Genomic DNA, 144,179 nt, shown 5'->3' with positions numbered 1-144,179 from the left:
CTTTCCACCAGGAAATATATATATATGATAAAAAAAAAAAAATATTTCAAGTATGTGCAGGGGGTCTTTGTTTCTTTTGACTCCCTATCTTCCTCACGCGAGATTCGCCGCCACCAGTTTTTTCGATTTCTTCAAATTCATCACGCTCTCTCTTTTTTTTTTCCCACCCAGCCGAGTGCCATTTCTGAATACCCCTTGATTGATGTGCTACGTTCTCAGGGTCCGCGGGGGCTGATTTTTGCCCTTTATGAATATCTGATTTATGCTAAAGTGTCCTTGGCTGAGACCCCGACCCTGACGCGCTGGCGCACCAATATCCCGGAGCTGACGGACGAGACATTCCAGGATATTTTGGAATCTCCTCTCTACGTTTCTCCCTCAGCTAACAAAGTTGATCCAATTGTTTAAAAATGTTACCTGACCCTGACTCACCTCCATAAGATGTGTTGTTTGCCTGCCCCGAATTGCCTCAGGTGCCCGCACCCTTGTGCGGACTTCTGGCATATGATATGGAATTGCCCGATTGTGCAGACTTATTGGAGGGCGGTGGTGGATCTCCTGGCAGACGTGCTGGGCCATCCTATCCCAATTTCTCCTGAAATTTGCTTATTTGGTGCCCTGGTCAATGAGACTTGGCACCATCACGTCTGGATCTTTGGGAAAGTCTATTCTACGCCAGGAAGATTATTGTCCTTCGGTGGATGGACCCTCAGTCTCCGTCGGTGTCTCAATGGTGCAAACTGGTTAATTCGATCCTCCCCTTCAACCAAATTATATACAAAGGTAGGAAATTTACTAAGGTCTGGGGAGCATGGTGCGCTTCTCCCGCCACCCAATATTCTGCTCCCTCTCTGTGCTCGGCGTTAGGCGCATACATACCCTGAGGCGTGACGTCTGCCAGTTGGATCCGTTGCCCCTTACTTGTTGGTAAAATTGTATACTTGCTGACACTGTAATGCCTTTTGCTTTTGCAATTTTCTCTGTTCGTGGTGAAGGAGTGGGGGTGGGATGGTGGCGTGGCAGGTCCTTGATTGTATCTCTGTGTTGTTCTTTTTCTATGTTTTACCCTTTTTGCTGTTCTCTACATGTTTTTCTTGATTATCCTGTTTATTTTGTTGCATCTCCTTCAATAAAATGAGTTTAAAATTTTTTTTTTCAAAATTTTAATACTTTATTCAAGCAATCAACCAGTAGCAAGACACTTTGAAAACAAAAGTCTCGATGACCGTTTTACTTCTCTGTTTTTCATACTATAGATAAGGGGGTTTAACATTGGACAGATAATCACATAAAAAATGGAGGCATATTTTTCTCGATTGGACGAGTACTGAGATGATGGACCAAGATATGTAAACATGCCAGGCCCGAAATACAGAATGACCACAATAATATGGGAAGAGCAAGTGGAAAAGGCTTTCGACCTCCCTGCCGAGCGCATCTTCATCACAGAGCACAAGATGCAGACATAGGACACTAGAATAAGTATGAAAGGGAGGAGAAGGGAGAAAAAACTGATGGTAAATATCCTAACCTCGCTGACACGAATATCTTCACATGTCAACTTTGCAACAGCCAAAACCTCACACATGAAGTGATTGATCTGGTGACGATGGCATACCTTCTGAGGCACCAACAAAGATGGCAATACGTGGATAACGAAGCTAAAAACACCTACAAAACCTATGAGTTTATAGCAAACCCTCCATCTCATCAACACTGGATAGCGGAGTGGCCTGCAGATGGCGACGTACCGGTCATAAGCCATGAGGGCAAGAAGCTGACACTCCGTTCCTCCCATGAATAGTATTATGTAGAGCTGTAGACGACAAGCGCTGATGGAAAGGCTTCTGTGAGTCGAAAAGAGGTCGGCCAACAATTTCGGCACGCTCGTAGATGAGTAACAAAAGTCTACGAAGGATAAATTGCAGAGGAAAAAATACATTGGAACGTGTAGGTGAGAGTTCATTAGGATGAGGCATATTATAAGACCATTCCCAATGATGGTTACTAAATAGATGGTCAAAAATAACAAAAATAGTGCAATGTTTGTGCTTAGGTCTTTGGAAAAACCCAGTAGAACGACTTCTGTGATGACGGTTCGGTTGTCCATGCCTCCGCAAGTCAAACATTGGGGGAAGAGGCTGGAATGAAATTCTGTATAAGTATATGTTAGACAATAGATTGAAAATTTGGGGGCATACGTCTATAAAAATTCTTATTGTCCTCCATATCGGTTTTGTGAGGGTTCACCAATGGTGGAGAATCCTGTACAGCTGTCACAATGACAGATATTATCACCTGAGCAGTGAAGCTCTATGTCATCAGGACTTCTTTATCATGTTAAACAAGGAAAATTGTAAAAATTTACTCACATGCTGCTATATTGTGCATAGATAGGAGTGAATGGTCACCGCAACGTTTTTGCAATTTTGTACAGTGTCTTCACCTACTGTTATGATCCGGGGATCTCTGACCATGGACCGGCCCCTGACTGGAAACTTCTCAGTCAAGTGTAAGAAAAACTAAAGAAAAACAAAACTACTGCTCAGCAGGTACTCAGGTCTCCAGGTCAGACAGTTCAGTAGGCTTTTTGGTCCCTAACGGCAGTGCCCAGCTTGGGCCAAGGTGAGCTATCACAGCAGCCTAGTCTGGCAACCTGTCTAACACTGGAACCTAGCTTCTACCTACCACCTCATGTATAAAATGAAGTTATGTGTTTTTTTTTAGAATCTTTGATCTTGTATACCTATGTAACAAAACATATGATGGCCGAACAAAAAAATCTAAAATTCTTCAAAAAGTTTTTCAGAAAAAAACCTCAGTTTTAACATTTCCTTCTCCAGCAAGATATCACTATTAGAGATGAGCGAGTAGTTAAATATTCGATATTCGTTTCAAGTAGCCCCTCAATATTCGACTACTCGAATCGAATATCGAATCCTATTATAGTCTATGGGGGAAAAATGCTCGTTTCAGGGGTAGGCAACATTCGATCAAATTGAACTTACCAAGTCCATGAGTGAGGGTCGGGCTGGATCCTCCGAGAAGTCTTCTCCGCGCAGCGTCCCCGCGGCATCTTCCGGCAATGAATTTACTCTGCTAGGCACCGGCCTGGGCAGAAATGACTTACAGTCAAAGCGGCATTTTCTTGTAGCGCGGGCATGCACAGTCGGCTCTGCCCAGGCCCGATGCCTTGCAGAGTGAATTCAGAGCCGGAAGACGCCACGGGGAAGCTGCGCGGAGAAGACTTCTAAAGGTAGGAGAAGAACCAGCGTTGATTGGCCGACTGTATAGCATTCGGCCAATCAATGCTGGTTCTGCATCAAACTTTTCCATTCGAATAGCGAGTGGTATTCCATCGAGTACAAGTATTTCGAATACCGTAGTATTTGATCGAATACCTACTCGATCGAATACTACTCGCTCATCTCTAATCACTATCTCTAATGCCAAAAATTAAAGTAAGTCTAAAATGATGAAAACTTTAGTCATTGTAGTAAGAGTACAGACACATAGCATTGACAGGGAGCGAGAAAACCACGGCAACATTAACAATAGATTTTAGAATCATATTGACTTGCAAAAACACACCCCAAGACATATTTGTCACATCTGTGCCTCACCCTGACAATGTTATGGCTGTTGCCCGTGTCGTGGACACAATTTTTGAAAGTGTCCTTAAAACATTTGGAACCCTTCTCATAGGTCAGTGTTTTAGAAACCCCTCAAATTCACATGTCATGGACAATTTGTAATTTACCTGTTAGGTTTTATTAGGTTTTTTGATGAAATTCCATCAGATTTTTTTTTAAAATTTTCCCTTCTCAGTCTACAGGAAAGGTAGACAAAAACATTTTTGTAGACAGAGATATCAATCTTATGGAAAATGAAAAAGTAAATACATTTGAGCATCAGACAAGGCGCGGATACCGGAGCACATTGTACACCAAAACCTCTGGGCATTCGGATCTATCGGCTTTTAATATATTTGAGGAGATCACGCTGAGGATTCGCCGACTCCTGAGATTATTCTTATTTTTTCAGAGGCCACCAGAGGCATCTAATGGCCGTGAACATGTGATTCAGCTGTAAGATAGACAATGTATACTAATAAACCACCGCACTATGCTATATCCTGTTCTATTATCTCTTCAATGATCCCAAATCCTGCCTAGTCCAATATGTAACAAACTTAATTCTCTCAAAAGTTTGTTCCACCCAAAATAGTTTTCGTTGATGACGTTGACCTTGAAATTATTCTCAATAACTGTGATATCAAGTTTGGTCACTGGATCAGAGACAGATATTAGTAAATTGTGGTTAATATTTCTCCTTCCCACCATCCTGTCCTGTCGTTGAGCTGTAATCATAGGAATGTTTTCTCTAATTATTTTTTAGATTTTTTCTTTTTTAAAAAAAATACATACAGCAGAGTTGACTTTGTTGAAATAAATAACTCCAAGAAACTCACCGTGTACCAATCCCTACAAAGGGACTACACCATGGCCCCCTACCTGGAGAGAATACGCCACCCCAAGCACAGACAGACCCTGAGCCGGTACAGACTGAGCGCCCACAACCTAGAGATAGAGACGGGGTGATACAGGCAGACGTACAAGCCACGGGAGAACAGACTGTGCCAGCACTGTGACCAGGGGGCCCTAGAAGACGAGACTCACTTCCTGCTACACTGCACCAAATACTCAGCTGTGAGGGCTGTCTACTACCAAAGATTCTGCCCACATCCCAGACTTCATATCTGCAGATGAGAAGAGGAAACTCTACATCCTACTGGGAGAAGAAGAGGCCACTGTGGAGATCGCTGCCCAATACGTGTCCAGCTGTCACCAAACAAGAGGAAGATGAGACTCCACGGACAGTTATACCCCAAACCACCCACCCCACCCCACCTCCCCATATAGCGGCCACCAACTAAGAGGAAGATGAGACTCCATGGACTGTTATACCCCAAACCACCCACCCCACCCCACCTCCCCATATAGCGGCCACCAACTAAGAGGAAGATGAGACTCCACGGACTGTTATACCCCAAACCACCCACCCCACCCCACCTCCCCATATAGCGGTCACCAACTAAGAGGAAGATGAGACTCCACGGACTGTTAAACCTCAAATCAACCACCCCAACCCCCCATACCCACCACACACACCCCCGACTCTAACTCGCCCCCCCCCCCACCTTACTATCTATTCGGACACGCCAATAAAGCTTGTTTGATTTGATTTGAATATAAAAATATCAACTCATCATTAGACAAGAACAAACTGCTTTATAAAGAAATGGGTTTATTATGAAGGTTCCAATAAATTTGGATTTGATTAACTCCCAAACTTTGGAGAGTTTTGACTAGGATTGAGCCAATCTTGATATTTCAGGATTGATTTCCGGACGATCTCAATCCCGATCGTGAAATTTGCTCGATCGCCGATCAGAATCTGATCTTTTCCGATCCCGATCGCTCAACCCTAGACAATGCTTCTCTATGGGAAAAGTCACTTTTAGGGTTGAGCCGATCTTGAGATTTCAAAATCCGATTTCCGATCATTTTCCAGTCAATCCTGAACGTGAAATTTGCTCGATCACCGATCGGGATCCGATCTTTTCCGATCCCGATCGCTCAACCCTAATTTTCACCCATAAAGCATTTTTATACTCTGAGACCTATTTAGAAGTCAAGTAAAGTATGCAAAAGAAAAAAACACTTATACTCACCTCTCCTATCCAGTCTTCTTTTCTAAACATCTCCAATGTCTACCAGCAGTCATGTGGGAGCACCAACTTTGTGACAGTTTGGTGAAAGCCTCATAATATTGTTGCCCCCTTATGGGACCAGTGAGGCCCAATCATAAGCCTCAGTGATGGTTCAGGCTGCAGACAATTGGGAGGGGGCTGGAAGATGTTTGGGAAACCTGATAAAGAAGACCAGACGCCACAACCAAGCCCAGGAAAGGTGAAGTTAGTAAGTGAGTGTTGATTTTTTTTCACCTTCCCTTCCCTAACAAATTGGTCAATTGGTCCTAAACTAATCTTTCTGGTGAACATTGTGAATATTTGTCAAATGAATCTTGTATTGTTCGACCGTCACTACTTTTCATTTATTTTGTCTAGTATTTTGGTTAGGAAAAAATTGTGAGGCGTTTTTTGACGCTTTTTTTTTTTGTTTGTTTTTTTCCGATAGCAGAAAAAAGAAGTGACATGACATTTTTTCAGGCGGATTCTGCCTGAAAAAAACAACAGTTGGCAATGTGTGGCGGAAAAACCGCTAGCGGTTTTTGTCAATTCTGCATCAAAATCCACGTCCAATTCCATGTCCAAAAACAGCAACTGGGATTTTATGCCTCCCATTGACCCCTGTTGGTTTTTTCATGCGGAATCTGCCTGAAGAAAGGTCATGTCGCTCCTTTTTTCCCGCTAGCAGAAAAAAAATTACGGGTAGATTACATAGGACTGTATTGAGGTGTTTTTGGAGGCAGATTTAGAGGCGGAATCCGTGAAAAATCTGCGTCAAAAAACTCTGTGTAAACTTAGCCTACTGATACCGCTTTCACCGGGGCACATAGCGGGAAAGGCGACAGTGGGCTAAATTCAGCGCACTGTTGTCTTTCTAGCGGTATATAACACCGCATGTGCCCAAGAACATGAAGGGTCCTCTTTAGGAATGTAGAAGAACATATAGTATCAATGCTTAGAAAAAAATATAAGAAATCCAACAATGCCCAGAAGTTTTTACTTTTTATAAATAATTTTATTTTTTGTCATTTTAATTGGTTATCGATAAGGAAACGCCGCGTTTTGTGAATAAACTCTTAAGTGATTTTTTCACTTCTCTGTTGTTCAAACTGTAGATGAGAGGGTTTAACATGGGGCAGATGACTACGTAGAATATGGAGATATACTTCTCCTGGTTTGATGAGTACTGTGACGAGGGGCCAAAATAAGTCACCATCCCAGTCCCAAAGTACAAAGCCACCACAATGATATGGGAGGTGCAGGTGGAGAAGGCTTTATACCTCGCGGAAGTGCGAATCTTTAATACAGAGGAGATAATACAAAGGTAAGAAATTATAATAAACATGAACGGAAGCAAAAGTGAAATAAAACTAGTAGAAAATATCACAAGTTCATTCATGTAAAGGTCGCCACACGACAGTTTCAGCACGGCCAAAAGTTCACACATGAAGTGGTTGATCTGGTTACGATTGCATAAGGTGATCGGCATCAGTAAGGATGGGAAGATATAGATCATGAAGCTGAAAATCCACACAAAGGCGGTGAGTCGATAGCAAACGCTCCATCTCATCTGAACTGGGTAATGGAGGGGCCTGCAGATGGCAATGTATCGGTCATAAGCCATTAGGACGAGGAGTTGACACTCCGTTCCTCCCATGAAGAGTATAATGTAGAGTTGCATGCCACAGGCCAGCTTGGAAATGGTTCTCTGAAGGGACAAGAGGTCCACCAACAATTTTGGCACAGCGGTGGACGAGTAACAAAAGTCTATGAAGGATAAATTGCAGAGGAAGAAATACATTGGGATGTGCAGATGGGCATTTGCTATAATGATGCATATTATAAGAAAATTTCCAATGATGGTGACTAAATAGAAGGTCAAAAATAACAAAAACAGGACAGTATTTATCCTTGGGTCGTTGGAGAAACCTAATAGAATGACTTCAGTGATGACCGTCTGGTTCTCCGTCCCCATCCTACACAATTGATACACCGTATTACACAGGGTAAAGGATATTTTACACTTTATAAATCAAACATTTTATGGATGGAAAATATGTTTTTCCCAAAAATTATAATAACAAAAATTAATAATCCAAGTAACTAATAAAGCAATCTAAGGATTCACATCTGTGATGTAGAAACACTCAAAAATCATTGGAGAGAAAAATCCTGCATGGAGGACTTTCTCTTAAAATGGTGGACACCCTTCCCACTCTTTATAGTTAATGAGGTCTGCCAATGTACATGTGCAACCACGAAAACAGTGGTCTGTCTCTCCATTGTTCAGGTCCCCCAGTGGACTCTAACGATGGAGAGACTGGCGCAAATGTGAACCTAGTCTAATACACAGCAGGTTTCTTCCCCAAATGAATCAAAGTCCTCTAAATTATGAAGACAAAATAAAACAATAAAGATTAAAAAATTTGGAGACAAACAGCCATACCGTGTAAGAAAGACAAAAATATTCTAAGTTGCTCATGGAAGGTCAAGGCCATAGCTAGATATTGCCTGGCAACATAACAAACTATTTTCTTTCCCAGATCTATGTGTGACCCCGAGTGACCATGGGAAGAATATGCAAATCTGTCATCCATGATGTAATTAGGAAGTCAGGTGCCTCAGTGTTGCAAACCAATAGAGGGCGCTCACTGGAATGTGCAAGCCTGTCTTCCCTGATGTAATTAGGAAGACAGAATCTCAGTCAGATAGCCCAATAAAGGCTGTTCCCTTTAACATCATGCTCAACCTTCCAAGAGGCCTTTGTTTTGCAATGATGCTGGGATTATTACCAGGTATAGTCTCTCAACCGAGGACGGACGTTTCGATGTTATTACATCTCGTCAGCCCAGTGTAGAGAAGACTAACCTGTTAGAGGTGAGAGGCTTAGACAGGTGAGGAAGGGTACTCCTGCCATTAAGGTTCCAGTGAAAAGAGTACAATATCCAGTATGGTTTGGCAATTGATCATCTGTTGACCACAACAATACATAGATACATCAATCAGAACTAAGTACCTGCGTAATATTGTGTAAAGACTCTTCATACTGCTAAAACAGCTCTGACCCATCCTGTGGTATCTGGCACCAAGACTTTAGCAACAGATCCTTTACATACTGTAGATTATAGAAAATCTCTGATGGGGGTGGGGGTGGGGTATTTGGTAGGTAGTACCTACCTAAATTTACCCTTTCTCGACATGAGCTATTACAGCAGATGTCTGGTTAACTCTGGAAATGTGCGCGCTATATCACTGTGGTATCGATGCTGGTTTAGACGCCAGTACAAGATATATCTCTGATTATAGACACTTAACCCCTCAAGGGCCGTGGTCATATGGCACCCTAGGGTTCCCATCACTTTCAGATATCTGTACAGAACGGCTCTTGTGCAGTGATATGGCTGATAAAGTTTATATGGCATCCAAGTGCCTTTTGAAGGTTCCCAGGCTTACCATAGTAATATTACAATTGAGATTTGCTTGTGGCATGCCTCAATAGTAACACAGGACTTTACCATAGCCTGTTGTATAAGCAATCTAAAGAACACAGGTTTATGTTGCCTAGGTGGGTTAAAAAAAAAAACTTGCAAAAAATTAAAAGCGTTTAAAAATATAACAAGACTAAGAATGTAAATCCCTTTATCATTGTGCCACGGTCCTGTTCTTTTTCTCATGCACCCAGTGTAAGTACTTTGAGCAGTGGACAGTGGACAGCATGGGCCCCTAGTTGGTCTGTGGGAATGCAAACCCATGTTCACCAACCTGTGACACCTCTCAACCATAACTAGCTAGCATGAACTTTTTCAGCAATTTGCACTTTTCTGTGGGATCAGACGACAGGTTATCTTTATACAGATCCTAAAAATAGTCAGGTTTGACAACATAGTACTCCTATTAGGTCCTGCCGGACATTCATAATACAAGGTATAACAGTGATCAAGACTAGAGATGAGCAAGTAGTTAAATACTCGATATTCGATATACGTTTTGAGTAGCCCCTTAATATTTGACTACTCGAATCGAATATCGAATCCTATTATACTCTATGGGGGAAAATGCTCATTTCAGGGGTAGGCAACATTTGATCAAACTGAACTTACCAAGTCCACGAGTGAGGGTCGGGCTGGATCCTCCGAGAAGTCTTCTCCGTGCAGCTTCCCCGCGGCGTCATCTGGCAATTAATTCACTCTGCCAGGCATCGGGCCTGGGCATAGACAACTGCGCATGCCCGCACTACAAGAAAATGGCCGCTTACAGTCAAAGCGGCCATTTTCTTGTATCGTGGGCATGCGCAGTCAGCTCTGCCCAGGCCCGATGCCTGGCAGAATGAATTCAGAGCCGGAAGATGCCGCGGGGAAGCTGCACGGAGAAGACTTCTAAAGGTAGGAGAAGAACCAGCGTTGATTGGCTGACTGTATAGCATTTGGCCAATCAACGCTGGTTCTGCATTGAATTTTTCCATTTGAATAGCGAGTGGTACTCGATCGAGTACGAGTATTTCGAATACCGTAGTATTCGATCGAATACCTACTTGATCGAGTACTACTCGCTCATCTCTACTCATTACTATTGATGTGACCGTAATAGCCAGAGCTAAATACCTAAAACATTATTCACCTCATGTGCTTAACACCATATTCCCATTTTATAATTCCAGGATTACTGTTTTGGGTCACCCGGCCAAAATACAATAGAAATCCTTTAAAGGTCCTGCAGCATGTATGCCAAATGTGTACCAATGGAGAGATGTGTTCATTCCACAAATATCAAACCCAACAGCTCTGTTGATGAAAAGGAGTCGCAGCGTTCAGAATACATTTTTTTTTTAATTACAAATAGAGTACAATTATAATACAACATAAACATTCTAAAAAAATTTGTATTATTGAATTTGTACTAACCCATGGAATAAAAGTAATATGTTACATATACTGCACAGTGCACATGGCAAAACTTACACACATACAAATTGCAACCCCCGACCTGACCGAAAGAGTTAATAAACATTAATCAGTAAATTTCTTAATACTCCAAAATAGGACCACTGAAAAACACAAGTCACCCCATAAAAAAACAAGCCCATACTGTTACGTCCCTGGAAAATTTTTTTAAAAAAAGTTATCTTGGAATGCGAATCCATTGGAAATCTGATCCTTGAGGTCTACACTGAGCTGGTCATTAAGGGGTTAACCAAAATAACAAACCATGGGAAATACTTAAGACCCAGAGGTGCCAACACTTCCGTCAATGACTGTAAATGAGATAAAGTGGAGCTTGTCACTCACCTTTTAGTGATCTCACTATCTGTCAGTTTCCATAGACTTATCGTTGCAATCTAACACAGAAACTCACCCAAAAGTCTCCCAGCAGTGACATTTATTAAAGCGGCGTTCTCTTTTATCATGTACAGATGTAGCAGAGCTAACCCGAACTTCTACAATCGGTTAATCTGCTGCAGCAAGATATCTTATCACAGAAGAAAACAGAAACCAATGAAAAGTCATTGAAAAAAACTTCTTTTTTTCCCCATTTTTTCCTGTTGTCTTCTTTGATAAGATATCACGCCGCGGCAGATTAACCAAATGCAGAAGTTCAAGTTAACGCTGTTAGATTTGTACATTGCAGGAATGACTTGTACGTCTCCGTACTGCCTATGTAGGCATACTCTCTCTCCCTGATGTATACAATTATCTCCTGACCTTGGTCTATAGTCTCTCACTCTGCCAAATCAGTATCCCTGCGCTATGCTGAGGAGGTCCAAAAGACCGAAACAGCGCTGTCCATAGCTGGGAATCTGTTCCTTTTAGAATAGAAATACTAATTTGGCAATAAACTCCACATCATGTTAGTAGGCTTATTCACTGAGTCATGCATGATGTTAAGGGGGCTGCATACAGAGGCATTGTTCTCCTAATTACATCCTGGAGAATAGATTTGCATATTTTTTACCCTGATTCTCCTTTAGAAACATGGCTCCTAGAAGAGAATATTGCGCCTTAAGGAGTTCTCATAAACCCCATAGACCTTGCAGCCTGTTCAGGGCTCGGTAGTGTGTCATACAGTAGTCTTCATGTGCTCATTCTCACACAGGAAACTTTTTGGATTGTTAGATAAAATTTTATTCTGTGCCCATATTAGACAAGATACATAAGTCCGGTCAATGGAACTAAAGGGTATATGTAACATAGAACCTGAGAAACAGAACCTCAGAAGAGGATACCTGGCAAATAAGGCCCACCTGGTACTGCAAACATTGACATTGTTAGAACGTCCCCTCCATAGTGAGTAAAATGGAACCGAGACAGCAATGTACCTGCAATCTTTGTGAAGAGCTTTTCCACCTTCTACTCCAAATCATAAATCTAGAATATTAGGGCAAATCATAATAAAAGTGACATACAATAGATAGAAATGACAAAAAGTACAACAAGACATGACACAACAACTACTGCTCTACAGATATACAGCGACGCAGGGAGACGTGGCAGTTTATATAACCATTCTATACAACGGATCGTCCACAGAGATTAATTATTTTCGCTTGTTGTGTAAAATAAAAATATCTAATAATTACAAGAAATTATCGTTAATGAAGAAGATTTGTTCACATTTTTAAATGAGAATGAAAATTTAAAAAAGATGGATTTGAACATGAAATGTCCTCTGGTATAATTCGATGGGGTTAAGATTCATGCGCATGACCAAAGCTCAATATGACCACTAGGTTGTAGAGCTGATGTAGGGACTGAGTATGGCACCCTTTAGTGTACTGACCAGGCGCCACAGCTATGGGCTCCCTGTTGTTTTACACATTTCTGATGGCAGCCCTTGAGCCCCCCCAAGTGTCATGGTCAAATGTGACCGCAGCACCTAAAGAGTTCTGATTATTCTGACTTTTGCCCCACTATGAAAGGTTCCCATGATTGCAGTACTCTTTGAATACAATGGCAACTAGGAGTCTTCTGAAGGGATTTTACCATAGACTGTTGGGGTTCCTCAGGGTTCAGTCCTAGGACCCCTGTCCTCTCTCTACACAGCCCCCATTGGCCAAACCATCACCAGATTTGGCTTCAGGTACCATCTTTATAAGATAAGATAAGATAATCTTTTAATAGTCCCACATTGGGGAAATTTCAGCATGTTACAGCAGCATAGTACTACAGGTACAGGATAATACAGAGTAATATAATACAGACGTAGACACACATAAGCTGAGAAGAGAAGATATACTAGGAGCCCATAGCAGCTAAGGAAAAACGGAAGAGAAAGAGGAAGACCTCATGGTCATCGTCATAATCATTAGTTCTCTGTGCGGAGTGATCTTCGCTTGGTCTGATGTAGATTATACAGCCTGGTCGCGGTTGGAAGGAAGGACCTGCGATAGCTCCTTCTCACACTTGGGATGAAGCAGACGGTCACTTACAGTGCTGCCAAGTCCCACCAGGGTCCCATACATGGGATGGGATTTGTTCTCCCGCATGGAGGTCACCACAGACAGTATCCTTCTGTCACCCACCACCTGTACTGGGTCCAAGGGGCCCCCCAGGACAGAGCTGGCCCTCCTGATAAGCCTGTCAAGTCTATGCCAAGTTGTCAAGTTTATGCTGATAACACCCAATTATACATATCATCCTTTGACATCCTCCCTGAACTGATACAGAACATCAGTGACAGTCTCTCTACTGTCCCAAATATCATGTCTTTACTTTATTTGAAACTAAATCTCTTCAAGACTGAACTACTACTGTTTCCACCATCTAATAGATCTGTCCCTGATATATCCATTGCAGTCTCAGGCCTTACTATAACTCCTAGGCAGCAGGCCCACTGCCTCGGGGTCATATTTGACGCAGACCTTTCCTTCACCCCTCACATTGAATCACTCACACGTTCATGTCACCTCCACCTCAAAAACATCTCCAGAATCCCTTTCCTCACCAGAGATACACTAAAGACACTTATTGTCTCTGATTCATTCTCGCCTTGACTACTGTAACTCCTTACTAATCGGTCTTCCCCTCACTAAACTCTCCCCTCTACAATCTATTCTGAATGCAGTGGCCAGGCTCATCTATCAGTCTAGACGCTACAGCGATGCCTCTGGTCTGTGCCAGTCACTACACTGGCTGCCTATTCATTATAGAATAAAATATAAAGTTCTCCCCCTCCCCCACAAGGCTCTCCATAATGCCGCACCTCCCTACATTTCCTCCCTCATCTCTGTCTACCGCCCAACCCGTGTTCTCCGTTCACTCAATGACCTAACACTTCCATCCTCTATTATCAGAACCTCCCACACTCGTATACAAGACTTCTCCCGAGCTGCACCACTTCTCTGGAATGCTCTACCCTGAACAATCAGATTAACTCCCAATTTCTACAGTTTCAAACGCAAACTAAAGACGCATCTTATCAGACAAGCCGATCACAATGTCTAAGTAAAGCCTTCCGTACCATAATTAGAATCCCTAAAATGAACCCTCTGTCCCCGCTCCCACATTTCCCCACATGATATGATGCCATCTCAGGCTAACTTTATAGGTCCAAGCTCCATCCACATGTTACAGGACAACACTAATGATGGCCCATAAGTTTTTTTGTTTGTGTAATGACAGTCACTTCTATTACAAAAGTGTCTGACCCCTGTATAAGCAATGCCGCCCCTGCTACCTCTTGTGTCACCCCCTCTACCTTATAGATTGTAAGCTCTTGCGAGCAGGGCCTTCAGTCCCATTGTGTGAAGTGACTATTTCTGTGTAATGTATCTTTCTGTCTGTATTTGAACACTACTAATTGTACAGCGCTGCAGAATATGTTGGCGCTATATACATAAAATATTTATTATATATTATGACTGCAATATTCAAGAGGGAGACATTTTTAAAGGTTATTCTGGTCATTTCCAGTTATCCCATCTTCACAGTTGCATCAATTGAAAGAGGGGCCATAAAATAATTCACAAAATATCTTCTCCTGTAATAGTTATTATTAGAGATGAGCGAGTAGTACTCGATCAAGTAGGTATTCGATCGAATACTAAGGTATTCGAAATACTCGTACTCGATTGAATACTACTCGCTATTCGAATGGAAAAATTTGATGCAGAACCAGCGTTGACTGGCCAAATGCTATTCAGTCGGCCAATCAACACTGGTTCTTCTCCTACCTTTAGAAGTCTTCTCCGCGCAGCCTCCCTACAAGAAAATGGCTGCTTTGACTGTAAGCAGCCATTTTCTTGTAGTACGGACATGCGCAGTCGGCTCTGCCCAGGCCCGGTGCCTGGCAGAGTGAATTCAGAGCCGGAAGACGCCGCGGGGACGCTGCACAGAGAAGACTTCTCGGAGAATCCAGCCCGACCCTCACTCATGGACTTGGTAAGTTCTATTTGATCGAATGTTGCCTACCCCTGAAATGAACATTTTCCCCCCATAGACTATAATAGGATTCAATATTCGATTCGAGTAGTTGAATATTGAGGGGCTACTCGAAACGAATATCGAATATCGAACATTTTACTGTTCGCTCATCTCTAGTTATTATATAAAAATTTAACAACCACATGCACAGAAAAAAATATTGGAGTTAAGGGGCCACATGGTGGCTCAGTGGTTAGCACTGCAGCCTTGCAGCGCTGGAGTCCTGGTGTTCAAATCCCGCCAAGGGCAAAAAACCATCTGCAAGGAGTTTGTATGTTCTCCCCGTGTTTGCATGGATTTCCATCCCATATTCCAAAAAATACATACTGATAGGGAAAAATGTACATTGTGAGCTCTATGAGGAGCTCACAATCTACATTTAAAAAAAAAAAACATATATTGGAGTTCTGTTTCGACACTTCCTCCAAATGTTATAATATGATGTGATGTTAGTACAGTACAATATACATGGTGGTCCAAAGGTGCAGAGTCAACAGGAAACCCATCCTGTATGTTGCATTTTACTAGAGTGACTGTTCGAGGTATTCGATTCCAATCGAATACCATACGGCAAACGCAATAAAAATTCTTATCCCTTCCCACCTTCCCTGGCGCTTTTTTTGCATCAATAACTGTGCAGGGGAGATGGGACAGGAACTATGACAACGTAGGCATTGAAGAAAAATTGGAAAAAGCCATTGGCTGCCGAAATCAGGTGACCTCAGATTTATAAGAACAGTTGCCGCCTTCTTCATCTCATTTTGCGGCTTGGAGACATAGGGACAGAGATCTTCTGAGGGCTAGATAGGGATTAGATTTTGCTAGGCAGGAAAAAACTAAAGAAGAACAACAGCTCTTTTCAGAGCTATACTGCAGGGAGAGGAGTCGATAGACGCTCAATCCAGCTTTGCACGGTGTGTACCCCAAAAACTTAACTGGGATACACAGCAATTGTTAGGCTATATGCTCAACCCAGCTTTCCTCTGTGTATAAACCATAAAAATCACATTTCTATACATCTAAAAATGTGAAAGGCTAGTGCAAAGGGACGAGTATGGGGACAAGGATGGGGGCGTGGAAATGCAGCTGGGGAACAAGGTTGCGGTCAACCTACAGCATGCCTACTGTGCCTACTCCTCTGCGGCAGCAAGCATTGTGCTTGGCTTGATGGCCACATTAAGTAGGTAGCAGAGTACAACACTAACCAGGCCCGAGCACCAGTGTTACAATGGCTAGCGGATAATGCTTCCAGCACATTCTCCACCAACCAGTCGGCCTGTACCTCAACTCCTCCTCCTACCCAACAGTCTGGTCCTCCTTCCTCACAACATGCCCAATCTTCCCAGCAGAGTAATCCCACCTTTACCACCTCCCAGGAGCTGTTTTCAGGTCCTTTAACTGTCCCTCTCTCTGTCCCACCACTTCCCGAATCACAGGAGCTAGCAGATGAGTTCCTGTGTCCTGATGCCCAAACACTAGAGCATCCACCATCTCTTGTTGATTTTGTTGTTGTTTACCAGCAACCTGCCCTCAGTGACGATGACGAGACACAGTTGCCATCAGGGCAGCCTGTTGCTATGTGCAGGGTGCAGGAGGAGGAGCTGAGAGAGGAATTGGAAGAGGAGGTGGTGGGCCAAAACCACTGCTGGTGCAAGGCTCTACTCACTCCAAGGGCCAAAAACACTGCTGGTGCAAGGCTCTACCCACTCCAAGGGCCAAAAACACTGCTGGTGCAAGGCTCTACTCACTCCAAGGGCTAAAAACTCTGCTGGTGCAAGGCTATACTCACTCCAAGGGCTAAAAACACTGCTGGTGCAAAGCTCAACTAACCCAAAGGGCAAAAAAAGGCTAGTGCAAGGCTCAACTAACCCCAAGGGCCAAAAAAAAAAACACTGCTGGTGCAAGGCTCTACTCACTCAAAGAGCCAAAAATCATATTGGGCATGTTAGATGCCCCCAGGCATGCTCCCCTGCTATCCCAGTTGCATTGCAGAGGTGTTGGAATCATTTGCTGAGGTGTCATAGTGGACTTGGTGACTCTAATAAGTCGAATAGTGGTTTCCCCTGAAACGATCATTTTTTTTCCCATAGACTATAATGGGATTCGATATTCGGTCAAATAGTCGAGTATTGAGGGGCTATTTGAAATGAATATTGAATATTTCACTGTTCCCTCATCTCTAATCTCTATCAGATACATATGTTACATGCACCTCTTCCCACGTGAAAAAAAATCAAATTGCTTCTAAAATCGATGCTTTCAAAATGGTCACCATGTTGAACACTAGGTTCAATTCTGACCAAGAACGACATGGGTTAAGAGTTTGTATGTTCTCTCTGTGTTTGTGTGGGTTTCCTCCAGGTACTCCGGTGTCTCAATACCTTTGGACCACTTTAGTGTCTCAATACCTTTGGATTACCCTAGATTTTTTTTTTTCATGTCCAATTGATAACATTTCAGGTCATCTAATCTACTGGCCACTGATCAGCAGTAAACTAGTAGATAAAAATGAATCACAATCAGAGATTAGCAGATCCAGCTTGACACCCCTTGACCTTGTAAGTAGAAATGGATGTAAAGTACAGATAGCTATTTCACAGTTAAATAAGGATCAATATTTTTACTACATTCATAGCAAAATATGAATGTGTTTTTTTATATTCCTTGACATGATTGGATTATCTATAAGGAGAATGTTCTATATTACAAGTTACCTAATAATGTTCTATAGAGAGAGGTTTATTTTAATAATAACACCATAAACATAGCAATGTCTATAGCCTTACCATTGCACCAAGGCTGCATGCCCGCTGTCCAGGGGTTGTATTTGATTCAGATCTCACCTTCACCCCACATATTCAAACACTCGCATGCTCTTGTCACCTGCACCTCAAAAACATCTCTAGAATTTGCCCTTTTCTCACAGGAGTGGGTACAAAACACAGAAGACCTGCAAATATTCCATTCTTGTGTCATCTCTGTTTTGGATCCACTCCTGGTTTTTGGATTACTGACCAAATCCTGAATGAGTAAAGGTGGACAAAAGACAGGATCCGTCTGGGGCATTATCATACAGGCCCAAAGCATTATCGCAGCAGTAGCAGCCTCTTGCCATACTGGCTCAAAGCCTGTGCTAGCAGTAACAGGCTATTACTACTCCCACAGGCTTTGGGCCTATATGGTAATATCCCAGCCCACTTGACACCTGGGATATTACCATATAGGCCCGAAGCCGGCTAGGATTAACATGAGCACAAACAGATTGTCATGCATTTTTCCCCCTCAGCTTATACTCGAGTCAAAAAGTTTTGCCCGTTTTTTTGTGGTAAAATTAGGGGGTCGGCTTATATTAGGGTTGACTTATACTCGAGTATATACGGTATATATATATATATATATATATATATATATATATATATATATACAGACAGAGAGAGAAGAATAGAAACAGATAAGGCTTAACTAGTAAATTGAAACTAGTAAAATAAAATTAAAGAAAAAGAGCAAAGCTTATACCCTCATTCAAGCCTTTTGGTTGTACAGTATTCAAGATGAAAATCCAATGACTCTCCATTTGAGCGATTCTAATCTACTGGCCACTAATCAGATAATCAGAATCCTTTAATTCTAGACATTACTTGAATTATCTGTAAGGAGAAAATTATTTGTTGAAAGTTACCTAAATATTCTGCAGATAAAGATTTATTTTAATAAATTATGGATTGCTATATTGATCCACATGAATATTAATAGTAATCATAAGGACTTCAATGAGAATAATTGGTATTTCCAGAACATTAACATTTTAAGTGTTCAGATACTTAAATTGACATTGGCCAAGTGAAGTTTTAACCTTTCTTCATCTCTAAAATATTTGCTATTCCCATCAAGCCATTATCTAGGTAACATTTGGCAACAATAGTGTATAAATATTTGCCTTATTACAAAATATTTTTGGATGACGCTGAAGACACAGATGTAAAATGTGCATTTACTTTTATTGTAAAGAGAATTTTTTGAAAATCAGTTTTGTTCTTTTTACTTCTCTGTTGTTCAAACTATAAATCAAAGGGTTTAACATTGGAGCGACAACAACATAGAAAATAGAGGCATATTTCTCCCGGTTTATTGAGTCCTTTCCTGACTGTCCGAAATAAGTGATTATTCCAGTACCAAAATACATTGCCACTACCGTAATATGGGAGGTACATGTGGAGAAAGCCTTAGATCTTTTAGTAGACTGAATTTTTAGAATAGAACATATAATACAAACATATGATGATATGATAAAAACAAAGGGGAGAAATAGAGTGATAAAACTAATTGAAAATATTACAACTTTGTTAATTCTGGTATCAACACATGACAGTTTAAGCAGTGCTAGAATCTCACACATAAAGTGATTGACCTGGTTTGGATAACATAGTAAAAGCGGTAATGCTAAAGATGGTAAAATGACAATTGTAAAACTGAATATCCACACAAAAGCAGTCAACCGAAAACACATGCTCCATCTCATCATTACAGGATAGTGCAGAGGGTGGCAGATAGCAACATACCGGTCATAAGCCATGACGGCCAATAAGTTGCACTCTGTAGCCCCTATGAGCAATATTACTTGGAATTGTATGAGACAAGCACTAATAGAGATGATTCGATAAGAAGAAATGAGGTCTGTTAACAGCTTGGGTACAGCTGAGGAGGCATTGCACAAGTCAATGAAAGAAAGATTGGCCAAGAAGAAGTACATGGGAGTCCACAAGTGATGGTTTATCAACACCACGTACATTATAAACACATTCCCAAAAATTGTCACCACATAGATCGCAGAAAATAATAAAAACAGACAAAAGTTTATTCTTAAATCACCGGAAAAACCCAAAAGGATGAGTTCAGTAACTGTGGTGTTGTTTCTGACCATCTTGTGAAATCTTCAAAAACTTCAAAACTTTTGTGAAACATTTCCTAAATCATTTGCTTTTAAGAAGAGGTTTTTCTTTTTAAGGTCAAATAAAATACAGTCTAAACATCTGATGAGCTTGGGAATGGTTACTGGACAAGGTAAGAGACATTTTGAAAGCTAGATTTTTGAGAATAAAGTTGGAAGTGGAGAGATGGTTACACTGTTTAGAAGATACATTGGAAATAACAGAAGACATTTTGTTCTGTGGACTAGGATCTTCTCCGATGAAGAAAGGAGTGTAAAGATATTGAACACCAAAAGGTAAAGAACCAAAGGGACACATGTCCACAATGGTGAGGAGGGATTCAGGGGAAGTGCGCTCAGGAATAAGCCGGAGTCCCAATAAGCACTATTTCTCCTTATGTATTGTTTAAAAGCACAACGCGGGCTGAGCCCTTTTTCAAGTGAAATGATAAGACTACAAAATTCTTAAATAAAAAAATACAAATCCATAAATCAAAATGGCAACACATTAAAAATCCAGTCCAAAAAAATGAAAACAACATGATGCGTACAAACTATTCTAATGTTTCATCCACAAACATGACTCAATAAAATGATTTCTTAGGACAAATTCATAACTCAAGCCTCCCAAAATATTCAAATATTCAAAACTTAACTCAATTCACAAATAATACCAACTAAATGGTCTGACTTAGAACTGTAATTATTCCAGTTATTCGGACTTGGTAAGGGAAATCAAATTTGTAAATATTTATCATTTGATTTTACAATATATAAAGTATTGATATTAAAAAGTCTTTTTTTTTTTTTTTTTTTTAGTTCTGACTGAGGTCTTTACTAAAGATGAGCGAGTAGTGAAATATTCGAAAATTCAAAATTCGATTCAAGTAGACCTCAATATTCGACTATTCGATCGAATATCAAAGTATTCGATCAAATACCTACTCGATTGAATACTACCTTAGTAGTACTACTCATCTCTAGTCTTTACAGTTTACACATTTTTACAAATATTTTTTTTTTTTGCATTTTTACCTGTTAAAATGCAATACCCAGAGCCTGTCAGTACATGCTTCCTACCATATGAACAGTCCAGCAGGAATAAGCTTGGCACAGACATCGAGACTAATGATGAGCGAGTAGTATTCGATGGGATAGTAGTATTCGATTGAATACCTCCCTTTGCATAGTTATTGATGTACTCGATCAAATACCACACAGTAAACATTCAATTCCCCTCCCAACTTTCCTGGTGCTTTTTTTTACACCAAAAACTATGTACTCACTCATCTCTAATCGAGACCTTTGTTAGAACCTTGCCTGTTTAGATAACTGTGCTAAGACCTTTCATAAGAATTCGATACATTAAGAAATGAGATTATACCTGTTACATTACAATGAGCAATATTATACTTTTTAAATATCTTATTTTTGCCCACTTACTTTGCCAACTAATAATTTACTACAGTACGTAAGAGATTAAACATGATTTTTGAAGTCATCTCTGATCTTGGCTATTATGGTGGGATTTTAGCAGTATATTAAAACTGACAATTGTTAGAGCTGGCATGTGCACCATTCAATCACCCTCACTAGAGATGAGCGAGTATTATTCCATCGAGTAGTATTCGATCGAGTAGGTATTCGATTGAATATTACAGTATTCAAAATACTCATACTCGATCAAGTAACACTCGCTATTCGGATGGAAAAATTTGATGCAGAACCAGCGTTGATTGGCCGAATGCTATACAGTCGGCCAATCAACGCTGGTTCTCCTACCTTTAGAAGTCTTCTCCGTGCAGCGTCCCCGCGGTGTCTTCCAGCTCTGAATTCACTCTGTTAGGCATCGGGCCTGGACAGAGCTGACTGTGCATGCTCGCGCTACAAGAAAATGGCCGTTTTGACTGTAAGTGGCTATTTTCTTGTAGTGCATGTATGCGCAGTCGGCTCTTCCCAGGCCCGATGCCTGGCAGAGTGAATTTATTGCCGGAAGATGCCGCGGGGATGCTGCACGGAGAAGACTTCTCAGAGAATCCAGCCCGACCCTCACTCATGGACTTAGTAAGTTCAGTTTGATGGAATGTTGCTACCCCTGAAACGAGTATAATATAATATAATATGATATTCGATTTGAGTAGTTGAATATTGAGGGGCTACTCGAAATGAATATCGAATATCGAATATTTCACTGTTCGCTCATCTCTAACCCTCACTATATCTGCTTATAATAGGACCTGGTTAATGCCAGTGATTTGCTTAATGCAACATATTATTTAATGTGAATTGCCACTCCCAAGAATTTATCCTGTTGGAATCATTTCCATTCCATGCGCTGGGATTGTCACTTACCTACTTGGTTTACACTAAGGCACAGTAAGAATAAACGCAGACATGAACAGAAGATGAAATCCAAATAAGCAAAAATATAGTGAACAGGATGGGGGCACATTGTTATATACAGTAGCGGTGTCAACATGTAATATAGTCAATCTCATCTGGGATTAATTATAGACAGTCCCACTGGTTCCAAGCTGGTTGTTATTCTGTAGAACGTTTAGGGCCTTTGCAAATTGCAATATTTTTCAAAAAATTTGCATTGAAAATACAAATAAACTGCAAATAAGACCTTTGAATTGAGCCTTACTTTCAGGGCGAACTAGGGTGTAATATTTCCAAATGGCTATGGCATGACTGAAAGCTTATGGGATGAGATGTCGTAAACTCCTAATTATTGGTCTCATTCATCTTCATTCATTCCATTGGTAAGACCATATCTATTTGTGATATAAGGGGTGATTTCATTTTTTTTTTTTTTGGTTTGACATATATTTTTGAGGTCTTTTTATAGGATATGGATTTATAGTTATGCTTTAAGCTGTTTAGCCCTACCAGGATAACATCTGATAACCCCACAACCAATAGCCAGTAGAAGATGTATCTTACAGGGAAGATGTCACAGTGAGTATGAAAAGCTTTTGTAGTCGTTCACAGCCTTTAGCTGCTGCAATGGTGGACATACAAATAGATCTGTGATCTGTAATATTACTGCAGCATGGAATATAGGCTTAGTTAGCACAGTTCAGAATTTCCTATTCAAAAATTCCAGCAATAGTCAGATGATTAATAAAATTTAAAGAATCAAGAAATCACACAGGGCTGTTCAGTGCAACAATTTTATAGATATAGGATAGGTTCTGTGCTTCTTCTAATGCTTACACAGTTAACCTTTTCCTTGCCAATAGTCTAATTTTGTCTGACAATTGTGCAATAGAGCAGTTTCATCTCTAGACACATCCTTTAAACATAGCTTTTTACTGACAAGAAAACCAGTTAGTAAGGTTGAGCCGATCTTGACTTTTCAGGATCAATATTAAAATCCCATTTCCGATCATTTTTCATTCAAACCCGATCTCAATCCTAATTCTGATCCCAATGCAAGTCAATGGGATTTTTTTTATTAATCGGAGATCGGATTTTAAAAGCAATCCTATTCACTATACAGCATGGAATCTAACAATTGTTAGAATCCACGCTGTGTAGTGAATCACTAAGTAGCCATAGGATTTTTTTTTAATCCTCTGGCTACTTAGTCCCCCCTGGTGTCCACTTACCTGCAGAGATGGCTGGTCCGGTGCCTGGTGTTCTTCACCTCGCTGCCGCTCCACGCTGTTCTTATCACCTCGCTGCCCCTCGTGCCTTGCTGCCCCTGCCTCCCAGATTAAGAGAGTGTGGGCGGGTTAGGAGAGTGTGGGCGGGTACTGGGAGGAGAGACGTCACGTCTCCCCGCCCTGTACGCGCCCACACTCTCCTAATCCACAAGCCCCACCTTCCTAGCTCTTTAAACACTAACCTGGGAGGCGGCGGCAGCGAAGAAGGAGAACACTGGGCACCGGAGCAGCCATCTCTGGAGGTAAGTAGCTACTAGAAATGTTAGTTTAGTCTCCCATTAGAATGAATGGAGGCAGCTGGCGCGCAGGGGGTTAAGGCTGTGTGCCGGCTGCTTCCATTCATTCCTATGAAATCGCAGCGGAGCCTTCACACTGAGTATACACTCAGAATGAGTGGAGCGTATACTCAGTGTGAAGGCTAAGCAAAGCATTGTGGGAAATAGTACCGATCTCGATTCCACCTAAAAAGATTGTGTTCAGAATTCCATGAAATTTTTTCGATCGCCAATTGGAATCCGATCTTTTCCGAACACGATCGCTCAACCCTAGCTGTTAGTAAAAAAATGTTTAGCTAAGGATTTTTTTTTTTTTTTTGGCAAATGGTTTGTTGTTTCATGTTGTTTTTTTTTTTTTTTTTTCTGCTCTGGTGGCTAACCATAAACAGTTACAGTGCTTTATCATTAATCTGAACAAAATATTACCTGCATAAGCGTTTCTCTGTGTGCATGTACACGTATACATACAAACATACAGTAGTGTAAACTCTGCTAATGTACAAAAGAATCTGTTTTTTTCATCAATAATTTTGGTGTGTTCACTAGACATGAGCAAGTAGTGAAATATTTGATATTCGATTTGAGTAGAACCTCAATATTTGACTATTCAATCGACTATCGAATCCCATTATAGTCTATGGGGAAAAAATGCTTGTTTCAGGGAAACCAATATTCGACCAATTGGAGTCACCAAGTCCACTATGACACCCCAGGAAATAATGCCAACACCTCTGGAATGCAACTGGGACAGCAGGGGAAGCATGCCTGGGGGCATCTAACATGCCCAAGTCACAGTATTACCCCAACATCACAGGCTATCAACTAGACACTTTCCATACTCAATATAACGTCTATGGAAGTAGAAAAATACTTGGAAACTTTCTTTCCTCTACATTAGTATGGACAGAAACACAATTTAAAGCTATAGAAACATTAGCATACACCCCTTTAAGTCATGTTGCCCAGGACAACCACAGATGTAGGCACCACTGGGTCTGCTGCGCATATGCACAGATGCAGCAAAGCCGAGAAGCGGAGGGAACCCGGCACAGGCGGATCATCGTTGAGTGCATTTCGCTAAATATTGGCGGATCATCGCAAACAACAAACCGCAGACGAAGTTACGGGAAGAGGCTAGTGGTGTACATACAATCTTCAAGCAGTGGTAGATTAAGTTTATCTCCTATAAGAGCTGTTGGTGTAAGATTCCTGCCTAAATAATTCTAATTGCTAGCTAACCCTGGCAGAATGTCTATCCCTGATGACACCCAATTATACACTTCCCATGACATCACCCCTGTAATCATACAGAACACCAGCAACTGTCTCTCTGCTGTCTCAAATATCATGTCCTCACTCTATCTGAAACTAAATCTCTCCAAGACTGAACTACTACTGTTTCCACCATCTAACAGATCTGTCCCTGATATATCCATTGCAGTCTCAGGCCTTACTATAACTCCTAGGCAGCAGGCCCGCTGCCTCGGGGTCATGTGTGACGCAGACCTTTCCTTCACCCCTCATATTGAATCACTCGCACGTTCATGTCACCTCCACCTCAAAAACATCTCCAGAATACGCCCTTTCCTTACCAGAGATACACTAAAGACACTTATTGTCTCTCTGATTCATTCTCGCCTTGACTACTGTAACTCCTTACTAATCGGTCTTCCCCTCACTAAACTCTCCCCTCTACAATCTATTCTGAATGCAGCGGCCAGGCTCATCTATCAGGCTAGACACTACAGCGAGGCCTCTGGTCTGTGCCAGTCACTACACTGGCTGCCTATTCATTATAGAATAAAATATAAAGTTATCCCCCTCATCCACAAGGCTCTCCATAATGCCGCACCTCCCTACATTTCCTCCCTCATCTCTGTCTACCGCCCAACCCGTGCTCTCCGCTCACTCAATGACCTAACACTTACATCCTCTATTATCAGAACCTCCCCCGCTTGTATACAAGACTTCTCCCGAGCTGCACCACTTCTCTGGAATGCTCTACCCCGGACAATCAGATTAACTCCCAATTTCTACAGTTTCAAACGCAAACTAAAGACACATCTTATCAGACAGGCCGATCACAATGTCTAACGTAAACCCTTAACCCTCCTCTGTCTCCCACACTTCCCCACATGATATGATGTCATCTCAGGATAACTTTATCTGTCCAAGCTCCATCCACATGTTACAGGACACGACTGTCAACTGCTCATAAATATACAAACACAAAACTGGAACAGGCCAGATGGTTTATCGACACTCAACATATCCAACTACAGGTTCAAGTATAAAAAATATATACCTTTATTAACACAATGTTAAAAATTATATACATCAATATAGAGAAATACACATATACTGGACAGATGCAAAACACCGTATAAAACAGTACACATAGATGAATCTTAGTGAAATAGTATTGCACATATATATATAGTAAGATGAACTACACCTGATGCAACCTCCACAAACAATTTATTAAATAATCACACTACCCGAATGCAGCTAAACTACTCTCCTAGTATTGACTAAGCATGTATATAGTCATAATATCCTGATTGCAGAAAGAACACTCTCCTTAGTTCCACATAAAGTCAGAAAGAAAGTTATTATGATGGGTTATACCTATTCCTCCAATAGACGTGCTATACTTTTGGTATATTTATTCAACTGCTCATAAAGTCTTATATTTATGTAATGACAGTCACCTCTATTACAAAAGTGTCTGACCTCTGTATAAGCAATGCCGCCCCTGCTACCTCTTGTGTCACCCCCTCTACTTTATAGATTGTAAGCTCTGGCGAGCAGGGCCCTCAGTCCCATTGTGTGAAATGATTTTCTTTGCAATGTATCTATCTGTCTGGATTTGAACCCTACAAATTGTACAGCGCTGCAGAATATGTTGGCGTTATAGAAATAAAATTTATTATTATTATTATCCCTGTATAATTCACAGTCGCATCTAAACCGAATCTGACATCCACCACTCTTATAAAGTGGAGTTCACCTGATTTCGCCAATGACTGTATAAGTTTTTTTTGTGATGCCTGCGTTTTCCTACTTCCTGTCCCACCTTCCCTGCACAGTTATTGGTGTAAAAAGGAGGGGAAGGTGGGAGGAGAATCCAATTTTTACTGCGTTTACCGCGTGGTATTCAATCGAGTACGAGTAATTTGAATACGATAGCAAGGCCTTAATAATATTTTAGAAAAAAAGAAGGTGGTGATGATGACGTTGATGATGATGTTTCTTTTGTGGATAGGACTTGGCAACCGGTACAGGGTGACAAGGTGGCATCAGATGAAGAAGGCGGTGGTAGTTGTGATAGTACTGATTCCAGCTCATGCTGAACAAAAAGCCTGCCTGAGGAAAGCTTGGGGAACCTTGCATAGTGGGGTGGTGACCCAGGTTGTGGTAGTAGCAGACATGTTTCTGTGGCTGTAACTACATATAGTCATCTCCTATGTGGAAATTTTTTGGACATTGCCAAACAATAAATTTTTGTTGATGTGCAAAACCTACAAGCAGAAACCTATTGTGGCCATCCAAAACAAATTCAGGAACGAAGGCTCTGCATACCTACATGAAAAGGCATCACTCTCCTATTAGGAAAAATAAACTTGACAGTAGCACTGGCTATGGAAGTGAGCAAGGCTGTTCTCCTACTCCTCCCTGTGATATTAATTGTAGGCAGGCCACATCTACACGTCACACTAGCACATGATCGTTGTTACCATCATCATTATCAACTAGTTCTACTCCTCCTCCTCTTCCATGTCAATGACAAAAATCCATGAGAAAATGTGTGGCCGGGAGTAATCTGGCAATTGTGCATCTTAACTAGAGCTGAGCAAACAGTAAAATGTTCGAGGTTCGATATTCGTTTCGAGTACCCCCGCAATATTCGACTACTCGAATTGAATATCGAACCCTATTATAGTCTATGGGGGGAAAATGCTTGTTTCAGGAGTAGGCAACGTTCGATCAAATTATACTTACCAAGTCCACGAGTGAGGGTCGGGCTGGATCCTCCGAGCAGTCTTCTCCTTGCAGCTTCCCCGCGGCGTCTTCCGGCTCTTCATTCACTCTACCAGGCATCGGGCCTGGGCAGAGCCGACTGCGCATGCCCGCACTACAAGTGGTCATGCGCAGTCGGCTCTGCCCAGGCCCGATGCCTGGCAGAGTGAATGAAGAGCCGGAAGACGCCGCTGGAAAGCTGCACGGAGAAGACTTCTAAAGGTAGGAGAAGAACCAGCATTGACTGGCCAACTGTATAGCATTCGGCCAATCAATGCTGGTTCTGCATCGAACTTTTACATTCGAACAGCGAGTGGTACTTGATTGAGTACGAGTATTTTGAATACCGTAGTATTCGATCGAATACCTACTCGATCGAGTACTACTCGCTCATCTCTAATCTTAACCCAAACCTGGCTGAGCTGCTGGTGGTGCGATCACTACTACCTAGTTGATTCCACTGTATTTCACCAACTGATAGCATGCGCTCAACCTCAGTGGATGATACCTAGCTGACATTATTTTTCTAGCAAAGCTGTCCCTGCTGTATATCGCCATGTTTTGCAGAATTGAGTCCTTTCCTTGGGTATGTCAGTCTGGGGAAAGGTTCATTCCATCGTGGACATGTGGAGCAGCAAATATGGATAAGGACAATACATGGCTTTCACGGCCCACTGTGTCAATGTTTTGAGAAGCAGCGACCACAGTTCAGAGATGCAGCAAGGCATGTTGTGCAGGCCTAGTTCCAACATCATGTAGCCCCAATCATCTGCTTTATATTCTCCTCTCTTGACAGCTTTCTGCCACCATTTTCACCAGGGCTTTAGCCAATATAGTGGCTTTAAAAAGGTGCTCATCATGAGCAAAAAAAATAGCAAATAGAATCTTGCTTGATTTGGAGTGACAAAAATATTCTGCCTTTGTACAACCTTATCTGTGACATTTAAATTTGTGGAACTCCAATCTAAACATGCTGGAGACTCTGTGTGAGCAAAAGAAGGCAGTGAATGATTAGTGAATGCAGTAGACCAGAGAGATAGTGCTACTTTGAGATACATCATTGTACTGGCTTGTCAAGCTCTTTCAAGAAGCAAGCAAAATTGTCAACACAGACAACTGAGAAATCAACAATGTAATCCCTCTATTGTATATCTTACAGGAAACCCTTACACTCATGCAATGACGAAGCAGAAAAACAGTTTCCATCTCTTAGTCAATGTCATTGCCCTATGTTGATAGAGGATGATGACAATCTGGGTTAAGGTCATTATGGTAGAAGAACTCAGACTTCTAAACAGAAAGGCCCAGTATCCTCCAGTATCTGGAGAATAGTGATCCGGAAATTTGTCAAACATAGCAACTGACTTCACCACCAAGTAGAGTCATAACTAGAGTGCACTTATAGTCCAGCAGATAACTCTAAGCCCATGGAATTCTGGATCAATATTTAGATAAAGAAGCTGACCTAGTTTACAATGGGAGTTTTATCTTGTCTGGCCTCAAGCATAATGGCCGGAAGGGTGCTCAGTAGAGATGAGCGAGTAGTACTCGATCGAGTAGGTATTCGATCGAATACTACGGTATTCAAAATACTCGTACTCGATCAAGTACCACTCGCTGTTCGAATGTAAAAGTTCGATGCAGAACCAGCATTGATTGGCCGAATGCTATACAGTTGGACAATCAATGCTGGTTCTTCTCCTACCTTTAGAAGTCTTCTCCGCACAGCTTCCCCGCGGCGTCTTCCAGCTCTTCATTCACTCTGCCAGGCATCAGGCCTGGGCAGAGCCGACTGTGCATGTCCGCTTGTAGTGCGGGCATGCGCAGTCGGCTCTGCCCAGGCCCGATGCCTGGCAGAGTGAATGAAGAGCTGGAAGATGCCGTGGGGACGCTGCAAGGAGAAGACTGCTCGGAGGATCCAGCCCGACCCTCACTCATGGACTTGGTAAGTATAATTTGATCGAACATTGCCTACCCCTGAAACGAGCATTTCCCCCCCCCATAGACTATAATAGGGTTCAATATTCGATTTGAGTAGTCAAATATTGAGGGGCTACTCGAAACGAATATCGAACCTCGAACATTTTACTGTTCGCTCATCTCTAGTGCTCAGTGATTTTGTCAAAACACTGTCAGAATTTTGAGCACCTCCAGCTGATGCCTCCGAATAGTGGTGTCACCGTCTCCCTTTATCATCATCTTCATTTACTGTACTATTAGCTGCTCCTCCTAAACAGCTGAATCTGTTTCTTATATATTTTTGTCATGACTTGGATCATATAAGAGGAGAATATCCTTTTTAAAAAAAAGTTATATAAGAATGTGGTATAGAGAGGTTTATTTGAATAACAATATGGGTATGGATCTACATTTCCACAAATATTAATAGGGATCAAAATGCCTTCAATGAGAATAATTGGTATTTCCAGAATATTAATATTTTGACTGTTCAGATGCTTAGATTGATATGGGCCAAGTGAGGTTTTAATCCTTCTTCATCAGGAAAAAATATTTTATATTTCCTTCATGGCATTATCTAAGCAATATTTGGCAACAATTATGTATAAATATTTGCTTTATTACAAAATATTTTTGGATGACTCTGAAGACACATATGTAAAATGTGTATTTACTTTTATTGTAAAGAGAATTTTTTGAAACTCAGTTTTGTTCTTTTTACTTCTCTGTTGTTCAAACTATAAATCAAAGGGTTTAACATTGGAGCGACAACAACATAAAAAATAGAGGCATATTTCTCACGATTTACTGAGTCCTCACCTGATGGTCCAAAATAAGTGACTATCCCAGTACCAAAGTACATTGCCACTACTGTAATATGGGAGGTACATGTGGAGAAAGCCTTAGATCTTTTAGTAGACTGAATTTTTAGAACAGAACATATAATACAAATATAGGACGATACGATAAATACAAAAGGAGGAAATATACTGATAAAGCTGAGCGAAAATATCACAATTTCTTTAATTCTGGTATCATCACATGACAGTTTGAGAAGTGCTAGAATCTCACACATAAAGTGATTGACCTGATTTGGATAACATAGTAAGACCGGCAAGGGAAAAGATGGAACAACGGCAATTGTAAAACTGAATAACCACACAAAGGCAGTCAACCGAAAACACATGCTCCACCTCATCATTAAAGGATAGTGCAGAGGGTGACAGATGGCAACATACCGGTCATAAGCCATGACGGCCAATAAGTTGCACTCTGTAGTCCCTATGAACAATATTACTTTGAACTGTATGAGACAAGCACTAAGAGAGATGATTCGATAAGAAGAAACGAGGTCTGTCAACAGCTTGGGTACAGCTGAGGAGGCATTGCACAAGTCAATGAAAGAAAGATTGGCCAAGAAGAAGTACATGGGAGTCCACAAGTGATGGTTTATCAACACCACGTACATTATGAACACATTCCCAAAAATTGTTACCCCATAGATTACACAAAATAATAAAAAGAGACAAAAGTTTATTCTTAAGTCACTGGAAAACCCCAAAAGGATGAGTTCAGTAACTGTGGTGTTGTTTCTGACCATCTTGTGAAATCTTCAAAAACTTCAGATTTGATTAGAACTTTTATAGATCATTTTCCAAAACATTTGTTCTTGAGAGAATGTTCTTCTTCTTAAAGTTAATAGAAAATGGTTTAAACATCTGAATAAGCTCGGAAGTCATCATTGGGCAAGGAAGAGAAGTTTGGAAATATAAATTTTTGAGAAAAAAAGTTGGAAGTTGAGCGTTGGTTATACTTTTTAGAAAATGCATTGGGAATAAAAGAAGACATTTTGTTCTGTGGACTAGGATTGTCTCTGAAAAGAAAGTGTAAAGATATTGAACGCGTCATGGATTTTAGGAAGGATTCTATGGATTTCATCATGTCTTTTGACTCAGTTGCAATATAATCCTATTAATATTATAAATGTGAAAGTTTGTGAGTTTTGGATGTTCGGATGTTTGTTCCTCAATCACGCAAAACCCGCTCCACCGATTTGGCTTAAAGTTTCCACAAACATAGTTAATACACCCGATTGCGCAATAGGCTACTTTTTGTCACAATAGCGCACATACGTTTGTGCTAGGACCCCCACAAAACCCAAACTCACACCACCATCTTTGCAATCTCACACACTTTGGACCATAGCAAGCCACAAAATTCCTATTGCCCTCTACAGCCTCGCCCCTAACCCCACACAATCTCATATACATATACTTTACCACTTTGCCCCTCACCTTAACGATACTCCAGGAGGCGCTCTATAGCGCTCCGGAGCAGCCATGTTTGCTGACCCCAACGCTCTGACAATCCGCGACACTGCCCACCCATGTAAATATCCCTAGGCGGTCTAATAAATGCAAAAAAAAAAGTTTAAAAAAAAAGTAAAAAAAAAATAAAAACAAATAAAAAGGATTAAAAATTCAAATCACCCCCCTTTCCCTAGAACACATATAAAAGTAGTTAAAAACTGTGAACCACATACATGTTAGGTATCCCCACATACGAAATCGCCCGCTCTACAAAGCTACACAAATATTTTTCCTGTTCGGTAAACGCCGTAGCGGGAAAAATGGTCAAAAGTGCCAAACCGCCATTTTTTCACTGTTTTGATTCTGATAAAAATTTGAATAAAAAGTGATCAAAGCAATAACATTTCCCGAAAATGGTAGAACTACAAAGTACACCCAGCGCCGCAAAAAAAGACGCCCTATGCATCCCCGTACACGCACGTATAAAAAAGTTACGGCTGTCGGAATATGGCAACTTTTAAAAAAAATAATAATTTAACACAGTTTTGCCTTTTTTTAAGGGGTCAAAATGTAAATAAAACCATATAAATTTGGTATCCCCACAATCGTAACGAAACACAGAATACAGGGGACAGGTCATTTTGGTTGCACAGTGAACGCCATAAAACCAAAGCCCGTAAGAAAGTCGCAGAACTGCATTTTTTCTTCAAATCCTCCCCATTCTGAATTTTTTCCCTGCTTCCCAGTACATTATATAGAATAAATAATGGTGGCATCATGAAGAAAAATTTGTCCCAGGAAAAATTGAGACCTCATATGACTCTGGGAGCGGAGAAATAAAAAAGTTATGGGGTTTAGAAGGAGGGGAGTCAAAAACGAAAAACGAAAATCAAAACATGCCATCGGCGGCAAAGGGTTAACTTCAAATACTTCTGTCCCAAAGTCACTATGTAAAGTTTCTCACAACACCGTATATATAGCAGCTCTAATACAAAGTAACTTCAACACAAAAGTCTCACGTATTCTCAGAATTATAGCAAAAACAAGACACAAAGTTACATTTCATATCCCATACCTTATACACAGTACGAAAACCTTACCCGTGCCTGTATATACCCACTTCTACAATCACCGCAGAAGAAGTTGCGGGTACCAGCTAGTATCAAATAAATGTTCTGACTTAAAACCAAATTATTCCAGATTTTATTATTATTATTATTATTATTATTATTATTATTATTATTATTATTATTGAATTTGATGAGAACAAAATCAAACAAAATCATCAATGGAAATCAAATTTATTAACCAATGGAGGCCTGGATTTGGAGTCACCCCCAAAATTAAAGTGGAAAAACACCACAGGCTGATCCAACTTTGATGTAATGTCCTTAAAACTCAGTAGTGTGTGACCTCCCTACAACACCTGGGCATGCTCCTGATGAGATTGTGGTTGGTCTCCTGAGGAATCTCCTCCCAGACCTGGACTAAAGCATCTGCCAACTCCTGGACAGTCTGTGCTGCAACGTGACACATTGGAAGCGCTACCAGGAGACAGGCCAGTACACCAGGAGACGTGCAGGGGGATATAGAAGGGCGACAACCCAGCAGCAGGACCACTACCTAAGCCTTTGTGCATGGAGGAACAGGAGGAGCACTGCCAGAGCCCTGCAAAATGACATCCAGCAGGCCACTAATGTCAATGTGTCTGCACCAACTGTTATGGTATGAGGGCCCGATATCCACAGATGGGGGTTGTGCTCACAGCCCAACACCGTGCAGGACACTTGGCATTTGCCACAGAACACCAGGTTTGGCCACTTCACCACTGGCGCCCTGTGCTCTTCACAGATGAAAACAGGTTCACATTGAGCACATCTGACAGACGTGACAGAGTCTGGAGATGCCGTGGAGAGCGATCTGCTGCTTCAACATCTTTCAGCATGACTGGTTTGGCAGTGGGTCAGTAATTGTGTGGGGTGGTATTTCTTTGGAGGGCCGCACAGCCCTCCATGTGCTCGCCAGTGGTAGCCTGACTGCCAATAGGTACCGAGATGAGATCCCCTTGTGAGACCATTTGCTGGTGAAGTTGGCCCTGGTTTCCTCCTAATTTAGGACAATGCCAGACCTCATGTGGCGGGAGATTGTCAGAAGTTCCTGCAAGATGAAGGCATTGAAGCTATGGACTGGCCTGCCTGTTCCCCAGACCTGAATCCAATTGAGAACATCTGGGACATCATATCTTGCTCCATCCACCAATGTCACATTGCACCACAGACTGTCCAGGAGTTGGCAGATGCTTTAGTCCAGGTTTGGGAGGAGGTCCCTCAGGAGACCATCTGAAACATAATCAGGAGCATGCCCAGGCGTTGTAGGGAGGTCATACAGGCACGTGGAGGCCACACATACTACTGAGGCTTATGTTGGCATGTTGTTTTAAGGACATTACATCAAGGTTGGATCAGCCTGTAGTGTGTTTTTCCACTTTAATTTTGGGGGTGACTCCAAATCCAGGCCTCCATTGGTTAATAAATGTGATTTCCATTGATGATTTTTGTCATTTTTGTCATTTGTCATAAAATAAGCAAAATCTGGAACAAAAACAGCTGCCAACAACCTCACAACAGTAACTGGTTTGTCCCAGCAATCTGCTCACTACATATCATTTAGTGGGTAATTGACACTGCAGATTTGTTACAGAAATTCCTATGGTTGTAAACTCTATTCTATACATCTGGATGGAGCCAATGCAAGAATTTCTGCAATCCAAGACAAGATAAATGGCCTCAAAAATAACTACAATTAACCTCTTGTGTGAATTCTCCCTTATAGTGCCCAAACCATGAAGAGTGAAAGCCTGTTGACTTCCTTTTTGCTGGCAGATGAACAGGCTGAAACCTGGATCAATGTTTATTGTAAGTGATTGTACAGATAAGTTAGTAGAGATAAAGTTACGATAGTAACATCAGGGTTATTAGTCTTCATGTTGGGTGGGATATAGTTAGTAGGGTTAGTATTAGTAGGCTTAGGGTTTGCCTACATAGGCGTACGGAGACTTACAAGTCATTCCTGCTCCTCTAGGGATTCAGGGTAAAAAATATGCAAATCTATTCTCCAGGATGTAATTAGGAGAACAGTGCCTCTGTATGCTGCCTCCTTAACATCATACATGACTCAGTTAATAAGCCTACTAACATGATGCAGATTTAATTGCCAAATTAGCATTTCTATTCCAAAAGGAACAGATTCCCAGCTATGGACAGCACTGTTTCTGTCTTTTGGACCTCCTCAGCATAGCGCAGGGATACTAATTTAGGGTTAGCAGAGATATAAATCGATATATCAGACTCCATTGTCTTACATATTGGCTCTGTAGTAGGAAATATAATCATTGCAAGGCATTTTCTTTAATTGGTAATCTCAAGATGTTTATTTAGGAAAATATTAAGAAATCATTTTTAAAGTATGAAATTATTGTAACAAGAAATTGTATGGACAGAATCGGCAGGTTTAGGGACATTTCCAAAACTAATTGCAGAATTTACCCTTTTGCAATGATTTCCATTCCATGCGCTGGGATTGTCACTTACCTCCTTGTAACACTAAGGCACAGTAAGAATAAATGCAGACATGAACAGTCAGTGACATCCAAAAAAAAAGCAAACATACAGTGAACAGGATGGGGGCACATTGTTATATACAGTGTCAGCGTCAGCTTATAAAATAGTCAATATCATCTGGGATCAATTATAGACAATCCCACCGGGTCCAAGCAAATTATGATTCTAGACAAAGTTCAGACTCTTGGCAAAGTGTAAAATATTTCAAAAAGTTTGCCTTGAAAATACAAAGAAACTGTAGTCTTTTTTCCAGACCTGCCTAAAGCTTTTGCAAAGTACTGTGTAAAAGAGAAAGTAGGAAATTGGGAAAGGCATTTCAGGATAAATCTGCTGTATGTATATCATTCATTTGCATATGGGGATTCAATATCAAAATGTGTTTCGGACAAGTGCACCTATGGCAAACTGGGCCAATTTTTGAAAGTGATGAATAACTTAGCAAGACATGAGCAAAGGAGTTCTTGAGATATGTTATTTTCTATTTTCGATTTCTCTTTTTGACACCTCAACTTTCAAAAGCCATAACTTTATTTTTCCATGCAAAGAGCCATGTGGGCATTTCATGTTGGGGAATAAATTATGCTTCATGATGGTACCATTAAATATTGAAAACGAATGGGGAGTAATCGGAAAAAAAAAGTGTTTGGTCAACTTTCTTACAAGCTTCATTTTTATGGCATTCATTCTGCAGCCAAAATGGGCTGGTTAGGGCCCAATACATAATCATGTTCCCTTTGTAGCTAACCTCATGCAGTCTGTGTTTTTACTACTGTAGGACAGCAATGGACGGGAAGACAATGTCAATAGTTGGGGCAGGCAGGTGGACATCTACAGACAACGGAGTGTGGTGCTCCACAAAAAGAAACCCTGTATATTTACACCAGGCCCAGACATGAAGCCTGGTGTGAACTTCTGACCTACCCTCAGTATCTTCTGACTCTTCAGTCTGTCTCCTCTTATTTGTCTAAACCTTTTGCAAAGTATTGTGTAAAAGAGAAAGTAGGAAATCGTGAAAGGCATTTCAGGATAAATCTGCCGTATGTATGGCATTCATTTGCATATGGAGTTTCAATTACAATAGGACAGCAATGGGATTACAATTGCCTAAAATACTTTAGAAATGTGGCTGCTTGTGATACCATCATTGTGACCCAAACTCATCATGGTCCTTTATCCCTCACTCGAATCGAGCGGTAGTTACACATTTCATTGAAATTCTATGGTACTGATGAAGACAGTCAAGAAAGTGTTATCTTTGTCAGTCCCATAGAGATGATATGGAAAAATAGTCTCACATTGAAACATATTCAACATCACTCCATTGAATCCCCCTTGTGTCTATTTGTGGGGGTCTCAGTGTTAGGCAATTAAATAGTCATACGCTAATGTCTTTACCTGTTTGGGCCTCTGTTCCACCCTCCGCTCACATGTTTTAGCGCAACAGGCATGTTCAGTTGTGATCCTTAACACTTGTTGTAGCACAGCTGAGGATCTGTTGCTGTATTTCAGTCCAGCCACTACTTTTGTTCCTTTGGCTACTAGGGAGTTAACTTAGTGCTTTTGGTTGACACTCCTCCTGGTCAATCAAGTCTATTGCTATGCTATTGCTATTGCTATTGATATGCTTGCTATTGCCTTTCAATGTGTGCTGGCTCTAAACTATTACTGTTTGTATTTACACGTCTGACCTTTGGATTTTCTTCTGACTACTCTCTTGGATTTTTATTTTTTACTGCACTGCTCGACTGGTTCCAACCTTTTGGCTAGCTGACCTCCTTTTATAGTTTGTCTCTGTCTGCATTCTGTATTATCACCTATAACTTAAGGAGGGACTGCCGCCCAGTTGTCCTCTTCTGCTGAGGCAAGTAGGCAGGGACAGGGGACGGGTTAAGCTTAGGACTCACTGTCTAGTTGTTCCCTTCCTCCCAAGTTTCACCAGCAACTACTGGGAAATTGTTCTACTTGCAATTCCCTTACACAAATAAGAAGGAAGGAAGGAAGGAAGGAACGAAGAAAGGGATAGAGAGAGAGGAAGGAAGAAAGGGAGAGAGAGAGAGAAAGGGAGGAAGGGAGGGAAGGAAGGAAGGAAGGAAGGAAGGAAGGGAGGGAAGGAAGGAAGGAAGGAAGGAAGGAAGGGAAGGAAAGGAAAGGAAAGGGAAGGGAAGGAAGGAAGGAAGGAAGGAATTCTCACCTTCCATTACCTCTTCTGGACCTCCTTGTGGTGTCTGGAAATCCGCAGTGATGTCAGTGTCTGGGATTACTGGTGAGGCCCAATGAATCAGACAAATAACTATAATTTTTAAACACCTCCGACTGATGCCTCCAAATATACAAGCTGACATCTTCCTGTTTTATGTTTCGTTTACCATTCTGCTGCCTGCTACTCCTAAACAGCCGGACATCATCTTTCTTGGCCCAGTCCATTCCATTGAATATACACTCAATATGACATACAGTGCAAAAAAATACTGCCATACATAGTACCTTACCAGAACCAACTAGTGGATGAATGATGTCACTGGTCCCTCACCAGCAACCCTATGAAGACAGAAATTGGTCTCAGAAGTCATGTGAGCCTCTCTGGGTCCAGGTCAGTGAGTTCTGGTTTGGGAGGGAACGGGAATCGGGACTGTACAATGGAGTGTCGAGGGTAGTTCAGTATGACTTCTTTTGTTTTATATCAACAGTTACTGACCCTGAGTTAGACAACTCTTTTTGGTCTTACACAAAATACTATGCACAGTGTCCAGACATTGATACAAAATAAAAATCTCATTTGGAATGTCATACAGGTGTTTTATGCCATACAAGATTTAGGATCATTTACCACTTTCTGCCCCCATCTCTCTGCCCGCTGCCTTCCATCATGTATTTATTATTAAAGATATTTCGCGATTATTTTTTTAACTTCCCTATTGTTTAAAGTATAGATAAGAGGATTTATCATTGGAGAAATAATAGCACAAAAAATTAAAAAATATTTGTCCTGGCTCAAAGATTCGGTAGACGATGGTCTTAAATAAGTCAACATTGAAGCCCCAAAAAACATTGCCACCACAGTAATATGGGAGGTACAAGTAGAAAAGGCCTTCGACCTTCCAGAAGACTGAACCTTCAATACAGAAGATATAATACAACTATAGGACACCAGAATTAACACAAAAGGGATAAGAAGAGCGATAAAACCCATACTAAATATTACAAGCTCTTGAAGAGAGGTATCATCACATGACAACCTCAGCACCGATAGGACCTCACACATGAAATGGTCAATCTTGTTGGGGTAACACAATGTTATGGGCATGGCAAGGGATGGGATTATTACATTTATGAAACTAAATATCCACACAAAGGCGGCTAAACAGAAACATATACTTCTACTCATGAGAACGTGGTAGTGGAGTGGGTGGCAGATGGCCACGTATCGGTCATAGGCCATGACGGCAAGAAGTTGGCATTCGGTGGCTCCTATCAATAGGATAACCTTAAACTGTATGAGACAACCAATGACTGATATTGACCTATGAGTGGATACAAGGTCTACCAGCAGCTTAGGTATCGCTGATGACGAATAACACAAGTCTATGAAGGATAAATTGCAGAGGAAGAAGTACATTGGGGTCTGTAAGGGCGGGTTCAGTATAATGATACATATGATAAGACAGTTTCCCAATACAGAGAAGAAATAGATCAAGAGAAATACAGGGAACAAACAGAGATTAGTTTCCATGTTATCGGAAAATCCTAAAAGAATCAACTCAGTGGCCAACGTCTTATTGTCCATGTTTTCCTTAAATTCCTTCGAAAGAACATATATTGTACTGGAGGTGAGTACCTGAGATTTTAAGTACTATATCTTGGCTACAAGTGCTCCAAATATTCATGGCTTGGATGGTTTAATCTTAAAAAAATAAAATCCCACAATGTCCAGCTGGAGACCCCATGCATGATGAGCTGACCATGTTCGTAGGGTATAGGACCTTTGTAATGACATGTCCTACATGTGCTATGGAATATTTACAATACTATTAAGACATGTCCATGGTCCGTATTGGATGGAGAGTCATCAGAACCATCACGAACTGCAGTTTATCTGGATGGAGCTTGACCCTCAAAGTTGCCCTACCCTATTGCAGCTGCTACTATAAGCCTCCGAGCCTGCTAGGTGCATGCTATCATGAGAGGGAAAGAAAATCCTTCCTGATAAACATTCCCCATCAGTTATTTTTTAGAACCTCTGAACGTCGGAATTCATTTGTTTCAGTTACATCGGCAATGAGACACTTGAAAAAATGCCTGAATTTCGTAGAAGATGAACTGTAAAAAAAGATATAAAAAATTCACGGCATAAGGTAGAACCTCCATTATGTGTAGTCTGTGCCTGACAATTGAGTTACTCTAAGCTGTATAAAAACCTTTCTACTACTCTCAGGAGTCATTACTTTAGTCCCAAGACGAGGCTGACAAATAAGCATGGGAGTTATTTACCTGCCTCGTCTGCTCTACTGACTAGTCAATGACTTAATGGTTGAGTTTTTAATAAATGGATAAAATTTGAAAAAAAAAACCCCAAAACATCAAGAAGATAAGAAAGAAGTTCCTATGAAAGATGGGTTAACTAGTTCTTAATAAGGAAAGTTTGTTAATTATCAATAACATGATTATTAATAGAGATGAGTGAGTAGTTAAATATTCAATATTCGTTTCGAGTAGCCACTCAATATTCGACTACTCGAATCGAATATCGAATCCTATTATACTCTATGGGGGAAAAATGCTCGCTTCAGGGGTAGGCAACATTCGATCAAATTAAACTTACCAAGTCCACGAGTGAGGGTCGGGCTGGATTCTCCAAGAAGTCTTCTCCGCGCAGCGTCCCCGTGGCATCTTCCGGCTCTGAATTCACTCTGCCAGGCATCGGGCCTGGGCAGAGCCGACTGCGCATGAATGCACTACAAAAAAATGGCCGCTTGCAGTCAAAGCGGCCATTTTCTTGTAGCGTGGGCATGCACAGTCGGCTCTGCCCAGGCCCGATGCCTATCAGAGTGAATTCGGAGCTGGAAGACGCCGCGGGGATGCTGCGTGGAGAAGACTTCTAAAGGTAGGAGAAGAACCAGCGTTGATTGGCCAACTGTACAGCATTCAGCCAATCAACGCTGGTTCTGCATCACATTTTCCCATTCGAATAGCGAGTGGTACTCGATCAAGTACGAGTATTTCGAATACCGTAGTATTCGATCGAATACCTACTGGATCGAATACTACTCGCTCATCTCTAATTATTAAATTACATCAATATTTATTGCTTTTTGAAGATCTGAAGATGCCAACCGGGGCTTTATCGATGTCAACCGGTACGTAATGTGGAATGTGCCGCAGTGTGGTCCATGCTCTATTATAAATATACAGTAGTGTCCACAAGATAATAATCAGGTGCCCAAGGATGGTGCCGAAAAATGAAAAAAAAAAAAAAAAAAACACCTCTGCTGGTGCTACAGCTACAACCAGTCTTCTCTCCTGGATCTTCCCAATATCTTCAGACCTCTTCTATGATGTCAGCAACCCTACGAGGCCTATGATTGGACCTCAGCGTTCAGATGGGGGCTTTCACTTCATGACACCATTCTCAAAGCATCATAATGATGTTAAATTCAAACTTCACCCGTATAACTCGGTCTATGTGTGCGCCGGATTTACCAAACATCATGCCGAGAGAGGAACTCCTAGTGTAATAGTCATCTACACCAGGCAACATACTGTCCCATATTATAGTCACTACAGTAAGGCACTCCTGATATCACAGATAACTATTATGCTAGTAGTCCCTCTCCCGGCATGGTAAGTCCAGTGCACACATGGACCGAAAACTCAGTTGTGTGAATCTAGCCTTACAATTACATGAGTGTCCAGGTCCATATTATTATCACCATTCATTGAAATGTTTGTATTATTTTCAGAAGATTTGCTAAAACACCTAGTCTACATGCAAAGTCATAAGAGGAAGCAACCCGACTCCAATGTAAAATCTGTGCCAGGGCACCACTATAATGCACTCTTTATATAGGACTGGTCTCTTCATATTAGGAAGCAACACCTTATGAACCCCCTAAGGCTCTTGGGTCTAAGGTGTAATGGTGCCTTCTCAAATTATGCCCCTGCCTAAATGCTGTGCACTGCAATTTCACCACACATGGTTTGTCCACTCTTTCCTACCCTTGAGAAAGGGTGCAGGGCTTAAAATGTGAGAACTTGCACTAGAATTGCACCAAAATGCTATGGCATTTTTTTTTTAAATCACAAAGCAATACAATTATAAAAATGATATAAAACTAGGAGAGGGATGTATTATAATGATCCTTTGTGTGCCATGTGCAGGGTCACACCAAGATCAACTCTGACCATGGACAATTCATTTCTTGAATATGATGGTCATGTGACAATGACTTCTGGAAGAGTGACCTTTACTTTTGCTTTTGGAAACCAAATAGCTCCTGTGCAGTGAGATTTCAGTAGCCGATCAGTTGTCGTGGTAGCCAGGAATCTTCTGAAGTCAATCAGTTCTGCCAATGCCATGTGAGTATTGTGGATATTGAGCATTTAAATATGGTGGTCACTCAGGAACTGAATGTCTGACATAGCCGCGGGGTCTCCACTGTATTATACAGCAGAGACCTTTCGGGAATCTGTGTCAATGTTAAAAAACAATTTTCCTGGGCATGATTGGTGCCATGTTGGGGTGGATTGCTGGTTCCTGGGATGAGATTGAAGCCTACCAGGCTTGATCCTGTACTGCCTCTATTACAAGCTGCTATTCAGCCTGTAATAGAAGTGCTGGTATTTTGCAATGCATTGCATTAGTGATCGGATGCTCTGGGGTTCAAGACCCCTAGGTGGTCTAAAAATTATAACAAAAAATAAGAGTTATAAAAATTCTAATTAGCTTCATTTACATATATACATATAACAGTACTTAAATAAAGTGAAACACATACACATTAGGTCTCCCCATGTCTGAAAACGCCCAGTCTACAAACTTAGATTTTTATCGTACAGTAAACAGTGTAGCAGGAAAAAAAAGAAAAAGATTTTAATGAAAAGCGATCAAAGCAATAGACATTCCCAGATATGTTTGATGAGAGACAAGTCCCAAGACCCTGCAGACAATGGTAGCCCATATAGGTCACATAGACTTCTCACAGTGGAATAAGCAACATGTAGAATGTTCTTTTGGAAAATAGCTCCTAGCAAAACTTTTGAGAAAAGGAAATCCCTCTGGTTCTACCACCAAGCTGTTAGTGTACCTGATATGAAAGCTAGAGGGGTTCAGCTGGAGTGAGTTACACCACCTCACCATAATATTGGGTTTCCAGTCCCATTCCAGTCTCCATTGTCATCTTGCTCCATTATAGCCTATGAGAGCGGTGAGGTCAATGGAACATCTATATCTGGACATTTGGCTTATAACCTAATGTTGTGCAAAAACCTTCTCATGGTTTGTGCTGACACTATTTGCCACCCCAGATTCATTCTTCAAATTATATGATCTGTCTTTGCATCAGTTCTTTAATATGGCCGTCTTGATGTCATTTTTTTTTTTTTTTATTGCTCTCCCAACCACCAGGACACACAACATTGAAAACGTTGATATCTCGGCCTAGATGCATAGATGCCAGAGTAATGAACCAAGGTCTCTCATTTCAAGAATTCTGTCCTTCTCAGTTTACAACAGGTAGTGATTAGGGTGGAGCAGATCTTGAGATTTCAGGATTGATTTTAAAATCCATTTCCGATCATTTTCCAGCCAATTCCTCACAATCGTGAAATTTGCTCGATCGCGGATTGGGATCCGATCTTTCCCTATCCCAATCGCTCAACCCTAGTCAATGCTTCTCTATTGGAAAAGTCACTTTTAGGGTTGAGCCGATCCTGAGATTTCAAAATCCGATTTGCTTTCATTTTCCAGCCGATCCCGATCGTGAAATTTGCTCGATCACCGATCGGGATCCGATCTTTTCCGATCCGGATCACTCAACCCTAGTAGCAATAACTGGCACATTGATGAACAGGGGGCATCACACAATCATCCCACACCATTTGATCTGATTTTTGAGACTTCATGTGGCTAAAACTCTGCCTTCAAGCAGACCTTTATGTCCCCCAACATTGGAGTGGTGTGCTGGAATATTTGATCAATTGCAGATCTTAGTGACTCCGGCTACTTACACCTTGATATTTATAACCTTACGTTTTGACCTTTTACATGCTGCAATTTCATTGTTGCAGAGGAACTCCTCCAAGGATTCCTTGCAGACCCCTCGTTCATTGTGAACCAAATTTCATTTTAGATATTTCATGAGTATTTTTTTAACATCTCTATTATTCAAACTATAGATAAGGGGATGTATCATCGGAGATATAATAGCACAAAAAACAAACCCATACTTATTCTGGTATAAAGATTCAGATGATGGCGTTAAATAAGTCACTAGTCCAGTCCCAAAAAACATGGCCACCACAGCAAGATGTGAGGTACAAGTAGAAAAAGCCTTTGCTCTCCCTGCAGAGGGAATCTTCAGTACGGAATATATAATACAACAATAAGACACAAGAATTAACACAAAAGGGAGAAGAAGAACAACAAAACCTACACTAAATATTACAAGTTCTTGAGCAGAGGTATCATCACATGACAACTTCAGCACCGATAGGACCTCACACATGAAATGGTTAATCTTGTTGGGGTAACACACAGTAAAGGGCATGGCAAGGGATGGGATGGTTACATTTATGAAACTAAATATCCATACATAGGCGGCCAAATAGCAACAAACTCTCCACCTCATGAGAACGTGGTAGTGGAGGGGGCGGCAGATGGCCACGTATCGGTCATAAGCCATGACGGCAAGAAGTTGGCATTCAGTGGCTCCTATCAATAGAAACACTTTAAACTGTATGAGACAACCAATGACTGATATCGTCCTACGAGTAGATAAGAGGTCTACGAGCATCTGAGGTATTGACGTTGAGGAGTAACACAAGTCTACGAAGGATAAATTCACCAGAAAGAAGTACATTGGCGTCTGTAAGGGAGGATTCAGTATAATAACACATATAATAAGGCAGTTTCCAAATATACAAAGTGCATAGATTAAGAGAAATATTGGAAACAAACACATATTAGTCTTCATGTTATCGGAAAATCCCAGAAGAATAACTTCAGTGGCCAATGTCTTATTGGTCATATTGGTTTCCAATTCCTATGAATGTAAGTATAAATATGTGACAAAATGACCAAAGATGATTCCATATCAGTTACCCTATTGTCCGTAACAAATACTGATGTTGACCATGGTCTTGATGTTTTTGGTGATCTTGGCAATTCCCTTCTCTCAGGTCTTTACTTTGGGAATCCATTTCTCTATCATCTTGGTCTAGGGCTTGTTATGGAAACTTTTACAGAAAACCATTTCCCTTGTGAGTAAAACCAGATAATTTAGACATTGAGTTACAACAATGAAAGGGTTTTAGAGATAGAGACAAATTCAAATGGCAATGTCCCAAAAAAAGAGGGATTTTAAGCCAAATTTTTGGCAACCAGTCATCAGAACATCCACTTACTATCAATATCACTGTCATAGAAGAACTATCATAATGATTCATATGACTTATAGTTAACTCTAAAAAACATTATCGGACCTAAACATCCGGCCTCTCACCCTATAAGGCAGTGCTATTGGTTTGCCTTCACGTGAGGTTTCTGGACTTGGTAGGTTCTAAGTAAATGGATCGTAGGTAAATTTTTTGAATTGACAAACAACACAACAACAAGGCCACATGGGAAAGAGTCGGTAATATAGAAATTAGCAATATACCTATATAGTATGGGAATGCAATATATTAGCAATGAAGACTGCAATGAGTTCCTCATCATCCCTTCCAGTCTTGTGCATTCTAATCATCATCACCTACCTCCAAGACATAGAATAATATCCACTGGAACTCGGCACCATGGTTCAACTGGGCACAAGATCCTTCAGTAAGCCTGACCAAATAATAAGCCAAAAAGGTCAAGCAGAAGACCTCATGGGACGCTGGCCTTGCAGTAAATCAGGGTCTTTGATGTCCCCAAGTGCAATGAAACATTTACGATATTATTATAAAGTACATATAAAGTATTATTATGAAGTACATTGTCTATAGAGTTAGGGATGAACCTTGAGAATAATTCCCATTGGTTTGTCCAAGGAATCGCTCATAAACAAAGCCTGAAGAAGCGGACAACTTTAGTCACTGTAGTTTAGGCCTCTTTCAAGTGAATGAGTAATGGACAATACATAGAGAGCGGAAATGTCTGCCTCTTTCTCCATTACCTGTGTGTCATATGCTGGGAACAACTAACCAATGGAGGTACCAGGTGTTGGGAAGAAGAAGGAGAAGGGAAAGGCACTTGCCAACTGTTGGTGGCCTATATGACCAGGTGGTGGGCAATTTACTTTGCATATATATCCTTGCAGAGTTATCAGCTTGTTAGGAACAGCTGGACATCCCAAAGAGAAGACAGGTATGGCTTATTACTGAATGAGCCATGTGCATATGGCTATGGAAACCACCACCATGCAGTTTCTTACCGACCTGCTAGAACCCAGTAATAGTCGGAACTGTTGGGTTCTAAAGAACTCAGATAAGCTCTGCGTATACTAGAAGGCTACATTCATCCTAAAATAATAATAGTTTGTCCTAACAACTTTCCATCTTTGGATTCCATGGTCATTGATGAGTGTAACTTACCTCGGGGTGTAGAGGAGTCCCCTTAGTTGTTGGTGGCTCTGGAATTGTTATAGTAAATCTGCAACTTTGTTCGTTCCATCCATTCTGCCATAAAATGGGAAAAAATTCTTTGTAACCCCTGACAGATGGCTGGATTTATATTCCTCTTGATTTTTCCTACATTTTTCTTACATTTATAGTGGGTAACAACATAAATATAAAAACATTCAAAGAGTCAACATGAGCCAGAAGACTGAATATAATAAAGCACGCAACGAAATCATGACGCCCATGGATTTCAATGTGAATTTGACAACGAAGTTACCCGCGGCTGTATAAGAACCTTTATTCTACTCTTGAGATTTAGTATATGAGTCTCAAGACACGATGAACAGTCTCACGAGAGGAGATGTTATTCAACTGCGTCTTCCATTTTCCAATCAATAAAAGAAATGTAGTAATGTGTCAGCAGAGGCCACAAAAAAATTATTCTGTTTACATTATATTTATGGATGTTGGGCCAGAAAATGGTCTGGCTAGGATTGGTCTATTATATGGTTACGATTGTATAGCAAGGTCTCACAAAAGCAATAGCAGGAGATTGACTGATAACTGCGAGCATTAGAGACTGTTATTAAAAAGTAGAACACTTCTGCAAGCCAAAACGGACACTCAGATGCCTTCACCAGAGCCCACTGCGAGGCGGGTTGGACTTGTGTCGAATCTGAGAGTCTGAGTTGACACCAAATGTATAGATGTGCCAATAATAAACACAATGCTGGCTGGAACCAAAACTTAGTGGAGTAAAGACAAAAGACAGGTCTTACAGGCATGGGTCAGACTTTCGGTAAAATGGTGGACACTAGAATGGAAGCCCAATGGAGGAGAAAAATGGAATCCAGATGTAATGAGGAGGACAGTACATTTAGCTTTTCGGCGTAGTTAGAATTACCTAGAGGCTCAGTAAGTAGTCTCATGTCACTGGGGCAGACCCATGTCTGGTAGATTTAGGCAATGTTCACACCTCCTCATATAATGTACGTGTGGAGTCTTCATTTTATGCAGACACCATAATTTTTTATTCATTTCAATGTGTTTATTCAGAGGTCCATTTTTTTTGGGTTCTTAGGTCCACAAAAAAATCATTAGAAGCACAGGTTTGTTTGTTTTTTCACTGATGCCAATGAAAAAAGTGAGAAAGTTGGAGTGCTCTCTATGGATATGGCGGACCTCAAAACCACCATTGATGTGCGAAGGAGGCCTCGACCTGTACCAGTGAGGAAACTCTCGTGTTCAAGTCAGAACATGGATATCATATTGGCTCAGTGGTTAGCAGGTTAGAGCCATTGGGAAGAGAGAACTAAGTCCTAAGGGCCACCACAATCATCAAAAATATCAGAGGTCTTTAGGAAGGGGTGAAGAGTAGGGTTGAGCGATCGGGATTGGAAAAGATCGGATCCCGATTGGCAATCGAGTAAATTTCACGATTGCGATCGGGTTCTGATCCCACCTAAAAAAGATCGGGAACAGAATTTCAATCAATGGGAGCCGGCTCCTGGAAAAAGAAGCAAGATGCTCATTTTTTCAGGCGGATTCACCTCACGACATCCCCCTGAAGATATTCTCTCCTGACTATGCCTAATCCGGAAAGGATTATGCCGGTGCCCTGCATCGTCATCCAGTCGCAGCTACCCATATTTTGGACCGGAACCTAAGACGTCCTCCTCCTCAGGTTCCAGTCCAAATACAGCCATGTGAACTTACCCTAAAGGCACTGGAAAAATGGAGAAAAACGTGACAGGAAGAGGTCCAGAGCAGACCAAAGGCCACTATAAAAGTAGATGACAAGTTTTGTTTTCCAGCAGAAGCCTGGGATTGGTTACCAGAGTAGAAAGATACTCTAACTCCGGTGGAATAACCCCCTGGATGCTGTGATCAATAGCGCTCAAGGCATTCATGGTGTTCGGGGGCAAGATTACTCCTCCACCACCCCTTGGATCCCCCACATTGCCATGGTAGACAGAATTAGGTATCCCCATGTGTTTGTAAGTCCTAAGTATCCAAAAATAGCATTACTTATCTCGTATAGTGCATACAATTAATGAAGAAAATGAACATGTTTTGCTATATGGAGAAGTCAGAGCATCTTGATAACTCAGGCATGGATTGTGTTTGCCAGGCCCTTCCGTTATTAAGACTGCCATATGAAATGCCAATCTTGATAACTCTGCCCCATTGTTGGAAAGACATTTCTGAACAATAGCTGAATGTGACTCTAGAAAGAACGGCCCAATTGTGTAAAGTTGTTACATGAGCTAAAGGCGGCGACTGAAGAGGGAAAACATCCGGATTAAATTGGACACAAGAAATATAATTCATTATTTTATTCATCATAACGTGGTTTAATTCTACCGACCTTTCAATGCAAATTACATTGGAGATATTAAAGCATACAAATATCAATGAAAACTGGAAAAAAATGGATGTTCTAAATCTTCTGGTCGTGAATGTCCTCACTAGAGATGAGCGAGTAGTACTCGATCGAGTAGGTATTCGATCTAATACTACGGTATTCGAAATACTCGTACTCGATTGAGTACCACTTGCTATTCGAATGTAAAAGTTCAATGCAGAACCAGCATTGATTGGCCGAATGCTATACAGTCGGCCAATCAACACTGGTTCTTCTCCTACCTTTAGAAGTCTTCTCCTTGCAGCTTCCCTGCGGCGTCTTCCGGCTCTGAATTCACTCTGCTTGTAGTGCGGGCATGTGCAGTTGGCTCTGCCCAGGCCCGATGCCTGGCAGAGTGAATTCAGAGCCGGAAGATGCTGCAGAGACGCTGCACGGAGAAGACTTCTCGGAGGATCCAGCCCGACCCTCACTCGTGGACTTGGTAAGTATAATTTAATCGAATGTTGCCTACCCTTGAAACGAGCATTTTCCCCCATTGACTATAATGGGGTTCGATATTCGATTCGAGTAGTCGAATATTGAGGGGCTACTCGAAACGAATATCGAATCTCGAACAATTTACTGTTCGCTAATCTCTAGTCATAACATACTCATTTACACTTACGACTAACCCCTTATCTGTCCTCCTGACCGGCGCCTTCCACATGGCGATTACATTTTAGATATTTCGCAAGTGTTTTTTTAACCTCTCTATTGTTCAAACTATAGATAAGAGGATGTAACATCGGTGATATCATAGCACAAAAGATAAAACCGTACTTGTTCTGATATAAAGATTCAGACAATGGTCTCAAATAAGTCATTATTCCAGTCCCAAAAAACATGGCCACCACAGTAAGATGGGAGGTACAAGTGGAAAAAGCCTTCGCCCTTCCTGCAGAGGGAATCTTCAGTACGGAAGATAGGATACAAATATAGGACACAAAAATTAATATAAAGGGGAGAAGAAGAACGATAAAACCCATACTAAATATTACACGTTCTTGAACAGAGGTATCATCACATGACAAGCTCAGCACCGATAGGATCTCACACATGAAATGGTTAATCTTGTTGGGGTAACACACAGTAAAGGGCATGGCAAGGGATGGGATGGTTACATTTATGAAACTAAATATCCATACATAGGCGGCCAAATAGCAACAAACTCTCCACCTCATGAGAACGTGGTAGTGGAGGGGGCGGCAGATGGCCACGTATCGGTCATAGGCCATGACGGTAAGAAGTTGACATTCAGTGGCTCCTAACAAGAGCAGAACTTTAAACTGTATGAGACAACCAATGACTGATATTGTCCTATGAGAGGATAAGAGGTCTACGAGCAGCTTAGGGATCGCCGATGAGGAGTAACACAAGTCTACGAAGGATAAATTCACGAGGAAGAAGTACATTGGAGTGTGTAAGGGCGGGTTCAATAGAATGATACATATGATAAGACAATTACCAAATACACAGAATACATAGATTAAGAAAAATACTGGAAACAACAACATATTAGTTTTGATGTCATCAGAAAATCCAAGAAGAATAACTTCAGTGGCCAATGTCTTATTGTTCATACTTGTCAATAGAAATGTGTGAAAAAATTTCCAGAGATGATCCCATATTCATTACAATGTTGTCCTTACAAGGAGTCCCATTGACCATGGTCTTGATGGCTTTGATTGTCCCAAAAACACATCCACTTGGCTGTTCCCTTTTATCAAGGCTTTCCTTTTGGATCATACTTTCTTACGTCAATGTACCCAAGAACTTCCTTTTCATCCTCAGGCCAAATCCAGCATGTTATAATCAGGACCACCTACATAGAATATACAGGATGATACTGTAAGGGAATTGCTAAGACAGTAATTCCCAGAACTGTTAAACCCTGGGAGGGGCACAAGAGACAGTGAGCCCTAAGCTGAAGCCCCCCGCTTTCCCTTCCTATTGCCAGGCCCTATCCTAGGTAATAGGCGACAACCACGAGGACAATCCCTCCCTGAATATGTGAAACACAAAACGCAGACAAGACGAACAACAACAAAGGGAGGTCAGGTAGCCAGGGTTCGGTAACAGGAGAGCGATGCAGTGCCAAATCGGAGTCAAGAGAATAGTCAGTGAGAAAAGCCAAAGGTCAAGTATAATAGTATAAGCAAACAGGGACAGTAAGAGCAGGTATGCGCACGGCAATAACAAGCACTGGTGTGAATGGGAACCAAGGCTAAATAGGGAGGAAGAACCCGCCCATGGAGTTCACAGAAAGGCAGCTGTCAATCAAAGGGCAAGGCCAGATTAACCACTTAATGGACAGAGGCAACCTTGGCAGAAGACGGGTGTGGTGCAAATCCAATTAAGGACTAGAGCCGTGTTCACACAGTGCAACTAAAAACTTTAAGCAGATTCTCAAACTGCACACGCCTCCTGCGCCGCAGCACGCGAGCAGAGGGTGGCGCAGAGGCCTGAACAGGCAGAGATGTTACAGATACATTTACTTACTATCCTGACCTCATCACCAGGGACTGACCAATCTACTGAAGGACCAGAATGTCCTCCGGTAAACTGAAACCGTCACTAAATAATAAGTCCAGAAGGTTCAGCAAATGACCTCATGCCAAGCAAACCCTCTAAAGCCATTTTGCAAAGGCATTTATGGAGGTCTTATGAAAACTTCATATCCTCTCCAACAGGGAAAAGCATCTCACAAGGGCTATGCTACGTTGGTCTAGTTGGTTGTCTAGTTGTCAACTCCAATGACTGTTTTCTGAGTAGTTCCCTTAGTTTCAACTGGGGGCTCTGGCTAGTGTTGTATCTCTTCAGAGTTTAATGATCGGAGGCCCAGGGGATGTGACAAACATAAAAACTGTGTTACTCACCTCTCCTGGGCTTTGGCACAACTCCTTGCTCTCAGGGCAGGCATCATGTCATGTCATTGAAGAGGGCTGAAGACCCACTCCGGAGCCCAGGATAGGGAACACTATTTTTATGTTTATCTCCCTTAGGCCTCCAATCATTATAATCGGAGGTCTGAAAATAATTGTTCATGGGTGGTGAAAACCCAGAATTCTGGGTTCTGCCAAACCTGATATTTTTGCAATATTTTCAACAAACACTGTAGGGGCCACTATGGAACATTATACTGTATGTACTTCTTAGGGCCTTTTTCAACTCTGCGGTAGCATCAACCATCTTTTTTGGAGTAGCCTGCTGGGGGAGTAGCATACCAGCCAGGGACAGAAATAGACTTGACAGGCTGATCAGAAGGGCCAGCTCTGTCCTGGGGGGCCCCCTGGACTCAGTACAGGTGGTGGGTGACAGAAGGACACTGTCCATGGTGAGCTCCATACTGGAGAATAACTCCCATCCCATGTATGAGATGGTGACAGCACTGGGCAGTACTGTAAGTGACCGACTGCTTCACCCCAAGTGTGAGAAGGAGCTATTGGAGATCCTTCCTCCCAACCGCGGTCAGGCTGTATAATCTACATCAGGCTAAACGAAGATCACTCCACACAGAGAACTAAATGATCCTGAGTCTTTCTTTTCTTCTTAGTTGTTGTGACTCCTGGTATCTTTTCTATCTGCTATGAGCTTGTCTGTGTTCTGTCCTGTAATATATTACTGTATTATCCATGCTGCTGTAATACACTGGTGGGACTATTAAAGCATTATCCTCACTTATCTTATTATACCGTGTGAAGGGGCTGCTACGGTACATTATTCTGCCTGGAGGTTCCTCTATGAGACATTATACTTGGTGAAGGGGCCGCTTTGGGACATTATAGTGTGTGTAAATTGGGTATTTTATTATATGGGGGCACGGAAAGGGCTCATATGCCGTGTGGGGGCCCAAGTTAAAAGTTCGCTATGTGGCACAGTCTTTTCTAGTTACGCCCCTTATCACAGGTCCACAATCGATCGTAGTAAAAATGCACAAAGGAAATGAAAGTGTATGAAAAATGACCTTGGCGGAGAGGGATCAAGAACCTCAGTGTCTCTTAGCCTTCCCGTGCTGCTTCATCAGAAGCATGGGACCAGTGCTGAGGACTCAAAAGTAGTGGCTGGGACCGTGGGGCAAAGGACAAATGAGTATGGTTTCTTTTATTTTAACCCCTTCCCGTCAACCGCTAATTTTTGTTTGGGGACCAGAAAACCGGTATACATTTTGCAATCCTTAACATGAAGACTAAAGTGCAAAAACCTTTTTCAATGGTTTTTGAAACAAGGTATCACATTTCTGCAAGATGGTTAGATTTGTAAGAATAACTACGAAAAAAACAAACATTTGGTATAATCTATCCTGTATACAAAAGTAACAAGTAACCCCGGGGCTCCATAGGAAAGAGTGAAATGTGACTCCGGTCTATTTTTTCAACATCTTTCCATCATCTGAGTCTGGATTTTAGCCCATTTAGACCCTGTTAGTTTTTGGGCTCCATTGCAATTCATGGTGTCATAAAATGGAAAAAAAAATTACTTTCTCACCCCTGACACATAAACATTCTCCATGACTAAATTTAAGAATCTGAAAAAGACTAAAATATTTATTCTTACAATTATAATGACTATGTAATACCTGAATAAAGAGAAAAACTGTCAATAATTCAGTGTGAGGCAGAAAACAGTATATAAGAAGATACACAGCAGAAAGAAGCGCACCCATTGAGCTCAATGTGCAGATGACAATTGGTGTGATCCGGGGTTGTATAAAAACCTTTATTCTACTCTTGGGAATCATTATTTTAGTCCCAAGACAAGGCTTCATCTACTTCATTTACCAATTAAAGATTTGATTATTGAATTGTTTACAAAAATATAGAAATTAAAAAATAATAATCTCTCTATATTATGAAAATGAATTGGATACGCGCCTCTTCACACAACACCACACAGGGGAGGATTAGATACGTACGTCTGCACACAGTACTACACTTTGGAGGATTAGATACATGCCTCTGCACAAAGTACCACATGCCAGAGAATTAGATATGTATCTCAGCACACAGTGCCACACGGGGGAGGATTAGATATGCACATCTGCACACAGTACCACATGCCGTAAGATTAGATATGCATGTCTGCACACAGTTTCATTTGCCGGAGGATTAGATACCTGCGTATGCACACAGTACCACATGGGGCAGGATTAGATACATGCCTCTACAGACAATACCATATGCCAGAGAATTACATACGCATACAGTACCACACGGAGGAGGAGTAGATATGCATGTCTGCACACAGAACCACACGCCAGAGGATTAGATACACGTCTAAGTACACAGTACCACATGCCAGAGGATTTGATACACGCATCTTCACACAGTACCACAAGCCAGAGGATTAGATACGCGCATCTGCACACAGTACCACATGCCGTAAGATTAGATATGAATGTCTGCACACAGTTTCACTTGCCAGAGGATTAGATACGTGCCTTTTCACAAAATACCACACGGGGGAGGATTAGATACATGCATCTGCACACAGTAGCACACCAACAAGATATTTGATATAGATATTTGATACTTGCGTCTAAACACAATACTACACGGGGAATGATTAGATACAGCTTTACTCCAGGTATCCATAACAACTGATTACAGGTTTTTCTCTGATATCCAAAATGAGATACACATAATCACATGACGCTTATGGACATACACACAAACCACATACAAGATACAAAATTTCAAAATTGGAAATTTCTTATGGGGCCACTACACAAACAAAATGTAATATACCCGTGCGAAGCCGCGTCCTCCTGCTAGTAATAAATAAAAAAAAGAAAGTAAGAGGTTGTTATTATGTATAAACAAACTGGCTCATAGTGGACTCATTATAACTTTCCCAAAAATTGTGGGCTTAGCCGGACCTTAGAATTTTAGGTTTCACCACCAGATTGTTAGATATTCTGCGGCACAAGTTTAGCTACAGGGGAAGCAGACGTAGCATTGACTACCAGGTCCTAAGGCCTGAGAAGACCCTACAGATCGGCAAAACAGTTCCTAATGAACCGACTTTAACCCAAATGGATCAAATTGTTTGGCTTTCAGAACAAACAAATGGGGATTCGCTTCAGAGAAATAAAAATGACCGTGGTATGAGAAAATGACCAGGAACACAGAACATACATGTGTGTAGGGAGTCATGTCTATGATTTGGTACCAACATTAGACAGTGGTAGGTGGTCCTTACAGTACTAATTTCATATGGTGTATAAAAAGCTTGTGAATCTGTTTTCAGCCTTTAGTTGCTGTAAATGGTGAACATGCAAATAGATCTGTGATCCATCTCGATGCATCATTGACTATAGCACAGTTCAGAATAAGCAATTCTAGAAGCAGTTAGAGGACTAAGAGAATCAAGAAATTACACTGGGCAGGTTAGAGCTACAATTCCATAGACATAGGACAGTGACTAGGTGAATATGTGCTTCTTCTTCTACTGTTTACACAGACAGAAAACCCTTTAATTTCTAATCATCTAATATTGACTTACGCTTGTGCAATAGAGTAGTTTCATCACTATACACATTCTTTAAACATACTTTTTTATTGACAAGGCAATCCTGTAAGTGAAAAATGTTTTGTTAAGGACTTTTTTGGGCAAGAGTTAGCATTCTTTTTATTAAATACATGCTGTTGTTTAAGCGCGCTCTTAAAACAATTACATATACAAGCGGTTTCTTGTTCTTCATCAAATATATAGTCTAGCCTGCAATTAAAAAAATGGAGGTGTTCTAAAACTTTTGTCACCCGCTGTCTCGACTTACCTTACTAAAATATTTAACCTCTCTCTCTCTTCTGGAATTGTTCCATACTCTTTCAAATATGCTGTCATAACCCCGCTATTGAAGAAATCCTCCCTGAACCCATGCTGTGCTGCTAACTATCAACCCGTCTCTAACCTCCCCTTCATCTCCAAAATCTTGGATCGCTTGGTCTATTTTTGTTTTATCCACTATCTTTCTGCTACATTTCCTCCCTCATCTCTGTCTACCGCCCAACCTGTGTTCTCCGCTCACTCAATGACCTAACACTTACATCCTCTATTATCAGAACCTCCCCCGCTCGTATACAAGACTTCTCCCGAGCTGCACCACTTCTCTGGAATGCTCTACCCCGGACAATCTGATTAACTACCAATTTCTACAGCTTCCAGCGCAAACTAAAGACGCATCTTATCAGACAGGCCGATCACAATTTCTAACGTAAACCCTTCCGTATCATAATTAGAATCCCTAAAACGGACCCCCCTCTGTTCATACTCCTGTAATACCCCACATGATTTGATGTCGTATCGGACTGTAACTTTGTGTCCAGGCATCATCTGCACATTATAGGACATGACTGGTGACGGCTCATTAAGCATTTATATATGTAATGAAACTAAGCTTTATCACAAATTACAGCCTCTGCTACCTCTTGCACCACCTTTTATCTCATAAATTGTAAGCTCTTGCGAGCAGGTCCCTCAGTCCCATTGAGTGAAGTGACTATTTCTCTGTGATGTCTCTTTTTGAACCCTACAATTTTGTAAAGTGAGGCAGAATATGGCGGCTCAATATAAATACAATGTATTATTATTATTATTATTATTATTATTATTATTATTATTATTATTATTATTATTATTATTATTATTATTATTTCGTGAATGTCCCCCATTATCTGTCCTCATGGCTGGCAATTTGCTTACGGCGATTGAGATTCCATTTGAGATATTTCACGAGTGTTTTTTTAACCTCTCTATTGTTCAAACTATATACAAGAGGATGAGACATTGGAGATATCATAGCATAGAAAAAAACTCCATACTTGTTCTCGTTCAAAGATTCAGAAGGTGGTCTTAAATAAGTCATTAATCCAGTCCCAAAAAACATGGCCACCACAGTAAGATTTGAGGTACAAGTGGAAAAAGCCTTCGCCCTTCCTGCAGAGGGAATCTTCAGTACGGAAGATAGGATACAAATATAGGACACAAAAATTAACACAAAAGGGAGAAGAAGAACAATAAAACCCATGATAAAAATTACAAGTTTTTGAAGAGAGGTATCATCACAGGACAAGCTCAGCACCGATAGGACCTCACACATGAAATGGTTAATCTTGTTGGGGTAACACACAGTAAAAGGCATGGCAATGGATGGGATGATTGTACTTATGAGACTAAATATCCAAATGAACGTCACTAGATAGCAGCAAACTCTCCACCTCATGAGAATGTGGTAGTGGAGGGGGCGGCAGATGGCCACGTATCGGTCATAGGCCATGACGGCAAGAAGTTGGCATTCAGATTGTCCTATCAATAGCAGAACTCTAAACTGTGTGAGACAACCAATGACTGATATCGTCCTAGGAGTAGATAAGAGGTCTACGAGCAGCTTAGGTATCGCCGATGAGGAGTAACACAAGTCTATGAAGGATAAATTCTCGAGAAAGAAGTACATTGGAGTGTGTAAGGAGGATTCAGTATAATGATACATATGATAAGGCAGTTTCCAAATATACAAAATACATAAATTAAGAAAAATACTGGAAACAAACAAATATTAATGTTCATATCATCAGAAAATCCAAGAAGAATAACTTCATTGGCCAATGTCTTATTGTTCATATTTGTCTCCAATTCCTATGAAAGTAAATATAAAGGTGTGAGAACATGTCCATAGATGGTTCCATATTAATTTCCATGTTGTCCTTAAAAATAATTCCATTGACCATGGTCTTGATGGCTTTGATTGTCTCAATAATACATCTACTTGTAGGTCTTTCCTTTTTGATCATAGGACGTTGTTACTTTATGTCAGCTCACCCAAGAACTTCATCTTCATCACCAGGCCAAATCCAGAATGTTATAATCAGGAACATCTACAGAAAATATACAGGATGATACACTTACTATCTGGACCTCCTCACCAGGGATGGACCGATCTACCAAAACACCAGAACATCCTCCAACTAAATAATAAGCCAAGAAGGTTCAACACAACGTCATGCTGAGCTGACCTTCTAAAGTCCCTTTGCCCAATACCAATACAGCGCACATCCCAATTGTCAGAAAAATAACTTTATTCACAATACATAAATGGAAACTTAAAAACTTTTAAAACGAATTAAACACTGGAGCTCATGAAAACATATAGGAAACCCTCCCCTGGAGTCAAAATGTATCTCTGGGTCATATAAATAAATTGCAACTACGACATACTACAACAACATCACAGCCATAATGTCACACATAATCGATCCTCGCAAAAATGCATCAAGAACATGAAAGGTTAAGGGTATGAAAAAATGCCCTATTATTGGACAAGGGCAAGAACCCCCCATGTATCATTGCCTTCTAGTGTAGCTTCATCAGAAGAATGGAACCAGCAAAGGGGACTGTGGATGGGACAGTAGAGAAAAGGACAAATGAGTATGGTTTTATTTATGTTAACCCCTTCCCTGCTTGGTGTAGCCTGGAAAAAGTGTAAAGGGCTAACACTACTTTACTGATTTGCTACACACTATTACGTCATACTTAGCGTGTTAGGATTGGGTCCCGCAGGCTTCCCATCCAGCGCATATTGCCACCTGCAGGCCAATCCAAACCTCGCCCTTGGCATTGTGCAGTGAGGTGTCTGGAGTCTAAGTCCAGCTTTCGGCCCACTGAGCATGCTCAGACATTTTGGAGCAGCTCAGAGGCTAAGTCCCATTTTGGCCATACTGAGCATGATCGGTGACGTCATGCCATCGCCCCTGGTGAGCGGGGACTAGCCTTTATATAGTGTGAGCCGATGCCCACCCGGTGCTCACACTTTGAATAGAAATACTTTGAGACAGGAGGTCAGGGCTAAGTTCCAGTTAATGGCAGGAGCTGTCTAGGGACCAAATTAGAATTCCTTGGCTCTGCCAGTGGGAATCAGTAAAGCCTTTTCCTTGTCTAACTGCTGTGTAGCTCCTTGCAGGTCAAGGAGTTTGTTGTGTGACTGACCAGGAGTGAAGTTAACCCTTGGCAGTCTTGTTTGTGTAGCAGAGTGAAGCATATGCTAGGTCCTGGTTCTCCTGCTGTAATTAGCAGGTGCTTCTTGCAAGGCTCCATTTGGCTTCACTCAAACTACTATACATAGGCATGCTTTCTCAGTGAAGTTAACTGGAGAGAGTATGTTGCAGCCTGTTCACATTGGTGCCGCACAACATCACTGCTAGTGCAGTTTAACTGGTGGTTCATATTCAGGCATACGGCTGCCCATCTGGGCTTGTGGAGCTCGCTGCAGTGCTCTGCAGTTTAACGGTTCTGTTTGTGTTAATTATTATTTTTATATATACACACAGAACCGTAACAGCGTGTAATTAATGCTAAGTTCTGTAATAGCACAACGGTAAAATGCTTCAGACACAGGAGCGGTGCCTGCAGCATTACTTCCAGCATCCAGCTGTTTTGCAAGTGTAGCCTTGGACTAGCCAAACAGGATTTCAACTCTGACAGATTAAACCCTCGGAGGCCATGATCAATAGCGAATACAGCAGCTTTCAGGGGTCTAAGGGCAAGATTACCACAACTCCCTGCTACACATTAGATCCCCATGATAATATTGTGGTGACAGAGGGATTTCCATGAAAGCCAGCAGGTCATGTAATGGCCTTCTGACCGCCCACCTTTGTTACACATAGGCAGCCTATGTACAATCTGCTACAATACTATGTACTACAGTACATTGCACTGGGGATCAGAGACTCACCAAAAACATGAATGAAAGCTAATCACAACATAATACGTACCGCAAAATGTTACAAAATGAAAGTACAATTCATCATGCAAAAAATAAGCCCTCCCTTATCTATGTCGATAGGAAAGGAAAATTTGAAAAAAATGAACAAAATTTCATGAGTCCTTAAGATGTTAAACAGGATAGTAGTTCATCTGCTAGCTACTGAGCATTATAATGCAGCCGTATAGCCATGGATCTGGGTCTATTTATAAATTGCTGGTGCTGGGAGATAGTGAGCAGGTAGTGACAGACTGCAAAAAATGACTTGGTCATTACCGGGGAACCCTAGAGTAAGCTAGAAAGAGCACAAGAGAACGTCTTCAAGAAGAGAAAATCCACTTGTTGTAGCGTACAGCGACAACTGAAAAATCTTCTGAGGGTCTATGTGTGAAGAAAGGACCACAAATGTATTCATCTATGATGGAGTAACCGGAGATGTAAGCAAGGGTGTAAGGGTGTAGGCAAGGCTGTAAATGTACCCCCGTGTAAGAAGTAAGTCTACAATGAGAGTGCTACTTATGGAACTGCACAGTAAAGTGTTTAATGGGGTTGAGCCGATCTTGAGATTTCAGGATCGATTTTAAAATCTGATCATTTTCCAGCCGATCCCGATCGCTTAACCCTAGTCAATACATCTCTATGGGATAAGTAATTTTTAGGGTTGAGCCGATCTTGAGATAACCTCCGACCCCGATCCCCTGGAAAAGATCGGGATTGGAATTCCAATCGCGATCATGAAATTTACTCGATCATCAATCGGAATCCGATCTTTTTCGATCCCGATCGCTGAACCCTAGTGTTTAATCTACAGAGGAAGAAACCAGTGGATGTCTCTTATTGACCTCCCCTTTTACAAGTTAAGTAAATAAGTGCATAAAACTTCCTTTTCAATGGCTTTTGTGACACTGCAGCAAGTTACCTGATGCAGGTTAAAGATGGTTACATCCATAAAAATTACTAAGAAAAAAAGTTAAAAAACATCTGACATAATCCAGCCCTCCATACAGGAGTCACATGGAACCACGGGGCTCCATTGAAAATCGTCATATGTGATATTCTGTTTTTTAGCATCTTCCCATCATCGATCCTGGTTTTTAGCTTCAGATGAGCCCCATTAGTTGTGGGCTCCATTGCCATATTTATATTCATGCTGCCATAAAATGAAAAAAAAAAAAAAAAAATTCTTTCTGACCCCTGACAGATCTCTGGATCAACATTCCCCATTTCTATAGTCTCCATAGTCTGACAATGAAATACCTGAATAAATAGAAACACATTCAAGAAGTCGCTGCGAAGCAGAAAACAGGATATAAGAACATGGAGAGCAGGAAGAAGCGCACCCATTGAGCTCAATGTGCAGATGACAATGGGAGTGGCTGTATAAAAACCTTTACTCTACTCTTGAGAATTGATATGTTAGTCCCAAGACAAGGCTTCATCTACTTCATATACTATATAAAGACTGGATTGTTGAATTGTTGACAAAAATATAGAAAATCTTAAAAAGTAATCAATTAAAAAGAAAGAAAGTGGTTACTATTAGATATAAGCAATTGGCTTGTAATGTACTGGGTTCAAAACAACTTTTCCAAAAACTTTGGGTTTAGCCACACCGCTCGTTTTTTTTACACTCGGAGGCAGAGAGGATCTACAGACAAAACACTTGTGTATTCGTTTCCAGCCTTTAGTTGCTGTAAACGGTGGACATGCATATAGACCTGAGATCCATTTCACTGTATCATTGACTGTAGCAAACTTCAGAAAAAGCTATCAGAATTCCAGCAATAGTTAGAGGACTAGGATAAGTTCATAGGCAGTGAATGAGCGAGTCTGTGCTTCTTCTCCTGCTGCTTACAGAGATGGTTAACTCTTGTATATGTCAATAATCTAACCTTGTCTGACACTTGTGCAATAGAGCAGTTTCATCTCTATAGACATTCTTTAAACATAGTTTGTTTGTTTTTTAACATTGTGGCCTTTCTCTCTTATCATTGAGAGTCAGAGATGATGTACCAGGTTGAAGACTTCAAATTTTATCCATTGTTGCTGTTCAACCACCCAAAGACTTGAGAGTAACCATGCACAGACTCCTCAGGTGGTGTCTGTTGAGTTTGCATTGGACAAATGGGATGAGGACAGTCCAGGGAAGGGAGAGCTTTGCATTCCCAAAATACATCATCTGAAGCTATAGCTTTCTCACTGAGTCAAGTCAGTCTGTCCAACCTCTTCTTTGTCAGTTTTCTTTCCTCAATCTGTTTCAGTATAAGTGGCTTTCCCTGAAGTGTTTTTGGTTGCTTCTCTGACTATTGTGTAGGTCCTGTAAGTTTGTATCTGGTTGCATATGAGAAAAAAAAGACTAGTGACCATTACACCTGCTCAGTTCCCTAAAGTCATTTAAATATTGAGGCACAAATAAAGAATAACCCCATCTTTCAGCAGCAGTATATGTAAAATGTCTCCTCTATGGGCTCAATGGTAAAAGCATCCAAGTACAGAGCATAGCCAATCTGGCAAAAGAAGTCTGACAAGACCAAGGATGAAAGACTTGACAGTACTATGCAATCCTGCATACTGTCTGTAATTGGAGCAAGACATTTGCAATTTTTGAAAATTTTGCAGGTACATGAAAGGTCTAATTAGTCTATGGGGGAAATAGCGTAAATGCACCCCAACAAGGAGGTGCAACAAGAAAAGGTGGCTAGACCATCCGGACATTGAGTGGCAGTGAGTTACACCTCTAACTAGTCTTTTTCCAGGGTTCCTCGAGTGTTGATGGCATCTATAAGAAGGGTGGCAGTTCGAACATGAGCCATCAATGGTTCCCCCACCCCCACATGGTATTGCGCTCCTTTCTGCGATAAAATATAACACAGCATAATGTCACATATCGGCCCCTTCACAAAGTATAATGTCCCATAGCAGCCCCTCCAGACAGTATAATGTCCCATAGTAACACCTCCACACAGTATAAGGCCATATAACAGCCCCTGCACACAGTATAATGTTGCATAGCGGCCATCTCACACTGTAAAATTTTCCATACGCCCCTCTAAACATTATACTAATATCCCACAGTGGTCCCTGCACACAGTATAATGTCCCAAAGTGGCCCCTCCACAAAATATTATGTCCCTTAGCGTCCCCTGCCCGCAGTATAATGTCCCATAGCAGTCCTTCATGCAGTATTATGTTCTACAATGGCCCCTACGGTGTTCATTGCACATGCTGCAAAAATTTCAGATTTGACAGAACCTGAAATTTTTTGGGTACTCTTCCCATGAATTATTATTATAGAATCAGAGGCTCAGGGGAGGTGACAAGCCAAGGTGACGAGTGGTACTCAAACTAGTGTTATTTACCTCTCCTGGGCTCCAACATAACTCCCTGCTGTCTGCAGCCATCTTCAATGATGTCACAGATGTGGATTATACATTGATACTTACCTGACCAACATGATGTCTGTGACTTTAGTAAAGAGGTCAGAAACAGCAAGGAGTTGTGCTGGAGCCCAGGAGAGGAAAGTAAAACTGTTTAGGCATGCTTGCTCCCCTCCCCTAGACCTCCGATAAGTATAATCCGGGGTATGACGACCCCAGAGTATAATATTAGCAGTTTCAGTTTGGAGGTGATCAGTCCAAACTGAACTGCCAGACGAACCTTGTGAAATAAGTTTTGCACAAGGCCAGATGCCTTACTTACCTGACTCATGACTGCATGGACATGGCCCCACTGAGCCCCCTAAGGTTACGGTAGATACTACACTAGGATTTATAATCAGTCATGCCTGAGGACTTCTGGGTTACAGTAGTGATTTTTGATAAGCTTAAAGTGGTTGTCCAGATAAAAGTGGACCTGTTAAATAACTAAATAATCAACTACGCCAAGTTCCCTGATATCTCCTAAGATCCACATCCAAGAACCTCAACCTACGGCGTATGCTCAGCACAGAAAACTGCTCCCTTTGTTGGCATGCATGAATGGTTGGCTACATTGATAATTTTATAATAATCTTGTTCAATATCTTTATTAATGACCTGGTAGAGGGTTTACAAAGCAGGGTGTCCATATTACAGAGCAGGGTGTCCATATTACAGAGCAGTGTGTCCATATTACAGAGCAGGGTGTCCATATTACAGAGCAGGGTGTCCATATTACAGAGCAGTGTGTCCATATTACAGAGCAGGGTGTCCATATTACAGAGCAGGGTGTCCATATTACATAGCAGGGTGTCCATATTACACAGCAGGGTGTCCATATTACATAGCAGGGTGTCCATATTACACATCAGGGTGTCCATATTACATAGCAGTGTGTCCATATTACATAGCAGTGTGTCCATATTACATAGCAGGGTGTCCATATTACATAGCAGGGTGTCCATATTACAGAGCAGGGTGTCCATATTACATAGCAGTGTGTCCATATTACATAGCAGGGTGTCCATATTACAGAGCAGTGTGTCCATATTACAGAGCAGGGTGTCCATATTACATAGCAGGGTGTCCATATTACACAGCAGGGTGTCCATATTACAGAGCAGGGTGTCCATATTACATAGCAGTGTGTCCATATTACATAGCAGGGTGTCCATATTACAGAGCAGTGTGTCCATATTACAGAGCAGGGTGTCCATATTACAGAGCAGGGTGTCCATATTACAGAGCAGGGTGTCCATATTACAGAGCAGGGTGTCCATATTACAGAGCAGGGTGTCCATATTACAGAGCAGGGTGTCCATATTACACAGCAGGGTGTCCATATTACACAGCAGGGTGTCCATATTACACAGCAGGGTGTCCATATTACACAGCAGGGTGTCCATATTTGCAGATGATACTAAACTTTGTAGGGTAATTTATAATGAGGAGGATAGTAGAATATTACAACGGGATCTAAGGAAACTGGAAGCATGGTGGGCGGAGACTTGGCAAATGAAGATTAATGTTGACAAATATAAAGTAATGCACTTTGGGCGACGTAATAACATGTCTGACTATGTGCTAAATAGTAAATTACTGGGTAAGACTGTCAATGAAAAAGACTTAGGGATTTTGGTGGACACAAGCTTACCTTTAGTGACCAGTGTCAGGCAGCTGCTGCCAAGGCAAATAAAATGATGGGATGCATCAAAAGAGGTCTAGATTCTCATGACAAGGACATAGTTATGCCTCTATACAAATCACTGGTACGGCCACACTTAGAATATTGTGCACAATTTTGGGCCCCGATATACAAGACAGACATAAGTGAACTTATAAAAGTGCAAAGACGGGCAACCAAAATGATTAGGGGAATGGGTGGACTGGAGGACAATGAGAGGTTAACAAACTTGGGGTTATTCAGTTTAGAGAAAAGACGTCTACGGGGAGATCTAATAACAATGTACAAATACATGAAGGGACAATACAAAGAACTTTCTAAGGATATTTTTACTCCTAGGCCAGTGACAGTGACAAGGGGACATCCTCTACGTCTGGAGGAGAGAAGGTTTCACCAGAAACATAGAAGGGGATTCTTCACAGTAAGAACAGCGAGGCGATGGGACTCTCTGCCCCGGGATGTGGTGATGGCGGATTCACTGAACAAGTACAAAGTGGGCCTGGATGCCTTTCTTGAGGAGAAAAATATAACAGGTTATGGACTCTAGATTTTAAGGACACGTTGATCCAGGGTTTTCTACTGACTGCCAGATTTGGAGTCGGGAAGGAATTTTTCCCCTGAAATGGGGCAATTGGAATGAGCCTCATGGGGTTTTTTGCCTTCCCCTGGATCAACACTGTAGGGATTGTAGGGCTATAGGTTGGACTTGATGGACTAATGTCTTTATCCAACCTCATCTACTATGTAACTATGTAACTATCTATTCATATGAAGTTTCACAAGATCTTTGCTATGGTTCCTTTGACATCTCGATTGTTCAGACTGTAAATGAAAGGATTTAACATTGGAGTTATAATGACATAGAAGATAGAGACATATTTCTCCTGGTTGGAGGAAGGGTCTGGAGAAGGCCCTAAGAATGTGACCATTCCAGTACCGAAGGATAAAGCCACCACCATGATGTGTGAGGAGCACGTGGAGAAAGCCTTAGACCTTGCTCCAGCATGAACCTTAACTACAGAAGATATGATACAGATATAGGACAGTAAAATGAGAATAAAAGGAAAGAAAAGAGTAAGGAAACTGGAGAAGAACATGACAATCTCATTAATATGGGTATCTCTACATGAGATCTTTAGCAGTGATGCAGCTTCACACATAAAATGGTTGACCTTGTTAGCAGAGCACAATGTTACTGGCATTGTAAACGACGGAAGAAAGACATTGACAAAACTGAATATGTACATGAAAAAGACAAGACCGTGGCACACGCTCCACCGCATGACAATGGGGTAATGGAGGGGATGGGAGATGGCCACATATCGATCAACAGCCATAATAGTGAGAATAAGACACTCATTAGTCCCTATCCAGAGTAGAAGTAATACTTGTACACTACAGGCCATGAGCGATACGGTTTTCTGGGTTGACATCAGGTCCATCAGTAACTTGGGCACAGCGCATGAAATGTTACACAAATCAATAACAGACAGATTAATGAGGAAGAAGTACATCGGGGTGTGTAAGTGAGGATTGGTGAGGATTGCGCAAATGATTAGAACGTTCCCAATAATCGTCACAACATAGATAAAGAGGAAAACAAAAAATAGCAAAATATTCACTGCCATATTATCGGTAAAACCAAGAAGAACCAGGTTAGTGACTGCAGTCCGATTCTCTATGTCCATAGAGTAAAATATTCCAAATTGCTTAAGAACTGGAGACATGTTTAGCTTTACAGTTCATAACATTATGTATAATTCTCCAAAAAAATTACTTTAAAAGGTTCTGGAAAAATTTACTAGAGAAAAAGTTCCCATCAGATTGTTAATGCTGGAGTTGATCCTGTGTAAATGAACAAAAATGATGTAATATAATATCTCCAGAAGACATAGGTTTACCTGTCATTGGTAGAGTTGGGCGAACCTCTAGGGATTTATTTAGTTTCCAGTTTGGGTGACTCAGTCTAAATATTTGTTTTGGGATGAGCAAAGCAGAGTTTATGCCTTAAACCACAGTGTAGAACACTCTTAGGGCTCCTAGGAACCTATCTATAAACATAGTGTAGAATACTGTCAGGGCTCCTAGGAACCTATCTATAAACATAGTGTAGAATACTGTCAGGACTCCTAGGAACCTATCTATAAAACATAGTGTAGAACACTCTTAGGGCTCCTAGGAACCTATCTATAAACATAGTGTAGAATACTGTCAGGACTCCTAGGAACCTATCTATGAAACATAGTGTAGAATACTGTCAGGACTCCTAGGAACCTATCTATAACACATAGTGTATAACACTGTCAGGACTCCTAGGAGCCTATCTATAAAACATAGTGTAGAACACTCTTAGGGCTCCTAGGAACCTATCTATAAAACATAGTGTAGAACACTGTCAGGGCTCCTAGGAACCTATCTATAAAACATAGTGTAGAACACTGTCAGGGCTCCTAGGAACCTATCTATAAAACATAGTGTAGTATACTGTCAGGGATCCTAGGAACCTATCTATAAAACATAGTGTAGAATACTCTTAGGGCTCCTAGGAACCTATCTATAAAACATAGTGTAGAACACTCTTAGGACTCCTAGGAACCTATCTATAAAGCATACTGTAGAATACTGTCAGGGCTCCTAGGAACTTATCTATAAACATAGTGTAGAACCCTGTCAGGGCTCCTAGGAACCTATCTATAATACATAGTGTAGAACACTCTTAGTACTCCTAGGGACTTGTAAGTGCAACAGGCTTGTTATTTTAAAGAAAAATGTGTGTCAATGTGTTTGGTTGAAAGTAATGAAGAAGAAATGACTTTCTAGAAAAGTCATCAAAGATTATCCAATCAAAGGTAAACAAGTAAGAGTCAGTTCCAACCCTGGCTGTGAAATATCAATGGCTCCTCTCGGCATTGAATGGCAAGACTGTTTTTTACCCCTCTAGAAGTCCCAGGCGCAGTTCTTAATCTTTGTCCAGTTCCTCTTCTACCTCTCATTGACGGATTGTGTTTCCTGTAAGATATATAATAGAGAAATTATATCACTGATATTATAATTTTCCCTGCTGTTGACACATGTGGTGGCCTCCTTAAAGGGCTTCAGAAGGTGAGACATTTCCCTCATGAGCCTCCAATGGAAAATATCAAAATCACACATTGTCCCTGCAGCCATGCCATTCTATTGTGCCATGCCAAAGAGCCATGGCATGAAGGAAGGAAACTGCAAGCAATGGCATGACTTGGTGACATTGGGGGGTGAGAAATTATCCAAAGAGGAGAAAATGAAGGAGGCAGATGGGTCCTGTCTAGTGTTTGGAACAGGGCCTGCACCTAAGGGGTAGTGTCAGTACTTGCACCTGGCCTTGTTGCATTTTTGTATTATGAATGCTGATACATTATACATTAACCCAGTTGCCCAGCTAAACCATGTATTTTCCCTGTTCATAATTGCTGTTCCACACATAAAAGGTGACATGCAGGTTTCCCCACATTTTCCCATGGACATATCTGAGAAGCAGAGACAAATTTCCTAGTGAAAAAATGGCTGCTAGGTAGCCTTCATCTAGACTGAGTATATGCTATGAAGCACAAGTTAAAGCACTAAGCACAAGTTGAAAAATGCAGTGTAATCCACCAAGTGGTACTGCAGTGAAAGTAACTACCGGTATCACAATCCCTGCCACTTGTACATCCACCACTACCACCAGTCATGACAATGGGATTCCTCTCTACCCTCATAATTCACACCTACAGATGTCCTCCTAGTACTCCTATTAGCGCAACTACCTCCATCACCAACACCAGTCCGTTCTTCCATCTTTGTCCCCTCAACATTCAAAAACCACTGTCTGTTCCCATGCAACTCATCAATAAGATAAAGAAGAGGAAGACTTGGGCTAGGAGGAATATTTCTTTCAGCAGCTGCTTCATGACTACGAGGGAGTGGGTTCATTGTCACAGAACATGAAAAAGACAATGTATTTCAGTAAATTACATGTTACAACAGCAGAGGAGAAGGAGAAGGAACACACAGAAATTTGACTCCACATTTGTCCTCCACTGCTGCCAGATCTCATTTTCAGCTGTGACTGAAATTAATGAGAAAAATAATCAAAAATGTAATTCTCAGGAAGTCCAAAATCCTGGTGAATACCATTGATACTGCCAAATCCAGATGCAGTGTTGCTGTTGCCACCAACATTTTTATTGTTAGTACTTGCGATGGGGGGATTAGTAGCACAGTTAAGTAGTACAAGTAGTAGAATAGTACAAGTGTTTCCTCCTTCTTTTTTAAGCTGTCCCCTGCCCTGGTTTATTTTAGTCATTTTACTTCACTACTTACATATAAATGATTGATTGACATTGTGTGTTTATTTGTTTTTTGTTTGGGTTATTATGTTTTATAGATAAAATAAAATAAAATAACGGACGTAAAAATACAGGCGTAAAAAACGCCAGCATTTTACCATAGAACTCAATGGATACTGCTTTTTATGGCTGTAAAAATAAGCACAAAATAAGCACAAAAACCGCCTGGCGTTACTCCGTGTGAATGGACCCTAAGGCCAGGGCACCTCGGGACGAAAATGGTGCAGTTTGCCTCTGGCAGAAACGTGGTGGTAAAAATTTTGGCGTTTTACAGTAAATGCAAAGTGAATGGGATTCATGCGGACCCCATGCCCAATTTGTGCTTAAAACCGGTGTGGTTTTGGAAATCACAGCATGTCAATTATATCTACGGAAACATCAGCGGCTTTCCCGTAGATATAATGGTCACAGAAAGTCCACAGAGGAAATCTCCATGAACTCTGTTTAAAGTGCTGCGTGAAGAACCGCGATGCATTTCCGTTGGGGCCTTAGCCCAAAGCATGAAAAATGTTGTGGAAAAAACGCAATATATTTTTGCTGTGGTTTTTTTCCACTGCCCTTTTTTCATGCGGTTCGCCATGTGAGGCTTTCATCTCCATCTTGAAAATATTTCTGATACTAGAAAGACATTGTACATCTTTTATTTGAACATTACCCAAGTCAGCAAATGCAGAAAAAAAATAACCAAAAATTCAAGAAATCTCACTTTTGGATTGACCCCTATATTCTTGTAATTTATAACAACAAAAAAGATCAAAAAATTCAAAAATTTTAAATGAAACATGTTTAGAGCGACCCATATGTTCCTGTTATTTATTACAGAAAACAAAATGCAAGGAACCTCAGATGAAACACATTTACATTGATGGGTATTTTCCTGTTACCGACCTTCTTGGTTGAATTAAAGTCCTCAGACACATTAAAAATACCATAAAAACAAGAAATATAATACAAGAAAGAAATATTGCAAACAAGTGACAGCGAGCGTATTCCTGCACACGGGGAACGCGCTTCTCTGACTCCGCTTTATATAAGGACACATATCAGCTCAGGAGATTAATTATTTATTTTTCTTTTTACTAATTATATCAATTATTATAATCATCCAAAACAAAACAGTGTAATTAAGATTATCTCATGTTTGTTTCATGAAATACTGCAATCCTTAACCCCTTGGTATTACAACTAGAGATGAGCGAACGCGGTTTGGTCGAATAGGTATTTGATCGAATATCATGGCGTTCGATGTATTCATTCACAATTGAATACAAGGCCGCATACGTAGTAAAAATTTGTGTCCCCTCCCACCTGGTGCATTTTTTGCACCAATAACTGCACAGGGCAGGTGGGACAGGAACTACAACAATGGAGGCAGTGAAAAAAACCCATTGGCTGCCAAAAACATGTGACCTCCCATTCATAAGAACGGCTGCTGCCATATTTGTGTCATTTCAGTTTTGGAGTGATAGGGAGAGCTTGTTCTCAGGGAGATACAGTGCTTTCATAGCTTTGGTTAGGCAGGAAATAACAGCTCTTTTCAGAGCTTAATACATGATGCAGCGTAGCAGCAGGGGATGTGGGCGAGGACGTGGACATGCATACCCAATAGGGTGTCCAGTCCACAGTCCAGGTACTGGAGAGGGGCTGCCAGCATTGCCTCTCATCAGTAGCAGCAGGGGACGTGCACGAGGATGTGGACGTGCATACCAAGCTGTATATCCACCCCACAGTCCAGGTACTGGAGAGGGGCTGCCAGCAGTGTCCATTGTCAGTAGCAGCAGGGGACGTGGGCGAGGACATGAACGTGGATACCCAGCTGTATATCCACTCCACAGTCCAGGTACTAGAGAGAAGCTGCCAGCACCCAATTTACTCTTCCTCCTCATCCTCCTCCTAGAACCCCAGCCCCTACTTCTGAATGTGAATTTTTTTTATATATATATATATATATATTTCCATTACCACCCACCCCCCCCCATTGCAACTCAATTTTTTAGGGCTCACCCCCAAGGGCCTGAAATCTAATTTTTTAGGTGTCACCCCAAGGGTCAAAAAATGAAACAGTGTTATGGTACTGTGTGTATATGTAAAAATAATAAATAACACAACCAGAACCGCTAAGCCGCAGAGTACTGCGGCGAGGTCCACAGGCCCAGATGGGCAGCCGTATGTCTGAATTATGCACCACCAGTTGAACTGCACTGGCAGTGAAGTTGTGCAACACAAATGTGAACAGGCGGCAACAGACTCTCTCCAGTTAAGCGTCACTGGGAGAGCGTAACAATGTACAGCAGTTGAGCAAATCAAGTTGTCAGCAGCCCCTGCAATTTACAGCAGGAGAACCAGACCTTGCATGTGCTACACTACACTGCTGACACAAGACTGCCAGGGGTGAACTTCACTCCTGGTCAGTCTAACAACAAACTCCTATCCTGCAAGGCAGTTGAACTGGGAATGGGTTGACGGGTTCCAAAGGGCAGAGCCAAGGGGAACTAGCTGGATCCCTACTCAGCTCCTAGATTTGTCTGGAACCTGGCCCTAACCTCCTGTCTCAACAAATTTTAAGCAAATGTGAGCACTGGGTGGGCGTCGGCTCACACTATTTAAAGGCTAGTCCCCGCCCAACAGGGGCAGTGGCATGATGTCACCAATCATGCTCAGTGTGGCCAAACTGGTACTTAGCCTCAGAGCAGACCCAAAATGTCTGAGCATGCTCAGTGGGGAGAGAACGGCACTTAGCCTCTGAGCGGCTCCAAAATTTCTGAGCATGATCAGTGGGCCAAAAGCTGGACTTAGACTCCAGACATCTTCCTGCACAATGCCGAGGGCGAGGTTTGGATTGGCCCGCAGGTGGCGCTGTGCGCTGTGATGGGAACCTGCGAGACCCGATCCTAACACACTGCTGCTGCATGGCTCTAGTCACCAAAAGGGCATAAAGCACTGTATTTTAAAGGCTCTAGTCATGCCAATGGACAAAATCTGAATCTCTGCTGTTTAAAGGCTCAACTCACCCAAAAAACCAACAAATCTCTGCTGGTGTAAGGCTGAATTAAGTTAAAGGGCCTAAAACTCTGCAGGTAGAGGCTGAAGTCACCTGAAGGCCTCAATCTCTGCTGGGAGCTCAGCTTAAGGGCCTGTAACTTAATTTGGAAGGGCTCATGTTAAGGGCTAGAAAAGTGAATTTTGGAAGGTCTTACCACATCACACACACACACACACACACACACACACACACACACACACACACACACACACACACACATCCACAATGAAAGTTAAGGGTGAGGGCCTTTGGATTTCCCATTGTTTATTCCATCTGTGGTTGTCATGGGCAACGTGATTTAAAGGGGTGGTTGTTAATGTTTCTTTAGCTTAAATTTGGGTTTGTGTCCATCCATTTGGGGAGTAAAGAAGGTTTCCAGGTATTTTCCCACTTTGATGTGATAGTGGGGTAATAGATAATTCCTCGAATCTCGCTATTTGGTTCACCTTTCCTATCCAATCAGCTTTAGTGGGTGGGGAAGTGTCTAACCATTTGCATGGAATGAGTGAATTAGCAGCTCAGATTAGGTGGGAGACCAGATTTTTCCTTGAAGGTTTGTATTCCGCTGACAGCAAAGCTAGAAGCACCATTTCTGGGGTGAGGGAAAAGGTCGGAGAAACACATCTCCGTAGGACTGATTGAACCTCAGTCCAAAATTTGCTGATAATAAGACATTGCCACCAAATATGTAACAAAGAGCCCACCTGTGTCTGGCATCTCCAGCACTTCTCTGAATCTGATAGTTTCATTCTATAAAGCCATAGGGGGGTATGGTACCATCTGGTGAATAATTTGTAGTGCCCTTCTTGGAGGCGAACACATGGGGAAAAACCATGGGAGTGCGAAAGAATCTGTGTTCTCTGTTCTTCAGATAGAGTAATTTTCACTTCTATTTCCCATGAGGTCAGGAATGCTGGTTTGGAAGGCACAGGTGGATTCACGTACTTGGCGAGCATAAAAGAGGTTTTGCGCAGGAGTTTATTGGCTGCGATGGTAGCCCTCTCAAAGGAGGTGAAGTTCTTTCTGACTGTATGAGTTCCAAACCACTTTTGGGTAACTTTCGTGAGATGGAGGCGATGTAGGAAGGGCAAGGTTTCTTGCGATATTAACAATTCGATTCTCCGGGGGTCAAAGATCCCAGAATCATTCAGAATGTCTGAGACACTATAGCGACTCAATTTCCTCCACAAGGCTGTGGGTTCGCCTCCAAACTTATTGTCCCAGTAAGGGAGAATTCCTAGCGGAGTAAGAGGAGAGATGTCTGGCGCTAGTGAGTCTCTTAATGAGCTCCAGGTTTCCGATGCTCCCAGGAGTAATTGGTCCACAGTCTTGGATTTTTGACCAGCATTCATGTGGAGCCAATGCGTAGGGGCCAAAAGTGGAGAGAGAGAGCGTAAAGATAGTGGGGTTCATGGCGGGGACCGCTAACTTGGTCCATTGTTTAAGCTGTACCGCTTTATAGTATTCCATTATATCCAGTAGACCTATACCCCCAGCTAATTGTTTCTTCATCAAGAGCTTAATTGGTAAGCAGGGTCTCTTGGATTTCCAAAGGAAATTTGTGAATATGGTTCTCATAGAGCGGAAAAATAAGGATGGGAGGCGTATGGTTACCATATGGAGATGATACAGTATTGTAGGTAAAGCATAAGTCCGAATCAGACTACGTCTTCCAAACCATGAAAATGGGAAGGACGCATAATTATGCAGCATGGTCTTACTGGTGGTCAGTAAGGGGGAGAAGTTTTCCTGGTATAATTGAGCGGGGTCTGCCGTGAGCTTTATTCCTAAATATTTAATGGACTTGCTTGTCTATTTAAGAGAGGAGATTTGTTTCAGGCGTTCCAATCTGTGGCGAGGTATGTTTATGTTTAAAACTTCAGATTTATCTAAATTGGTTTTATATTCAGATATGTGGCCATATTGAATGAGTAGGTCCAGTATTTTAGGGAGACCTAATTCCGGGTTGTTTGTTATCTTTGCCCTCTCTTCCCATAACAAACCCAGATTGCTCCGGGTCAAGAAGGGTGGGAATTAAATGTTTTATCTTCAGGGCTAAAATTTTTGCCCATATTTTGAGGTCAAGATTAAGGAGGGAAATCGGATGATAGCTTCCGCATTCCGTTTGGTCTTTGCCATTTTTTGGGAGGAGGGTGATATGGGCCTCCTGGGTCTGCCTGGGAAGAGAGGCTCCCTCGAGGAGGGTGTTGCACATTTGGGCAAGATGAGGGGTCAATTCGGACTGGAATATTTTATAATACTGTATGGGTAACCTGTCTGGTCCAGGACTTTTGCCTACTGGGAAGGAAGAAATTGCATCTTTAATTTCCTGATATGAGATGGGATCTGTGAGTGTCATGGCCTCTGAGGGTGTCAAGGTTGGAAGAGATATGGAATTAAGAAAGGCAGCTGTCAGTGTGTCTCTCGATTCTCTGGAGGCATGTGTCTGATTTATCAAGATTATAGAGATCAGAGTAGAAAGAGAGGAAGGCTGATGTTATGTCCGCTGTGGAGGAGCGCAGTCGCCCAGAGACATCTTTGATGTTAGAGATAAAACATTTAGACTTGCGTTTATGGAGCATAGCTGTCATCAGTTTTCCGGCTTTATCGCCATGGGCGTATATGCCTTGGGGTAACCCTGGACTCCGACCTATCCTTCAAGCCACATATTCAAACCCTCAACACCTCCAGCTCAAGAACATCCACCGAATCCACTCATTCCTGAAACTACTAAGATGCTCGTCCAGGCCCTCATAATCTCCCGCCTAGACTACTGCAACACCCTTCTCCATGGACTCCCAGCAAAGACCCTCGCCCCCCTCCAGTCCACCTTAAACTTTGCTGCTCGTTTAATTCACCTCACCCCCTGATCTTCATCGGCTGCTCCCCTCTGCCAGTCCCTCCACTGGCTACCCATAGCCCAGCAAATTGAATTCAAGCTACTAACGCTAACATACAAAGCCATCCACAACCTGTCCCCTCCATATATCTCTGACCTCATCTCCCGCTACCTGCCCACACGTAACCTCAGATCCTCCAATGACCTCCTACTCCGCTCTGCTCTCATCCGCTCCTCACACAACCGCCTCCAAGATTTCTCCTGTGCATCCCCCATACTCTGGAACTCCTTACCAAGACACATAAGACTGACCCCCACAATCACAGGATTCAAGATGGCCCTGAAGACTCACCTATTCAGGAAGGCCAACAACCTCCAATAACACTATCACCTCACCGCCATCTGTACAGTCTCCCCCTCTCCTTCTGTCTCTATCCCTCTTCCCCCTTATATTGTAAGCCCTCACAGGCAGGGCCCTCTACCCCACTGTGCCAGTCGGTCACTGTTAGTATTATATCTACCTGTATATTCTGTGTACTGTATGTAACCCCCAAATGTAAAGCACCATGGAATTAATATAATAATGTACAGCACCATGGGATTAATATAATAATGTACAGCACCCTGGAATTAATATAATAATGTGCAGCACCATGGAATTAATATAATAATGTACAGCACCCTGGAATTAATATAATAATGTACAGCACCATGGGATTAATATAATAATGAACGGAGCACCATGGAATTAATATAATAATATACAGCACCATGGAATTAATATAATAATGCTCAAATAATTTTCAGTCAATCATATAAAATTTAAATACATCTTTATAATACCAATACAAAAATAAATAGCAGCTGGGCAGATGGTTTAGCCAGAGTTGAAAACACAGTGACAAACGGAGGATTTGAGACTATATATAAATCACAATTAACATATAGAACTTAAATATCCAGGGTATAAATATATGAATGTATAAATAACTGTAAACATTAATTTCAACCCTGAAGACAAGATACTATACAATTATTAGATCATGTTATACTCCATTGCAAGAGATAATAAGACCAATGGTATCAATACAGCTGAATAAGATTGATCAAAAAGATCAAATCATATCACAGACTGGGTAACTTCCAAAGGTTAAAGCCCATATGATAATTGCACATAAATCGTGCATACATGAATAAAGGAAGCCCAGTACATAAATAATTCAAGCTGGAATCATATAAGATTTAGAAAATACCTAAGGTCATTGTAGCAGATGGATATAGTCCCAAATCCCCAACACAAACGGCAAGGACACCTTGACGCGTTTCGCCGTGCGACCGGCTTCCTCAGGAGGTACAGAGCACCATGGAATTAATATAATAATGTACAGAGCACCATGGAATTAATATAATAATGTACAGCACCATGGAATTAATATAATAATGTAAAGCACTATGGAATTAATATAATAATGTACAGAGCACCATGGAATTAATGGTGCTATATAAATAATAATAATAATAATAATAATAATGTAAGTAGTGTTTAGCTGCGCGGGTATTAAGCATGTCTTTCAGTTTTTCTCTAAGTTTCCGAAGTTCCTCCTGAAATGGAATCTGTTTACTGACCTTCCTTATTCTCTCAGTCGCTGCTATGTTATTTAACAGTTTATCAAGAGCTGCCTGGGAGTCTTTCTTAAGTTTAGATGCGAGTGCGATGAATGTTCCTCTAATTACCGACTTGTGCGCTTCCCACACAATTGTAGGACACATGTCACTTGAGTTGAGTGCTAATTTGCGATACAAGGTCCGGTTTATCAATGAGCGTCTCATTCAATCTCTAACACCAGTCTTTTCTCGGTAGTTGTTTGAGCGAGATAGACGCCCAGACCGGAGCATGATCCGAAACTGTAATGTTGTCAATGCGGGATTTCAAGGAGAAGGGTAACAGTGACTTTGATACAAAAATATAATCTAATCTTTGGTAAGATTGTCTAGGGTTTGAGAAGAATGAGTAGTCTTTGATGGATGGATTAAGTGAGCGCCAAACATCACACAAGTTAACATCATGGAATGCTTGGAGCACTTTTCCAAGAGATTTTTGAGACGTGCTAGAGACTCCTGAGGAGGTATCGAGAAAGGGGTTGAGAGTGAGATTAAGATCGCCTGCCAGTACTACTTGGCCTTCCGAGAACAAGTTCCTTTCGCGAGGGCTTCCAAAATCCAATTGGCCTGCTTTTTATTCGGGGCGTACATACTAACGAAGGTATACATACGGGAGGCAATTCTGCCTTTCACCATGAGTAGCCTCCCATCCCAGTCTTCATGTGTTTGTGAACAAAGAAAGGGGACAGAATTTTTCAAATTTTATCTCGAGAAATGTTATAAAAACAAGTAAGTTATATAACTTACTAAAATATTCAACTATCCCTGATATCTCCTAATATCCAAGCGCCAGAAGCTTTCGGCTTATGCTCAGCACAGAAGATGTCTTCCTCTGTTGGTATGTGCGGATGGTTGGCTGCACTTGATAATTTTATCATAATTTATTCATATGAAGTTTCACAAGATCTTTGCGATGGTCCCTTTAACATCTCGATTGTTCAGACTGTAAATGAAAGGATTTAACATTGGAGATATAATGACGTAGAAGATAGAGGCATATTTCTCCTGGTTGGAAGAAGGATCTGTAGGTGCCAAGAATGTGACCGTTCCAGTACTGAAGGATAAAGCCACCACCATGATGTGTGAGGAGCACGTGGAGAAAGCCTTAGACCTTGCTCCAGCGTGAACCTTAAACACAGAAGATATGATACAGATATAGGACAGTAAAATAATTACAAAGGGAAAGATAAGAGAAAGGAAACTGGAGAAGAACATGACAATCTCATTAATATGGGTATCTCTACACGAGATCTTTAGCAGTGATGAAGCCTCACACATAAAATGGTTGACCTTGTTAGCAGAACACAATGTTACTGGCATTGTAAACGATGGAAGAAAGACATTGACAAAACTGAATATGTACATGAAAAAGACAAGACCGCGGCACACGCTCCACCGCATGAGAATGGGGTAATGGAGGGGATGACAGATGGCCACATATCGATCAACGGCCATAATAGTGAGAAGCAAACACTCAATATTCCCTATCCAGAGTAGAAGTAATATTTGTACACTACAGGCCATGAGCGATATGGTTCTCTGGGTTGACATCAGGTCCATCAGTAACTTGGGCACAGCGCATGAAATGTTACACAAATCTATAACACATAAGACAGATTAATGAGGAAGAAGTACATCGGGGTGTGTAAGTGAGGATTGGTGAGGATTGCGCAAATGATTAGAACGTTCCCAATAATTGTCACAACATAGATAAAGAAGAAAACAAAAAATAGCAAAATATTCACTGCCACATTATCGGTAAAACCAACAAGAACCAGTTTAGTGACTGCAGTCTGATTCTCTATGTCCATGGAGTAAAATATTCCAAATTGCTTAAGAACTGGAGACATTTTTAGCTTTACAGTTCATAACATGACGTATAATTCTCCCAAAAAAATGATGATGCTTTAAAAGTTCTGGAAAAATCTACTAGAGAAAAAGTTCCCAGCAGTAGGACACTGTCAGGGCTCCAAGGAACCTATCTATATAACATAGTGTAGAATACTCTTAGGGCTCCTAGGAACCTATCTATATAACATAGTGTAGAATACTCTTAGGGCTCCTAGGAACCTATCTATAAAACATAGTGTATGACACTGTCAGGACTCCAAGGAACCTATCTATAAAACATAGTGTAGAATACTCTTAGGGCTCCAAGGAACCTATCTATAAAATATAGTGTAGGACACTGTCAGGGCTCCAAGGAACCTATCTATAAAACATAGTGTAGGACACTGTAGAAGAAGAAATGGCTTTCTAAAAATGCCACCAAAGATTATCCCTTTAAAGTAACAGAATGCCGCACCATCACTCCATTGGTATTGCAAGAAGTAATAGTATATCTTTTTTTAATGATACCAACACTGTGGCTACGAAAGCTACAGAATTTGAAGACAAATTTGTGGGAAAATGCTTGGATTGTCTGCAAGTTGAAATAGGAATTGGCGTTTTAAAAGGAGTTGCCAAAATTACCCCTGTATGGGAACAGATGTCATAGCAGCACAGCATTGAAGGTGGAGGAGTGACAATTACAGATTTTCAAAAAAAAAATGTGGCATGCTGTAAATTTGCTTGGTCTGCCAGATGAAAAAAACTAGAATATTCTCTAATTGGAAAGGATTTTCTGATCATGAGAACAGAACTTTGGTAACAGAAGAAAATCTGGATTATCATGCTAGTTATCACCGTATTGGAACAAACGCCCTAGCAACATAACATTAGCACAATGACAATTCATAAAATTCTAAGAAAAACAAATAAGGGTCAGTATCCTGGCAGGGAAATATCAAAGGCCCCTCTCTGCATTTAAAGGCAAGTCTTCCTCCAGTCTAGAAATCCCAGATGTAGTTCTTCTTCTTTTGGCCAGTTTTTCTTCTAACGTCCTAAGGTGGTGACAGTGACCAAGAGGTAAAAGTTTCTATTATTATTATTATTATTCTCCCTCTCATTGCCAGACTGTAAATATTTCCTGTAAGATAGATAATAAAGAAATTACATTACTGATATTGCAATTGTCCCAGCTGCTGACACATGTGGTGGCCTCCTTAAAGGGTTTTTGAAGGTGATACACTTGACTAAGAAGTAGAAGTTGGTATTATTCTTCTACCTCTCATTGCCTGACTGTAAACATCTCCTGTAAGATATATATATATATATATATATATATATATATATATATATATATATATATATATATATATACAGTCCTATGAAAAAGTTTGGGCACCCCTATTAATCTTAATCATTTTTAGTTCTAAATATTTTGGTGTTTGCAGCAGCCATTTCAGTTTGATATATCTAATAACTGATGGACACAGTAATATTTCAGGATTGAAATGAGGTTTATTGTACTAACAGAAAATGTGCAATATGCATTAAACCAAAATTTGACCGGTGCAAAAGTATGGGCACCTCAACAGAAAAGTGACATTAATATTTAGTAGATCCTCCTTTTGCAAAGATAACAGCCTCTAGTCGCTTCCTGTAGCTTTTAATCAGTTCCTGGATCCTGGATAAAGGTATTTTGGACAAACAATTCAAGTTCAGTTAAGTTAGATGGTCGCCGAGCATGGACAACCCGCTTCAAATCATCCCACAGATGTTCAATGATATTCAGGTCTGGGGACTGGGATGGCCATTCCAGAACATTGTAATTGTTCCTCTGCATGAATGCCTGAGGATTTGGAGCAGTGTTTTGGATCATTGTCTTGCTGAAATATCCATCCCCGGCGTAACTTCAACTTCGTCACTGATTCTTGAACATTATTCTCAAGAATCTGCTGATACTGAGTGGAATCCATGCGACTCTCAACTTTAACAAGATTCCCGATGCCGGCATTGGCCACACAGCCCCAAAGCATGATGGAACCTCCACCAAATTTTACAGTGGGTAGCAAGTGTTTTTCTTGGAATGCTGTTTCTTTTTGGACACCATGCATAACGCCTTTTTTTATAACCAAACAACTCAATTTTTGTTTCCAAAATGAAGCTGCCTTGTCCAAATGTGCTTTTTCATACCTCAGGCAACTCTATTTGTGGTGTACGTGCAGAAACGGCTTCTTTCTCATCACTCTCCCATACAGCTTCTATTTGTGCAAAGTGCGCTGTATAGTTGACCGATGCACAGTGACACCATCTGCAGCAAGATGATGCTGCAGCTCTTTGGAGGTGGTCTGTGGATTGTCCTTGACTGTTCTCACCATTCTTCTTCTCTGCCTTTCTGAAATTTTTCTTGGCCTGCCACTTCTGGGCTTAACAAGAACTGTCCCTGTGGTCTTCCATTTCCTTACTATGTTCCTCACAGTGGAAACTGACAGGTTAAATCTCTGAGACAACTTTTTGTATCCTTCCCCTGAACAACTATGTTGAACAATCTTTGTTTTCAGATCATTTGAGAGTTGTTTTGAGTAGCCCATGATGCCACTCTTCAGAGGAGATTCAAATAGGAGATCAACTTGCAATTGGCCACCTTAAATACCTTTTCTTATGATTGGATACATCTGGCTATGAAGTTCAAAGCTCACTGAGGTTACAAAACCAATTTTGTGCTTCAGTAAGTCAGTAAAAAGTAGTTAGGGGAATTCAAATCAATAAAATGATAAGGGTGCCCATACTTTTGCACCGGTCAAATTTTGGTTTAATGCATATTGCACATTTTCTGTTAGTACAATAAACCTCATTTCAATCCTGAAATATTACTGTGTCCATCAGTTATTAGATATATCAAACTGAAATGGCTGTTGCAAACACCAAAATATTTAGAACAAAAAATGATTAAGATTAATAGGGGTGCCCAAACTTTTTCATAGGACTGTATATATATATATATATATATATATATATATATATACTGTATATATATATATATGGAATGACAATACTGAAATTGCAATTGTCATTGTTGTTGACACACATGGTGGCTTCCTTAAAGGGCTTCAGAAGGTGACCCACTTCCCTCATAAGCCTCCACTGAAATATTTAAATATCACACATTGTCCCTGTAATTATTTGCACTTCTGTTGTCCAGACACTACAGCATGTGCTGTACCATGTGTGTATGACCTTAAAGCTATGAAATGAGGGAAGGGAACTGGAAACAATGGCATGCCATGGGGAAGTTGGGGGTCGTAAATTTTCCAGAGAGGAGGAACTAGAGGAAGTGGATGGGTTTTGTCTGGTTAGTGCCTGCATCTAAAGAGGTGGTGTCAGTACTAGCACCTGGCCTTGTTAAATTTGTGGACTGTAAACACCGCCACGTTACACCTTGACCCAATTGGCCATCTAAACCACCTATTGACCCTGCTGATAATTTCTGTTCCACATATCAAATTTGACATGCAGGTCTCCCCACATTTCCCCATGGACATATCCGAGAAGAGACCCACATAGAGATGTCAAGCAGAGACAACTTTCCTAGTGAAAAAATTTCAAATAGGTACATCTCCATCGAGACTGAGCATGTGTTATAAGTTGAAAAATGCAGTGGAATCCACTAAGTGGTTCTACAGTGAAAATGTTGCCAGCAGCTTGGCCTGATGTGAGGTAAAGCAGAATGACTGGACACAAATTGCTGTGTCCTGGACACATGTTGCCCTATAGATGACTGACATTGCTGTGGGGGAGGAGGATAAGCATACAGAGATGATGATGGTGCTGATGATGATGATAAGCATGGTGATGCAGATGTATTTGTGTCCTGCCTAAAAAGAAGATTATTGGGAAGATGGTGAAGGATGGCCGTTCCCACTTTAGCATGTTAGAGTACAAAATGACCTAGTTCCTACATAAGTCTGCTTGTAGATCTTATACCACCTTGCCATGGATTCCTTATTTGGTAATATACAAAAACATTCCTATGGAGGAGATGACTGCACATAGATGCTGCTGCTAACATCAACAACTGTGGAAATCTGAGCCTGCCTTAGACCTTGGACTGTCCTTCCTGTCACCCCCTTATGAGAGCAGATGCCACAGAAACTCAGCACTGGTGGAGAAACAATTTGCAGAATTTCAAGAAAAGCAAAAAAAAAAAAAATAAGGTCAACTTTCTCTTTAGATGTAAGGTATCCAATTTGGGAAATGATCACCAGTACCCCGATACCGGCAGCAGTGGAAATATGTCTGCCAGTGCCATCAGCATCACTATCATTACCCTTATCACCCAAACTTGCCATAAACCTACCCACAGTAAGATTGTATGCTGTTGAGGGTTGTGCACGCAAACACGGGGAGAACATACAAACTCATTGCAGATGCTGTCCCTGGCAGGATTCGAACCCAGGACTCCAGCGCTGCAGTGCTAACCACTGAGCCCCCATGCTGCCCATATTGTTGATATTGGATTGAGATTCACAATCCACAATTCACAATCCAATGCTGACCTTGGATTGAGATTAAAACATCTGTATTGCAAAAACCTAAAACTTAACACATTGAGATATTTGACACTGAAACAGAGACCTGGTCAGTGTATATGCATCATAGTAAACACTACAGTCACCTCAATGGGAGCTAATTTTGCTAAAGACGTTGACAAGGTTTTGGAGAAGACTAGCAGAACGACCACATTTGTCCATCATATCTTCAGTTTCCATCCAAAGATAGTGTTTTTTGTTAGCAAACTAATACAAAACTACCATTGTCACTGTAAAAATCCAAGCCGACTCACAGTGTGTCCCAGTGTAATATTCTCTGGCCAAATCTAAGATCTTTATTAGATTTCTTCAAATTGAGATAATTTGTTAAAAAAAAAATAAAAATGCTGGTAATTATGTAAGCAGTGAAGTAAAACCGGGCAATGGGCAGATTAAACGAGGACAAGGAAATACTAATATTACTGTCACACCATCCACGTCTTGTACTATTGTTAAGATTGTGGATGGCAACAGCAACACTTTTGATCTCGGCAGAAATGAAAGTTAGCTGCTGCAAATAATGACCAAAAATTTCAAAATTTAAAATTGAACATTTCGATTGACCCCTCTATTCTTGCAATTGGTAACAAAGAAGACCAAAAATTCCAAAAAAATTAAATTAAATGCGTTTAGATTGACCTAAATGTTCCTGTTTTTATTATAGCAAAAAAAGGCCGCAAATACAAGAAATTTAAGATTAAACACATTTAGAGCGATACGTGTAATTTCTCACTAACCTTCCAAGTCGTCAGAAACAAACCACAAAAACAACAAAAAATGATACAAACGAGATAAATCGCAATGATGAAATATAACAAGTGACACAGAGAGTATTCGTGCACACAGAGAACACGCCGCTCGGACTACGCCATATATAACAAGACATCTTCTGAAATATCAGCTCCAGAGATTCATTTTTGTTTTGTTTTTTTACTAATTAAATCAATTAGGTTAATTATTCCAAACACAGGAGAGTCATTAAGGTTCTCTCGTATTTGTTTTATGAAAATACTACAATCCTTAACCCCTCGGCATCACAGCCAGTTTTGGACTTCATGACACGACCCCGTTTTTTATATATGACTAGAGATGAGTGAACACCGTTCGATTGAGTAGATATTCAATCAAATATCAGGCTGTTCGAGGTGTTCAATTCCAATCGAATTCCACGAGACAAACGCAGTAAAAATGTGTATCCTCTCCCACCTTCCCTGGTGCGTTTTCTGCACCAATAACTGTGCAGGTGAGGTGGGACTACGGAGGCAACGAAGGCATAAAAAAAAATCAGAAAAAGGAATTGGCTGCCGAAATCAGGTGACCTCCAATTTAGACGAATGGTGAGTTTAACATTTGATTAATTTGAGACTGTGAACTATGTGACTGTGAGACAGGGACAGATGTACAGGCAGAGTTAGCTAGGGATTACCTTTATTTAGGGGGGAATGTCACTCACCCAGCTCTTTGAGGCTCTATCCGGTCGGGATCCCTGTCAGCTTGCGATGTGCGCGAGCTGACTTTTTCCCCTAGGAATGCATTGACCAGCATTGATTGGCCGAATGCCATACAGACTACAGCATTCGGTTAATCAACACTGCTTCTGCCGGTGGAGGCGGAGTCTAAGATCGGTCCACAGCAGTCTCCATTCTGGTCCGATCTTAGACTCTGCCTCCTCACAGACGAGGCTCCGGCAGAACCAGCATTGATTAGCCGAATGCCGTACTCTGTATGGCATTCGGCCAATCAACGCTGGTCAATGCATTCCTATGGGAAAAAGTCAGCTTGTGCATATCGCAAGCTGACAGGGATCCGACATAATACAGTGACTTGGGCTTGTTAGATTACCCCAGACATGCTTCCCCTGCTGTCCCAGTTGCATTGCAGAGGTGTTGGTATCATTTGCTGAGGTGTCTTAGTGGACTTGGTGACTCTCCTGAGTCGAATGGTGGGATCCCCTGAAACGAAGCATTTTCTCCCATAGACTATAATGGGGTTCAATATTTGTTTGAATAGTCGAATATTGAGGGGTTATTCGAAACGAATATTGAATATTTTACTGTTCGCTTATCTCTATATACGACGTGTCAATTTCTGAGGTGATAATCTTGGAATATGTAATTTTTTTAAGTGATTTTGAAAATAAAGTCACACAATACGTTGTTCTCCATGTTGGTAAGAAATTTGGGTCATGTTTTTTTATTTATAAAAAATAAGAAATTTAGCAAAAATTTTAAAATGATATGCAAATTTACAATTATCTGCTTTTTGGACATATCACTAGCAACTAAGGTTGGGGCCCCATGTGGCGTAAACACTGTGGAAAGAAACGCAGCATTTTACAGTGAGGGCAGAAAATTCCTCGCCACTTTCCAGCATTTTTAGGGTAAGTTCACACAGGTTTTCTGGATCTGAACCTGAGGCTGCCTCCACCTCAAGTTCCGATCCAAAAGACGGGTAGCGCGACTGAAAGCACTGCACTGCACCAACATCCAGCTGCGCGCTCCGGATAAGGACCAATGAATGGGCCTAATCCAGAGGAGGGTTTGTCTTAAGGCCAAATCGCGAGGTGAAACGCCTGAAGAATGAGCACCTCGGCTCTTTTTTTGTGTTAGAAAAAGCTCCTGAGAGGCTCCCATTGATTTCAATGGGAGCCGTCTTTTTGGTCAGGAATTTGAGGCAAACACGGAATCAAAATATTGACCAAAAAACTCTGTGTGAACTTTCCCTTAAGGTGATGGTCCACTGAGTTGTAATGTTGCATGTAGTGCAAGGGCAGGCCATTTTATCACTGCAAGTTCTGCAAGGTGTTTTTAGAGACATAATAAATAGAGATGAGCGATCAGTAAAATGTTTGATATTCAATATTCGTTTCGAGTAGCCCCTCAATATTCGACTACTCAAATCGAATATCGAACCCTATTATAGTCTATGGGGGGAAAATGCTCGTTTCAGGGGTAGGCAACGTTCAATCAAATTATACTTACCAAGTCCATGAGTGAGGGTAGGGCTGGATCCTCCGAGAAGTCTTCTCCGTGCAGCGTCCTCGTGGCGTCTTCCGGCTCTGAATTCATCAGGCCTGGGCAGAGCCGACTGCGCATGTCCGCACTACAAGCCTGGCAGAGTGAATGAAGAGCCGGAAGACGTCGCGGGGAAGCTGCACGGAGAAGACTTCTAAAGGTAGGAGAATAACCAGCGTCAATGCTGGTTCTGCATCAAACTTTTACATTTGAATAGCGAGTGGTACTCGATCGAGTATGAGTATTTCGAATACCGTAGTATTCGATCGAATACCTACTCGATCGAATACTACTCGCTCATCTCTAATAATAAAGACTGAAATGTGCAAACACTTTTCTGGTTATGAGCAGCACTTCCTTTAACCCCTTCCAAACCACTCATAGAGTATATACAGTATGTCCGGAAGTGGTGTCCTTGCAGTTTTAGGCAGAAGCACAAAATTGTGCAGCTGCAGAAATGGGGAGCTAGCTATTACTACAGTTGGAACTCCCATAGAGAAGCGCTCAATGAGTGCTGTATACACAGCTATAGGAGCTGCCATGATGCAGCTCCTCTCTTACCCAGGAGTCACGTGGTCCCAACCGGATTAGAGGTTGTTAGGGTTGCTGGGTCCTAGAAGACCCAGATCAGCAATGTAATTATCAGTTCATCAAAAAGAGGTGGAAGAGTGCCCTGACTAGGAAACATTGCTCAGCAGGTGTCACATCATTAAAGGGAATCAGTTTCAGTGAAAAAAATGAAGGAAAGGCTGTGCATCAAATGTCATGTTCCAATATTAGAGGAGGAGCAGAAACACACAAAAATCTGAATCAGATGACTCTAATATATAATATCCTCATGCGACTGAAATGAGCGAGCTAAGTAATCAAACCGTCTTCATTTTCAGGAAGTAAAACAATCTTGCGGCTACTGATGGTTGATGGATGACCGGGACATTAGATTGATGGCAACATGGGCACCACATCATGATGCTCGGCATGACCATATCACCACTTTGGACCAATCACAGGTCTCAGCGGTGACCCCCGGGCGCATGACATCACAGAAGAGTACCAGATGATGCAACGAGGAAGACAAAGACCACCGGAAGTTGAGTATAAATGTTTTTTTATTTTTTAAACCTCCCTTGGGCCTACACCTATCACCTGAAAAGACCCTAGAGTATAATAATTTTGCATCTGGATCTATCCGAACAAGCTCAGACCAAACTGAAAAGGATCGCTTTGACTTTAACAGATGGAGATTTTTCAGATTAGCATAGGCTATGTCACTGTGATTGATTAGAATGGCAAATTGTGTGTATTAAAAAAAAATGGCAATGAGAGGGTTAATTGTCCAGTGTCTGTACTGCGGCATTCTGGCTCACACAGCATAGTACAGATATTTTTCCTCCCTCCTATGATTTCTATTAATATCTTCTTATTGATTCAATATGACTAAACTTTGTTCCACTTCTCCTACTCCTATGGTTCTTTAGTTCAATTTGCTGCTGTGTATTACAGAAGAAAATGGAGCAATGGCTTTGGATCTTGCAGTGATGAATAAGGTTTAGCCGATCTTGAGATTTCAGGATCAAATTTAAAATCTGATTTCCAATCATTTTCCAGCCGATCCCGATTGTGAAATTTGTTCAATCGCTGATCGGAATCCGATCTTTTCCGATCCCGATCGCTCAACCCTAGTCAATGCTTCTCTATGGGAAAAGTCACTTTTAGGGTTGAGCCGATCTTGAGATTTCAAAATCCGATTTCTGATCATTTTCCAGCTGATCACGATCGTGAAATTAGCTTGATCGCCGATCGGGATCCGATCTTTTTCGATCCCGACTGCTCAACCCTAGTGATGAATAACACATCCATCTATAACATGACTATCACTGGAATGGCTCTTCATTCTGCTCACGTTTCTTACGTATTATCATTGTGCAATGCATGTCACGGCACCCATTTTAATTAATCTGAGACAAATCTCAAAGTATTCAGTGTTGATAAAAACTGAATATGAAATATTTGGGTCAAACCCAACTTTCTTGTTTCCCCATGGGATGATCCATCTCATGTGCTTACTTTAAGTCATGTAATCGTAGACAAAGTAGTTAGAAATACATTCAGTTCTACAATACGAAGATGATGTCTTGTTATAGGAGCCAGCACAACTCCAGCACAACTCTCACTTTTATCTCTTACGCTTCCCATTCTGGGAGCAGACTCATTCCTGAGAAACAAAGTATCCATTGTCTTTGGGTCTACTTGGATTTGGTGGCCTTTGGCAAGCTTGTATGGGTTGTTTATTATACAATTTGATAAAATGTTTCAACTATCTACATTGCCCTGATGTCTCCTCTGATTTTGGACCCGGTTTATGCTCATCACAGGCGAGCACTTCTTGTGTTAGGACTAGAGATGAGCGAACAGTGTTCTATCGAACTCATGTTCGATCGGATATTAGGCTGTTCGGCATGTTCGAATCGAATCGAACACCGCGTGGTAAAGTGCGCCATTACTCGATTCCCCTCCCACCTTCCCTGGCGCCTTTTTTGCTCCAATAACAGCGCAGGGTAGGTGGGACAGGAACTACGACACCGGTGACGTTGAAAAAAGTAGGCAAAACCCATTGGCTGCCGAAAACATGTGACCTCTAATTTAAAAGAACAGCGCCGCCCAGGTTCGCGTCATTCTGAGCTTGCAATTCACCGAGGACGGAGGTTTCCGTCCAGTTAGCTAGGGCTTAGATTCTGGGTAGGCAGGGACAGGCTAGGATAGGAAGGAGAAGACAACCAACAGCTCTTATAAGAGCTAAATTCCAGGGAGAAGCTTGTCAGTGTAACGTGGCACTGACGGGCTCAATCGCCGCAACCCAGCTTTCCCAGGATCCTGAATGGAATACACTGTCAGTGTATTCCCGTATACCCGATATATACCCCCGATACCCGTTCCAACGGTGTGCCCCCCCACCTTCACCCCAGAAATACCCTGCAAGTCCCCTAGCAATAGAATTGGGGCTATATACACCCACTATTTTTGCTACTGCCATATAGTGCCATTGTCTCACTGGGAATTCAAAGAATATATTGGGCTTACATATAACTTCAATTCCAGGGAGAAGCTTGTCAGTGTAACGTGGCACTGACGGGCTCAATCGCCGCAACCCAGCTTTCCCAGGATCCTGAATGGAACACACTGACAGTGTATTCCCGTATACCCCATATATACACCCCAAATCCCCGTTCCAACGGTGTGCCCCCCCACCTTCACCTCAGAAATACCCTGCAAGTCCCCTAGCAATAGAATTGGGGCTATATACACCCACAATTTTTGCTACTGGTATACAGTGCCATTGTCTCACTGGGAATTCAAAGAATATATGGGGGTTATGTGCACCCACAATTTTTAATACTGCTATACAGTGCCATTGTCTGACTGGGAATTCAAAGAATATATGGGGGTTACGTGCACCCACAATTTTTAATACTGGTATACAGTGCCATTGTCTGACTGGGAATTCAAAGAATATATGGGGGTTACGTGCACCCACAATTTTTAATACTGCTATACAGTTCCTTTGTCTCACTGGGAATTCAAAGAATATATGGGGGTTATGTGCACCCACAATTTTTAATACTGGTATACAGTGCCATTGTCTGACTGGGAATTCAAAGAATATATGGGGGTTATGTGCACCCACAATTTTTAATACTGGTATACAGTGCCATTGTCTGACTGGGAATTCAAAGAATATATGGGGGTTATGTGCACCCACAATTTTTACTACTGGTATACAGTGCCATTGTCTAACTGGGAATTCAAAGAATATATTGGGGTGACGTGCACCCACAATTTTTGCTACTGCTATACAGTTCCATTGTCTCACTGGGAATTCAAAGAATATATGGGGGTTATGTGCACCCACAATTTTTAATACTGGTATACAGTGCCATTGTCTGACTGGGAATTCAAAGAATATATGGGGGTTATGTGCACCCACAATTTTTAATACTGGTATACAGTGCCATTGTCTGACTGGGAATTCAAAGAATATATGGGGGTTATGTGCACCCACAATTTTTACTACTGGTATACAGTGCCATTGTCTAACTGGGAATTCAAAGAATATATTGGGGTGACGTGCACCCACAATTTTTGCTACTGCTATACAGTTCCATTGTCTCACTGGGAATTCAAAGAATATATGGGGGTTATGTGCACCCACAATTTTTAATACTGGTATACAGTGCCATTGTCTGACTGGGAATTCAAAGAATATATGGGGGTTATGTGCACCCACAATTTTTAATACTGGTATACAGTGCCATTGTCTGACTGGGAATTCAAAGAATATATGGGGGTTACGTGCACCCACAATTTTTAATACTGGTATACAGTGCCATTGTCTGACTGGGAATTCAAAGAATATATGGGGGTTATGTGCACCCACAATTTTTAATACTGGTATATAGTGCCATTGTCTGACTGGGAATTCAAAGAATATATGGGGGTTACGTGCACCCACAATTTTTAATACTGCTATACAGTGCCATTGTCTGACTGGGAATTCAAAGAATATATGGGGGTTATGTGCACCCACAATTTTTACTACTGGTATACAGTGCCATTGTCTAACTGGGAATTCAAAGAATATATTGGGGTGACGTGCACCCACAATTTTTGCTACTGCTATACAGTTCCATTGTCTCACTGGGAATTCAAAGAATATATGGGGGTTATGTGCACCCACAATTTTTAATACTGGTATACAGTGCCATTGTCTGACTGGGAATTCAAAGAATATATGGGGGTTATGTGCACCCACAATTTTTAATACTGGTATATAGTGCCATTGTCTGACTGGGAATTCAAAGAATATATGGGGGTTACGTGCACCCACAATTTTTAATACTGGTATACAGTGCCATTGTCTGACTGGGAATTCAAAGAATATATGGGGGTTACGTGCACCCACAATTTTTAATACTGGTATACAGTGCCATTGTCTGACTGGGAATTCAAAGAATATATGGGGGTTACGTGCACCCACAATTTTTAATACTGCTATACAGTTCCTTTGTCTCACTGGGAATTCAAAGAATATATGGGGGTTATGTGCACCCACAATTTTTAATACTGGTATATAGTGCCATTGTCTGACTGGGAATTCAAAGAATATATGGGGGTTACGTGCACCCACAATTTTTAATACTGGTATACAGTGCCATTGTCTGACTGGGAATTCAAAGAATATATGGGGGTTACGTGCACCCACAATTTTTAATACTGGTATACAGTGCCATTGTCTGACTGGGAATTCAAAGAATATATGGGGGTTATGTGCACCCACAATTTTTAATACTGGTATATAGTGCCATTGTCTGACTGGGAATTCAAAGAATATATGGGGGTTACGTGCACCCACAATTTTTAATACTGCTATACAGTGCCATTGTCTGACTGGGAATTCAAAGAATATATGGGGGTTATGTGCACCCACAATTTTTAATACTGGTATACAGTGCCATTGTCTGACTGGGAATTCAAAGAATATATGGGGGTTACGTGCACCCACAATTTTTAATACTGCTATACAGTTCCTTTGTCTCACTGGGAATTCAAAGAATATATGGGGGTTATGTGCACCCACAATTTTTAATACTGGTATATAGTGCCATTGTCTGACTGGGAATTCAAAGAATATATGGGGGTTACGTGCACCCACAATTTTTAATACTGGTATACAGTGCCATTGTCTGACTGGGAATTCAAAGAATATATGGGGGTTACGTGCACCCACAATTTTTAATACTGGTATACAGTGCCATTGTCTGACTGGGAATTCAAAGAATATATGGGGGTTACGTGCACCCACAATTTTTAATACTGGTATACAGTGCCATTGTCTGACTGGGAATTCAAAGAATATATGGGGGTTATGTGCACCCACAATTTTTAATACTGGTATATAGTGCCATTGTATGACTGGGAATTCAAAGAATATATGGGGGTTACGTGCACCCACAATTTTTAATACTGCTATACAGTGCCATTGTCTGACTGGGAATTCAAAGAATATATGGGGGTTATGTGCACCCACAATTTTTAATACTGGTATACAGTGCCATTGTCTGACTGGGAATTCAAAGAATATATGGGGGTTACGTGCACCCACAATTTTTAATACTGCTATACAGTTCCTTTGTCTCACTGGGAATTCAAAGAATATATGGGGGTTATGTGCACCCACAATTTTTAATACTGCTATACAGTTCCTTTGTCTCACTGGGAATTCAAAGAATATATGGGGGTTATGTGCACCCACAATTTTTAATACTGGTATACAGTGCCATTGTCTGACTGGGAATTCAAAGAATATATGGGGGTTATGTGCACCCACAATTTTTAATACTGGTATACAGTGCCATTGTCTGACTGGGAATTCAAAGAATATATGGGGGTTATGTGCACCCACAATTTTTACTACTGGTATACAGTGCCATTGTCTAACTGGGAATTCAAAGAATATATTGGGGTGACGTGCACCCACAATTTTTGCTACTGCTATACAGTTCCATTGTCTCACTGGGAATTCAAAGAATATATGGGGGTTATGTGCACCCACAATTTTTAATACTGGTATACAGTGCCATTGTCTGACTGGGAATTCAAAGAATATATGGGGGTTACGTGCACCCACAATTTTTAATACTGGTATACAGTGCCATTGTCTGACTGGGAATTCAAAGAATATATGGGGGTTACGTGCACCCACAATTTTTAATACTGGTATACAGTGCCATTGTCTGACTGGGAATTCAAAGAATATATTGGGGTGACGTGCACCCACAATTTTTGCTACTGCTATACAGTTCCATTGTCTGACTGGGAATTCAAAGAATATATGGGGGTTATGTGCACCCACAATTTTTAATACTGGTATATAGTGCCATTGTCTGACTGGGAATTCAAAGAATATATGGGGGTTACGTGCACCCACAATTTTTACTACTGGTATACAGTGCCATTGTCTGACTGGGAATTCAAAGAATATATGGGGGTTACGTGCACCCACAATTTTTAATACTGGTATACAGTGCCATTGTCTGACTGGGAATTCAAAGAATATATTGGGGTGACGTGCACCCACAATTTTTGCTACTGCTATACAGTTCCATTGTCTGACTGGGAATTCAAAGAATATATGGGGGTTATGTGCACCCACAATTTTTAATACTGGTATATAGTGCCATTGTCTGACTGGGAATTCAAAGAATATATGGGGGTTATGTGCACCCACAATTTTTAATACTGGTATACAGTGCCATTGTCTGACTGGGAATTCAAAGAATATATGGGGGTTACGTGCACCCACAATTTTTAATACTGCTATACAGTGCCATTGTCTGACTGGGAATTCAAAGAATATATGGGGGTTATGTGCACCCACAATTTTTACTACTGGTATACAGTGCCATTGTCTAACTGGGAATTCAAAGAATATATTGGGGTGACGTGCACCCACAATTTTTGCTACTGCTATACAGTTCCATTGTCTGACTGGGAATTCAAAGAATATATGGGGGTTATGTGCACCCACAATTTTTAATACTGGTATACAGTGCCATTGTCTGACTGGGAATTCAAAGAATATATGGGGGTTATGTGCACCCACAATTTTTAATACTGGTATACAGTGCCATTGTCTCACTGGGAATTCCACAAATAATTTGGGGATTCATTCACCCTACATCTCAGGCTCTTGCCATATTCACCCAGGTTGTCAGTGCTGCACCAGCTCGTTCCCAGACAGCTCGGCCCGAAAAACGCGTTACCTATATAGAGGATTTGGACAATGAAGACAACATGTTCTAAATCTAATGTCTGCACCTTCTCCAGAATTAAAATAAAGGCAGCGTTTAACTTTCAAATAGCACTGCACAAAGGAAGAGCTTATCAGCTTGTCTCATGACATGCTACTGAAAAGTTTCATTTGTGTATCTTAATGTAAATATAGTTGTATAAGCTTTTTGGGTTTTAGGCACTGCCAAGTTATTTATTACCACCCACTCCCTTATAATGATGATGACGCCAAAGTCACTGTGGGTGTTCAGAGCTCACAGCTTTGGGTGACATTTGTCTTGCTCTCTGTCGGTACCAGCTGTCTTTTTGGATACCGTAAAGTTATGTTGACTTTATTAACAGCTATAGAAGCTTTAGCCAGGTTGTGACGGTGTGTAACCCTAACAACACTAAGTGGGATACACATTAATAGTCAGTCTATGTACGCTAAACGTATCACTGAAGTAATTTTTTTTCCCTCTCCCCTAATATAAGAAAGGAACAGACATTAGACCTAGACCGGGGTTCGAGGCTTGAAAAAATCCAGTATTATTTGTTCTTCATGATGTGAAATATGTGTTGAAAAGCAACCCAAGATGAAGTCAGCCATGTGTGCCAGTGTGTTACTTGGCATGCCTTTGCTGGCCCCAACTGTAAGGGTCACTCTCCATTTCCTCCATTTTCCACTCCCCTTCACACCATTTGTGGTGAAGCAATGGGATGCACTGAAGTGCACCCTCTAGCCTCGTGTGGGATAGGGACATCAGATGCCACTCCAACCCCCTCGTCTTCCTCCGCCAGCCAACGGTGCGAAGATGAGAGGAGTGTGCTCTGAATGTTTTCTGCCTAGCAGAGGCTAGTTCTCACTTACGAAAATGGCCCCACTTTGACCTGTATATCAGGCACAATGGTGTAGGTTTCAAAGAAACATGGCACCAACAAGTTGGAAAACGTGGGCCATGCGTGGACCGTGTTTGAGTCTGGCAAGCTCCAGATCTGCTACCAGGTTCCAGCCATTATCACAGGCGCAAAAATGCCAGGCCCCAGGTGTAGCAGGGAAAAAAAAATGCCATCTCAGCCAGGATGGCATCCCTGACCTCGGAGGCACTGTGCTGTCTGTCCCCCAAGCTGATCAGTTTCAGCACGGCCTACTGACATCTCCCCATGCCAGTGTTACAGTGTTTTCCGCTAGTAGCTGGGGTGGAGGTTGCAGCTTCGTAGGGTTTCAGTCTACTCCTGCCATGAATTTTGGCCTGGGAGAGGAGATAGGCCACCCCAGTTTGCACCCGGGGAACAGACTCCACCACATTCACCCTGCCTGTCATTAAAGATAAGCACTGCAGCATCCCTGACCACAGGCGCTTGTCCATGTGTCGGTGGTCAAGTGGACCTTGCAGCAAAGCGCAGAGCTCTGGGCCCGACTGATGTTATGGGACACATGCAGGCGCAAGGCAGAGACAGCACACCAAGAGAAGTAGTAACGGCTAGGCCCAGCATAGGGAGGTGCCCCAGCTGCCATCTGCTGACGGAAGGCCTGGGTCTCCAGAAGCATAAACAAACACCAACATCTCCAGGGCCAGCAGTTTATCGATGAGGCTGTTACAGGCTTGGGCATGGGGGTGGGTTGTATTGTACTTCTGCCTGCAATGAAAAGCTTGGGAAATGTGGAGTGGCTGGGAAGAGGTGCATGATGGTGCAGGCCAAAAGGGCGCATGAGGGTGAACTCCCCAATGTGTCAGAGATAGGTGTGTAGGTGTCCTTGCATCATATACTTGCACCATATTTGGCTTTGGAAGTTAATTTTGTGCCAAAAAGTGGTTAAGACAGCGATCCCTCAGCTACTCCCGTTACACTGTCTATTGAAGTTACCATCTGTGGAAGTGGACCACCATTTCTAAGATCCCAAAGGAAGCAGGCAAGAGATGTGCAGTTCAGAAAAAAAGATGAGAAAATAAGTTTAGGCTGTAGAGCACAGAGGGATCGGAGAGGACAGAGCTGGTGTCGGCCAGGTATTCCCACAACATGCTCCTATACTTGTCCCTCCTGGTGACACTAGGCCCCTGAGTGGCAGTAATTTGTCCAGGGGGGCCATTAACGTGTTCCAGACCTAGGAATAAGTCTTCCAACAGGGTAGAGTTTTGCATGCCTTTGCTTCTACCCACTGTTTTTGCTGCTTAGCTTCCCTCCACATCTACTCTGCTTTCACCCCTAAACATCACCCCAGTTTATGCCTTTGCTTCTACCCAGGTTTTTTGTTGATTTAGCTTCCCTCTACATCTACACTGCTTTAGCCCCTAGACATCACCCCTGTCCATGTGGGGTCGGTGGCCTCGTCATCCACCAACTCCTCTTCCAATTGCGCACTGCCCCCTTACTGCAAACCGCACATGACCACAGCTTGCCTTGATGGCAACTGTGTCTCATGATCCCCACTTAGGTCCAGACAAGTCGGTGGCGGGTCCAAAACCCCAAAATTGGAAGGAAATGGCAGATGCTGCAGTATTTCTAACACCTGTTCCTGGTGCTCGGGCCTGGTCTGTGTTGTACCCTGCACCCTGCTTAACGCATCTGCCATATCCGAAGTTGTGCTGAGCGCATGCTAATGTTTCGTGTCCAGTGCAATGGATGGGATGGGATTTCACATAAGTCTGCCACCCATGGCCACTCATGGTTGAGCAACTGAGGGAGTTGACTTTGACGAACCCGAGGGTTTTGGAGTTGGAACTACATCAAAGGTCTGTGCTGCTCACACACTCTGCTCAACACATGATATGTTTAGTGCCAGCAGTGTGGAGACGTCGCACAACAGCCGTTGTTCCAGCAGGTACAGGCGTTGTAGGAGTGCATAGAGGCTAGCAGCGGCAACTATACACTTTAAAAACTATCCGCACAAGCGCCACACTTTCACCAGTAGCTCAGGAACATTGGGGTACCTTTTTCAAAAGATTAGCAGCAATGAGTTAAAAACGTGGCCCAGGCATGGAATATGTTGCAGGCTGCCAAGCTACAGAGCCAATCCCAGGTTACGGCCATTATCACACATGACAACATGCCTGGGCCCAGGTGCAGTGGCAAAAACCACATTGCCGTCTCATCGAGGATGGCATGACTCACTTTGTAGGCAGTGTGCTGTCTGGCCCCCAAGCTGATGAGCTTCAGCACGGCCCGCTGACGTCTCCCCACACCAGTGTTGCAGCGTTTCCAGCTCGTAGCTGGGGTCAATTTAACAGCGGAGGAGGGTGGTGTTTCAGCCCTCCTCCCAGGAATGTTGTGTGGGGAGACAAGTCAGGCCACCACATTTTGCGACCCGGTCCACGCCTCAACTACATTCAACCACTGTGCCCAAATTGAAAGGTAGCGTCCCTGTCCGCATGCACTTGTCCATTCGTAACTGGTCACATGGAACTTTAGGGCTAAGCGCTGAATTTAGGGACCGCCTCATGTTTGGGGGAAAGTGCTGGTGTGGACGGCACAGTGCGGTGGCGCAGTAGACACTCTGCCCAAAAAGGGCAGAGTGTCCCCCAGCCGGGATTCCAACATCTCCTGGGCCAGATTTCTTGAGATGAGGCCGTTGAAGCCTTGGGCATGTGGGTGGGTTGCGCTGTACTTTAGCATGAAATGAAAGGCTTGGGAGATGGGGAGTTGCTGGGAAGAGGCGCATGATGGCGCGGGCAAAAGGAGAAATGGCAGGAAAAGGTGAGGATAAGGGTGAACTCCCCAAAGTGTCAGAGGCAGATGTGGAGGTGTCCTGGCTCCTGGTCTGGACTGCAGCGCCAGCCCTGTCAACAGTGGAAGAGGCAGTGGCCGCCAGGCCAAACGACGATTATCCTGCGCTTGCTCTCACCCACTGAGCCCAGGGCTTGCCTTCCAAATGATGGCACCCGCAAGAGGTGGTGAGATTCCTCTCCGCAGATCTCCAAACCATCTTGGACTTGCAAATTGCACTAAATTTGTCATGTAACTGACATGTATATGATGAGTCTATCCATTGTCTGTTCATTTTGGTGAAAGTCAGCCTGTCAGCTGACAGACAGCTGTGCTTGTCAGTGATGATGTCACCGGCTGCTTGTACCCCCAGTTTTTGCTGCTTAGCTTGCCTCCACATCCACACTGCTTTTGCCCCTACACATCACCCCTATCCATGCCTGTGCCTCTAGCCATAAGTCTGCCACCCATGGAAACTCATGGTGCAGAAAGTGAGGGAGCTGACTCTGAGGAACCCTTGGGTTTTGTAGCTGGTACTCCATCAAAGGTCTCTGCTGCTCACACACCCTGCTGAACATACGGTATCTAGGGTTAGAGCGTGTGGTGACCTCGCACAACAGTAGGTGCTTCAGGCAGATGTAGGCCTTGCTGGAGTGTATTGCGGCTAGCTCCAGGTACTGTAGACTTGGGAAAGTGGGTGTCCAAGTGCCGCACTTTCACCCTTAGCTCAGCTAATTTGGGGTATGTTTTTAAAAATCATTGCACCACTACATTGAACATGTGGGCCAGGCATGGAACGTGTTGGAGGCTGGCAAGCTCCAGAGCCCTCCAACAAGCTAAAAAACCTGGCCCCAGGGGCAGCGGGGATAAACAAATTGCCATCTCATCCAGGATGGCATCCCTGACCTCAGAGGCAGTGTGCTGTCCGTCTCCCAAGCTGATGAGCTTCAGCCCAGCCTGCTGACGTCTCCCCACACCAGTGTTGCAGCGTTTTCAGCTCGTAGCTGGGGTAAATCTGACAGCGGAGGAGGAGGAGGGTGGTGTTTCAGCCCTCCTCCCAGGAATGTTTTGTGGGGAAACAAGTCAGGAAAATTCTTGAAACGGGAGAGTTTTGCATCTTTGCCCTTGCTGCCTATGGACATCCCTTTGCCTCTAGCCACCATTTTCCCTGCTTTGCTTGCCTCCACATCCACACTGCTTTTGCCCCTAGACATCACCCCAGTCCATGCCTTAGCTTGTACCCCCAGTTTTTCCTGCTTAGCTTGCCTCCACATCCACACTGCTTTTGCCCCTAGACATCACCCCAGTCCATGCCTTAGCTTGTACCCCCAGTTTTTCCTGCTTAGCTTGCCTCCACATCCACACTGCTTTTGCCCCTAGACATCACCCCAGTCCATGCCTTAGCTTGTACCCCCAGTTTTTCCTGCTTAGCTTGCCTCCACATCCACACTGCTTTTGCCCCTAGACATCACCCCAGTCCATGCCTTAGCTTGTATCCCCAGTTTTTCCTGCTTAGCTTGCCTCCACATCCACACTGCTTTTGCCCCTAGACATCACCCCAGTCCATGCCTTAGCTTGTACCCCCAGTTTTTCCTGCTTAGCTTGCCTCCACATCCACACTGCTTTTGCCCCTAGACATCATCCCTATCCATGCCTCTTCCCCTAGCCATAACTCTGCCACCCCTGGAAACTCATGGTGCAGAAACTTTGGTTGCTGACTTTGAGGAACCCTTGGGTTTTGTAGATGGAACTCCATCAAAGGTCTGTGCAGCTCACACACCCTGCTCAAGATATGGTATTGTAGGGTTTCAGCGTGTGTGAATGACGGACAACAGCCTGTGTTTGGACAGATGTAGGCCTTGCTAGAGTGTTTTTAGGCTAGCAGCGACTCCTGTGCACTTGCAAAAGTGGGCGCACAAGCGCCGCATTTTCAACAGTAGCTTCGGTACATTTGGGTATGTTTTTAAAAAACTTTGCACCACTAGGTTAGACGTGGGCCAAACATGGAACGTGTTGGAGGCTGGCAAGCTCCAGAGCCGCTACCAGGTTCCAGCCATTATCACAGGCGTAAAAATGCCAGGCCCCAGGTGTAGCAGGGAAAAAAAAATGCCATCTCAGCCAGGATGGCATCCCTGACCTCGGAGGCACTGTGCTGTCTGTCCCCCAAGCTGATGAGCTTCAGCACCGCCTGCTGACGTCTCCCCACACCAGTGTTTTAGCGTTTGCCGCTAGTAGCTGTGGTGGAGGTTGCAGCGTCGTAGGGTTTCAGTCTACTCCTGCCATGAATTTTGGCCTGGGAGAGGAGATAGGCCACCCCAGTTTGCACCCGGGGAACAGACTCCACCACATTCACCCTGCCTGTCATTAAAGATAAGCACTGCAGCATCCCTGACCACAGGCGCTTGTCCAAGTGTCGGTGGTCAAGTGGACCTTGCAGCAAAGCGCGGAACTAAGGGCCCACCTGATGTTGAGTGACACGTGCTGGTGCAAGGCGGGGACGCCACACCGGGAGAAGTTGAGACGGCTAGGGACGGCATAGTGAGGTGCCACAGTTGCCATCAGGTCCGGGAAGGCGGGAGTTTCAACAAGCCGGAACGCCAACCTCTCCTGGGCCAGCAGTTTAGCGATGTTGGCGTTCTAGGCTTGCGTGGGTGGGTGGTTAGCGGTGTATTTCTGCCGGCGCTCCAATGTCTGAGAGATGGTGGGTTGTTGTAAAGAAGCGCCTGATGGTGCCTTTGATGGTGCAGGAGAAGGAGATAAGACAGAAACAGGGGAGGATGAGGGAGAAGTCAACAAAGTGGCGGAGGCAGATGAAGTGATGTCCTGGCTCGTCCTCTGGAGTGCATCGCCAGCACTGTGAGCAGAGGCAGTGGCATGAACGGCGGGCGACGTTTGTCCTGCCGTTGCTGCCTGCCACTGATTCCATTGCTTGGATTCCAAATGACGGTGCATTGAAGTGGTGGACAGGTTGCTCTTCTCAGGGCCCCTACTCGATTTCGAGAGGCAAATTGTGTAGACGACACTATATCTGTCCTCGGCGCATTCCTTGAAAAAACTCTACACCTTCAAGAAACGTGCCCTCGATGGGGGAGTTTTTCTGGGCTGGGTACAAAAGGGAACATCTTCGGACATTCCGGGTCTGGCCTGGCTTCGGCAAAGCAGCTGACCTCTGCCTCTGGACATGTCTCTGCCTCTAGCTACCCTTTTTGGTGCTGCACCTGCCTCAACATCCACACTACTTTCCCAGCTTGACATCTGCCTTGTCCAGGTGGGGTCGGTGTCCTCGTCGTCCACCACCTCCTCTTCCAACTCCTGTCTCGCCTCCTCCTCCTGCACAATGCGCATGTCAACTGGCTGCCCTGAGAGCAACTGCGTCTCATCATCGTCGATGAGGGTGGGTTGCTGGTCATCCGCCACCAAATCGACCGGAGATGGAATGGAGGAGACTCTAGTGTTTGAGCATCTGGACACAGATACTCGTCTGTTAGGTCCGTGGAATCGCGAAATGGAGGGGCAGGTTGCGGTACAGTCAAAGGAAGGGAGAACAGCTCTGGGGAGCAGGGACAGTTGGGGTTATTGTTCTGAGAAGATTGGGAATTTTGGGTGGAAGGAGGACAAGACTGTTGGGTAAGAGGAGGTAGAGGCTGACTGGCTGGTGGACAATGTGCTTTAAGCGTTATCCGACAGCCATTGCAAGACCTGTTCCTGGTTCTCGGGCCTACTAATCTTTGTACCATTCAGCCTAGTTAATGTGGAACTTTTGTGCAAAGCGCAGAACTTAGGGCCCGCCTGATGTTAAGGGACACACGCTGGTACAAGGCTCAACTCACCCTAAGTGCCAAAAACACTGCTGGTGCAAGGCTCTACTCATGCCAAGGGCCTCAATCTCTGCTGGTAGCTCAGCTTAAGGTCATGTAACTTTGTTTGGAAGGGCTCATGTTAAGGGCTAGAAAAGTGAATTTTGGAAGGTCTTACCACATCACACACACACACACACACACACACACACACACACACACACACACACACACTCAAAATGACAGTTAAGGGTGAGGGCTTTTGGAATTCCCATTGCCTATTCCATTTGTGGTTGTCATGGGGAACGTGATTTAAAGGGGTGGTTGTTACTGTTTGTTGAGCTTAAATTGGGGTTTGTGTCCATCCATTTGGGGAGTAAAGAAGGTTTCCAGGTATTTTCCCACTTTGATAGAGGTTTTTTTGAATGTGGAAAGTGTGTAGTTGTTAGGCAGTGATGTTGGGGTAATAGAGGGTCTTTGGTGTGTTAGATGCCCCCAGGTATGCTTCCCCTGCTGTCCCAGTGTCATTCCAGAGGTGTTGGCATCATTTCCTGGGGTGTCATAGTGGACTTGGTGACCCTCCAGACACGGATTTGGGTTTCCCCCTTAACGAGTATCTGTTCCCCATAGACTATAATGGGGTTCGAAACCCGTTCGAACACACGAACATTGAGCGGCTGTTCGAATCGAATTTCGAACCTCGAACATTTTAGTGTTCGCTCATCTCTAGTTAGGACATGCCAATGGTTGGCTGCTTTGATATTTTCATTCAACTCATTTTATTACAAAATTTAACAACATCTTGGCAATGGTCGATTTGACGTCTCGATTGTTCAGACTGTATATAAAAGCATTCAACATTGGAGATATAATGACATAGAAGATAGAGACATATTTCTCCTGGTTGGAAGAAGAATCCGTAGAAGGTCCTAAGAAAGTGATCATTCCAGTTCCAAAGTACAAAGCCACCACCATGATGTGTGAGGAGCAGGTGGAAAAAGCTTTAGACCTTCCCGCAGCGTGAACCTTAACTACAGAAGATATGATACAGATATAGGACAGTAAAATAGCTACAAAGGGAAAGAAAAGAGAGAGGAAACTGAAGAAGAACATGACAATCTCAGTATCGTGGACTTCTCCACACGATATCTTTAGCATCGATGCAGCCTCGCACATAAAATGGTTGACCTTGTTATCAGAACACAATGTAACTGGCATTGTAAACGATGGAAGAAACACATAGGCAAAACTGAATAGGCACACAAAGATGGCGAGACCCTGGCACACGCTCCACCGCATGATAATGGGGTAATGGAGGGGATGACAGATGGCCACATATCGATCAACAGCCATGACAGTGAGAAGCAAACACTCATTGGCCCCGATCCAAAGTATAAGAACAACTTGTACACTGCAGGCCATGAGCGATATGGTTCTTTGGGTTGACATCAGGTCCATCAGTAACTTGGGCACAGCACATGAAATGTTACACAAATCTATAACAGACAGTTTAGTGAGGAAGAAATACATGGGGGTGTGTAAGTGAGGATTGGTGAAGATTGCACAAAGGATTAGAACGTTCCCAATAATCGTCACAACATAGATAAAGAAGAAAACAAAAAATAGCAAAAAGTTTATGGTCGTATTATCGGTGAAACCAAGAAGAACCAACTTAGTGACCGCCGTCTGATTCGCTATGTCCATGGAGTAGAATATTCCAAATTGTTTAAGACCTGGGGCCATTTTTAGTTCCATGGTTCTTACTAGGACATATTAGTCTTCTGAAATATTGACAAAGAGTTATAGGTTTTGACAAAATCTACTCTAGAAATGTTCCCAGCAGGTTATTGACGATGGAGTTAATCCTGTGCCATATTCAAGTAATAAAAATGATCCAACGTAATATCTCCTGAAGATACAGAGTCACCTGTCTTGGGTCTTTCTCAGCCATAGTTATACCTGAGGAGGATGGGGATATGAGGATAAGGCTTTGGCAAGTTTTTGGAGAAGCTGATCAGAACTGCTGTCTGGTAACATCTGATACTACATTTCCATCCTAAGATATTATTCCATTATTATTCCTACATCTTGTATTGTTTGGTAACAATATCCCACAATGCAACAAGCTCATCCGAAGGATCGGCCTAAAGAAAACTTTAAGCAATATTTTTGAACAATATTACCAAGTAATTCTCAGTATAGAGTCCGTGAGGATGAATAGCAGAGAAAACATGAATTAGATTCAATTATGCAATGTATCTTCCATGGAAATTTTTCATGTGAAATTTTTAGCTTTTTCACACATTTTGCTCTATAGTATCTGTTGAACACAATAGACATCCTTGAGGTCTAGGATCGAGTCTAAGATGTCCGTTAGTTTTTTCTCTGAACCTTACATTCCAGTAGGTGAAAGTAGCCTACCTCTCATGATAGCAGGCCCTGCCAGTGGACTAGTGGACTCTGCGGGCAGAGGTAAGTATGCCATTGTCACACGATCCAACGTCATCTTCTGGCACGCCTACCTCTTCTTTCTTTCGGCGACGCCCTCCGGTCCTGGCTCTTCCCCGGCTTCATCTTCATCCTCTTTCTGCGGTTCAAATCCGATTGGTTGAAATCTGGCGCATGCGCAGTGGCGCTCCCTCCGGAGCTACTGCGCACACTCCGGTGGCACTGCCATTGAGAAAAATGATGGTTTCTCTCGTCTTAGTCTGTAAAATGATACTGGTATTAAGAAAAGTTATTTTGTATTTCTTAATCAAATACTATCAATAGTATTATATCCCTACTGCAGCAAAAACACCAAAAATTTAAGAAATTTGAATTGAAAAATATTTTGATTGGTCCATATTAGAGATGAGTGAACAGCGTTCGATCTAATTGATATTCAATCGAATATCAGGCTGCTCGAAATATTCGATTACATACCATGTAGGCAAACGCACTAAAAATTTGTATCCCCTCCTACCTGCAGGGTTCAGCACACAGTCAGCTCTGCTACATCTGAAGGTGTAGCAGAGCTCAGCGTGCACTCAACGCTGCTACATCTGAGATCGGACCACAATGGAGACTGCTATGGACCGATCTTAGACTCCGCCTTCTCATAGACGAGCCTCCGGCAGAACTAGCGTTGATTGGCCGAATGCTGTACGCTGTATGGCATTCAGCCAATCAACGCTGGTCAATGCATTCCTATGGGAAAAAATCAGCTCCCGCATATCACAAGCTGACAGGGATCCCGACAAGATAGTGGCGTAATACAGTGACTTGGGCTTGTTAGATGCCCCCAGACATGCTTCTCCTGCTGTCCCAGTTGCATTCCAGGGTGTTGGCCTCATTTCCTGAGGTGTCATAGTGGACTTGGTGACCCTCCTGAGTCGAAGAGTCGGATCCCCTGAAACTAAGCATTTTTCCCCATAGACTATAATGGGGTTCGATATTCATTTGAATATTCGGATATTGAGGGGCTATTTGAAACGAATAACAAACATCGAATATTTCACTGTTCGCTCATCTCTAGTCCATATTCCAATATAAGATCCAATTCAAGATATTCAAAATGGAACAAATTAGAATTTCCCTGCCTATTCCTGTTATTTACTGGAGTCAAAAAAGATCAAACTTATGGATATTTAAAATAAAACACACTGTCATTGACCCATCTATTCTTGTTATTTATTACATCAAAAAAGATCAAAAATTCTAAAAAAAATTAAATGAAAGACCTTTGCATTGACCCATATAGTTCTGTTATCTGACAAGATTAAATATTCAAGAAATGTAAGATTACACACATGTAGATGTATTCATATATTCCTATTACTGACCTTTGTGTTTCATAAAAAAAAACAAAAAAAAAACAAAGAATAGATTTTAAAAAGTCAAGAAATATAAAATTGGAAACATTTAGTTACTTATTACAATAAAGAACATCCAAAATTCAATAAGCATAAGATTAAATACATTTGGATTGACCCATCTGTTCCTATCACCGACCTTTGTGTTTGATTAAAAAGTCCCAGAAACACAAAAATACCAGAAATACACCAAAAACTGAGACAAAGAAAAGGTGCGATGAGAAGTAATACAGAGAAGTGACAGCGAGCGTCTCATCGTACACACAATATTGCGCCGTCCCGACCCCGGCTTATAAAACATTACAGGAATCCATCTTCGTAAATGATCAGCTCGGGGGATTAATTACTCCTTACAAATAATTAGATAAATGAGTTTGATTATTCCAAACAAGGGACTCTAATTAAGGTTCTATCAGGAAAATAATGTAACCCTTAAAGGGATTTTCTGGGCTGTAAAGCCTATACATATAACCAGTAGCCTGACAGGTCATCAATATCAGGTGAATGGGGGGGGGTCTCACATCTGGAACCCCCACCGATCAGACATTCTCAGCAGCCAGAGCAGAGAATAGAGCAGGATGCAGACAGCACTGTGCTCTGTGTAGTGGCCGGACCGAGTCATTGCAGCTTAGCTCCCATTTAAGTGGATAGGAGCTGATAGACAGTAACTGGATGTGGCCACTGCACAAAGATTGGCCCTGTCTAGTTCCAGCCCCGTTCTCTGTGTATCAGCTGCAGAGAAGAGATGATAAGGGTGAGGGTACTGTGTGTAACCCCCCTATCGATTGTATATTAATGACATATGCCTAAGTCCTTAATAATTTTATCCTAGACAGCCCCTTTAAGATTAAAACTTTTTATGCCTTAAGTTTGTGATTAAAGAAAGACGTTACATCCTTGGTCACACTTTGGATCACAGTTGTCACCGCTGTGGTCACACCCAGATCCCAGGGGGGCCTACGGGGCTATATAAATGTATTTGATCTCCTTTCTGATTTTGATTGATGGTTGTCAGTTTGTACATCATAAATTTACTTGCCCTGCCCTCTAGTACAAAAGTTAGGCTAAGTCCCAGCCAAAAAGACTGTAGTGTTTGTGATATGTAGGGCCCGGTATAAAAGAATAAAAAGATTTATGACACACAGCGTTCCACTGTCAGAAAGTTCTAATAGCAACGAGTGGAAGCTTTGTATAAATTTTCTGGAAAGTGACTCGAGAGAATTTTTTCGCTGAGGTCCAGGGTCAAGACAAAGCCAAGATGGCCGAATTTACAGATTGCTCTTAAGCTGCCCATGTACAACAGTTTAAAGCAGGCAGTGATGCTGTCACTCTTTTTTTTGGAATGGGGTAATACTGACTTTATATACAATATGAGGAGTATAGTGGCACTACTGAATATGCATAAGCCATGCAATATGGGGTGAACTTTCACGCAGCATATAGGTGGTGCTCAGAGTGAAAGAGAAGTCCAAATATAATCCAGAAAAATAGAGAAGAACTGGGCACTCACCATGAAAAATCTGCAGTAAAAATCCAATCTTTATTTTAGGAATCTGAGTAAAAATACATACGGGAAGAGGCACGCCTGGGGAGGAAGAGCGACAGCTGTTTCGTGCTGGTTGCACTTTTTCAAACTCTGCAACTATTCGAATCAACACTATGCTCCATTCTCTGTGTATCAGCTGCAGAAAAGAGATGGTAAGGGTGTGTTACTGTGTGTAACCCCCCTATCAATTTTATATTAATGACATAGGCCTAAGTCCTTAATAATTTTATCTACAATAACTAGTTGTGGCCACTACACAAAGAATGACTGTCTGCTTCCTGCTCCGTTCTCTGTATATATCTCTGTCATTTGTTCACACTGTTGTAAATATTGGTATTGTGTTTGATGCATCTGTGGCCACACACAGATCCCAGGGGGGCCCTACAGGACTATAAGAGCTTCTTCTACAGGACTTAAAAGCTTGCACGGCATTAACTTGTTCAACATTATGGCAAACAGCCTTCTTCTGTCAGAAGGGATCAAATTAACCAAAAAAGCTTGTGCCTCATTAACTTACTTCCCCGCCCTCTGATGTAGAAGTAAAAGAGTAAAAAGATTTATAACGCACAGCCTTCCACTGTCAGAAAGGAGAAAACTATCTAATCAAATCTAATAGGAGTGAATGGAAGCTTGTGTGTACAGCCATGTTGTGTCATGTCTCCATGATGGTCTGGACCAGATAGACAAGGAAAGGGAAATGGAAATACTACTAAGATTCATAGATGGGATGTGGCTATGTTAGGAGAAGTTGCAAAGGGGGTCTAAACTGGGTTTTTGTACTAGGGTCAATGCCCCTGCCTAGTGTATTGGCTACAACTTTGCGAAAGGGGAACGTTATTAGGGTAAGCTCACACAGGGTTTTTTGGATCGGAACCTGAAGCGGTTTTGGAAATTGCAGAGTGTCCATGCTGCGATTTTTTCCGCAAAGTGGCCATGGGATTCACATGAACCCCATCCACTTTGCAAGTATTGTACAACACCGCAATTTTTCCACCGCGGCCAAATCGTGGCATTTCTGGCCCGTGGGGCCCCGGCCTAAGGGTGCATTTTGCTCACCAATTCAAGGTGTATAGTGCATCGGCCACACACCAACAGTGGTGTGCATAAGAATACAAATAAAATGTCCCACTTTTATATCATCTCTCTTTCTTATACATGTATGTAACATATTATATTATACAATACCTAAAGGGAAAGTGTCACCAGAAAATGACCTTCAAGTTTCAATATATTTAATTTTCCATGTCAGAGTCTATGTCTTTAAAATTTCATTCTGACCACGAAGCCTAATAATAGACAGACAATTGCCATTTCTGTATGGCTTTTCATTGCAGCAGCCACCTCATTTAATCACCACAAGATAGACAGGGTTACAATAGAAGTTAACATCACATAACACCCATCTCTGTTCCACAAGATTACCGCACCCACCATCATGTACAGGAAATAGAATAGAAACAAATCTAGAATCAGAAAAAAATGAGATATTGTATTCTCTAGAATTAATATATTGGCTATACATGAGGTCAAATTGTGACCTTAACCAGTAGATGTCCTAAAACAATAGAACAAACAGTTCTTAGTAGTCCTAAAAATCTATTTTTCGTGTTTAACGGCCATATAATTTGACCCCAGTTTTCTAGATTTTTCATATTAATTTCGTAAACATCTTGGCAATGGTCGCTTTGACGTCTCGATTGTTCAGACTATAGATGAAAGGATTTAACATGGGGGATATGACGATATAGACGAGCGAGACATATTTGTCCTGGTCTGAAGAAGTCTCTGTAGAAGGTCCTAAGTAGGTGATCATTCCGGAGCCAAAGTACAAAGCCACCACCGTGATGTGGGAGGTGCATGTGGAGAAAGCCTTAGACCTTCCCGAAGTGCTTATCTTTAATACAGAAGAGATGATACAAATGTAGGACACTAGGATTATTAGAAAGGGTAAGAGAAGAGAGATGAAACCGGAAAAAAAAATATAAATTTGATTATCCCGAATATCATGGCACGCGAGTTTCATCACCGATTTGGCCTCGCACAAGAAGTGATTGACCTTGTTAGGGTAACACAAGGTTACCGGCATTGCTACCGTGGGGAGAAAGACCATCAGGAAGCTAAATATCCACACGAAAACTGTCAACCAATGGCAAACGCTCCACCTCATGATGATGGGATAACGGAGAGGACGGCAAATGGCCACATATCGGTCATAGGCCATAAGGGCGAGAAGCAAACACTCATTAGCCCCTATCCATAGTAGAAGGAAGATTTGGACACTACAGGCCATGAGCGATATGGTTCTCTGGGTCGAGGTGAGATCCATCAGTAACTTAGGGACGGCACTCGATACGTTGCAAATATCTATAAAGGACAGATTGGTGAGTAAAAAATACATCGGGACGTGTAAACGGGGATTGGTAAGGATCACGCATATTATAAGACTGTTTCCTAAAATGGTCACCACATAGATGATGAAGAAAAGGAGAAACAACAAAAAGTTGATTTTCCTACTGTCGGTAAAACCGAGAAGGATTAAGTCTGTATCAATCGTCTGATTTGTTAGAATCATGAAATGACATCATAGGTTACAGAGTAAGTACACGAGTTAGGTCCATTCCTATAGCACCTCCGACCGTTATCATGGATGGTAAATGTTCCAAGTCTTCCTGTTATTCTCGTCCAACATCCATCTTATTGGAAAATACCGGTTATGTCAAATTCTATAAGAGTATTTCCGAAACATTTGTATCACATGGTCCTCCGTTGGCCAATCAGAAGCACAGAATCTATGGACCGGTCGGTAAACTTATTTCCTTATCAGGGAAATGAGAAAACCAAATTTTGTAAAAATGTATCAAAGGTATAAAAATTAATGTCATAAAATTGTACAATGGAATTGTCAGTGGATTTTCTTTTAAATATTCATTGGACTGAGTTTTAAATCCAAAGCGTCGTCCGTGTATAATAGGTAAGTCGAGAATCGAAAATTTTGCTAAAAAAAAAGGAAAAGGTCAAGCGACTAGATTATTTTTTTTAGTTCTGTTTTAACTTTGACCTGTCTCTGCAGCGATAACGAGAAAGGTATCATATATACTCGAGTATAAGCCGACCCGAATATAAGCCGAGGCCCCTAATTTTACCACAAAAAACTGGGAAAACTTATTGTCTCGAGCATAAGCCTAAGGGGGAAATGCAGCAGCTACTGGAAAATTTCAAAAATTAAAATGAAGTTTTTGGGTGCAGTAGTTGCTGGGTGCTGGGGAAGGGGAGGGGGTGTTTCGGTTGTCTGTCTGCCCCTTTCCTGAGCTTGAGGACTTTTTTTTTTCGCCCCATTTGGAATTCAGCCTGGCTGAATATAGGGTATCTGCAGTGCTCCTATTAACCCCTTCCCGACGGAACAAGAGCACTGCAGATCCCCTATATTCAGTAGACCGGGCACTGTCAGACATAGGGTCACCTAATGTGTATATGTTTCATAGTAATCTTCTACTTTTGTATGTATTCGAGGGATTTACAACTTTTTTTTTTTTTAAAAATTAAATCTTATTTTTCCCCCCACTATTTTATGGGAGATTCTATACATTGATATTTCGGCTAGTCATAGACCCCCCCACCCTCCTAAAAAATATATATATATATATTTTTTTTTTTTTGCTGACTCGAGTATAAGCCGAGGGGGGCTTTTTCAGCACAAAAACTGTGCTGAAAAATTCGGCTTTTACTCGAGTATATACGGTAATTGTGGGGTACCACAGAAATGGTTGATCGAATGGTCCTTAAGGGACATGGCAAGCAAACTGAATTACCCAAAATCAACAGTGGCCTATGTGATTACGAAGACGAAGGTGAACGGTGAATGTCGGAACGTGCCCCCGAAACTGGGAGATAGAGACCTACGAGTGCTGGCCAGAGACACCGCACCCAACCGATGGCTCACATACACCAGGAGTTTTGCCAGGCATCCGGCAGAGTTGTGTCCATCAATAAGGAAGAATCTGCTGGGGGCTACCAAGTATTGGATAGGAATAAATGTTGTTCTTCTGTTCTACCACAGGTGTCCAAGTACTTATTGGTAGACAGTGTAGTAGTAGTAAGCTCAAAAAACTGAAATACATGTAAAACCTATAAAAATATTGATATATTTTCCAGATATAATTAAGAAATGAAGATCAGCTAAGAAAAAAAAAATCCTTTTGAGTTGTTCTGTTCAGACTGCGCCCAGAGATGGGATTTGACTGGTCGGAAAAAGCACAAATTCCAATAAGAGACAATTGACCTTTTGTGACCTATTCCAGTGATAAATAATGCAGTCACGAATGGGTTAAAGCAAAAAGAAACCCCAAAATGACCCTAAATACAGAAAATTTTACAGAGAATGGATCATCCTATAAGCCACAATAACACTATTAATAGTAATATTAGAGACGTCTTGTGCAGTTTCATGTCCTATCGTACAACACAATCATAGAACGATATTATAGGAAATAGACAGTAAGACATTCGGTATCCGGGATCCATGATGGGCGCTGACTCCTCTGCTGCCGGGGATTTCTGGGATGATTTATAGGAATTTGTCATCATTTATCGGCTCCGGGGAATAATTGTTGTTGTCGTAGAAGCCTAATAGTAACTGTCGGGGGAAAGTCAATGACGGCTCCAAGAGAGTCAAAGAAAATGTAGAAATCTTCATTAACGCTATACTATCACCATACAGTGTCCAGGAAGAAGGCCAAACGTATGGAGATGCAACCAAGTTCCCTGGAGTGTGATGTCTGATGTCCTATGGAACTGGATTTGTCTCACGTATTCCAAATTATTCCATGACATGATTTGCAATAAATTATTATATTGTGGGGTCTCTTCAGACCCCAAAGGATAATAAGAGTAGGTCCAAAGGCAAATATTAATACTCACCTTCCCCCCTCATGGTATCCAACAATTTGTTTCTTCATCCTCTGGATATGGATGTCTCAGAAGAGTGCTAGAGCCAGCCAAGGTCAACATTGAGGACCGTGATTGGGCCTCAGGGGTGATATAGGCACACCGGACATCTTGACATTATGGCATAACAGGCCTCAGCATTGACACTGGTCACGTGACAGAATAGCGCGATATGCTGGCTTCTATGGAGCTCCATAGGTCATCAGTATCAAAGATCTTCATATCCTAGACAACTCCTTTAAATCCTGTGGTGTACTCAGTGCTTTTTGTAAAGGCTCAGGTAACTCTGGGTTTACATACTCAGATAAAAGAAGCTTGCTTGAGATATTTATCAATCCTTTATCAGTGCTCAAGAGCATATAGATGGCCAGGAGCAGAGTCATAATCCCAAACTGTAGCAGGTCTATAATCTAGGCAACAAACTGTGAACAGGAAATTAACCGTAGCTAAGAACTGGGAGCTCCTCGCAACAACTATATTATTTACTATTAGGAAACCTAAAGTACAAGATACTACACAGCAGTACAGGCAGAGCCTCACCTCTAATGAGGCGAGGTGAGACGGCGGCCTAAGGCGGCACTTTGGAGGCAGCGGCGCCACGGCAACTTGATTTTTTTTTCCTTTTTCTTTTCTAAACTAGCGCAGGAGAGGGCCGCTCTGAAAACAAAACCGAGTGGGCCTCTCCTGCGCTGGTTTAGATCTATACGTCTCAGCGGAGGCGGAAACATCACGCTGCCTGGGCTGAGATGCAGATGTCTTATTGCCGGGAGAAGCGAAGAGATGGCGGCAGCAGAAACAGTGGCAAGCTAGGTAAACAACATACTTAATAGGTCGCTACCTGCTGGAGTATGAGCTGGAGTATCCCCAGAAGGTAGCGGCCTATTTAACTAATTCTTTGGACCTGCTCATGTCCGCCCTCAGCTTCCCCTTCTGCTTTAAGACACAGAGGGCAGTCTTTTCAGACCCTCGAGTATAATAATTGGAGCCCAAGGGGAGATGAGGGAATATAACAGTGTTACTCACCTCTCCGGGATCCGATGTTAATCCTAGCAGGTTTTGAGCCTGTATGGTAATGTCCAAGACGTCACATGGTCTGGAATATCATACAGGCCCGAAGCCTGTGCTAGCAGTACCATACAGGCCCGAAGCCTGCTAGGATTATCATCGGATCCTGGAGAGGTGGTAGCACTGTTTATTATGTTCCCTCATCTCTCCTGGGTCTCCCATTATTATACTCGGGGGTCTGAAAAGACCCCCGAGTATAATAATAGTTCATGGGTGGGCTACTATGGGGCATAAGAGTTGACTGGGCAACTGTTGGGAATAATAGAGGTCTCAGGGACCACTGTGGCCCCTGCAACCTCTATTATGCCCCACAGCAGCCCCTGATCATGGCGATCCAAAGGGAAGAGATGGGAAATAGGGGAAAACATCTCCAATATTACTGTACAAAATATTACTGCATTGTGTTCACTGTAATGCATTTCATTTTGTACATTCACTTTTTGGGATGTAGTCTTGGGTTCATAATGATAATCCTCCTTTAGAAATTCCTTGAGAGGTGTAATTTCTAAAATAAGGTCTCTTTCGAGAGGTTTGTATTGTCCTGGTACTATAGGGACTCTGCAAATGCAACATGGCACCTGTAAACTATTGCAGCAAAATTTGCCCTCCAAAAGGCCAAATAGCGCTCTTTCCATTCGGAGCCCCACCTTGTCCGCATACAGCAAATTACAAGCACATATGGGGCATTTCTGTGTTCAGGAGAGATTGTGTAACAAAATTTATGGAGCTTCTTCTCCTTTATCCTCCTGTGAAAAAGAAAAAATTGTGGCTAAATTGACAGTTTATTGGAAAAAAGTAATTTTTTATTTTCAATTTACATTGTTAATAAAATCTGTGAAACGATTACAGGGTCAAAATGCTCAATTTACCCCTTGCTATGTTCTGTGATGGGTTTAGTTACCAAAATGGGGTCACTTTTTGGGTTTCCATTGTATTGGAACCCTATGGGATCTGTAAATGAGACATGGCACCTGAAAACTACCCCAGAAAAATCTGCTCCTTCTGTGAATCGACACACTGCCATGTGCCCAAACATCAGTTTAAAAAACAACTAAAAGTGGCAAAAATAAAACTAATATACTTTAATAGATAATTCTAAAATCACATATACATAGCCACATACACACACTGTTTACTCCTATAGAACTAGATAATATATCCCAGCTGTACTAGTCCCTCAGCTTAGGGAATTAAGGAGTTAACATTGATTCATTCCACCATGACTTATTTTGTGTCAAGTCATATGGAATTTAGATAGAGCAACACCAATTGCAAGCATAAAACAATTTAGAGCACCAATTGATAGCTTTAGAATTTTGCTACAATAGGCTTTCACTGGCAACTCAGTTATGAGTACATACGTAAAGGGGATTTACACTGCCTTATCAGATATTCAGGCTTTCTATGGAATACTGCCCCACTCTTTTCAATTGCTCATACACTGATATATTTGCAAGATTGCTCCTAACAGTAATACACAGTCCCTATCAGATTAAAGGACACATTGTGCTCATAGCATACTAATAAAATTGATGCTCAGTGTAGGGGTGATAACAAGACACACGGACACTTCCGTGTCCCTAATCGACACTAGTTAAGACACTGACGCTAGAATCATTCTACGGCTGGATGTATTCAGCTCTAGCAGCGCTGTCAGTGTACTAAAAATCTAGCTCTCCGTACTTAATAATTTCTCTCTACGCGTTTCATCTAACATGAAGGCACATTAGACTCATCAGGAGAGGATAATAAATTACTAATACCCCACAGATAGAAAGATGCGGTTAAAACCGCAGTTCTCGGCGCCCTGATGGTGGACGCCGATACTTCGATGTTGTCCAAACATCAGTTTACACTCACATGTGGGGCATTTTTTTGTTCAGGAGAAATTGTAAAACAATCTTTTTTTTTTTTTTTTTAAGTCTTATTTTATTAAATTTTTTACAAGTACAACTAGAAAACAATATCAGCAAAGTAATTGAGAACAAAAATCCACAGTCTAAACTTGTAGTCGAAAAGCGTTAAACAATACTACATTCTGAGTCCAAGAAAAAGAATACAGCAATTATACAGAACAACAAAAATACACATATCAAATCGAGTATCCTGATGAATTGTTCTTTTATACAATCCGCTTATTGTAACCTAAAACAAAATACAGGGAATTAAAAGTTAAGGCACATAATCTCCGGGTAGAAGACAGAAAATATTAGGGGGGAGGGGGGAGGGAGGGGGGGATCAAAATGAGCAAATATAATCAGTATTTCCATCCACAGTATCCGACAGTGCAGTTCAAGACTCAAATCTACACCTACTAAATATGTCTTTAGCAGGTCTAAGATTCAACAGACAAAGAGGTTTTCCTATATTGCAGCCACGGGGACCATACTTTCAGAAATTTATGATGCGAGAAGTTAGCCCAACTCGACAATTCTTCGAATCTCGCTACCAGATCCATGGTCGACAGAAATTGTGACATTGGTGGCGCTGAGGTCTGTAACCAGTACAAAGGAATGAGAGACTTGGCGATTTCTATCATGTGGGTCTCTAGGTGAGATTTAGAGGGGTTGAAAGTAGTTGACGGTACAGATAGGCAAAGTAATGCTGGTGTCAGTTGTAATGTCTTAGACGTAACCTCTGAGATCACGTTTGATATTTGTGTCCAATAACTTTCAATATTGGAGCAAGACCACCAGATATGTGATATTGTGCCAGCTTCAATCCCACACCTCCAACAAAGATTTGAGGTAGCTAGGCCATGTTCAAAAAGCCAATATGGCAACCTATACCACCTGCTGAGCAGTTTGTAGTGCATCTCCTGCAACCTTGTACATGCTGTGAAACCATGGGAATGCTTTAGAACAAATTCTTTTTCCTCTTCTGAGAGGCTAATGTTAAGGTCTTCCTCCCATGATTGCAGGTATTTTGGACACATAGAATCTGCCATTGCCTCTACATACTGCTTACAAACTTTAAGAGAGCGCAATAGGCGTCTATTGGCAAAAAGAGCCTTTTCAATTGGGAGAGATTCTCTAAACAAGTTGGACCTATCAGGGATATTTTGGAGCACTTTACTAAAGTGTGCACAATGTAAGAAAGACAACGGGTAATTCGGGATCATATCCTGTAGCTCTTGTGGAGTGATCGGGGACATTAAAGAGAAGAGATCTCCTAGTCGTTGACCTTCTAATCTAGACCAGAAATCTTCATAAACAGAGGCATCTCTGGATATCAAATACGGGGTGAGTTCTGCTGGTAAAGCTTTTGTCGTTCTTAAACGAAGTCTAGTAGACATGTCAAGCCAGATCGTACAGGGTCCCAGTAAAAGGGGTCAAAAGGAATCTTGCGAAACATCTCGCGAGTGGGCAGCCAAATCTGTCGTATCACCTCCCTCCCGTGAGTGGCTACTACCAATTTGCGTAACATACAATCTTTAGCGGGAGAAGCTAATGAAATCCAAGCATTTAAATGAGTCGCCTTGTACAAAGTATCTATATCAGGGAGTTGTATGCCTCCGTCCACTTTCTTTTGAATTAACAATCATCTGGACAGTCTCGGTCTCTTATACTTCCAGACATAAGAGTAGAAAGCTGCCTGTAGCATACGGAGGTACTTAGCTGGAAGGGGAATAGGTAGCATCCTAAAAGTGTATGCTAGTTTAGGTAACACATACGTCTAAAGGACATTCCTACGTCCTATCCATGATATATAAGGTAAATCATAGGAGCGGAGTAACTCCGTAATCTCCTTCAAAAGGGGGAGATAATTTTCCTCATAGAGAGCTTCGATATTGGCTGTCAAACGGACACCAAGGTATTTGAGCGTGTCTTTCGCCCAAGAATATGGTGAGTTTTCTTTAACTCGGGTCAGCAAGTCTGGTGGGAGTGATACATTAAGGATCTCAGATTTCGCAAAATTTATTTTGTAGCTTGACATATCACTAAACTTTCGCAAAAGGTTCGTTAAGGCCGGAAGACCATCAAGGGGGTTTGTTAACAGAAATAAGACGTCGTCCGCGAACGCCACTGATTGCAAGGTATCCCTACCCACAGATAAGCCCTCAATGTCTTTCGACTGTCTCACAGCACATAAGAGTGCTTCTAGCGTCAATACAAATAGGGTCGGAGAAAGGGGGCAACCCTGTCTCGTCCCATTCGCGATCTCGAAATATTGAGAAAGTAGTCTGTTTACCCTAATCCGGGCGTGGGGTTGTGAATATAGTGTCATGATTGCCGAGACAAACTCAGGAGGTATGCCATATTTACGCAGTGTGAGAGACATAAATTGCCAGTCTACGCGATCAAACGCTTTTTCAGCGTCGATTCCAAGGAAAAGTAATGGTACCTTCTTTTTGTGGGCTAATTGGATGGCATGAAGTAATCTTCTAGAGTTATTTCTACCTTCACGCCCTTTCACAAATTCCGCTTGTTCCGAATCCACAAGATCCGGTACCAGAGGGCGTAAGCGTAATGCCAGAATTTTGGCCCATAATTTCAAATCGACATTTAAAAGCGAAATGGGTCGGTAATTTCCACACATCGCCGTGTCTCTTCCCTCCTTTGGTATGAGGGTAATTTGCGCCTCCTGAGCCTGTCTCGCCATGGAGCCCCCTGTTAACAGATTATTGCACAAAGTTGCAAAGTGCGGGACCAGGGTGTCTCTGAAACATGTATAATATGATACCGGTAGACCATCTGGCCCCGGACTTTTGCCCTTGGGAAAGGATGCTAGAGCTGATCTAATCTCTTCGTGAGATACCGGATCGAGTAGGGATGTCGCTGTCGCATCATCTAAGCTAGGCAAAGATAGACTATTCAAAAATTCCTCAATTTCTTTTTTGCGGACCATTAACATATCAGCACTCTCCCCTGATCGTAAATTGTACAGTTTCTCATAAAACAATCTAAACTCCTCCGCTATCTCCTCTGAAGTGTGTACATGAGACCCTGTCGGGGTAGTAATCTTAGTCACAAACGACTTTTCTTTCGCCTTTTTGATAAGGTGACTCATGAACTTGCTGCCCTTGTTGCCGTGAGCGTAAATTTTGTGTTTGAAAAATAACTGACTTTTAGTGGCTTGTCGGTGAAAAAGCCTATTTAGTTGTTCCCTGAGAGAAGTAAGTGAGTCCATTAAATCTCTGAGTCTCCTTTGTTTGTGGATTCTCTCTATCACTGAGATTTGAGATAAGATGCTATCTGCCTCCTTCCTGATTCTCTTCTTTTCTGCTGTGGCCCTAGAAATAAAAATACCCCTGACAAAAGCTTTGTGGGATTCCCATGTTATACCCATAGACACTTCAGGGCTAGTGTTAAGTTTAAAAAATTCTTTAAGTTGAACATTTAAGTCAGCAGTAAAAGTCTTATTTTCTAACAAGTGTTCATTAAGACGCCATGCCCATTGTCGTGGCGTTAATTCCGGGAAAACTATGGAAACTGTCACTGGGGCATGATCTGCTATAGAACTACACCCAATTTCTGCTTTAGAAACGCCAGAGGCCAAATCTGAGGAAGAGAACACATAATCTATGCGATGGTAGGAGTTATTTTTTGGGGCAAAATGAGTATAGTCTGTACCCGTCGGGTGGGCTTGTCTCCACAAATCAATGAGGTTTAACCTCTGAAGAGCTACATGAATTCTTCTCAAAGCTCTTTGGGAAAAAAACGAGCGATGCGTGGTCGAATCCAATAGTGGATTAAGAGTGACATTAAGGTCTCCCCCCAATATGACATCTCCTACTGCAAATTTCTCCAAAGTAGCTAAAGTCTCAACCAGTCATGTCACCTGAGAGTGATTAGGAGCGTATATATTCGCTAGAGTGACTTGGCGAGAAGCTATATGCCCTCGCCCAAAAATATATCTACCCTCTGAATCTGTTAACTGTTGAGTTAATCGAAAAGGAATCTCATTGTGGACTGCTATAGCAACTCCTTTCGAAGCAGAGGTGGCATGTGAGCTATGAAACCACACAGGAAAGGAGCGTTTAGGTAGTGAAGGAACTTTAGTTTGTTTCCAATGGGTTTCCTGCAGCAGTAATATGTTTGACTTCAACTTGCTCGCTAGCTGCCAAACTGAATGGCGCTTCTGCGGTGTCAGCATCCCATTTACATTAAGCAAAGTCACTCTGATCGATGTCATTGTTGTATTACACAGTAATCAGTCAGGAGAAAGAAAAAGGATATGTATGTATGGGGGGGGGAGGGAGGATAGACGTAGAGAGATAGGAATGGAGTGAAAAAAGGAGGGGGGGGGGGAGGGGGAAAATTAAGTAATAGGTTACTTGGACCCAAAATCAATACCCGAAGGTTTTATAAAGCACTTAGTTAACCCTTTAGGAACAATCTAATGTAAACAAACGTTAGGTAAAACAGTGAGTATAACAAGTAACTGTGGAAAAAACAGGAACGGTAAGTAAACTCTGTCTGATCGGGGATAAGCCCGTAAATTGTAAAACAATCTGTGAGATGCATTTTGTCCTTTAACCCTTTATGATTGTGTTAATTTTACGTCTCAATTAATGCATTATGGAAAAAAAATGAAATGTCTAAATTTCACCTCCATATTGTATTAATTCCCATGAAATTCTTAAAGGCATAACACACTTCTCAATTGCTGTTTTGAATTATGTAAGGGGTGAAGTTTTGAAAATGGGGTAACTTATTGAGGGTTTCTAATATATAGGCCTTTAGAACTAAAGTGATCCCTAAAAAATGTGTTTCCAAAATATTCTTGTAAATCTGGGAAATCACTGTTACACTGTGAGCCTTCTAATGTCCAAAATAAATTAAAGAGCAATTAAAATACATTGCCAATACAAATCAGGGATATGTTATATATTTATATTTATAAATGGATTTATCTGTCTGATAAGCAGAGCATTTCACATTTTTAAAATTGCAATATCTTTCAAAATTTTCATCAAATTTTCATCAAGTGCAATGTGTCACGAAAAAACAATCTCCAAATCACTTTTAGGCTGTGTCCCAAAGGAGCTAAATGGATTGTGTAGCTTATAAAAATTACTGGTCAGAAGTCTTTTGATAACACAAGTTACTACACACGGTTTACTCAACATCAGGTAACCGTAACCGTATGCTTCACTATCACATTGATGTTACAGTTAACTTGCAGTTAGCGTTGTTCTGTTTAATCTCTGCTTGTAACACAAGTATTTTTTTTCTCCGTTTTCTCCCGTCTTTTTCCATACCTGCACCTTCAGTCTGGCAGATTTGAGGGAAAACCAAATTATTTAGACTGACATAATGATAAATTCATAGAATATATTTGATCCAGGGCAAAGTTTCATGTGTGAGGTCCTGATGAAGCTTAACAATGGTTTATTAAGTAACAGGGTTTTCTACATAAAATGGAATAAGTTAGAGACTGGAGCCAAAACTGTGGTTATCATTGTACATGCAGGACATATCAGTATAGGTCAAGGACATGGCATACTAGGGTTAATTCTAGTCTGCTGACTTCACTCTTCTAACTTATGGTACATGGGTGTTGTTAGGTTACATCGTTTTAGAGTTGTCCTTATACAAGAAGCTTTAGAATGATGGGCAACACCCTTTCTCATGGACATAAATGAGTGACAGACACACGTCTGGGGTCATCCATGGGGGATCTATGGAGGGTCTGCTGCTATCTCTCCTCAGTCTCCTGGAGAAGACTATCCCTCAAGAGTCCTATCAAGCATGAACCAAGCTGGAACTACAAGCTATCCAGATGAAGAAACCTAAGTATGAGCTTCTCTGATGATGTAAGCTAATGAGACATTGACTGATATTTCTGTTATTCTGGAAGTTTTCCGTTTCCATTATTTTCCCTTGAAGACTTTAAGAAATCTCCATGTTTTTTATATGCTGATACCTCCCAATAATGTTCAACATGTGAGTTAGGATTTCACCAAATAGTTTATATGTTACAGTTTCCCTCTTCGCCTGAAACATATGGAGAGAAAAGTCCTGCAAGCAGAACCTTTCTCTCCACATTTTTCGTGGGGAAGCTCATTGTCGTCTATGGCAGGGGTGCCCAATACGTCGATCGCGATCTACCGGTCGATCGTGAAGGATGTATGGGTTGATCGCAGGATGCAGCCAGGGATCCCTGGTGTCTGCAGGCCCCACCTGCAAGTGTCTGGAGATGGCTCTCTCAGCTTGTGCTGTGAACAAGCACTCCGGACACTTGCAGGCCGGGCAGCAGCAGCTCTGGGGGATGATGCGCTCCCCACTCTTAGGGATGAAGGGAGTCGGGGTGCTGCTTGTTCACAGCGCAGGCTGAGAGTCATCTCCGGACACTTGCAGTCAGGGCCGCTGCAGCCCTGACTGCGAACGAGTGCAAGGCCCTGGCCTGCCAGTGTCCAGAGCTGATTCTCAGCCTGTGTTGTGAACAAGCAGACACCGGAGAGCTGTCTCCTGCTTTCACGCTCCACTCCACCCACAGGCCCCGCCCCTGGCCCTGCCCACAAGAAGTGGGTAGTAGGTCTTATCTCTTGGTCAGTTTATAAAGTAGCTCACATGCTGAAAAAGTGTGAGCACCCCTGGTCTATGGAGTCTGCCAGTTTCCTTAGGTAACCGTTTTTTTATGTGCATGGGTTTCCATTCAGGGGGTCCCCAAGCGGACTCCCCAGACAGAAACCCCTGCTCAGATGAGAACTGGGCCTAAATATAATGGTCGTACATAAAAAAAGTTTTTGAGTCCTAATTTTATACAAAGTACTAATTTTGTAACTGGATCCAGGAATCCAGAACCAGGATAACCCAAAAATCCAACCTACAAGTGCCATTGTGCACATATTTCGGGTGTAATGGTTGCAACGTTTGATAGCAGCAAAGATGAAGAGGTAGTACCAAGGTTACATGTATATATGACCACTAAGCAAAGGTTTGGAGTGGATGAAGTGTCTACTTATTGTCTACTTACTGGTGATCTGTCTTCCACTTGTGAAGGAGTCAGATGTTTTACAGATGACCATTTGGCCAATAATCTGAGATAAACTCTGAACATTTTTAGTAATACATTGTGATGGTTGAGTCAAATGAAGAAGATTACTGTAAATAAGTGATTTCATGAAATTTGTAAAGTTACAATGAGCCCCGGCAAGAGGTTCACCAGAAGATTCTGAGTAGAATGAATATGTTTAACCCTATTTACTTCAGGGCTTTGGGGTGATGTGACAAAGATTTTAAGAAAAAGATTGTTCGTAGAAGGGTAAAATCATATTTACGTAATTATTCCACTATGGGTCAAAAATTTATTGTCAATGGCAGGAAGACCAATGTGGCCAGAATTATTGTGACTGTCCCAAGCCTTCTGCTTGATTTTGTGCAAATGTAGCTCTAACCAAACCTCACAATGGAGCACCCAAGTGGTTTTGAAAACATCAAAAACTAGAACATTAACCGTGAGGAATGATAAGGGTATGTTGACATGGAGTTTTTTGGACTGGAACCTGAGGTGGAGGACGTCTCAGGTTTCAGTCCAAAAGGCGGGTAGCCACGAGTGAATGCCGGTGCACTGCACCGGCATCCATTTGCACACTCCGCTCCGGATTACGCCCAATGAATGGGCCTAGTCGGGAGAAGGGAGTGTCTTCAGGCCGACTTGCGAGGTGAATCAGCCTGAAGAATGAGCACCTCGCTTCTTTTTCCGGGAGCCGGAACAAACCGGCTCCCGGAAAAAAGACCTGACCATCTCCCATTGATCTCAATGGGAGTCATCTATTTGGTGAGGACTTTGAGGCGAATACGGCCTCAAAATACTGACCAAAAAACTCTGTATGAACTTTCCCTATGTCTGGACTGAATAACGTCTAATGACCCATTATCAATCTGACTCACTGTTCCTTTTATTGTATCCTAGACTCAAAGGAAATTTCCGAACATCTTTGCTATGGTTCCTTTGACGTCTCGATTATTCAGACTGTAAATGAAAGGATTTAACATTGGAGATAAAATGACATAAAAGATTGAGACATATTTATCCTGGTTGGAAGAAGGATCTGTAGAAGGTCCTAAGTATGTGACCATTCCAGTACCAAAGTAGAAAGCCACCACTGTGATGTGTGAGGAGCACGTGGAGAAAGCCTTAGACCTTGCTCCAGCATGAACCTTAAATACAGAAGATATGATACAGATATAGGACAGTAAAATAATTATAAAGGGAAAGAAAAGGGAAAGGAAGCTGAAGAAGAAAGTGACAATCTCATTACTGTGGATATCCCCACATGCTAGCTTTGTCACGGATAGGGCCTCGCACATAAAATGGTTGACCTTGTTAGGGTAACACAACGTAACTGGCATGGTAAGTGATGGAATAAAGACAAAAGCAAAACTGAATAGGCACACGAAAATGGCAAGACCGTGGCACACGCTCCACCGCATGACAATGGGGTAATGGAGGGGATGACAGATGGCCACATATCGGTCAACCGCCATAACAGCGAGAAGCAAACACTCATTGGCCCCGATCCATAGTAGAAGTAATACTTGTACACTACAGGCCATGAGTGATATGGTTCTCTGGGTTGACATCAGGTCCATCAGTAACTTGGGCACAGCACATGAAATGTTACACAAATCTATAACAGACAGGTTAGTGAGGAAGAAATACATTGGGGTGTGTAAGTGAGGATTGATGAGGATTACACAAATGATTAGAATGTTCCCAATAATCGTCACAACATAGATAAAGAGGAAAACGAAAAACAACAAAAAGTTTATTTTCATATTATCGGTGAAACCGAGAAGAACCAATTCGGTGACGATAGTCTTATTTCTTAAATCCATGACCTCAATTGAGTTGAAGGTTGCAACAATAGTGAACCGGTAGATGTTCCTGTTGTGATAGGGGCACCTGCTTAAAACCCAGCCATGTCTTCCTTACCGTGGCCACGTTACCTTCTCATACATATAGTGTCCTGGTCTAAAAACCTGTCCAGAATAACGAAGCCAAGGGCGGGTAGGTGACAACTGCCTGACCATAGAAAGTCCCTGCATTCAGGGTCATATCTAACTGATCGAGACAACAGAGGTCACCACTAAGATGGTTAGAGAAAAATTCTTTAGTTCTATTTGCAAAAACATTTATCTATTGGTTCTGTTGATGGAAAACCCCTTTAAGGAATTCAATTTCTCCTAAAAACCAATTCATTACAATGTCACAGAGATCTAACAGAGCCCTTGAAAAGTTGCAATTCACGACGTGACCACTGGTATATACCACAATGCAATATGATCTTAAAATATTTGTAACATACATATTTGGATAGGTCCGGCCAAAAGGAAAGGCAACGAAGGATTCCAACGTACATGGAAGTACAATGAAGTCTTTAAGAATTATAGATGTTACTCTTCGAGCTCGGGCTACGAGTACAGAAGAAAGTCATGTCCATTAGAAAGACAAAAGAGGGGGACACCGAGCTGATCCTCGTGTAGTCAATCAGGCTGAGAGTGAAATATTATAGACAGACAATTGTCTGCTCACAACAACAACCCAAAGCACAATCAATATCTGATCCTGAGAAGGTAAACCAGATGGAGGGCAGAATCTGATGGACATCACAGGGACGTATCATGTAGCAACAGGAGAAAGACCAACCGATAGCTCAAGGACAGCGCTCACCCAATTATTAGGAACCTTCTTTATTGAACAACACTCGAAAGGGAATGGCACAACGTGTTTCAGACCCATAGGTCCTTTATCAAGTGCAATTGTACTGGCCTGGGATGGCTCCATCGAGCTATTCCTGTTGCACACAAGTGTCGCATCTTCACAAAAAACATTAAAAACCACCACTTCAGGTGTGTTGGACATCCACGTCCATAGTTTGAATGGGCCTCAAAATCAAGGTCAAATTGACTGTAGACCCTTTAAAGAATCCAACCCCGAGCAAGACGGCCAAGAAAAGGGCATCAATGACATTCTTCAGTATTAGTCTTGCAAATATTAATAGCACCAGGAAATCTCCAGTCATGTTGCATCCAAGAAGTATAAAAATATAATAAAAAACTACAACAAATTATACAAAATCCTAAATACTAATGAACAACTCATGGCACGGAGCATGTTACCATACTCACGTACCGCACGGTTCTGACCTCAGCTTATAAAGCATTGAAACATAATGTATCAGCTCTTGAGGTTAATTAATATCTTACAATGTATGAGATAAATGAGGTAAATTAGTCTAACAGGGAATTGTAATTATATTTTTTATTTCATGAAAACAATAAAGTCCCCAAATCTTCCCTGAACGATTTTGACTAAAGATTCTGTAAAATGTTCGATATTCGACTACTCAAATCGAATATCGAACCCTATTATAGTCTATGGGGGAAGAATGCTCGTTTCAGGGGTAGGCAACGTTCGATCAAATTGAACTTACCAAGTCCATGAGTGAGGGTCGGGCTGGATCCTCCGAGAAGTCTTCTCCTTGCAGCGTCCACCGGCTCTGAATTCACTCTGCCAGGCATCGGGCCTGGGCAGAGCCGACTGTGCATGCCCACACGACAAGAAAATGGCCGCTTACAGTCAAAGCAGCCATTTTCTTATAGCGCGGGCATGCGCAGTCAGCTCTGCCCAGGCCTGATGCCTAGGCAGAGTGAATTCAGAGCTGGAAGACGCCACGGGGAAGCTGCACGGAGAAGACTTCTAAAGGTAGGAGAAGAACCAGCGTTGATTGGCTGACTGTATAGCATTCGGCCAATCAACGCTGGTTCTGCATCAAATTTTTCCATTCGAATAGCGAGTGATACTTGATCGAGTACGAGTATTTCAAATACCGTAGTATTCGATCGAATACTACTCGCTCATCTCTACTAAAGAACAAACTACAGATATGTTTGTCCTTCCTTACCTTTCTCCTTGGCTGGGCAAGTCCAGAAATGGGTCACAAGATGAGCAACTTTTTGTGAAATTTAATCACAAAGTGATTTGGCATGATAAAGTTATATAATATCTGTCCTGTGTGTCTGGGCACCTTGTCAAGAGTTTGGTACTTTTTGTCAGTTGTATTAGATCCTATGGGGCCAATAATTTCCATCACAACAAATGTAACACCCGTGTGTTTGTGCAAAGTAATATTAAAAACTTTAATGGCCATTTTTAGTTATTAAACTTTAGGAACGGTTAAATTACTTAACTTTTACTCATCTTAAAAGGCATATAATAAATCTTATATACATATAGATCATTGTGTATATACATTTTTCCTATATCATGCTTTAGAGCTGCGCTCACTATTCTGCTGGTGCAGTCACTGTGTACATACATTACATTACTTATCCTGTATTATACTCCAGAGCTGCACTCACTATTCTGCTGGTACAGTCACTGTGTACATACATTACATTACTTATCCTGTATTATACTCCAGAGCTGCGCTCACTATTCTGCTGGTACAGTCACTGTGTACATACATTACATTACTTATCCTGTATTATACTCCAGAGCTGCGCTCACTATTCTGCTGGTGCAGTCACTGTGTACATACATTACATTACTTATCCTGTATTATACCCCATGCTGTGTTTACTATTCTGCTGGTGCAGTCTCTGTGTACATACATTACATTACTTATCCTGTATTATACTCCAGAGCTACGCTCACTATTCTGCTGGTGCAGTCACTGTGTACTTACATTACATTACTTATCCTGTATTATACTCCAGAGCTGCGCTCACTATTCTGCTGGTGCAGTCAATGTGTACATACATTACATTACTTATCCTGTATTATATTCCAGAGCTGCGCTCACTATTCTGCTGGTGCAGTCACTGTGTACATACATTACTTATCCTGTATTATACTCCAGAGCTGCGCTCACTATTCTGCTGGTACAGTCACTGTGTACATACATTACATTACTTATCCTGTATTATACCCCAGAGCTGCGCTCACTATTCTGCTGGTGCAGTCACTGTGTACATACATTACATTACTTATCCTGTATTATACTCCAGAGCTGCGCTCACTATTCTGCTGGTACAGTCACTGTGTACATACATTACATTACTTATCCTGTATTATACTCCAGAGCTGCGCTCACTATTCTGCTGGTACAGTCACTGTGTACATACATTACATTACTTATCTTGTATTATACTCCGGAGCTACGCTCACTATTCTGCTGGTACAGTCACTGTGTACATACATTACATTACTTATCCTGTATTATACCCCAGAGCTACGCTCACTATTCTGCTGGTACAGTCACTGTGTACATACATTACATTACTTATCCTGTATTATACTCCAGAGCTGTGCTCACTATTCTGCTGGTACAGTCACTGTGTACATACATTACATTACTTATCCTGTATTATACTCCAGAGCTGCACTCGCTATTCTGCTGGTGCAGTCACTGTGTACATACATTACATTACTTATCCTGTATTATACTCCAGAGCTGCGCTCACTATTCTGCTGATGCAGTCACTGTGTACATACATTACATTACTTATCCTGTATTATACTCCAGAGCTGCGCTCACTATTCTGCTGGTACAGTCACTGTGTACAAACATTACATTACTTATCCTGTATTATACTCCAGAGCTGCGCTCACTATTCTGCTGGTGCAGTCACTGTGTACATACATTACATTACTTATCCTGTATTATACTCCAGAGCTGCGCTCACTATTCTTCCTTTATTAGGTTCCAGAGCATACTACAAGACATTTAAGGACATCTTGGTTCCCCTCTTGACTGAGTTATTCAATGAATGTCTTTCCTCGGGCACTCTGACGAAGTCTGCAATGATTATCTTGTGAAAGTGTAAGGACTAGTGAAATATTCGAGATTCGAGATTCGTTTCGATTGAATATCGAATCCCATTATAGTCTATGGGAATAAATGCTCGTTTCAGGGGAAACCACTATTCGACTAAAGGAGAGTCACCAAGTCCACGAGTAGCAGGAGGAGATTGTTTAGGAGGAGCGCTGTGCAGTTAAAGCGCACTGACCCCATTATAGTCTATGGGGTCCGTGCGCTTTAACTGCACAGCGTTTGCAGTTGTGCTGATAAAAAGTAAGCTCCCTCGTAACCGCAAGCTGCCAGCTCTTCCGACTAGCAAAGACGAGCCTGCAGCAAATCAACGCTGGTTCTGCCGCATGCTTGTCCTTGCTAGTCAGGAGAGCTGGCAGCTTGCTGTTACGAGGGAGCTGACTTCTTCTAATAGGAATTGATTGACCAGCGTTGATTGGCCAGTGTACAGCATTCGGAGTAAATATTCAATTCAGAACCAGCATTGATTGGCTGAATGCTATACAGGGTATAGCATTCGGCCAATCAACGCTGGTTCTGCAGCAGGCTCGTCCTTGCTATTCAGGAGAGCTGGCAGCTTGCTTTTACGAGGGAGCTGACTTCTTCTCATAGGAATGCATTGACCAGCGTTGATTGGCCAGTGTACAGCATTCAGCCAATCAACGCTGGTTCTGCCGGAGGCTTGTCTGTGAGGAGGCAGAGTCTAAGATCAGACCACAATGGATACTGCTGTGGTCCGATCTTAGACTCCGCCTCTTCACAGATGAACCTCCGGTAGAACCAGCGTTGATTGGCTGAATGCTGTACACTGGCCAATCAACGCTGGTCTATGCATTCCTATGAGAAGAAGTCAGCTCCCTCGTAAAAGCAAGCTGCCAGCTCTCCTGAATAGCAAGGACGAGCCTGCTGCAGAACCAGCGTTGATTGGCCGAATGCTATACCCTGTATAGCATTCAGCCAATCAATGCTGGTTCTGAATTGAATATTTACTGCAAATAGCTAGTAGTATTCGATCGAGTATGAATATATTGAACACCGTAGTATTTGATCGAATAACTACTCGATCGAATACTACTCCCTCATCTCTAGTAAGAACCAGTAATGTATTAAGATTCCAGCAAAAGTTGCACCTCAGCTCTTTTCATGGTTCAGGACTGCTCCGTTCCAGGCCAACAGAGTAGGGAAGGTTACTGGAAGGGGTACCTGCTGTCCTTGGATCAGGCAAAAGCATTTGATCGGGTTAACCATATGTACCTTTTTTCTGGCCTTCCTAGATATGGCCTGCCAGGGGGGTTTGTTGATTGGCTTAAATGGATCCTATCATTCAAAAGCATTTTTTTTTTATGACTAATACTTCGGAATAGCTTTAAGAAAGGCTATTCTTCTCCTACCTTTCGTTGTCTTTGCTGCGCCGCCATTCTCCCTTAATCCTGTTTTTTTGTCAGTATGAAAATGAGTTCTCTCGTAGCACTGGTTGTGGGCAAGAGCATATTTTGTTGCTGACCTAGGGTGAAGGTTAACCTTTGGCAGCCTGGCTGTTCAGCTGTACTGTGCACCTGTCCAGTGAGGTTAACTGGAAGGGTGTTGTTGCAGCTTGTTCACATTGTGTACCGTGCCACATGACTGCCAGTGCAGTTTAACTGGTGGCACGCTGTTCAGACTTACAGCTGCCCATCTGGGCCTGTGGACCTCGCTGCAGTGTCTACAGACTAGCGGTTCTGTAGTTAAAGTGTATTATTTTTTATATATATAAACAGAACCATAACACTTGGTCATTTTTGTAAGTCCTACACAAGTGCATGAAGAGATTTGTGAATGTGACCCTGTTTCATTCCCTTGTGGTCCCATTCTTAAGATAGATGCGCATTCCAGAGGTGCGACCACATCTATCAAGCTATTATGGTAAATAGCCATACATGTTAAGATGGGAATACACTTTTAGATCCATCTTGTAAGGGCTTTCTTGACCTCTCTGTTATTCAGGCTGTAAATGAGAGGATTTAGCATTGGTGATATGATCACATAAAAAATAGCAACATATTTGTCTTGGTTTAGCGATTCCACAGATGGTGGGGTTAAATACGTGACCATGGCTGTTCCAAAGTACGTTGTCACGACTGTAATATGGGAGGTACAAGTGGAAAAAGCCTTAGACCTTCCAGCTACATGAATTTTCAATACAGTAGATATAATACAAATGTACGACATTACAATGAGCAAAAATGGTAGGACAATAGCAAAGAAGCCAACGCTAAATATTACAAGCTCTTGAAGAGAAGTATCGTCACATGACAACCTCAGCACCGATAGGACCTCACACATGAAATGGTTAATCTTGTTTGGATAACACATGGTTATGGGCATGGCAAACGATGGGATAATTATACTTATGAAGCTAAATAGCCAGACAAAGGCGGCTAAATAGTAACACACTCTCCACCGCATAAGAACTGAGTAGCGCAGGGGACAGCAGATGGCAACGTATCGGTCATAGGCCATGACGGCAAGAAGTTGACATTCCGAACCTGCCACCAATAATAATACTTTAAACTGTACGAGACAACCAATGACTGATATTGCCCTACGAGTGGATAAGAGGTCTATGAGCAGCTTAGGGATCGCCGATGAAGAGTAACACAAGTCTATGAAGGATAAATTCACGAGGAAGAAGTACATTGGAGTGTGTAAGGGCGGGTTCACTATAATGACACATATGATAAGCCAATTTCCAATTACAGAGATTAGGTAGATTAAGAAAAATATAAGAAATAAACAAATATTAATCTTCACATCATTGGAGAACCCCAGGAGAATAATTTCAGTGGCCAGTGTCTTATTGTTCATGCTTGGTTTCAATTTTCTAAAAAAAGTAAAAATAAATGAATGTGACGGGAATCCTACGTGAAATTATTCCAAAGGACAGTAGAAAATATACAATAAGCAACAAATTTCCATCTTCCTTACACGAGGGCTCCAGACGAAATCTCCTCTCCATATTTGCTAACCTGTGGTTTCTACACTAAAGTTGCATGCCCCAGGCCATCTCCTCTACCAGATCCTAGCAAGAAGCTCCTTCTCCATCTTCTCCCTAACTTGGAGACAAGCCCCACGTGACAGTTCAGGCAGATCAGCGGCCTCAAGAAGGGAACCCAGAGACATCACTACTTGTGACATCCCCGGTTCCTTTACTGAGGCTGCCATAGTGAGTTACAAACAGTACAATGAAAAAGTTGTACTGTCTGTACTTCAATATGGCACCAATGAAAATGTCAACTTGTCCAGGGTTTTATACTGACCGCCAGATTGGAGTCGGGTAGGAATTTTCCCCCTGAAATGGGGCAATTGGCATGAGCCTCATGGGTTATTTTTGCCTTCCCCTGGATCATCACTGTAGGGATTGTAGGGTTATAGGTTGGACTTGATGGACTAATGTCTTCATCCAACCTCATCTTCTATATAACTATGTCCTACAAGAAACAATCCCTCACATAGCTCTGTGGATGGATATATAAAAAAGCATGATGGCTTTCAGAATATGATGACACTATATCAAAGTTTTATTATTATTGGGTATCACCATTTGGGATTTTGGGTATCCATATAATTCTACTGGTCCTCAGAATATTGTTAGACAGAATGTTATGGCAGAATGTGCCGAGCATGTGGGATATGTATCTATAGTACAAAAATTCTACACAAAGTAGTAAGAAATTCATGGAAGCCCCGAAGCCGTGATTTACCTGTTAATGTTTTGTTTGTGAGTTTTCCACCTTCTACATGAAACCATAAATGTATAACATTAGGATAAATTATAATAATAGAGAACATAAAAGTATATAAAATTCAGAGAGCACAAGAAGCGCTGCTGTAGAGATAGACGTCTGTAGGCTGGAACCCGACAGTTTATATAACATTTCAAAAAATAGCATTGGAAATGATGAGTCCGCGGAGATTAATTATGTTGGTGAAATGTGTAAACATATCTAATGATTCCAAACATATCTAATGAGTCCAATTGAGATATTTTAATGATGTGGATTGCATTATTTTTTATATATAATACATAATTTGCAAATACAAATTCAAAAATTTGTTGTCTTCCAATGCTGCACACGAGCAAGGCTCAGTATAACCTCAATGCTACAGATATAATAGAGAGTAGTAGCAGATCCATATACTTCTATAGGTCCCTATTAGGGATGAGAGAACCAATTCAGTTAGAGATTGATTCTACCAGAAATTTCTGAAAGTTTGGACCAAGACCCACAAAACATTCCACAGACCCCCAGACCAGAGGTATAAACTAGTGGGGGGTGAGCCAGGGGGAGCAATTCCAGGCCCACTAATATTGCTGTGTCAACAAAAGTAATTGGCGGCCCAAATCAGGTGACCTCCACTTTATACGAATGGTCAATTTCAGATTTGGGTCATATGAGATTGTGAACTATGTGACTGTGAGACAGGGATAGATGTACAGACAGGGTTAGCTAGGAATTAACTTTATTTAGGTGGGAATGTTACTCAAACAGCTCTTTGGGGCTCTATCTGGTCGGGATCCCTGTCATCTTGCGATATGCGGGAGCTGACTTTTTCCCATAGGAATACATTGACCAGCGTTGATTGGCTGAATGCCATACAGACTACAGCATTCGGCCAATCAATGCTGGTTCTGCCGGAGGAGGCGGAGTCTAAGATCGGTCCACAGCAGTCTCCATTCTGGTACGATCTCAGATGTAGCAGTGTTGAGCGCACAGGTCTAGCAGAGCTGGCCATGCACTGAGCTCTGCTACACCCGAGATGTAACAGAGCTGAGTGTGCACTGAGTTCTACTACACCCGAGATGTAGCAGAGCTGAGTGTGCGCTGAACTCTGCTACACCAGAGATTCATCTCTGCTGTCCCAGTTGCATTCCAGGGTGTTGGCATCATTTGCTTGGGTGTCATAGTGGACTTGGTGACTCTCCTCAGTCAAAGTGTAGCTTCCCCTGAAACAAAGCATTTTCCCCCATAGACTATAATGGGGTTCGATATTCGTTCGAATAGTAGAATTTTGAGGGGCTATTTGAAACGAATATCGAATCTCGACTATTTCACTGTTCGCTCATCTTTAATAACCAACACAAAGTAGCAGATAATTGTGAAGGAAGGAAAATGATACAAAGTTATCAAAATTTCAATCAAATAAAAATCTGAAATGTGTAACGTGCAAAAGTCTTCAGCCCTCATATAGCAATACTTTGTAGACTCACTTTTCTCTGCAATTCCAGCTACAAATCTCCTGGGCTCGGTCTCTACTAGCTTTGCACATCTAGAGATAAGATTTTTTACCACTCTTCTTTGCAGCCAAATTGGATGGAGATGTCTATGAACAGCAATTTTCATGTCTTCCCACAGATGCTCAATGGGATTTTGGTCTGGACTGTGTTTGGGCTGTTCTAACACATGAATATTTTTTGATCTAAACCATTCACTGTAGCTCTGGCTGTAGGTTTAGGCTCATTGTCTTGCTGGAAGGTGAATCTCCTTCCCAGTCTCAAGTCTTTTGCAGCCTCCAATGGGTTTTCTTCCAGGATTGCTCTGCATTTATCTCCATCCATCTCCCCATCATCTGACCGGCTTCCCTGTCCCTACTGAGGAAAAGCCTCCCCCAGCATGATGCTGCCCCCTATATGTCACAGTGGGGATGGTGTTTTCAGGGTGATGGGCAGGGTTACTTTTCCGCAACATATAGCGGTTTGCAAAGTTCAACTTTGGACTCCTCTGGCCAGAGCACCTTCTTCTCCGTGTTTTCTGTATCCATTACAGTATATGGCTTATGGCAAACTGCAAACATGTCTTTTGTCTTTCTTACAACAATGGTTTTCTCTTTGCCGCTCTTCCATAAAGGCCAGGTTTGTGGCGTACACGACTTATAGTTGCCCTGTGGACAGATTCTCCCACCCAAGCTGTGGATTTCTACAGCTCCTCCAGAGTGACTATGGGCCTCTTGGCTGATTCTCTGACCAGCGCTCTCCTAGCTCAATCTGTTAGTTTAGATGGATGGCCATGTCTTGGTAGGTTTGCAGTTGTAAAATACTTTTCCTATTTTTGGATGATGAATTGAACAGAGCTTCTTAGGATGCTAAAAGTTTGGGATATGTTTTTATGACCTAACCCTACTTTAGACTTCTCCACAACTTTATCTTTAACCTGTCTGGTGAGTTCCTTGGTCTTCATGATGCCGTTTGTTCACTAGAAAAGTCATAGTTGATAAATTGTGAAAAAAAGTTGAGTTAAGTCATGTGATATTGTATAACCTTATACATGTGGATATATTAAAGCTCCAAACAAGTACCCAGTTGTACAAAGCCATAACATGGCAACTATCAAAGTCTAAGGAGAAACGCTACTCCTTATATGCATCTTATCTTCTTTAGATGCCATCATATAACATTATTCTCCCCTCAAATAATTATCTTAAAGGGATTTTCTCACACCACTCTCTCAGCAACTTTGCCTGCACTCTCTTCTTCTCACTTCCTGTATTTTTCAAGAAGCCGTTGGGCGGTTTTGACTGTTTGATGGACACTATGAAGTAACGCACTAGATACATACATTGCCTTTACCATGAGACAATATTTATTAGATTTACTAGGAATCTCATATAAATGCAGACAAAATATGTACAGTTAATCTATATTTCATTACACGGGTTTGTAGAGAAGACTTACAGACAACATTCTGGCAATAAACTTAATGTCATGACATATCTTTCAGTTTAAATAGAGACTTCAGAGACATGTCTGAGCCTTTATCAGCAAACTGGAATTAGTTGACCTAATTGTCTTGGATCTAACGGCTCTGAAACAGATTATGGTCCTTAGAATTCAGACCCCCTCCCCTCCAGGGAGCAGTGGGTGAGTTATGTCATCCAACCTGGTTTCACATACAGGCCGGGTGCTTTGCTGTATAAACAAGGGGAGGAATAATTTCACGTAGCAGGCAAACAAAGCAGCATTTCTAAAGCAATGTATTTAGGAATCTTCAAAATTTACATTAGCTAGCAGCATAGCTAGGAATCCCCCTTTAAGGGGATTCATAAATAGCCCAACGGAGGTACCTTATGGTAGACATATGTATATCTTTAGCAATAATAAAATACATGTGAAAAACTTTGTAACAATTTATTTTTTCGTTATCCAACCACAACATTTGGTTGTAACAACTTTAATTTTTATAGCAATTTTGCAAGCACTTTCTTGACTTCTCTGTTGTTCAGACTGTAAATGACAGGGTTCAACATTGGAGATATCATGACATAAAAAATAGATATGTATTTATCTTGGGTGAAAGATTCCTTGGATGATGGCCTTAAATATGTGACCATGGCTGTCCCAAAGTACGTGACCACCACAGTAATGTGAGACGTACAAGTGGAAAACGCTCTAGACTTTCCAGATGAACGGATCTTCAATACAGTAGAGATAATACAAACATATGACACAATAATCAATGAAAAGGGGAGAAGAAGAGCAATAAAACCAACACTAAAAATGGAGGTCTCTTGAAGAGAGGTGTCGTGACATGACAACCTCAGCACCGATAGGACCTCACACATGAAATGGTTAATCTTGTTGGGGTAACACACAGTTATGGGCATTACAAAGGATGGAATGATTATATCTATGAAGCTGAATATCCAAACGAAGCCAGCTAGATAGCAACAAACGCTCCACCTCATAAAAACTGGGTATCGGAAGGGGCGGCAGATGGCTACGTATCGATCAAAGGCCATGACGGCAAGAAGTTGGCATTCAGTGGCTCCTATGAATAACAATATTTTCAACTGTATGAGACAACCAAGAACTGATATTGTCCGATCAGTAGATAAGAGGTCTACAAGGAGCTTAGGTATCGCCGATGAGGAGTAACACAAGTCTACAAAGGATAAATTGCAGAGGAAGAAGTACATTGGAGTGTGTAAGGAGGGGTTCACTATAATGACACATATGATAAGACAATTTCCAAATACCGAGAACAAATAGATGAAGAAAAATATAGGAAATAAACACATATTTGTCTTCAAGTTATTGGAAAATCCCAAGAGAATAAGTTCAGTGGCCAATGTCCTGTTGCCCATATTTGTCTACGGAATCTACAAAAAACAGTGTGAGAGTAATAGACAGGGTTCATTCTCCGCACCATAAGCCAGGCTAATCCACGAAAACTTAAAAATAAAATACTAAAGCAAAATAAAATAAAGCAGTTCTTTGGGAGATTGGGATGGGAAGGACGCAAACATGGGGAGAACATACAAGCACCCTACAGAGGTTGTTCTACAGTATGTAACATAGAACTAGAGATGTTTCAAGTGACCTTTACTGTTGATAAACCTGGTGCAGTTTAGGACTGTCTAGTCCAAAACTTAGACATTAATAGTAAATCTGCCCCAATGTGTACAGGACACTCTCTCCCTAGCATTGCTTAGTTATAGCCTTGCTAGGGATAACTTTAGAGCCTGTTTTCTACTAAAGGGACAATAATATGGTAATAAATAGAGATGAGCGAACAGTAAAATGTTCGATATTCAATATTCGTTTCCAGTAGCCCCTCAATATTCGACTACTCGAATCGGATATCGAACCCTATTATAGTCTATGGGGGGAAAATGCTCGTTTCAGGGGTAGGCAACATTCGATCAAATTGAACTTACCAAGTCCACGAGTGAGGGTCGGGCTGGATCCTCCGAGAAGTCTTCTCCGCGCAGTGTCCCTGTGGCATCTTCCGGCTCAGAATTCACTCTGCCAGGCATTGGGCCTGGGCAGAGCCGACTGCGCATGTCCACACTACAAGAAAATGGCCGCTTACAGTCAAAGCGGCCATTTTCTTGTAGCGCGGGCATACGCAGTCGGCTCTGCCCAGGTCCGATGCCTGGCAGAGTGAATTCAGAGTCGGAAGATGCCGCGGGGAGGCTGCACGGAGAAGACTTCTAAAGGTAGGAGAAGAACCAGCGTTGATTGGCCGACTGTATAGCATTCGGCCAGTCAACGCTGGTTCTGCATCAAATTTTTCCATTCGAATATCGAGTAGTATTCGATAGAGTACGAGTATTTCAAATACCATCGAATACCTACTTGATCGAATATTACTCACTCATCTCTAATGATAAGTTACAAGGGGGTTGGAACGAGATAAGGAAAAAAGGGAAGGGTGTATCCAGTGGAGAAAGCTATCCCGTGCAAGAATAGCCAATTTATGGTGGGGTTAAACATCATACCTGAGAGAGATAAGTCTTAGAGTACTCTGCTGCAGTCTGAAACTCCATCAAATAATTCCAGATCTTTAAGATTTTGCCATACGAGTCATTCATAGAAGCGGTGAACTTTCCATATGCATCACATCATTGACCTTGGAGATTCAGAGAAAAGATCACCCCAACATTTGTTTGGGCCACCCTTTACCAGTCATAGTGGAGAACTGCGGAAAGATAATCCAATCCTAGATGATTGAACACAGTCATAAAGCATAAATACATCCATATATGGGCCATCCCAATAACAGATAATGATCAGAGAGTCACCGGTCAGACCCATAATGGCCATCTAATCACAAAGCAAATTATCATTACGTTAGTAACTGAGACTCGGTACATTGCGGCACATAGAGGAGGAGTTGAACAGTTTCCAAGTGAAAACATTTTTTATATTTACTCACTCTATGTATTTTTTCTTGATCCACCATTCCTGCTCCTCACCACCATCACTTCCATTCCTTATAGACTGGCATCTTACCTACGATAATTTTCTTGAAGACGAAATCCAGCAGCCAGGATCTTAACTAAAATCCAATGTTTATTGTGATACCATTTAAAAACATACAAAAATTATAACAAGAGCGTCCTGGCTGACTCGTTTCAGTTCCTAATTCTTACCCACACTAATGACTTCACCGTGACAATCAATGTGTTGGACAATTGTCCAGGACATTTGCTGCCAGTTTTTGGTACAGATGAGCTACCATACTCAGCAGTGTTCGTTCTCATTGGGACAATTTACTAAGAGAGGAAGTATCTAGAACTTTAGTATAAAGGGTTGAATGGGGGTTGACTTGGTTGGCTAACTAGACCCAAGTGCATGATACAAGGGGGCATTGTGTAGGTTTTTAAAGGGAAAAATATGTTGTGTTTTAGTTATCTATTAGGTATAGACAGTTTTTATTTTGGAACATTCTTTGTGTACTTTTAGTGGCCACTAGAGATAAAACCTCCAGGATATTTGACAAAATAATAGTTTGGCATTTTACATGGTTGCGGACAATCTTCAATGGTCAACTCTCTACACAATACGTACTTGTCTTTTTCAACCAGTAGCTTGGAAGCCGGTGTGACCCATGGGCCTCTTCCATGAGTCTCTCCACCTAGTAACACAAGGCATGTCACAATATTACTAAATCATGGAACTATCTGGATAAAAACCATCACTAGCAGTCAACACTAAGAGCCAGATCACATGTCCATAAGTATTGAGTGTAGCTCAACGTAACCTGCAGGCTTGGACAAGCAATGAGACCTACCAGACCGATTCTACTTGTGCCATATCAGGCTTGACCTCCTTACCCAGCACTATTCCATTCTACCAGTGCGCCCAGTAGTCAGCTGGTGAGCAGCGGGGAGCAATTCCAGCTGGTCCAGCTCCTTGTCAACTTCTCAATTAGTGGGCAGTCAGAGAAGAAGGCAGCTGACCAAGAGGAACATGAGCCCTCCACTACCAGGAAGAGGAAAGGTGAAGACACTGGGACTGGAAGCAAAAGGGAAGCACAGTAAGGAGAATGGGATCTGAATGCATTGGAGAGATCATAGGCAGTTATATGGGAAGGAATCAAGAGGAAGACTGAAAGAAATACACAGAAAACAGTAAGAGGAACCTGGTGGAACAGAGGATATAGCGAGGAGAGATGGGCATGGAACTGGCAACATCATACTGAGACATGACCTGCCTGGGGCAGCTTAACACATGGGAGTTACTTTATGGCTGGCGCAACTTATAGGGCCATTGTTTTATATATTAGTAGCCACATGGTGATGCCAGGCTCGTAGGAGCACCCACTTCCAATTGTTCTGATTCTTTTATGGTCATTTCAGCTCCATACACTCCCCATAAGATCTGCTAATCACATGAATTCCAATACTTTGCCTCTGTTTCAGATCCAGTCCTGACTTTTGCTATAAAAACAGCATAAAAAATGCCACTATGGATCTGGGCTACAGGTGGAAACTCATTGAATTCATGTTAGACTGAACGCATTCACAAGAATTCTTGAAAAACTTTATTAAAATTTATGAAATACAATCTACATAAATAATTGGACTCACCTTCCCAATCCGTATAATAAAACATGACAACAAACTAGAAACTTAAACTGATAAATAACTGGAAACAAAAAATCCTACAAGCTTAAAAAACTATAAAACACAACACAAAGTCTCAGCGTCTGCTCATTCCTTCAGTCCTGTGTACGGCAGCGCAGCATGTATATAAACCTTTATCAGAACTCTCCAGAGTCTCCATCGCACCGATCTCACATAGACAATATAATGAGAGCCAGATATTAGGGAATTATATTGTTTTTGGTGTGTTAAACCCTTGAGGATTCGGCTATTTTAGTCCTTCAGAACCTGATTTCTTCACTACACATTCCGTAACTATTTTTTTATGAGGGCTTGTGTTTGTGGAATGAATTTTATTGTCAAGATTTTAGGGAACATAAAATGGATTCACTTAACTTTTATTAACTTTTTTTTTTTTTGAAAAATGAAAATGGAAAAAAAAAACTGCAAATCCATCATTGATTTCACATTTTCTTTTTATGACATGCATCATGAGATCCTGAGTTATATTTATATATTACTAGAGGGAGGACCCGGCTTCGCACGGGTATATTACATTTTTTGTTAGTGTAGTGGCTCCATAAGAATTGTTCAATTTTGTACTGGTGTATTTTGTATGTTGTTTGTGTGTATATCCATAAGCGTCCATGTGATCATGTGTATCTCAGTTTGGATATCAGTGAAAAACCTGTGATCAGTTGTTATGGATACCTGGAGTAAAGCTGTGTGTATGTGATATTGTGTAACAGTGTCATCCACAGCCCCTTGTTTTTTTAAAGCTGACATAAAGCAGTGGAGAAAAATGGCTGGGTTGCTATGGAAACCTGAAGTAAAACTCTAATGTGTGGTACTCTCTGCAAAGCTGTCTATCTAATCCTCCAGCGTTTGGCACTGTGTGCTGAGGCACATATCTAATCCTACGGCTTGTGGTACTGTGTGCAGAGGCATGTATCTAATCCTCTCCCATGTAGTACAGTGTGTAAACGCATGTATCTAATCCTCTGGCGTGGGCAACTGTGTGCAGATGCGCGTATCTAATCCTCTCCCATGTAGTATTGTGTGTAAATGCATGTATCGAATCTTCTGGAGTGTGGAACTGTCTGAAGACATGCGTATCTAATCCTCCGGCATGTGGTACTCTGTGTAGAGACACATATCTAATCCTCCCCCATTTGGTATTGTGTGCAGTGACATGTATCTAATCCTCCGGTGGGTGGTACTGTGTGCAGATGCACGTATCTAATCCTCCGGCGTGTGGTACTTTGTTCAGATGCACGTATCTAATCATCCCCCGTGTGGTATTGTGTGAAGAGGCGCATATCTAATCCTCCGGCAAGTGAAACTGTGTGCAGACGCGTGTTATGGTTCTGTGTATATTTTTAAAAATAATAATTTTAAACAATAGAACCTCTAGTCTGCAAGACACTGCAGCGAGGTCCACAGGCCCAATGGTGGGCTGCTGTATGTCTGAATAGTCCTCTACCAGTTAAGCTGCACTGACAGATAAGTGACGCAATACTTAATGTGAACACGCTACAAGAAAGCCCTGCCAGTTAACCTCACTGGACAGGTGCAACAGTACAGCTGAAACAGCAAGGCTGCCAAGGGTTAACAGTCACCCCAGGTCAGCAAGTAAAAATGTTCCTGCAACAGCCAGGAGAGGAAAGGAAGTTTGACAGTGAAGAGGCTATCTGAGAGCCCAAGCCTGCTGCAACTCTATGGGCTGCAACAGTGTCTACTGCTCCTAACCCTGGTATAGAGCTGACAGTTCAGGAATTACAGGGTACTAACTACAGGCCTAGTCTGAACCCCTGCCTGGATCCTGGAGCCTAGCCCTGAACTACTGTCTTTTAACAAACTTCAGAGATTCTGATTCAAAGTGTGAGCATCGGGAAGTCCCCGCCCAGTAGGGGCGGTGGTAGTGACCTCACCGCTCATGCCCAGTGGGTGAGAAATGGCACTTAGCCTGTGAGCGGCTCCAATAGGTCTGAGCATGCTCAGCAGGCCGAAAGCTGGACTTGCACTCCAGACACCTCACCACATGAGGCCGAGGGCGAGGGTTAGATTGACCTGCAGGTGGCGCTGTGTGCAGACAGTGAACCCTGCGGGACTCAATATTAACAATGCGCGTATCTAATCTTACGGCATGTGGTACTGTGTGCAGATGCGCGTATTTAATCTTACAGCATGTGGTATTGTATGCAGACGTGTGTATCTAATCCTCTGGCGTGTGGTACTGTGTGCTGAGATGCGTATGTAATTCTCCGGCGTGTGGTATTGTGTGCAAAGGCATGTATTTAATCTTGCCCTGTGTGGTACAGTGTGCAGACACGCGTATCTAATCCTCAACTGTGTAGTATTGTGTGCAGTGGTGCATATCTAATCCTCCGGTATGTGGTATTGTGTGGGGAGGTGTTTATCTAATCCTCTGGCGTGTGGAACTGTATGCAGAGGCATGTATCTAATCCTCCAGTGTGTGGTATTGTGTGAAGACGCATGTATCCAATCCCCTGGCGTGTGGTAACGTGTGCAGACGTGCGTTTCTAATCCTCTGGTGTGTGGTACTGTGTGCAGATGTGCGGATCTAATCCTCCCCCTTGTGGTGCTGTGTGTAAACGTGCGTATCTAATCTTCTGGTGATGGTACTATGTGCAGACATGTGTATCTAATCCTCTAATCCTTAGCAAACTGCCAATTTGGATTAAAGGTGTTTTCCCATCTAGTGTGTCAGCACTGCCTGGAGCAGATCAGATAATATGCAAATACAGTATTTGTACAGAATCCCTGAGGATTAGCTGAGTGTTTACACAGAGAGATAATAGACCTGGGACCTAAGATAAGGCTGCTGCAGGAACAGTGTAATATAGTATGTGAACATAAATTCATAACAGTGGTTAAGCCATGTCATTTACCGGGATAAAAAAATTGCCTATGTGTTAATCCAGGTTACAATCTATCTATGTGCCGAATTTCATTCAAATCCGTTCAGACGTTTTTGTGTGATTGACTAACAAACATCCAAACATCCAAACACAGAAACCTTCACATGTATAATATTAGTAGGATTTTATGGTACATATAGTCTTGACTGTACATGTTGACACCCCTGTCTAATTTCAAATGTATTCACAAGATACAGTGCACAGATTTGGGCACCTGCGTGTGGCACATCTTGTCAGTGACGCCCACGTCTCCCTTCTATGGAACACAGATAAGATATTTGTCAACTTCTTCTCTCTTCCTCCAACAGTTCATAAGCATCAAGTGCTTGAATGAATGAAATCTTCTCATTGAATACTTTATTCTGTACAAAGTTGAATGTGATGACAAGAAAATCAAACAAAAATCTTCAATGGAAATCAAATGTATTAATTAATGGAGACCTGGATTTGGAGTCACCCCCAAAATTAAAGTGGAAAAACCCACGACAGGCTGATCCAACTTTGAGGCAATGTCCTTAAAACATGTCAGTATGAGGCTCAGTAGTGTGTGTGGCCTTCACGTTCCTGTAGGACCTCCATACAATGCCTGGGCATGCTCCTGATATGGTTGCAGATAGTCGCCTGAGGGATCTCCTCCCAGACATGGAGTAAACCATCTGCCAACTCCTGGACAGTCTGTGCTGCAACGTGACGTTGGTGGATGGAGTGAGACATGATGTCCTAGATGTGCTCAATATCTGGCACAACCAAAAATATTGAACTAACTGGTTCCAAGTTGAATCCACACACATTTGACATTGAAGACCTATTCCAAGTCTCCTAGAACCCTTAAAAATATTTTTATGTATTTCTAAAAAAAAGATTTGTTTGTGCTATTAATAGGTTAATAAGTGAATCCAAAGACCTTTAGCAATGTTTTGAGAGATTAGTGGGTTTCCTGGAATCTTCTGTATTTTTTCATGCCTTGGGCTTAACTCAGAGCTGACTGACAACACATCCCTCTCCCTTTCTCACTCACACTCCCTCCGTTTCCCTAGCTAACCCGCCAACTACTAGCGGCTCCTAACTAACTCAACCCTCCACCCCACCCTACCTGCTCAGGAGGCTGAGGGCCTTTGGAGTCCAGGAGCCATTTCTTAGGGCCTTTTTCAACTCTGTGGTTGCTTCAGCCATCTTTTTCGGTGTGGCCTGCTGGGGGAGCAGTATATCAACCAGGGACATAAATAGACTTGACAGGCTGATCAGGAGGGCCAGCTCTGTCCTGGGGAGCCCCCTGGATCCAGTATAGGTGGTGGGTGACAAAGGGACACTGTCTGTGGTGAGCTCCATGTGGAAGAACAAATCCCACCCCATGTATGAGACCTTGATGGGACTTGGCAGCACTGTAAGTGACCGTCTGCTTCATCCAAAGTGTGAGAAGGAGCTATTGCAAGTCCTTCCTTCCAACAGCGATCAGGCTGTATAATCTACATCAGACCAAGTGAAGATCACACATCTTCTCTGTGCAGATCGCACAGAGAACTAATGATTATGATTATGAATGTCCTCCTTCTTTCTTCTTCTGTTCCTTAGCTGCTATGGACTCCTACTATATCTTCTCTTCTCAGCATATGTGTGTCTACGTCTGTAATATATTACTGTGTATTATCCTGTATCTGTATTACTATGCTGCTGTAACATGCTGAAATTTCCCCACTGTGGGACTATTAAAGGATTATCTTATCTTATAATACTTACATGTCTTTCATTCCAGACCTTCTAGGCACTGTAGAAGTGTGTGTAACCATGTGCATCATATGCTGGCCGCTCACTCTACTGCACATGCCAGAATTCCCGCTTTATTGTGCAAATCCAGAAAATGTGACATCCCGTGCCCAGAAGGTCCAGACCAGAAGACAGGTAAGTATGATGGGTTGGGGTGGGTTGAGTGAGTTAGGAAATATTCTGTATGCCTTACCCTGTATCAAAACTGTAGGGTTATAGGTTGGACTTGATGGACTGATGTCTTC

The 144,179-nt window shown here is 42.0% G+C and overlaps 6 protein-coding genes and 1 pseudogene across 6 annotated transcripts; all 7 read right to left on the bottom strand.

The window, feature by feature from the left end:
- Positions 1 to 6,782: 6,782 nt before the first annotated feature.
- On the bottom strand, positions 6,783 to 7,727 carry LOC142198635 (olfactory receptor 2G3-like). The gene has a single exon (XM_075269663.1). It carries the CDS (start codon positions 7,725 to 7,727, stop codon positions 6,783 to 6,785), a length of 945 nt encoding a protein of 314 aa, XP_075125764.1.
- A 22,969-nt stretch (positions 7,728 to 30,696) lies between these two features.
- On the bottom strand, positions 30,697 to 39,733 carry LOC142198633 (olfactory receptor 5V1-like). The gene is made up of 2 exons (XM_075269662.1): positions 38,926 to 39,733; positions 30,697 to 30,809 (listed from the first exon to the last, which is right to left on the bottom strand). Exons 1-2 carry the CDS (start codon positions 39,731 to 39,733, stop codon positions 30,697 to 30,699), a joined length of 921 nt encoding a protein of 306 aa, XP_075125763.1.
- Positions 39,734 to 44,285: 4,552 nt separating this feature from the next.
- Positions 44,286 to 45,191, bottom strand: LOC142198632 (olfactory receptor 2B6-like). Its single transcript, XM_075269661.1, has one exon. It carries the CDS (start codon positions 45,189 to 45,191, stop codon positions 44,286 to 44,288), a length of 906 nt encoding a protein of 301 aa, XP_075125762.1.
- A 4,612-nt stretch (positions 45,192 to 49,803) lies between these two features.
- LOC142198631 (olfactory receptor 2A7-like) lies at positions 49,804 to 50,748 on the bottom strand. Its single transcript, XM_075269660.1, has one exon. The coding sequence runs from the start codon at positions 50,746 to 50,748 to the stop codon at positions 49,804 to 49,806; it is 945 nt and encodes a 314-aa protein (XP_075125761.1).
- A 6,089-nt stretch (positions 50,749 to 56,837) lies between these two features.
- Positions 56,838 to 63,635, bottom strand: LOC142198630 (olfactory receptor 2A7-like; annotated as a pseudogene).
- Positions 63,636 to 102,465: 38,830 nt separating this feature from the next.
- On the bottom strand, positions 102,466 to 103,446 carry LOC142198629 (olfactory receptor 2B6-like). The gene has a single exon (XM_075269659.1). It carries the CDS (start codon positions 103,444 to 103,446, stop codon positions 102,466 to 102,468), a length of 981 nt encoding a protein of 326 aa, XP_075125760.1.
- A 31,591-nt stretch (positions 103,447 to 135,037) lies between these two features.
- LOC142198628 (olfactory receptor 2D3-like) lies at positions 135,038 to 135,982 on the bottom strand. The gene is given in 1 exon segment (XM_075269658.1): positions 135,038 to 135,982. A coding segment is annotated over 1 exon segment (945 nt).
- Between the last annotated feature and the right edge of the window lie 8,197 nt (positions 135,983 to 144,179).

Source organism: Leptodactylus fuscus, chromosome 3 (genome assembly GCF_031893055.1).
Source record: "Leptodactylus fuscus isolate aLepFus1 chromosome 3, aLepFus1.hap2, whole genome shotgun sequence".
NCBI lineage: Eukaryota > Metazoa > Chordata > Amphibia > Anura > Leptodactylidae > Leptodactylus > Leptodactylus fuscus.
Note: the sequence above shows the minus strand (reverse complement) of the source record. Positions and strands in the feature narration are given on the sequence as shown.

Coding starts and splice junctions, on each gene's coding strand:
- LOC142198633 (XM_075269662.1), bottom strand. CDS start 39,733: ATGGACAATAAGACGTTGGCCACTGAGTTGATTCTTTTAGGATTTTCC. Junction 30,810..38,925: donor TTTGAGCCAGGACAAATATT/TTTTAATTTTTT, acceptor GTGAGAAATATG/CCTCTATTTTTTATGTTGTT.
- LOC142198631 (XM_075269660.1), bottom strand. CDS start 50,748: ATGAACAATAAGACATTGGCCACTGAAGTTATTCTTCTTGGATTTTCT.
- LOC142198632 (XM_075269661.1), bottom strand. CDS start 45,191: ATGACCAATAAGACATTGGCCACTGAAGTTATTCTTCTGGGATTTTCC.
- LOC142198629 (XM_075269659.1), bottom strand. CDS start 103,446: ATGGAACTAAAAATGGCCCCAGGTCTTAAACAATTTGGAATATTCTAC.
- LOC142198635 (XM_075269663.1), bottom strand. CDS start 7,727: ATGGGGACGGAGAACCAGACGGTCATCACTGAAGTCATTCTATTAGGT.